The sequence below is a fragment of the Nicotiana tabacum genome, chromosome 22, assembly GCF_000715075.1.
Source record: "Nicotiana tabacum cultivar K326 chromosome 22, ASM71507v2, whole genome shotgun sequence".
In the NCBI taxonomy this organism is placed as follows: Eukaryota; Viridiplantae; Streptophyta; class Magnoliopsida; order Solanales; family Solanaceae; genus Nicotiana; species Nicotiana tabacum.
Genome location: NC_134101.1, coordinates 203597256 through 203741434, shown reverse-complemented (window position 1 = coordinate 203741434; position 144179 = coordinate 203597256). Strand labels below are relative to the sequence as shown.

The window sequence follows — 144179 nt, the reverse complement described above, 5'->3', positions numbered from 1 at the left end:
CCAGCCAAGCAGAGAATTTATTCGACTATATTCGCAAGCTGTATTCGTGAATACAGTAACAAAATTTGCGAAAAAAGGTCTTTAGTTGATTAAAATTGTAAATGAATCAATTAACGGGATAGACTCCTAATATAACTCACCAAACTCAATTATAACGCAAAATTTGTATTTCCGGTTACAGAAAAGATTCTCAACCGAAAAACACCCCAAAAACAGAGCAATCTTCAGAGATTCAATTCATCCTTTCTTTTTTTTTTAGTGGTATCTTTACAAAAATATTCTTTAGTGGTATCTTTACAAATGGATTTATATATTAAAATTATATGATTACATTGAATACAGTTAAATGCATAAAAATACATTGAATACATGAAGTATAACATGCCATTTATAGTGCAAAAATATATGAATACATACTGCAGATACATTTGAATACATATATACATCTGAATACATAAATTATATTAATTAAAAAAAACATATGAATATATTCATGGAATACAGCGAGACAATGAATGCAATGAAATACATGGATACAGCGAGATACATTGAAATACAATGAAAAAAAGACAGTGAGTACAGTGAAATACATGGAATACAGCAAGATACATTGAAATAAAATGAAAAAAAAAGGTAACAGACTCTTCAAGGCAAAGCAGCTACTTTTTTTTCTTTTGCCGTTTTATTTTCGCATTGCTTCACCTTGTCGAAATCTTCTTCTTATAATCTCGTAGAATGAATTTGAATTAGTTGGAGCGTGAATTTTGAATAACGAGTAGTTAAGCAAAAAAATCACTTCTCTACTTTCCATTCAAAATAACGTGAAAGATGTTGGATCTTAGAGTTTTTCAAATTCAACTATTTTAGATCGTCACGTTTGGAAACAAAATGGTTTTCTAATGTAATCATCACTTCAGAAAAAAAGAAGGTATCGCCGGTCGGGGGAGAGGGTTGGGGGTGACACAACAAGGAAAGGGGGAAGTGGTCGCCGACCAGATCTATCATTGGCGGAACACGGCCCCTGCTACGGTTTCTAAAAGTAGGGGAAAAAAATTGGGGGAAAAAGAGAAGAAAGAGGAAAGACAAAGTAGGAGAAAGGGAGAGAGAAAAATAATACACAACGTATTGAATGGTTTAAAGGTAGGAAGTGACCATAAATAGATATTTTGCTATAAAAATTAAAAGGTAGCTATAGGAGATATGTTTCTAAAGGGGTATTTATTTATAATAAATAAGATATCAGTCTTTGCTACAGGAGATAAAATTTCCTAAAAAATTAGACCCTGAGTATTGGCAAATGTCAGAAGATTCTATGAGGAGTTAGCCCGAGTTCAAAGTCTGTTTTAGTTAATTTCCTAAGACCGATGTAGTATTTCTATTCAGCTGGCCTCATAATAACTCTGTAATATTGAAATTGAGTTACCGGGGGAGGGTGATTATTTCATGCTTGTTGTATACGGTCAAAATCGAGGAGCATGATTTTAAAGACTTAAATCGGGCTATGGGTCCGAGTCCGGGAGACTCGAAGTGAAGGTCAGATCCAGCTAAGGAACACATACCTCGATGAAGCTGATCGAAGGCCTGGCACGGCTAACATCGAGGGAAGCTCAATCTCGAAGTCAATCAAGAAAGAACGTAAATTTCTTAAGGACACGTGGACCATGGCATAAATTAAAGGATAATATTTGTACGAAATTGTACAGGTCCGTACTAGGTCGTTATACACCTGTACCAATAGAATTCTTTACCACAATGAGGAATGTACTATATTGGGGTTTTCTCCTCCTATATAAAGGGGACCCCAATCATTTTGTAACGAGGATCGCACATTATTCACGGCAATAAGAATATTCTACTCTGCTTTCCTTGTTTAACATGCTCAACAAGTGTTCTTCAGCTTTATTGTCTTTACTTTATTATTCATACTTTATTGCTCTAAGCTGACCTCGAGGTCCCTAGAATTGCCAAGCTCGAGGCCCCTATTGCTCCAACAACACTGATTTGGTTTATCATTTCTTTTTACTTAAGCTTAATATTACTTGTATAATCACTAGTATTAGAATATATCACATATCTTTAAAACCACATAATTGTTACTCACATTTTTTGAGGTAAACAGTATGGTGCCCATCGTGGGGCTAAAGATAATAGTGATTAGCTTAGTGCTAGTTTTATAATAACACACGTTATTCTTAACACTTTTTCTAGTCAAATATTTTTTGATTTCAGGCCAAAATATGTCTAGCACACAAAACACACCTGCTCATGATAGTGACAGACTCGGAGAAAACATCGGTATAGGGCGCGGTGTACCACCCACAAACTTTGAGGGAGTGCCAAACGTGGAGCCAGTTGATATCAGCTCCCACAACGATCTAAACACAGACGCAGGCACAGACCCCGCAAGGAATGCACACAAGGAAGCCCGAGCCGGAGGCCAAGGAACACGAGGACTGGAAGAAGGAGGAGTCAACCTCCAAGTTATATTCGAGATACTGCAAGCTCAGCAAGTCGCCATCGGTCAACTTCTGAGCCAGAACAAAACTCCTAACACCACTGAACCAGTAAACACACGGCAAAAATCGGTGCTAGAAAGGCCTGATGAAAGTGGCTCGGGGGCTGACCTCACAATCATGAAAATGGTCGAGGAACTGACTAAAATGATCAAGTCAGGAGAAAAGAAGATAGAAGACAATGATAAAAAGGTGGAAACTTCCAACTCCCTGGTAGACCAGATACCGGGAGCACCTCTAGTGTTGTGAAAAGTCTAGATGCCAAAAAATTCATAAAAAACCTTTCCCTTCGAGTGCAGCTCTGATGTCATTCCCAAAAAGTTTCGCATGCCCGATATACCAAAATATAATGGAACAACTGACCCTAAAGAACATATTACTTCATACACTTGTGGAATCAAAGGAAATGACTTGAATGACGATGAAACTGAGTCAGTATTATTGAAAACATTTGGAGAAACACTATCAAAAGGAGCTATGATCTCATATCACAACTTGGATCCTAACTCCATCGATTCATTTTCTATGTTGGCAGATGCCTTCGTGAAAGCACATGCCGGGGCCATAAAGGTGGCCACAAGAAAATCGGATGTCTTCAAAATAAAACAAAGGGACGACGAGATTCTAAGGGAGTTCGTGTCCCTATTCCAAATGGAAAGAATAGAATTGTCGCCAGTCTCCGATTACTGGGCAGGTCAGGCCTTTATGCAAGGTTTGAATGAAAGAAGCTTGATTGCATCTCGATAGCTAAAGTAGAACTTGATTGAATATCCAGTTGTGATACGTCGGATGTGAACAATCGTTATCAGTCAAAAATTAGGGTCAAGGACTACCAGTTGGGAGCCTCTCGGGCTTAGTTCATCCTCACAGGTTCGCAGCCAAGCCCCAAGGGACACAGACCGGGGATCGAGTTTTAACCGTACGTTGAAGATCAAAGGAACATTTCAAGGCATAAAATGTCTCAAATGATCGAAGAGCAGATCGAGGCAAAAGTTCTCGGGGACTTGTGAGAAAAACCGGGTTTGATAGACGCTCGGGACTGGTGGAGACACCCAGATTATCATAATACAATTTCAGTGTCGACACCTCGGGTATTGTCTCATCCATTGGCAAAATTAGAAATGCCAGATGGCCCAAGCCTATACAGACCGATCCTTCTCAGAGGGAACCTCAACTTAATGTGCAAGTATCATGGAACTCACGGGCATAAGACCGAGGATTGCAGGAAGCTCAGAGAGGAGGTAGCCCAATTGTTCAACGAGGGGCATCTTTGTGAATTTCTCAGCAACCGGGCCAAGAATCATTTCCGAGAAAGAGATGCAAACAGGAAGAATGAACCCGAAGAACCTCAAAATGTCATTCACATGATCATCGATGGAGTTGATGTCCCACAGTGACCTATATTCAAACATACCAAAGTATCCATCACAAAGGAAAAAGGGACTTGGAACTATGTACCCGAGGATGCTCTATCGTTCTGTGACGAGGAAGTAGAGGACATATCCTGACTTCACAACGATGCCCTGGTAATCTCTATCCTTTTTAAATAAAGTTCAGGTTAAATGTGTTTTGGTGGATCCAAGTAGCTCTGTGAACATATTCAGATCGAGGTTCATAAAATAACTGGGCCTGCAAAATCAGATTGTACCTGCATCTTGGGTATTGAATGGCTTCAACATGGCAAGTGAAATCACCAAGGGTTAAATTATCCTACCGGTAAATGTAGCCGGAACAGTATAAAACACTAGGTTCCATGTCACCGAAGGTGACATGAGGTATAACGCACTCTTCGGGAGGCCATGGATACACAACATAAGGGCAATGCCTTCAACTCTCCATCAGATGATGAAGTTTCCGACAGAGGAAGGAGTGAAAACAGTCCACAGAGAATAGCACGCTGCAAAAGATATGTTTGCAATCGAGGAAGTAGTATCGATACCAGAACCCTTGACCTCGAGGCATCGAACTCTCAAGGTAAGAAGATGTCTAAGTAGCATTCACAGCTCCAAGCCTAGACGGAACCAAGATAACAGGTAACCGAAGGTGAAGAAGGGAACTCCCTAGCTCCTCGAACCTTCGCCGTTTCCAAGAAGTCCAATGCTACTGAGTCAACTGCTCAAGTAAAGGTACAACTGGGAATGGGGTTAGCCCCCGAACTCAGGAAAAAACTCATTTATTTTCTTATTGATAATATGGATTGCATCGCTTGGTCCAGTTTAAGATATGACAGGGATTCCGCTAGAAATCCCACACATAGGTTGAGTAATAGTCCCAGGTTTAAACCAGTAAAACAAAAAGGGAGGCCCCAATTTGAGAAGCCTCGTATCAACGTCCAGTCAACAGGATATACGAGGAACAAACAGGTAAAATAACGAAAGCCTATATTGATAATATAAATGGCTAGGTCCCTATGCGAAGAGGACCCCTTTTATTTCATTTGTAGGAAATAGTCAACGTTTCGAGGTTATGCGACACGAAGCTCAACCCAGAGAAACGTGATTTTGGAGTCGGCACGGGTGAGTTTCTCGGCCTTTGTGGTGTCAAACCAGGGCATCAAAAACATCCCCGGCCAGGTCAAGGCTCTCTAAAATATCATGGTCACGGATAGCAAGACCTCAGAGTCATTGGTAAAGGATCTTACAAGCTCAGCACGATAGAAGCTCTCAAAGGCTCGTGATCTCGAAGCTACCTCTTTTTACACGAAGGTCGTAGGTTGTAAAGCAAGCATTCGACTCTTTTTCCCTTGGCTCGGATTTTGTCCCAAATGAGTTTTACCGGCAAGGTTTTTAACGAGGCAACACTTATATGCTACCTGAGGAATAGTCAACAAGTATTCAAGGCTTCTTTTCAACCAACCTCGAATACTGGGGGCATCACCCTCGGATGGTACATTTTTGGAAAGATATCTCACGTCTAAGAAGGTCTCGATAGGAGAACTTTGTAATGGGCCAAACGGTCAAACAAACTGTGTCCATATAGAATAATCGAGCCTTGATGGCAAAACATGTACGCATATGTCAACTATTTAAAGAAGCATTCTGGTTATATCAAAAGTACTTTGCGTCTCATACGAGCTTTACACTTACAACCCTACGGGAAACGGCTTAAGAGCCAGAACATATAAGCACCCAGAATACTGTGGGACTACCATCAAAAATCTGAAGTAATAAGACCTCAAAGAGGCACCCCTTCGAAACAAAGGCCAAGGCCATATTCTCGCAGAATAACATTTTGAAAAAGTTTGAAAAGTTATCGGGAAATAAGTCCAAGTGACATACCCAAAGGCTATGGCCATACTAAAGACTATGGTCATATAAAGGCTACGGCCAAATAATTCGGCTCGGAGACGTCTGACTTTCGCTATAAATTAAAGGCCTTCAAACACTTCGTAAAAACCGGTTAAATCGGGCTACCCTCGGCAAAAGCCAAATGCAAAGGGCTTCGATAAATTCAGCCCTCAAAAATTCCAAGGGTTTCAATAACATCCGCCCTCGGAAATACGTCAAGAGGTGTTCGATTATGTTTACACAAGCAAATCACTAATAAGGTTCTGATATGTCGAACCTTTGAAAAACCTACGGGTGCAAAAAAAAACATGCTAAGGCATAATTAAATTTTTACTAAGTCTTTTAAGCCGAAATGAGGGAAAAATTATTTAGCTATTCAAAGAGCCCAAGGGCCAACTTAAAGAGCCTAAGGACCGATTTATAAGAGCCCAAGGGCCAACTTAAAAAGCCTAAGGGCCAATGTATAAGAGACTAAGGGCTAACCTCGAAAGGCTTAAGGTCCAAAAACTTATAGTTCGAGACTCCGCTTTTATTTCGATCCAGACTCGAGGTTCACAATATCCCGAGATCACAACAGATCGATTTTAACTTAGCTAAAAAATTGTTACATCTATCGATAAAAATCTAAGGGTTTATAATACCTCAAACCACCAAACCAATCCTCGGACTGATCATTCAAAAGAAGTCTTCCATAATTAAAGGCAATATTAAATCCAGAACTGACCAAACACGAACTAAAAAGTTCCTCTCGTATTTCCAAAAAGATGATTACAGGAAGTATTTACGTAAGGGAGGCTTACAAAGAAACAAAACAAAGTAACCTAAAACTACTTCGGGGTCACTTCCTTAGCAGCTGCATCTTCAGGAGTCACATCTTCGAGAGCTTCACCCTCAGGGACTTCATCCCCGTCTCATTGACTCTTAAAAACACTGGCTGAGTCATCCTCATCAAAAAGTAGAGCGGCTGCCTCTTCTTCCAAAATCTTCTCCGCTTCAATATCGACTGAAAGGTCAAAGCTGCGATCATGTCGCCTAGCATGATCGAGGGCACTTGATAACTTAGCTTCCGCCGTAGAAGAGATATCCTTTGCTCGAGCATTATTAGCTTTGGCATCAGCTCAGTACGAAGCCATAATTGTTGCAGCATCAGATTTGGCTTTGGCCAGTTCAACATCAGATCTGGTTTTAAGCTCCTCAATTTCAAGGCCCCGAACTAGGCTATCCTCCTTCGCACCTCGAAGCTGGCATTCAAGCGAAGCTAACTGCTCTTTTAAAGTTTCCTTTTCAGAGGTGAGATCGTCCATACCTTGCCTTCACCTAGGGCCTCGACTTATTTCCTCTTAAGCTCCTCCTGAAGTTGCACCTCCAAGTCGGCCTTCTGATGGAACTACGAAATTAAAAATGTCAGCCGCCAAAACAAAACAAGTGCGCAATAGACTCTCGGGAGCTATATTACCTTCTCAACATACTTGTCTCGACCTTGGCATGCCTTCGTCAACTCAACTCGTAGATCATAGATCTTTAACTCTTTCTTAGCATACAGGGCTTTGACGGTGTCCTTCTCCTCCAAAGTGTTCTTAACCTCACCTCGCATCGAACAAGATCGGCTCGGGACTTGGAAAATTCCCTTTATGGAGCGCTACAGCCTTCAAGAAAAAGAAGGAAGTTGGATTCGGAACAGCTAAACAAAGGCACAGGCATAAAAATAGAAAACTCACTTTTTTAAAGAGTCTACGTGCCTCATTAAAGATAAAAGAAGCATCGGGGTCGGGGCCATCTTCGAGCCTTGGGAGACATTCTTGAAAGATGTCGTGCCCTTCATGGCTTGCTTCCACTTCAGAAGACCTTATATTCAGAGCCTCCTGGATTTGTCCCTCATAGAACTCGGGTCCAGGAGGATAATCATCCACGTTGATCACCCCGAGTGATCCACTCGGGGCATTCTCTTTTATTTGAAGAGGCTCGAGGTCAGGATGTTCGGCCTCGCCCTCATAATGATCTCCTAAGTGAGGTTCCTTCTTTCTAGACGATGGTTCGGGAACTTTGTTTGAGCTCCCTTCGAAGATTTCTTTGGCTCTAGAATGAGCCACATCAACTGCCACTGGTTCAATGGGCTTCGAAGCATCGACATTTTTTCTTCTACGGTATACTAGCAAGCAGTCGTCATCTCCTTCTTCCTCCTGGTCCCGAAGACATTGGGCCATTTCCGGAGATAAGGCTGCTGCATCGGCCTTACGCATTTGAGCCACGCTTTTCTTTGGCTCCGGAGGATTTTCAGATGACTCTCTCCTCTTTTTTCTTTCTTTGTGAGGCTTCGGAACCTCCACTTCAGACCTCAATTCAACGGCGTCTCCAAGACCTATGTGAAATCGAGATCAGTATCTCATAACAGAAACACAGGAAAATAAACAAGAGAACTCACTGTAGTTTTTTTGCCTCCCATCAACCTTTGGCCAGATCTTGCCTGCAACACTCCGAGTAAGAGGAGGTGGAGGCCAGCTTTCAGACCCAGCCCTCGAGGTCCAGGACCCCACCGGGAAACCAAGCAGCGGCTGCACCATCGTAAAGAGGTTAGACCAAAGAAGAATATAAAGTCAGGGAAAAGAAAAGAAAAACAGGTTATAGACCTGTTGCATACTCACGTTTCATGTTCCACTCCTCAGGGAACAACATCAAATCAGCAGGGATCAGATCGGAAATCCTTACTCTAACAAATTGGCTCATCCAACCCCGATATTTTGTTTCGTCGGTGCTGGCGAAGAAGGATTTTGTGGTTCGGCGCTGCAGCTTGATGAGTCCTCGAAATAACTGGGGCCGATAAAATTGAACTAGGTGGCTGAGGGTGAATTCCAAACCCTCGGCCTTCACAGAGAAATACCGCAACATGATCACGATATGCCAGAACAAGGGTGGATTTGACCGAGGATGACTTCATATGTCTTGCAAAAGTCGATCACCACCGGATCAAGGGGGCTCAGTGTGAAAGGGTAAGTGTAAACACTCAAAAACCACTCCTTGTGGGTAGTTATGCTTTCATCAGGCCTCGGGATATGAACCTTGACCTCGTCTCCACACTGACAATCCTCCTTTACTTCCTTGATGAGCTGCTTAGTTATTAGGCTAATGTATCGGGATACATGCTCGCATCGGCCTTCGACATCGGGAGGATTCTCGATACCAAAGTCTTTCTTGATGATGCAATCACCGGGGGTGATTTCCTCAAGAGTTGGCAGCACCACCGGTTTGGCCAGCCGGGAGGCAGAGGAAGATGATGTTTTATCCTTTTTAGGGACCATCTTGGACGTTTTGGCCATAATTGTAAGCTAATGAATGCGGGTGCATAGGAACGCAGTATTTTCGGCAAGAGCTTGGTGTTTTCCGGCGTTTAAAGAGGCAGAGGAATCGAGTGATTAAATAAAAAGATGAAGATGGGAAAAGATTGAAGAAAGGGTAAAGTTCTTTGCTTAGGGAAACGCCTCATATTTATAGAGGGTCAGCGACGGTTCGGTGGCATTAGCGGCCAACCAACACTGGCATGCATTCAATGTTTTTGGGGAAGTGGCCCGATGGGACGTTTCAGGCACTTCGAACGTTGGCGTCACAAAGATGAGGTTCGGGAAAGTCAAGGTTCAAATTATTTCATATCATTTCATTCTAAGAAACGCGGGGACTGTTTGTATACGGTCAAAATCGAAGAGCATGATTTTGAAGTCTTAAATCGGGCTATGGGTCCGAGTCTGGGAGACTCGAAGTGGAGGTCAGATTCGGCTAAGGGACACATACCTCGAGGAAGTTGATCGAAGGCCTGGAACGTCCAACATCGAGGGTAGCTCAATCTCGAAGTCAATCAAGAAAGAGCGGGAATTTCTCAAGGATACGTGGACCAGGGTATAAATTAAAGGATAAGATTTGTACGAAATGGTACAGGTCCATACTAGGTCGTTATACATATGTACCAATAGAATTCTTTACCACATTGAGGAATGTACTATATTGGAGTTTTCTCCTTCTATATAAAGGGGACCCCAATCATTTTGTAAGGAGGATCTCACATTATTCACTGCAATAGAACATTCTATTCTGCTTTCCTTGTTTAACGTGCTCAACAAGTGTTTTTCAGCTTTATTGTCTTTACTTTATTGTTCATACTTTATTACTCTTAGCTGACCTCGAGGTCCCTGGAATAGCCAAGCTCGAGGCCCCTATTGCTCCAACAACACTGATTTGGTTTATCATTGTCTTCTTACTTAAGCTTAATATTACTTATATAATCACTAGTACTATAATATATCACATATCTTTAAAATCACAATCTTTAATTGTTACTTATATTTTTTGAGATAAACACTTGTGTGATACGTGATTACCTGTTGTTATTTGTCTTTATTTATGCTCGAGAACCTTTTTAACATACTAGGTGCATAGGTTTTTTTTTTTTGAGCCCTTTCTAATATTTGCTTTAGTAGTAAGTTGGGGTCATTTTAAAGACAAACACGTCATTTGTCTTTAACCAAAGATTCCAAGTTCTCACCTTTTCGTTATGTCAAATTATTTTCTTTTTAATTAAGTCACAAAGTCGTTTTCCTCTTGTTTTAGTCCAACATCTACTTCTAATCTTCTTAATCTTTTAGATCTGATCATTTCTTTGCATTACACCTGAGTATTAATCAAGGAGGCTTATCATATTTTAGAGTACACTTTGATCATTTTTATTACCATCTCTCAACTTGATTAATTCGAAGGCCAACATCCAATTTAGAATCATGACTGGCGCTTAAGAGCAAGTGCCCCCAAGTAAGCCTCATCTATTTTACAGAAAATCGGACAGAGTTTTCCCTATTTTTGAACTATCCCAAAAAAATTTCTGTTTTAAATCAACAACCAAACTTCCTAATATCAATTCAAATGACAATGACTTTATCAATTAACCAAAATAAATATCTACCATTAATAGTCTACCCACTAACAACTAGAAATACTACTTCATCTCCAACTTTGATAAGAATGAGCGATACTCAACATTAGTCTATAAATAAAATAAAACAATACTCAAGACACTAAAAATGACTATGGAGCGACTCTAAGAATTCAAAAAAAAAGACCATAACATTAAATAAATCTCTGCCTACGCGAACAAGTGCGAGGCTCACCAGGAACTATCAACCTATGCGCTCTAATTAACGAAATCATCGCTTGTGTCAACTGATGTCTCTTGAAAAAAATTAGCGGGGAATGAGTCACTAGCTCAGTGAGTAATAACACTTAACCATAATCGCTTTTATTGGGGACCAGTCAGAAAACATGCTAGTAAGTCAAACAGAAAATAACATAAAAATGTTCTTTTAGAAACAATAAATAGTTTTCCCTCTCATCATGCTTTTCTTGTAGTATAATACAATTAACAATTCAGTTTCAAGCTCGGTAACCACTGTATAATATCAATATTCACATTTGGGAGGTTTCAATGAACGGATCATGTAATCGGTATATCTGTGGACTTCTTCGCAAGAAGTCAAATTAACGGTAGTATTTTCTCGAGGGAAATCGGTAATAGTATGCTAGTTCTACCTTCCCACAACTGTACTCTGTAATCGGTAAATACAAGGCGTACCAGTTCTAACAAACCCGCCGTTAGCTACGGGATCCTTCAAAGTCTACTCCCATTTATACTTGTTTATGTATCCGTATATACTCATAGGAAAATATTTTAAAACAATATATGACATTTCGGTTCTTATCAAATCATGTAATTTCATTTCGATAATAGTAAATTCAAGTAATGGTAAAACATATGTAGTGACAGCAAGAATATTTAAAACAACGGTAGTCATGTCAAATAACTATTTCGGTATCATATCGAGTAAAAGACTTGTCCCACATGCAACTCAAAATAATTGGTAACATATTTATATTAAAAATCATGTGTAAATCATGCAAGTTATAAAAATACAAAATGCGGTAAGATTGCTACTCACAGTATTCGTGCCAAAATACCAAATACTTCACCTCGAGCAATTCGTATAAATTCCTCCATTCAATCTATAATTACATAATATCGATCTCATGTTAACTTTCATGTTTAGGCTAATTCATTGCTAATTTAAATACCCAACCATCATGGTTCATGTTTGAGTCTTAATTTGTGGATTTATATTTAATTATAGAACTAGTCCATAATTCAATCAATTTCAAACTATTTAGTGTAATTTATTCCTCTAAAATTAGACCTATCAGTGCTTAAACCAAACCTTTATAGCCTTATTATCTCCATCGTAAGTGTATATTTTTTTTTATAATATAAAGTTGATATTGAATTCTTTTGTACTACATGAAATTGCATAGATGCAGTGAAATAATTCAACAGATGAGAAGAAGAAGGTTAACCTCTTGAATCGAAGGAGAACTTTAATACTTTCAATACCAATCTCCAATTCTTCTTAAAGCCTTCGTCCAAAGCTTTGTTCTTCTTCCTCTTTTTTCTTCTTTTCTCTTTATTTCCTTCTCTTTTTTTTTTTCTTGAAGCAAAATGCTTCGTCCCTTTTCCCCTTGCCCTTTTTCAATTTGGCAAATTTTTTTCTAACCTGGTGACTTATGTCACGTTAATGGGCTAAGCCCCCTTGTATTCTTTCTTCTTCTTTTTTGTTTTGTTTATTTAGTTCCATTGTTTTTTTTGTAGTTAGTTTATTATTATTATTATTATTATTATTATGCTAATGACCAATACATTCTTATAAAACATATAGGGTATTACACCAACATAAGCTCGTACATACCTTATTTGTTACTTGTTTAAGTTTCAATATGCCCCCTTTTGTGTGACACTAATTAGAATAGAAATAGAAATCTGAGATTTTCTTTAAGTCTAGAACCATCCCTTTAGATAGTGTCCAACACTTCCTGGTATTGATACCCAATTTTTCCCTATGTATTTTTATATACAAAATACTTTTAAAATAGCATTTACATGCATATACAAGCATGCCTAAGAGTTTTGGTGTTTTTTCCTAATTTTTAAGATTTTAAAATTAATTTATTATCTATTTTAGCAGTACAAAATCCAATAATTATTCCCAAGATTATTATTTTGGTGAATAACTTATTTTATTCTTATATTTACACCAAAATATTATTAAGTTGATTTTTGTATATTTTTTACAAATCTATTTGGTAATTTTAAGCTAAATTGCATGTAATTGCAATTATAGCCTATTTCACGATTAGTAGCATTTTATAATTATAAAATTATTTTCAGTATTTTTAAATTAATATTTATATAGTATTTGTTAGCTCAGTATTTTTAATTTACTTTTAAAATTATTATTACTATTTTTTATAATATAAAAAGGGAAAATAGGCTATTTAACACTTAGCCAATTTCTATTAATTTACAACCCTTTCACCTTTCAATTTTGGCCCTCAATTTGACCCAATTCCGCCCCCAAATTAAACCATCCCAATCCCAAAATTACCCGACCCTTGACCCGATTAAAAAACCCCACCCGGCTCCCCTTTGATCTAGGTCGTTGATCATTTTGATCAACGGCCGTAATTCACCTTTTCCTTTTTCAATTCCCAAACCCCCTTGACCTAATTCATTTGACCTGACACACCGCCTACGAACCCCTTCATCTCTCAAATCTTCTCGAGCCTCTCCGAAACCCTAATCGTCTCCCACCTTATCTCACCATGTTTCCACCAGAATCCATGGCGTCTCCGGCCATGGATGGTCTATACTCATCCTTTCTCACCATCAGACCTAACTATTCAAGGTTTTGAAGCCCGACTTCAATGGCTCTCTTCATATCCTTCTCATTTATGTAGATCTATGGCTTCTCCGGCCATTACCCCGACATGTTCAAGAAGATGAGTCTTTTCGACTCAGGATCTGACTTTTCTCAAGACCTTTCTCATTTCTAGGGTTTTCTATGCAACTCTAAGCCGTCTGAGGTTCTGTACTCGCCTATTTTTCTTAGATCTGTGATATGTCTGGGCTTTACTTGACATTTTAAAAGGTTTTTCCCCAAATCTCTTTTTCAAAATCGCTCAATTTCAATTTTAGGGTGTCTGAAAAAGTTTCTTCAAATATCTTTTCGATTCTTTCTGTTCTTTCTTCATGTGTGTTTACCTATGTTACGCTCGTATGCTTTCTTTTCTACTATGCTTGAGTTTGCTCTCATGTTTCCTTTCTATTATGCAAGATTCTTCTACTTTTGTTGTTATTCCTGTACTCACATGTTAATCCGTGTTGTTAATCCTTATTCTTTGCTATACATGTTTATGGTTGAGTTCTTTGATTTTGTTCACTTTATTTAGCTCTATTTGTGTTCTTGCTAAGCATATTTCACCTGCTTTTGTTTAAGCTCGTATCATCTCTTTCTTCTGAACTTGTTTTCTCAAACATGTTCTCATGACCTTGAATCAGTTCTTTCTATCATGTTTGTTTGTTTCGCATAAAGTCTTTGGAAGAGACTTCTGAGCCTCTTTCAATGACCTGCTCTCTCACCTCTATGTCTGACTCAATTCGAAACACTAGGATTTGGGGGTTTCTTAGGCAAGTGATATTAGGGTTCCACTTTGGGACCCCTAAGCTTTCAGACTCACTATGAGTCTGTAACTGAACTCGATTTCCTTTTGTTTGTAACTCTAAGGCTTTCAATGTTAGACTCTTTTTCTGAGTAACCTGACGATTCCTTTCGTTTGATTGGTATGCTTTATATATGTGAAATTTCTCTTTCAAAAGGTTTTTTACCAATTGATTGATTGATTCTGAAATCCTTTTAATAAGGCTGACGAATTGTCGCTGATTTTTCTTCGATTGAACCCTTTTTACCTATTCCTGACTTGGTTCATTCAAACTAAGCCTGTAATGTTGACTTTACTGGCTGTCTGATTGATTCCCTTTCTTTTATCTTTACAAACCAAGTACCAATGGACTTTTGCCTTAAATAAACTCTATGTATTTACCCTTTTTGTGCTACTGTGAAAAGATTTTAATCAAATTTCTTTCCTCAATAGTATTCTACCCATTTGAAATCAAATCCCTTAGCTGAAAGAAGATCATATGAGACTGAATTCAAAGTTATTTCCTTACCTTTCTTACTCGTTTTCTGCACTATAAAAGGGACTACCCTTTTGCACTTTTGACACCACTTCGAGTTCAATACCTCGAACTTTTAGATCAATACTTTTAACTTACTTACACACTTTATTGCTTTGAGTTCAATACTTTTACAACATTCTGCTCTTTTATAGGATCTTTGGAACTTTTGCTTGCAACTAGGCTTTTTCAAGACTACTTTTACTTGTTTGTTTACCCTGAAACCGGTATGTTCTAATTTAGCTTTCCTGCCTCACCCCTATGGCTTTATTTACAGTTTTCTGCAATCATGTTTACTTTGTTGTTCATGATTAATGTTAACTATGTGTGTTCTTTCCTTGCATCTGTTTTCTGTTATGAATCCCTACCCATATTCCCTTCTATGTGTTTGAGTTGAGGCTCATGGCCTAGCAGTATCCAAATTATTGCCCAGGTGCAAACTTGATCCTCAATGGATCCTAACTCCCAATTTTGGCTGACAGGCTGGTTAGGGGTGTGCCAGCACTCCCAATTGCTGGGCATGACCACCAGCCTACCATGGCTTTCCCTGATCCCCCCTATGCACTTACACTTACTCTTAGACTCTTAAGTTCTGCCCCCCTCCTATGAGCCTTGCTTTGGGACCTTGAGTTCCCTCTGAACTTGGACATCTGAGGGCTGGCCCTTCCACGATGCACTATGATCTTAATTCTGCAAGGTGTTTGGGGTGTAAGCACTGCATGGATACCCTTTGAGACTCTTAGGAACTTTGACACATCCCAAGTATGAGAAAGGCTTTTGGAAATCTGATCCTAGAATTTGGTTTATCTCATATTGTTGGACTTTGAGTCTGAATTAGGCTACTTGGTTGTAGCTGGAACTTCTTATGTAATTTTTTACCTTTTTTGTTCTCTGAGTCATTCGGGTCTGTAATAATTTGTAATAACTATTGGGGATGGCTAGTGGAAAGGGATGGGATGAATGTGCGCAAAGGGGTAGATAACTTGCCTATAGGATTTTCTGATTACTGCATTCACATAAACAGCATGCCTATAGGTTACTTATAAATTTCTACATCTTAGAAATTATGCCTATAAGTTCTGCATTTCTGCATATAGAAATCTTGTATCTAGGTTTCTGCATTTCTGCATATAGAAATCATGTCTCTAAGTTTCTGCATTTCTGCATATAGAAATCATGATCGTAGGTTTTCTGCACTTCTGCATATACATGTCATTAGGCAAACAATCATAGGTTTAATAATAATCAACTTCATTCTAGATATCATGCCTATAGGACTCTTGCATTTTTGCAATCATTTAAACACCAATAACGCTTAGAAATCATGCCTATAGGAGTAATTAATTGAATCAGTTTTGCTATTCCATCTCTGAGTTTAAAATCAGTAGTAATATCGTTTACAATTTGCAGAACTCTTGTTTATAAAACCAGTAATCCTTTCTTTAAAATCAGTATTGTTATATGTCATACCTATAGGTCTCACCTAGGCAAACCATTAGGTGAATAATTAACTGTGTCAGTTTTGATAAACTTCAACTAGACAAGGCTAATTCGGACTCCTCATCTGAGAAATATGTGATAAATCAGTCTGTCCTAACGTTTTAATTCAGACCATAACCAGTATTTGAAGTCATGCTATATATTTGCTCCTCTGAGTGAGGAGGCTTGTTTGAGCCTTAACTGCTATTTGTTTTTCCCCTAATTGCTTATGTGTTTTGTTTGTCGCCTAGACTTTTTATCCTTTTAAAACTCTAAAAAGCCCCAACTCCCTCCCTTTTATGATTAGTAGTCTCAAATGCCTCTGGGACTGATAGGATTGGGACGAGTAATAGCATGCAATAAGAAATGATACTATTTCGCGTTTTAATACCTTAACGGGGTGGGAAAGGTAGATATGGATATGATGACCGGTGCGCTAATACCACGTGTAGCCCCTCTTTTGAGGAGTGATTACCGGGTATTTCATTGATGTGATCCATAATATTTGTAAACCTAGGACCCCCTTTCCTTTATTTGTTTATTTTATTCTCAAACTATTTCTTTAAAATTTTTGCTTTCTTTACTTTCGTCAAACTCTCAACTTGCTTGCAATATTATGTGAAAACCCCCCTCTACTTGAGACTTCTATTTGCTTACTTGTTATTCAAAGTCACAATTGTAACATGGTCGGGAACCACACTAGTGGATCTTGGGGGTGCCTAACACCTTCCCCTCGAGATAATTTCTAGCCCTTACCCGAACTCTAATTTTCCAACTCGAACTCTTCTTTAGTGTCCTAATGCACTTTAATCATTAGGTGGCGACTCTTCAACCCAAAAAACCCAATTCCCAAGAGGGAACGAGTTGTCCTCCCAAATGTTATGAACCCGATTTTGCCTTAGAAAAAGGGGGCGCGACAACATGGTGACTCTGCTGGGGACTCCTTTAGGCTTTTACCATCTCATGTTACTTTTGACTTCACTGCTTGTTTATTACCTTTTCTTAATGTCTTTACCTCTTTTCTGCTATAAAACTGACTTGGCTCTTTGTTTCTTTTCTTTAATGCTTTCTTTTACTGCTTTCCTTCAATGTCGTTGTAATTATGAGCAATTATTGTAATTATTACTTTATGAACGTGCAAATACGTGACAACTTGTTTCATTCTTGTAATTGCATATTCAACATCATATTCCACTCGTGCCAAACAAAATACCATAGCAATGCTTATAATGAGTGGTTGCGCCCTTCCAATATTATCACCCCCTAAATTTGGTAAAGGCGTATTTGCGATAAAACCAGTCGATCAGCGGTGCAATCGACGGTTCTGTGCCTTTCCCTCTTGAATTGTCTAACACCCATAGAAACCTTACTCTGTTCAATTGTGCATGCATCACTGTCAAACCTAGTCGAGTCAGTTATGTTGTCCGCATAATGACTCTTTAAGATAGCCTTCTCCAAAGTCCACTGGGTTTCCTTGAAACCCAAATGGACGCTACCATGTCTGTGCATTTATTTGGAGAACCAAATGCTGCTCATGCTAATTGTTGATATTTAATAGCCGAGTCTGTCAGAAGTATGGCCTCACCCTTTTATTTTGCAGAAATGAATGATAAGGTTCCCGAATTTGGAGTTGGAAGGGAAAGTGAGAAAAAGAGTCACCGACTGTCAAAACGCTGAGGAAGGAAAAAGAGAACGCCTGGCGAAGGCATTTTTACTAGAAAATCTACGCGAGCTGGAGGATCTGATCAACGAAAACATTCAACCTGAAGAAGGTCCTTCTGGGACCAAGAAGCTAGGAGTCTTTTCTTTTGCTTTAAGAATGTAATAAGGCCAAATTGCCATTAGTGACATTTTATTTTCTGCTATTTTTAGTATCGTTTTGGGATTCATCAAGTGTGGCATGTGTTGCAGTGGTGATGGGGAGCGGGTTGGTTTTGTGGTTTTGGGATGTTTTGTGGAGGTGTGGGGTTTTGAGTGTTGGGAAAGTTGACATGAGAGGGTGGTGAGGGAAAACGACAAGCTTGCCAAGTTCCGAACTTGGTCCAGTTCTTCCTGAAATTTCAACAACTTTTGCTCGAGCTGGGAGGCACTTTCCTTGGAAACCTTTAAATCTTCCATTTTTCCCTTGTTCTTGTTTCTGATAGGATTCGGAGGAGGAGGAGGTGGAGGGTCCTTAGATCTTGTAGAGTATGATGATGATGCCAGAGTGCACGAACTAACCTTTGGGGAAGGGAATAAAACAAAAAAATAAAAACAAAGGTAGCAAGTTAGTGCGGGTTGTAAGAAAAAGAAGTTGCGATATTTAAACACATAGTGCGAGAATATAATTCGTGTCCTAATTTGGGAGCCTCGTTGTGCCCGAGGTAGGCCTAGCGACAAGTTGATTTGGAGAACTTATAATGCTAAATGCCTTATTTTATTGATAATCCCTGAACCACTAAACTCCACAAATGATCATCACCACAACACCCCCATCTATGTGGAAACCATACCACACTATACTCAACCTATTTCAAGCACACCTAAGTTTGATGACAAAGACTCTATTATCAAGAATCTGGCTGTGGAACTCAAGAAGCTCACTAGCAAAGTTCAGGGTGTTGAAGGAAGCAAGGGGATCGAGGGATTGAATTACGAAGACCTTTGCATTCAACCAGATGTCGAACTGCCCGAGGGGTACAAACCTCCCAAGTTCGAGATGTTCGATGGCACCGGGGATCCTAGAGTTCATTTGAGGACATACTGAGACAAGCTGGTCGGAGTAGGAAAGGATGAAAAGATTCGCATGAAGCTCTTTATGAGAAGTCTGAAAGGGGATGCTCTATCTTGGTACATTAGCCAAGACTCGAAGAAGTGGTCGAATTGGGTGGGTATGGCGTCCGATTTCATGGACAGATTCAGATTCAACACGGAGAACACACTAGATGTATTCTACATCCAGAACTTAAAGAAGAAACCTACGGAGACATTCCGCAAGAATGCTACTCGTTGGAGATCAGAAGCTGCTAAGGTCAGGACGGCTTTAGAAGAAGAACAAATGAATAGGTTTTTCGTCCGGGCTCAAGACCCACGATATTACGAGAGGTTGATGTTGATTGAAGGCCAGAAATTTTCCGACATCATTAAGCTAGGGGAAAGGATAGAGGAAGGTATTAAAAGTGGTATGGTCATAAACTTTGAAGCATTAGAGGCCACCAACAAGGCTCTACAGTCTGGTGGCACATCCAAGAAAAGGGATGTGAGTGTCGTGATGGTTGCACAGAGAACAAAGTCCCCAATCAAATACCAAACCTACCTATTACCTCCACTCACATATCAGCCTACCCCAAATTACCAAGTACCCTTCCCCTCTTACCAAGCTCCACCGCCTACTTACCAATCATCTCCACCTCCCACATATCATCCCACTTCGCCCAAATACTCTCAACCCGCACCTGTCTACCAATCCTACAACACCCAACAAGCCCACTATCAATCACCTCCCCCTCGCCAAAATTTCCCTAGACCCTGACCAAACTTCGACCGCAGATCCCCCAAACAGTATACCGCCATTGCTGAACCTATCGACCAGCTGTATGAAAGGCTCAAGTTGCTAGTTACGTCACCCCTATCCCTGCCATAAACCCCGAGAACCCCTCCCAATGGGTCAACCCAAACAAAACCTGTGCATACCATTCCGGCATAAAGGGGCATACCATTGATGAGTGCCGCTCTCTAAAGGATAAGATCCAAGCTTTAATTCGCAACAAGATCATTGTGGCAAAGGAGCCTACTCCGAATGTCCATAACAACCCTCTACCAGACCACAAGAGTGGAGGTGTTCACATGATTGATATAGAAGACGATTGGGACCCCAAATGGTCGATTGGATTGATCGCCGAAGGTGACGAGCCAAAGAAACCAACAGTCACCCTTAACCCGATTGTGGTCCAGATGCAACCTTCTGGAGACGCCGAAGTGAACATGTCCATACCACTTGAGTTCGAAGCACCTTCTTCTGCAAAGACTCTAGGGCATATTGAGGTCGAGTTTGGGTCCCCAAAGGCACCTGTACCATTTGAGGTTGCTGTATTACCTCCCAAAGCAAGGGTTCCCAATCCAGTGGCCATGACAGCCGTAACACCATTCCACCCAAAGGCCATACCGTGGGATTACACTGTCGAGGCAAGAAGGAAAGGGAAAATCAAATCTGGAGAAGCAATTGCAGTACAGGGTATGACAAGAACCGGCAGGGTTTATACTCCAAAACATCTAGCTAATTCTAGTAAGCAGGACTCTGGACGACCAACCATCACTGAAACTGGGTCTGATGATCTCTGGAGGAAGATACAAGTCAAAGAGTATTTGGTCATTGATCAGTTGAACAAAACACCAGCCCAAATCTCTATCTTGGCTCTACTACAAAGCTCTGACGCACATAAGAATGCCTTATTGAAGGTGCTGAGTGAGGCATATATGCCCAACAACATAATTGGAGGAGAAATGGCAAACATGGTAGGGCAAGTATTGGAGAGTCACAAAATCACTTTCCACAAAGATGAGCTGCCACCTGAAGGGCTAAGCCACAACAAGGCATTGCACATCACTGTGCAGTGCGAAGATTATTTCATCACCAGAATCCTGATTGACGGAGGGTCCATCCTCAATATTTGTCCATTAGTGACTCTCAGAACATTGGGAAAGACCCTGCATGAGATCAAGGATGGAGCCATCACTGTCAAAGCTTTCAATGGATCCCAATGGTCCACTATTGGGGAAATCTGTTTGTGTCTGCAAATGGGACCGACTTGGTTCGACGTTGATTTTCAAGTGATAGACGTCCCAGTATCTTACAACTTGCTATTGGGACGGCCCTGGATCCATGCCGCTGGGGATATAGCATCAACCCTACATCAAGCAATGAAATTCGAGTGGAATCACCAAGAGGTAATTATTCACGTCGACGGTAGCAATCCCATATACAATTGCCAGACCATCCCAGCAATTAGAGGAAGAAGGAAGATAGGCGGAGAAACCTACCATCACATTGAGCGAGTCAATGCCGTGGACAAGGATAAATAGTGAAATAACAAAATTGAAAGTATACTGAATTGGTGTGGATACGAACTTGGCAAGGGACTTGGCAAGAATCTCCAAAAATCGCTAAGCCTGTCAAGTTGAAGAAATACGGTACCACTTTCGGTTTGGGATATGAATACACTTGGGAGGAGTTTAACCACTGGTCGCCACCATGGCGCAGTCCCTACTACCCGTTGGAGCATCTGATACCTCGCTTAGAGCAGACCTTCCAGCCAGCCGATGTCATATATGGGTCAGAAGAAGAGGAAGCACTAGCGGCGATGAGGAATTTGTTTTTGGAAAATGATAATATGGATTGTTGTGTCATTTTCGAGGAGGAGGGGGAGGAAGCCCCTTCTATACAAGCTATGAGCCGAGGAGCACGCCTCAACAATTGGTCCATTAGAACCACCAGGGCCCAGAAAGCTTTGGGGTAGCAAGGCTGAACAAAGCACCATGCATTATCTTTATTTTTCGCTAGTTGACTTTGTTTCCACATTTTTAATATTGAAATAAGAGCTCCAATATTCAAAACAATTATGAAATTTATCAAAGAATTTCAGTTTCTTATAAATCTTACTCTTTTTACTTTTTATCATTTACTTTATTTACACAGCATTACTATTACTTATCTTGATGAACCGACTATTGTGACATGCAATGAGACAACGCAACCAACAGATATAGACTCAGAAGAATATGATATACCAGAAGAGGTTGTTAAAGAGGTTGAGGATTTTGAGAACAGACCTAAGTCTAACCTGGATGAAACTGAGATTGTCAACCTGGGAGATGCAGAAAATGTCAAAAAACGCGTATCAGTGTTCATCTCTCACCATCAGAAAAGAAAGAGTACACGGAATTTCTAAGGGAATATGAGGACATATTCGCCTGGTCTTATGATGACATGACTGGTCTCAGTACATCTATTGTAGCTCACAAACTGCTAACCGATCTGACATGTGCACCAGTAAAACAGAAGCTCAGGAAGTTCAAACATGACATGAGTTTGAAAATCAAGGAAGAAGTCATGAAGCAAGTCAAAGCCAAGGTTCTTAGGGTAGTAGAGTATCCAACATGGTTAGCCAATATTGTGCTAGTGCAGAAGAAGGACGGGAAGGCTAGAGTCTGTGTCGACTACCGGGATCTCAACCGGGCTAGTCCGAAAGACGACTTCCCCTTGCCGAACATACACATTCTAATTGACAACTGCGCCAAGCATGAACTGCAGTAGTTCGTTGATTGGTTTGTAGGGTATCATCAGATATGGATGGATGAGGAAGATATGGATAAAACAGCTTTCATTACGCTGTGGGGGATGTATTGTTACAAGATGATGCCATTTGGGTTAAAGAATGCTAGAGCCACCTACATGAGGGCCATGACTACTATTTTCCATGACATGATACACAAAGAGATCGAGATGTATGTAGACGACATCATCATCAAATCCAAGAGGTCCACTAACCACATGGAAGATCTGAGGAAGTTCTTCAACAGACTAAGAAGGTACAACCTGACGCTGAATCCCACCAAGTGTACATTCGGGGTTCCTACCGGAAAACTATTTGGGTTCATTGTGAGTCGCCGAGGAATAGAACTGGATCTGTCAAAGGTCAAAGCCATCCAAGAATTGCCACCACCGAAGAACAAGAAAGAGGTTATAAGTTTCTTGGGAAGACTTAACTACATCATCCGGTTCATAGCTCAATTCACTATCATTTGTGAGCCAATCTTTAAAATGTTGAAGAAGGACGTTGATACCAAATGGACTGATGATTGTCAGAAAGCCTTTGACAGAATCGAGGAATACCTGTCAACGCTGCCAGTTTTTGTCCCGCCCAAGCCGGGTAGACCTCTATTACTCTACCTTGCAGTATTAGATAGAGCTTTCGGTTGTGTTCTGGGGCAGCATGATGAAACGGGAAGAAAGGAGCAGGCCATCTATTATCTCAGCAGGAAGTTCACCCCGTACGAGGCCCGATATTCTCTATTGCAACGCACCTGTTGTTCTCTGACTTGGGTAGCTCATAAGTTGAGGCACTATTTCTGTGCCTATACTACTTATCTCATATCAAGAATGGATCCTTTGAAGTACATCTTTCAGAAGCCCATGCCCACTGGCAAGCTAGCCAAGTGGCAAATCCTGCTGAGTGAATTCGACATTGTTTACGTGACTCAGAAGGCAATCAAAGGACAAGCACTGGCAGATTATCTTGCTGAAAATCTCGTGGATGGAGAATACGAGCCTCTAAAGATGTATTTTCCTGATGAAGAGGTATCTTTCATAGGGGAAGATATTGCAGAATCCTATGATGGTTGGAGAATGTTTTCGAAGGAGCAGCAAACTTCAAAGGAGTTGGCATAGGAGCGGTCCTAGTATCAAAAACCGACCAACATTATCCGATGTCTGCCAAGCTCAGGTTCCCGTGCACCAACAACATGGCCGAGTACGAAGCCTGCATCTTAGGGCTCAAGCTGGCCATTGACATGAACATTCAGGAATTGCTAGTGATCAGAGATTCAGACCTGCTTATACATCAGGTTCGAGAAGAATGGGCAACCAAGAACTCCAAGATACTCCCTTATCTGCATCATGTACAGGAGTTGAGGAAGAGGTTCACAAAGACAGAGTTCCAACATGTTCCCAGAGTTCAGAATGAGTTTGCCGATGCATTGGCTACCCTATCGTCCATGATATAGCACCCAGACAAGAATTTCATTGATCCTATTCCGGTAAAGATCTATGATCAGCCAGCTTACTATGCTCATGTAAGAGAAGAAGTAGACGGAAAACCTTGGTTTCATGATATCAAGGAATATTTGACGAAGGGAGAATATCCAAAACTCGCAAATCCTACTCAGAAATGCACACTTCAGAGATTATCTAACAACTTCTTTCATAGCGGAGGAATCCTATATAGGAGGACTCCTGATTTGGGATTACTAAGGTGTGTCGACGCAAAGGAAACATCCAGGCTATTGGAGGAAATTCATGCAGGGACCTGCGGTCCACATATGAACGGCTTTGTCTTAACCAAGAAAATACTCTGAGCTGGTTATTTTTGGATGACTATGGAAACGGACTGCATCTAGTATGTCTGAAAATGCCATTGTTGTTAGATACATGCAGACATGATAGAGGTGCCTCCAAACGAGCTTACTGCAACAAGCTCGCCATCGCCGTTCGCCGCTTGGGGAATGGATATTACCGGACCTATCGAGCCTGCCGCATCAAACGGGCACATGTTCATTCTAGTGGCAATTGATTATTTTACCAAATAGGTTGAAGCAGCACCGTACAAAGCAGTGACTAAGAAAGTGGTAGTAGATTTTGTCTGCGACCGTATTGTTTGTTGGTTTAGAATTCCGGAGTCAATCATCACTGATAATGGTTCCAATCTCAATAGCGACCTGATGAAGCCATGTCTGAAACCTTCAAGATCAAACACAAGAATTCTACAGCTTACAAACCTCAGATGAAGAGAGTTGTAGAAGCCGCCAATAAGAATATCAAGAAGATACTAAGAAAGATGATAGAGAAGCATAAGCAGTGGCATGAGAAGTTATCATTTGCTTTATTGGGATACCACACCACAGTTCGCACATCAACCGGGGCAACTCCCTATATGTTGGTTTATGGTACAGAAGTAGTCATTCCCACCGAGGTAGAAATTCCCTCCTTGAGAATTATACAGGAAGCACAACTTGACGATGCAGAATGGGTAAGGAGTCGCTACGAGCATTTAGCTCTTATAGATGGGAAAAGAATGAATGCAGTTTGCCATGGTCAACTTTATCAGAACAGAATGTCCAGAACCTTCAACAAAAGAGTCAAGCTGAGATAGTTTACACCGGGGCAGCTGGTGTTAAATAAGATTTTCCCGCATCAAGATGAAGCCAAAGAGAAGTTCTCTCTCCACTGGCAGGGTCCATACGTGGTTCACCGGGTTCTAACTGGAGGAGCCCTCATACCTGCAGAAATGGACGGTGAAGTTTGGCTGAAGCCGATCAATTCAGATGCAGTGAAGCGATACTATATGTAACTCTTACGATTTCCTGTATGATGTAATTTGAACTATGCCTGACCTGATTCCCGTTTAAGAGGGGATACGTAGGCAGACCTATGAGTTCGGTCACAATTCAATAAAATTTTCATTTCTCCCCGCCATTGGAAACTGGGGGTAGAATTTTGAAGTTGATTTCAGCCATTTATCGCATGCAGCCATCAGAAGCACCAGCCCACTAAACTGGGGCAGAATTTTAAGGAGGACCCTTAAAATTCCGGAGCGAGAGAGGTTGCAATGTCTTGAACCACATCGCATTCGTCGGTTCATCTAAAGAAAACTATTTTAAATTATGTATTTATGTTACATTTTTTCTAAATCATGCATGTCTGGTATCAAAATTGCTTTGTTTAGCAACGCTACCCCAATGATACACAACGCCAAGTAGGACAAGCGAAGCTCATGGGGAAACGAACTAACCTCCCCCTCTTTACAAAACTCACGATTTTTCTTTGGATGCAGGCACTCAAGTCGTAAAATCATCAGATATATCTATACACTCATACTTCCCGGGAATACAACTCTCAGAATCGTCACCTATTTACAGTTGCTATCCGTACACGACATCCACAGCAGCCACAATATAGCAATCAGCTATTAGCCATCATTTATCAGCTAAGAGATTTCATTACTATTTGCCTTTTATTTTCTGCATAGCATAAGGCTACCTTTCTGCCTTCCGAGGTTAAGCTCTACCTCCATCTGCATTTCTCTGCATTGCATAAGGCTACCTTTCTGCCTTCCGAGGTTAAGCTCTGCCTCCATCTGCATTTCTCTGCATTGCATAAGGCTACCTTTCTGCCTTCCGAGACTAAGCACTGTCTCCATTTGCATTTTCTGCATTGCATATCTGCCTTCCGAGGTTAAGCTCTACCTCCATCCTATATTGCTCTATATTGCATATGGCTACTGTTCTGCCTTCCAAGACTAAGCACTGTCTCCATCCTACATGGCTGAAATATCGCCACTTTATCGCTCATGCATCGGCTGAAATATCGCCACCTTTTATTTACGTCTTGCATCGGCTGAAATATCGCCACCTTCTGCATTTCATAGGCAGAAAGATCGCCAAATTGTCCAAAGGCGTCATTGTTCAGAGGCACCATTTGCATAGCCCGAGAACGCCATGCTATGGCCTGAGGACCCCATTTTATCTCTTGCATATCATTATTCAAAGGCATCATGGTTCAGAGGCATCATACCCATAGCCCGAGAACATCATTTCATAGCTTGCGAATCCTTTATCATACGCTTCATGGCCTAGGACATCATGGTCCGATGATGTCATCCTAACCGTCCAAAGACAGCATTCACGACGGGAACTTGCATCACGTTTAAATTTATGCACAATATATATATATATATGTTGGTATTGTTCATTCACAGGTACACTGTCTAGCAACGGCCATCTCAGCAGGAGCGATCCCGCTCCAGTTCCCGCAGCCTATCAGACTCTGACCATCCTTTTTCTACCTGAACATTGCGTTCGCTTTTCGAAAATCTCCATCGGCATACTCCGCCGATGGATCCCGAACTACATATGGACTGATTTCTGTAATACTAGGGATATGTAGGCAGCTCATAAACCAGATCTCGGTCAAAATTCTTCAAAATCATTTCATTCGGTCAAAATTGGCCATCATATCTTTACCTGACAACTCTTTCATCCTTGTCGGGTAAAGAAGGGCAGTTGTTGATACCCAATTTTTCCCTATGTATTTTTATATACAAAATACTTTTAAAATAGCATGTACATGCATATATAAGCATGCCCAAGAGTTTTGGTATTTTTTCCTAATTTTTAAGATTTTAAAATCAATTTATTGTCTATTTTTAGCAATACAAAATCCAATAATTATTCCCAAGATTATCATTTTGGTGAATAACTTATTTTATTCTCATATTTACACCAAAATATAATTAATGTGATTTTTTTATAATTTTTACAAATCTATTTGGTATTTTTAAGCTAAATTGCATGTAATTGCAATTATAGCCTATTTCACGATTAGTAGCATCTTATAATTATAAAATTATTTCCAATATTTTTAAATTAATATTTATATAGTATTTGTTGGCTCATTGTTTTTAATTTACTTTTAAAATTATTATTACTATTTTTTATAAAATAAAAAGGGAAAATAGGCTATTTAACACTTAGCCCATTTCTATTTCAATTACAGCCCTTTCACCTTTCAATTTTGGCCCTCAATTTGACCTAATTCCACCCCTAAATTAAACCAGCCCAATCCCCAAATTACCCGACCCCTGACCCAATTAAAAAAAACCCACCCGGCTCCCCTTTGATCCAGGTCGTTGATCATTTTGATCAACGGCCGTAATTCACCCTTTCCTTTTTCAATTCCCAAACCCTCCTTAACCTAATTCATTTCACCTGAGATACCGCCTTTGAACCCCTTTGTCTCTCAAATCCTCTCGAGCCTCTCCGAAACCCTAATCGTCTCCCACCTTATCTCACCATGTTTCCACCGGAATCCATGGCGTCTCCGGCCATGGATGGTCTGTACTCATCCTTTCTCACCATCAGACCTAAACTGTTCAAGGTTTTGAAGCCCGACTTCAATGTCTCTCTTCAGATCCTTCTCATTTATGTAGATCTATGGCTTCTCCGGCCATGACCCCGGCATGTTCAAGCAATATGAGTCTTTTCGACTCAGGATCTGACTTTTCTCAAGACCTTTCTCATTACTAGGGTTTTCTCTGCAACTCTAAGCTGTCCGAGGTTCTGTACTGGCCTATTTCTCTTAGATTTGTGATATGTCTGGGTTTTACTTGACATTTTAAAAGGTTTTTCCTCAAATCTCTTTTTCAAAATCACTCAATTTCAATTTTAGGGTTTCTGAAAAAGTTTCTTCAAATATCTTTCCGATTCTTTCGGTTCTTTGTTCATGTGTGTTTACCTGTGTTATGCTCGTATGCTTTCTTTTCTACTATTCTTGAGTTTGCTCTCTTGTTTCCTTTCTATTATGCAAGATTCTTTTGCTTTTGTTGTTATTCATGTACTCACATGTTAATCTGTGTTGATAATCCTTATTCTTTGCTATATGTGTTTATGGTTGAGTTATTTGATTTTGTTCACTTTATTTAGCTCTGTTTCTGTTCTGGCTAAGCATATTTCACCTGCTTTTGTTTAAGCTCGTATCATCTCTTTCTTCTGCACTTGTTTTCTCAAACATGTTCTCATGACCTTGAATCAGTTCTTTCTATCATGTATGTTTGTTTCGCATAAAGTCTTCGGAAGAGACTTCTGAGCCTCTTTCAATGACTTGCTTTCTCACCTCTATGTCTGACTCAATTCGAAACCTTAGGATTTGGGGGTTTCTTTGGCAAGTGATATTAGGGTTCCACTTTGGGACCCTAGGCTTTCAGACTCACTATGAGTCTGTAACGGAACTCGATTCCCTTTTGTTTGTGACTCTAAGTCTTTCAATGTTAGACTCTTTTTCTGAGTAACCTGACGATTCCTTTCGTTTGATTGGTATGCTTTATATATGTGAAATTTCTCTTTCAAAAGATTTTTACCAACTGATTGATTGATTCTGAAATCCTTTTAATAAGGCTGATGAATTGTCGCTGATTTTTCTTCGGTTGAACCTTCTTTACCTATTCCTGACTTGGTTCATTCAAACTAAGCATGTAATGTTGATTTTACTGGCTGTCTGATTGATTCCATTTCCTTTTTATTTACAAACCAAGTACCAATGGACTTTTGCCTTAAATAAACTCTATGTATTTACCCTTTTTATGCTACTGTGAAAAGAGTTTAATCAAATTTCTTTCCTCAATTGTATTCTACCCGTTTGAAATCAAATCCCTTAACTGAAGGAAGATCATATGAGACTGATTTCAAAGTTATTTCCTTACCTTTCTTACTCGTTTTCTGCACTATAAAAGGGACTACCCTTCTGAACTTTTGACACCACTTCGAGTTCAATACCTTGAACTTTTAGATCAATACTTTGAACTTACTTACACAATTTATTGCTTTGAGTTCAATACTCTTACAACATTCTGCTCTTTTCTGGGATCTTTGGAACTTTTGCTTGCAATTTGGCTTTTTCAAGACTATTTTTACTTGTTTGTTTTCCCTGAAACTAGTATGTTCTAATTTAGCTTTCCTGCCTCACCCTTATGTGTTTATTTATAGTTTTCTGCAATCTTGTTTACTTTGTTGTTCATGATTAATGTTAACTATGTGTGTTCTTTCCTTGCATCTATTTTCTGTTATGAATCCCTACCCCTATTCCTTTCTATGTGTTTGAGTTGAGGCTCATGTCCTGGCAGTATCCAAATTACTGCCCAGGTCCAAACCTGATCCTCAATGGATCCTAACTCCTAATTTTGGCTGATAGGCTGGTCAGGGGTGTGGCAGTACTCCCAATTGTTGGGCATGACCACCAGCCTGCCATGGCTTTCCCTGATCCCCCCCCCTATGCACTTACACTTACTCTTAGACTCTTAAGTTCTGCCCCCCTCCTATGAGCCTTGTTTTGGGACCTTTAGTTCCCTCTGAACTTGGACATCTGAGGGCTGGCCCTTCGACACTGCACTATGATCTTAATTCTGCAATGTGTTTGGGGTGTAAGCACTGCCCGGAGCCCCTTTAAGACTCTTAGGAACTTTGACACATCCCAAGTATGAGAAAGGCTTTTGGAAATCTGATCCTAGAATTTGGTTTATCTCATATTGTTGGACTTTGAGTCTGAATTAGGCTACTTGGTTGTAGCTGGAACTTCTTATGTAATTTTTTACCTTTTTTGTTCTCTGAGTCATTCGGGTCTGTAATAATTTGTAATAACTATTGGGGATGGCTAGTGGAAAGGGATGGGATGAATGTGCGCAAAGGGGTAGATAACTTGCCTATAGGATTTTCTGATTACTGCATTCACATAAACAGCATGCCTATAGGTTACTTATAAATTTCTACATCTTAGAAATTATGCCTATAAGTTCTGCATTTCTGCATATAGAAATCTTGTATCTAGGTTTCTGCATTTCTGCATATAGAAATCATGTCTCTAAGTTTCTGCATTTCTGCATATAGAAATCATGATCGTAGGTTTTCTGCACTTCTGCATATACATGTCATTAGGCAAACAATCATAGGTTTAATAATAATCAACTTCATTCTAGATATCATGCCTATAGGACTCTTGCATTTTTGCAATCATTTAAACACCAATAACGCTTAGAAATCATGCCTATAGGAGTAATTAATTGAATCAGTTTTGCTATTCCATCTCTGAGTTTAAAATCAGTAGTAATATCATTTACAATCTGCAGAACTCTTGTTTATAAAACCAGTAATCCTTTCTTTAAAATCAGTATTGTTGGATGTCATACCTATAGGTCTTACCTAGGCAAACCATTAGGTGATTAATTAACTGTGTCAGTTTTGATAAACTTCAACCAGACAAGGCTAATTCGGACTCCTCATCTGAGAAATATGTGATAAATCAGCATGTCCTAATGCTTTAATTCAGACCATAACCAGTATTTGAAGTCATGCTATATATTTGCTCCTCTGAGTGAGGAGGCTTGTTTGAACCTTAACTGCTATTTGTTTTTCCCCTAATTGCTTATGTGTTTTGTTTGTCGCCTAGACTTTTTATCCTTTTAAAACTCTGTAAAGCCCCAACTCCCTCCCCTTTAGGATTAGTAGTCTTAAATGCCTCCGGGACTAATAGGATTGGGACGGGTAATAGCATGCAATAAGAAACGATACTATTTCGCGCTTTAGTACCTTAACGGGGTGAGAAGGGTAGATATGGATATGATGACCGGTGTGCTAATACCACGTGTAGCCCCTCTTTTGAGGAGTGATTACCGGGTATTGCATTGATATGATCCATATTATTTGTAAACCTAGGACCCCCTTTCCTTTATTTGTTTATTTTATTCTCAAACTATTTCTTTAAAATTTCTGCTTTCTTTACTTTCATCAAACTCTCAACTTGCTTGCAATATTATGTGAAAACCCCCTCTACTTGAGACTTATATTTGCTTACTTGTTATTCAAAGTCACAATTGTAATATGGCCGAAAACTACACTAGTGGATCTTGGGGGGTGCCTAACACCTTCCCCTCGAGATAATTTCTAGCCCTTACCCAAACTCTGGTTTTCCAACTCAAACTCTTCTTTAATGTCCTAATGCACTTCAATCATTAAGTGGCAACTCTTCAACCCAAAAACCCCAATTTCCAAGAGGGAACGAGTTTTCCTCCCAAATGTCATGAACCCGATTTCGCTTTAGAAAAAGGGGGCGCAACACCTGGACTATAACAATGGGACGGGCAGGCTTACTAAGGCACGATTTAGAATCAACTAGCATGCTTTAGGTAACAATTTAAAGATAGTAATGAGGGTAGCGGACATGATATACAAATTTCCCGAATAGCCATTGCACTTTTGGCTATAAAAGTCTTAGCAGGCTTTGCATGGGAGTTGATCCGTCAGGCTTAAAAATTTAAGCCCCCCTTTACATAATTAATTAGTTCCATTAGGCTATTAATTCTTTCGTTATGCACTTGACTTTTTAAGTAATTAATTTTTCATCTCTAATTGTTTTCATATTTCATCGCTTGGTAGTAACAAACTAGCCTAACTTTAGATTAGTAATCCAATAACCCTACATAGCATAAATTTCGGTCGGGACCCATAGTTGTGGACCTCGAAGAATTCCTAACATCTTCTTTTTGAGGTAATCTAAGCCCTTACATGATCTTTGGTGATGTAGACGAGTCAAAAAAGTTATTTACAAATAGGTGCCCTAACGCACCTTAAAATCGCTAGGTGGCGACTCTTCTCTTTTAACTCTTCTTTTAAAAGAGTTGTCACATGTCGAAACCTGATTTCACAAGAAATTGACGCAACACTCACTAGTCAAATAACCTATGCGATGTAGCATACAAAAATGATAGGAAATAAATAGAAATGGCAACAAAAATAATCAACCGGTGATATAAACAGCAGGGTAATAAGAACACCATAAATATTGCTCCACAATTAATAAATACAAGTGCAACCAATTAATCAAGTCCTTCAAATATAAATCTTTCACCTATATGTTTTTCAAATAATAATCTTTAGGATATAATCCTTTCCAATAATTGTATTTCTAATGTACTTCCTTCAAATAAATAATTTTAGAATAGAATCCTTTCAAATAATATTTTGAATATAAGTCTTTCAAATAAAACTCACCCTGTGACACCTCATTGCAGAATCATAAAATACAGGTCTCAGCGCGCTTTCATATTTCCATGGCACCTCGTGTCAATATCTTTATCACAACCGCATGGACAACTCACGTGCCAATATCATCATCATTTACTCTTGGCACCTCGTGCCCACACTTCATATCACAACTGCACGGACAATTCACGTGCCAATATCATTTTCATTATATAACCACGGCACCTCGCACCCATATTTCATATCATAACTGCATGGATAATTCACGTGCCAATAATAAATCATCATATTTTCCCAGCACCTCGTGCCCATATCATAATCCGCCCGTCAATATCCACAGACTCATAATTTCAATATATATCTTACTATTATCAAATTTGCTGAATTAAAAAAATAAGTTGCAGAAGATATAAAAGAAATCACAAGGAAATCACAAATAAAAATTACCAACACAATATCCCCACATCATCACATAAAAATTACAAACATAATATCCCACATCATAACATATCATCCCTGACAGTAGCCACCTTCATCTCTCCTATTGCCACCCTTATCACTCTTATAATAGCCTCCCTTATCCCTCTGCTTTGACAATATTAATAGCCAACTTTATCACTCATATAGCAACCCTTATCGCTCTTATAGACACCCATATACAAAAAAATAACTTGAATTGTTATTATAATTGGCTTACTTAGTCTTAGACTAAGTGCCATCACGTTGTGCTGGGATTTTTGGTCGTGATAATATTCTATAAAAATACATTATGAAATATACTAATTTACAAGGCTAAGTAGAAGATATGAGGGCAAAATTAAGTATCAGCAAATGGTGCAAGCCAAGAGTGCTTAGTGACAACAAGTTAGCCTTTGAGATGAGGTGGTTATGAGCCGGTTTTTTGAATGCTTTGAAATAGTTTACTTATGCTTTGGCACAGTGAAGATTGGGAAGTGTGTAAAATATATATGCCCATGCTTAATTGTTTGTATCAACAATAGTCATAGGTATAGTGTGCTTAATTTTCATATACTCACTCATGGTGTGGTATCTTGAGGTTTGTTCTAAAGGTAGTAAACTTTAGGTTGATCGAGGACGAGCAAGAATTTAAGTGTGGGTGTTGATATTGGCCATAATTATGTATATTTATTTATGAATTGCCTCACATTTTCTCTATTCTTGTTGGTTCTCATGTGTAATGGCAATGAGTTGAGTTAATTATTTGTTTTTATATGTGTAGGAATAAATTAGGAGTGAAATGTATTGAATGCGTATGAGTTGGAGCTAAAAAATATGGACAAGTGCTGAATCTGCACCGACCCGAATGGTTATTTTGAGTATTTTAGCCCCGTTTTCGCTATTTTATGCTTTACATATGTATGTTTGTGGTTACATGAATTACCGAGGTTGATTGGATTGGTTTCGAGAAAGTTTTGGAGTGAGTTGGGAGACTTAGTCCCAAGGTTGCAAGCTTAAGTTGAAAGAGTTGACCAGAGTTTGACTTCTGTGTAGACGACTCTGGAATGGTGTTTTGATAATTCAAATAGCTTTTATGGTGATTTTGGAGTTAGTCGTATGTGTGGATGTTGATTTGGAGGTCCGTAGGTTGATTCGATGCTTATGTGCGAAAGTTAGAAAGTTAATGGTTTGGAAGGTTGAGAGGTTTGACCGAGAGTTGACTATGTGGATATCAATTTTAGATTTTGCTTCCGGGAGTCGTAATAGGTAAGTCGTGTCATATGGGACTTGCATTCAAAACTTGAGGTCATTCGGAGTTGATTTCATATGGTTCGACCCGAGTTTTGAAAGTTGAAAGTTCATTAATTTTTAGGCTTGAATTGAGGTGTGATTCATGATCTTGGTATTTTTCTATGTGATTTGAGACTTTGAGTAAGTTATATTGTATTTTAGGACTTTTTGTATGTTTGGATGGGGTCCCGGGAGCCTCGGGTGTTTTTCGGATTGTTGGCGGATTGGACTTTGAACGATTGATGAAGTTTTGGAGTTCTGGTGCAATCGCACCTGCGAGGTATTAGCGGCAAGTACAAGGCCGTAGAAATGGCTTGGTGATCACAAAATCAGGCTTGGTTAGAGCTGGAGAAGAGCGTAGATGTGAGGGAATTACCGCATCAGTGAGCCCGTAGATGCGGATGAGTGAGCGTAGAAGCAGAACTAGAAGGAGGCATGAAGTCCGCAGATGAGAATGATGGATCGCTGAAGCGGTACCATGGGTGAGAATAAGGGCCTACAAGTGCGCATGGTTGGGGTTTAAGTGATTTTCATAGGTGCGTGGTTTTGAGCGCAAATGCGGCACTGCAGGTGCGGTGATTCAGACCGCAGATGCGAGAATCGCTGAGCAGATATTTTAAAATGAGGGTTAGGTCATTTTCTCATTTTGGAAATTGTGGAGCTCGGTCTAAGGTGTTTTTGGAGTGATTTTCATCCTAATTGAATAGGTAAGTAAAGTTTAGCCACTTTTGATGATAGATATTGACTATCCGTTTATTATTACACGTAGTTTATGTGAATTTGAGGTGAAATTTGAGAATTTAAGGCTATGTTATTGGAGAATGAGATTTGATGATTTGAGAGTCGATTTGTAGTTTGAATTTTATAAATTGGTATGATTGGACTCGTATTTGTATTGGTGTTCAGAATTTGTGAATTTTATTTTGTTCTAGGGTGTGAGCCCGGGGTTGACATTTTGGGTTGACTTTGCATATTTGATTCATTACTTTAGATTTATCATTTGGAATTATTTTTGATCGTTTTTATTGATGATATTAAGTTGCTTTGAATAGATTCGAGTTGCTCAGAGGCTAATTCGTGTGGCAAGGGCTTTTTAGAGCATTGACGTGCACATTTTGAGCTATGTAACATATTTAAACTTGTATTTGAGCGCATTTAACCCTGATAATTATATTACATGAGAGGTACTGGGGTGATATACGCGCTAGGTGACTGGCATGTATGCGTGCACCGAAGTGTTCATGATTAGAGGTGGCTTCTAGACTATTATGACATTTGTTTGCTATTATGCCTCCTTATATCCTGAACTATTACTAGTTATTAATATTGGGACTGTTGTTTCTGAGCTCGTCAATCCTTTCAGCCCAAGATTAAGTTTGTTACTTATTGAGTATATGGATTCATTGTACTCATACTACACTCTGCACTTCGTGTGCAGATCCAGGTACTTCCTGATGAGATGATTTCTAGAGTTTTGCTTCTACCAGCTTTTGGGTGACTACGAGGTAGCTGATATGTCGTCTGCAGACCTTGAAGTTCTCTTTCAGTTACTCTAGCTATTATTGTTCCACCATTCAAACAGTTATATTGAGAATTTGATCTTGTATTTTGATACTCAGTAGTGCACATGTACTCGTTGACACCAGGTCATTGTGATGGTTGTAGCAGTATAGTTGTTGTTTTCATCAATTATTTCAAGATATTTTTGTGGTTGAGTTTATTAAATCATGCTTATTCAAATTTATTGTTATTGTGTGATTGTTGGCTTGCCTAGCAAGGAGTGTTAGACGATGTAATGGATCCGGTGTGATTTGAGTCGTGACAGAATTCTAGCATCTAGCAAGACCCAAATTTCCAGCGCCCAGTCTAGCAAGACGGGCTGCCCAATCTAAGGAATTATCTATTTCGACTTGGAGGAGATCTTTTTGGGTCCTGAATGCCCTTAACTTGTATAAAAAGTATTCTAAACCTAATTTGGATCTATCTAACATATTTTGGGAGGAGCATACGCCACCTTGAAGGAGAGTTCACACGGAGGCACGTTGGAGGAGGCTTATAACTAGTTTTTCTTCTCTTCTTTTCCTTTAATTTCATAGTTTATTAGTTCTAGGATTGTGGGTGCTATATGAACGTTGTAGTTTGAAGACTTAATTATTCTTATTAATTTATCATATTGGTTTATTTATTCAATCTTGCGCTAAATTATTTGATTGTTTGATCACCAATTGAATACAATCTACAAATCTAGGATTGAACTCGGGAGAGGGAATTTTAGATTGCATAGGATTGAGTAGAGAAAGATCTTGAACCTACGCATCAGGGAATGGATTTGCGGTTAGTATAGGGATATACCTATTCGTCTTTCTTCGTTATTATTCAGGAATTATTAATGTGTTCTTGTTATTCCTAAATCCATAGGATATAGGTGTTAGGTTAGCTTGAATAGGCGAGTAGTACATCGAGCAAATGCTACGAGTAAAATTAACCATGCCAATAAATAAATAAGATAAATTAATTTGATAATTTAAATGGAAGACTCAGACGGATCGTTAGCTAACCCATAGCTCTAGAATATTTTCTCACTTTAAATTTGTCTCTAAGTTCGCCGACTTGTTTTTTTAGTTTCTTAGTTTACTACTTTAGATTAGGTGTAATTAAATAATAACACTTTAGAAATCCTTTGAATAGATTAATTGTTTTAGTTTAATTTAGTTGATAGTTAATCACAAGTCCCTCTGGGAACGATACTCTACTTATCATTTTATTACTTGTCGACCGCAAATACTTGCATGTGCGTTTGACGACAACACCTAACCTCGTTGAGGTAGTGACGAGGCTATAGCGAGACACTTACCATAAAGAAATATATAGTTGATAAAAAGCAGAAATAACAATAGAGATCACTACAACAGTAACATGAATTAAAAGCAGGAAACAATCAAAAAGAATATGATATCAGTAATGATAACCATGTTTATTATAAAGCGCAACCCAAAGACTTTTTCAGCGGCTCAAATCAACGGAAGGGAACGATAATCATAATCAACACAACCAAAGCTCAAAAAGAAAGTCAATATCACATACAAAACCATCTTAGGACACAAACATTGTGGCGCAAAACCAGATCCAATACACACAAACATAGCCGTGGTAACCTGATCACGTAGGCCATACTGTTGTTGCAGCGAGAAACCTATTTTCTTATCACAACATTGTTGCAGCGGCAACCCGAACCAACATATCAATCCACACCAAAATTATCCTGTAACACATCCAAATAAAGTGAAATCCATATAAATATTGAGGAGAATAAATAAGCATAATTTGCTAAGGAAAAGATGGAGACGTACAATAAGTAATAGCAAATCCCAAGTTTTTAGAGCTGATCTTACTCACGTAAAGAGACAAGGATCCAAATAAGCTTATTAACATGCATGTGATCAAATGATCGCACAATCCTCAACGTAGCATAGGAAAAAAGGCATGAAACAAGTATTGGCATGTTCTAGTAAAGGCATTTGTTGAGTAAAAGCATGTACGTAATAAGGCATACATCATATAAAAGCATATAATAAAAAAGAGTATGTATCAAATGAAGGCATATAGCAAGTAAAGAATGTGACAAGTAAGGCATGTGTCAATTAAGGCACGGAACAACTAATACATATAAAACATAAAGGCACAATACATGTAAGAGCATGTAATAAATAAAACGTAGAATAAACTAGCTCTACCCGCATGCTTTGACCCATGACAACGTACAAACACTAGTCACCTTGTATATACTCCATCCTCAACACATAATTCTTGTAGAAAATAGATTCAATAACATCCTAATTTCCTCAATCAAGGTTAACCACGATACTTACCTCTTCCAAAACCAAACAAACAATCCAACAATGCTTTGCCTTTAGCACAAGATTCCAAACATCTCGAATCTAGTCAACTAATGTTCAATGAAGTCAAAACAAGCTTTAGAAGCTATCCTATTATAAAAAAGGCTCGATCTATCACATATTTGGAGAAGTCAATAAAAGTCAACTCGATCCCACATGGTTGAAACCCAAAATTAAGACCAAATCCCGTCACACATTCTCTCCTGAGTCCAAATATGCAATTTATTTCAAGATCCAATCTCAAATCGAGGTATAAATTTCTACCCAAAAACCCTATTTCTACTCTATGAAGACTTAGATTTTGGGATGAAAATCTATGGAAAGTAATGAAACTTAATCAAGACAAGTTAAAGTTACTAACCTATGAATTTAGGATGAAAATGTCTTCAAACTTTGGCTCTACACAGAGTCATGATCTCGAAAATGGAAGAAAATGAGCTAAAACAGGAAACATTTCCCGTTTACCCAGCTTCAGATGTCGTGTTTGCGAACTGTTGTTCGTAGATATGAACATTGCAAATGCGACCACATAGCTCGCAATTGTGAACTAACATCTATGCAAATATCGCATAGGCGACTAGGCCATCACAAGTGCGGCCTAGACATTGCGAATGCGAGTTGGCATTCACAAATGGCAAGATCGCATTTGTGGATAGTGCTTCGCAATTTCGAACCCACCTGAGCGTCTCCCAAACTCGCAAATGCAAGCTAGCATTCACAGATGCGAGCATCATATTTGCAATCTTGCCTTCGCATTTGTGATAACAACAGCATCAACAAATCTCAAGTCTTCCAAAACATCCTGAAATCAATCTAAAACTTACCGGAGCATCTCCGTCCACAATACAAAAATCCACACAAGTATATAAACATCATACAAACTCACTCGTAGGCTCAAATCACCAAATGAGCATCAACAGTCAACAAAACTCAACGATTTTAAAGTTCATAAGTTCAAATTTTTATTTATTCACAATAAGTGCTGAAACGGCCTTAGGTCACATGGGACCCCAAGAAAACATTGTGTACAAGTCCAAAGTCGTCATACGAACCTACCAAAAATTTCAAAACACCAATTTGAGGTCGTTTACCAGCAAGCTGGTTGTGGTCAACTCTAAACTTCTAAGTTGAAAAACTAAGTTTTCTTTGAAAATTCATATTTGAATTTTTCAGAAATCAAACTGGACCACGCACGCAAGTCATAAATCATCAAATAGAGCTATATAGTATCTCAAATCATTAAATGGGAAGCTTGAACTCAAAATGGTCTATCGGGTCGTTACATTCTCCATCTGTAAAAGAAATGCCCGGCCTTGAACGGACATAGAAATGCACATGAGCTGGTAAAAATATTCAGATATGTACTCATCATATTGGACTCTGATTCTCAAGTAGTGTCCTTAGTTGGCTGACCTTTCCAAAGTATTTTCATAGAAGAAACGTCCTTAGATCTCAACTTTCGAACCTAGCAATCTTGAATAGCTACCGGCTCTTCTTGATAAGTCAAATCCTCATCAAGATGCACTGTGCTGAAGTCCAAAACATGTGACTTATCTTCATGATACTTCCGAATCATAGAAGCATAAAATAGTAGATGTACCGTTGCAAGTATGGGAGATAGTTCAATCCTATAAGCAACCTCCTCAACTCTCTCTAAGATTTCAAATCGGTTAATAAACCTTGGGCTCAATTTTACCTTCTTCCAAAATCTTGTCACATCCTTTATTGGCAAAACTTTCAAAAGTACCTTCTCACTCTCATATAAGCCACAAGACCTTCTTGTTTGCATAACTCTTCTGTCTGTTTTGAGTTGTACGAAGGCGATCCTAAAGCAACTTCACTTCTACAAAGCATCATGAACAAAATCTGTACCTAGCATCCTAGCCTCACCAGGCTCAAACCAACCAATAGGAGAACGTCATTGCCTACCATATAAAGCATCATACAGTGCCAACTGAATGCTATAATGGTAGCTATTGTTGCATGAAAATTCTACCAACTGTAGAAACTTATCCCAATGGCCTACAAAACCAATAACACAAGCCCTCAATGTATCCTCAATGATCTGTATAGTCCGCTCAGAGTGGCCGTCTATCTGTGGGTGAAATGCAGTACTAAGATCCACCTACATGCCCAACTCACATTTAACAACGACCAAAATGTTAGAAATAGGCATATTGTGCAACCGAACAATCTCTTTGATTCTGAGCCAAGCGCTCTGAAGTGTAAGAAGTCATCATTGGAATGAAACGCGTGGACTTGTTCAATCTTTCCACAATCACCCAAACATCATCAAACTTCCTCAACTTCCATGGTAAGACTACCATAAAGACCATAGTAATACGCTCCCACTTCTACTCCGGTATCACCAACCTATGAGTCAAACCACCCGATTTCTGATGTTCATACTTTGCCACAAGTAATATTGCTTCAAGTCAATACATCTTCGTGACACTTGAATGAATAAAATATTGTGAGCTATGAGCCTCCTCAAGGATTAACTCTCTCAAACCATCAGCATTCAAAACACAAATCCTACCCTAAAGTTGTATAGCACCATCATCTCCCATCACAAACTTCTTAGCACCACCGTACTACATCATGTCCTTCAATAACAATAATTGAGAATCATCAAACTAGCGAGCCTTGATACACTCCAACAAAGACGAATGCGCAACAACACAAGCAAGAACCCTACTAGGCTCCAAAATATCCAACCTCATAAATTTGTCATCCAAGGCCGGAACATCCATAGCCAATGGCCTCCCCACAACTGCTATAAATGTCAAACTATCCATAATTTTTGCCTTCCTACTCCAGGCTTCACCTGCCATATTAGCCTTCCCTAGATGATATAATAGAGTGATATCATAGTCTTTCAGTGACTCCAACCATCTCTGCTGCCTCAAATTCAAATCCTTTTCCTTGAACAAATGCTGGAGACTTCGATGATCGGTGTAGATCTCACATGACACTCCATACAAGTAGTGCCTTCAAATCTTGAGCGCGTGCACAATAGTTGCTAACTCTGGTTCGTGAACATGATAATTTTTCTTATAGATCTTCAACTACCGAGACACGAGGCAATCACCCTACCACTCAGCATCAAAACAACACCAAGCCTGATGCGTGAAGCATCACAATACATAGTATAAGGCTCTAAACATATGGGCAACACCAATACTAGAATCGTAGTCAAAGCAACCTTGAGCTTTCGGTAGCTCTCCTCACACTCATCAGGCCATTTAAAAGGAGCACCCTTCTAAGTCAACTTGGTCAATGAGGCTACAGTAGATGAAGCCTCTCCATAAAGCAATGGTAGTAGCCCACCAAACCTAAGAAACTCTCTTTGTAGCTAAAGTAGGCCTAGGCCAACTCTGAACTGCCTTAATCTTCTTAGGATCAACCTTGATACCCTCGCTAGACACAACATAACCCAAGAAGGCAACTAAGTCCAACTTGTTCTCACACTTTGAAAAATTAGCATAAAATTGACGATGCTTCAGTTTGAAGTACAACCCGCAAGTGCTATTCATGATCCTCTCTAGTATGAGAGTAAACCAGAATATCATCAATGAACACAATCACGAAGAAATCCAAATAAGTTGAAAAACTCAAGTCACCAAATCCATGAAGATTGTTGGGGTATTAGTCAAACCAAATGACATCACCACGAACTCGTAATGACCATAAAGAATCCTAAAAGTCATCTTCGGGACAAAGGATGCCCTAATATTCACCTGATAATATCCAGATCTCAAGTCAATCTTGGAAAACACCTTAGCACCCTGAAGCTGATCAAATAAATCATCAATGTGAGGTAGTGGATACTTGTTCTTGATATTAACCTTGTTCAAATGCCGATAATCAATGCACATTCTCATAGAACCATCCTTCTTCGTCAAAAATAAAATTGGCGCACCTCAAGGAGATACAATCGGTCTAATGAATCCCTTATCAAGCAAATCCTGCAACTGCTCCTTCAATTCCTTAAACTATGTTGGATCCATACAATATGTTAGGGTAGATATAGGCTGAGTACCCGAAACCAAATGCCAAAGTCAAAATCCCGATGACGACCCCTTATCAACCACACATTGAGCCTTCAAGAATGAAACCCTTATACTAGTAAATTGACCAAGGGTCCCTCTCCACTCTAATCTAGGCAACCCTAGCATAGCTAAAGTCACAGTCTTGGCATGACAATCCAAGTTAGTTTGGTACGGGGACAACCAATCCATACCAAGAATAACCTAAAAATCCACCATATCCAATAACAAGATATCAACTCTAGTATTAAATCCATTAATGGTAAAAACACAATGTGAAACACTCGATCAACCTTTATAGAATCTTCAACTGGTGTAGACACGGAAACAAATCTATCAAGAGAATCATGAGGAATACTCAAGTTTTATGCAAAATATGAAGACACCTAACAATATATAGAACCTAGATCAAACAACATCAAAGCATCTCTATGACATACTAAGATAATACATGTGATAACCGCATCAAGAGACTCCCCTTAGGTCTGCCTGGTAAATGCATAACAATAGGGCTAAGGCCCACCAACCTGCCTCTACCTCTAGGACGACCTCTCACTAACTGGCCTTTATCCCTAGCCGGCTGAGCTCCACTTCTAGCTAGCTGACCCCCAACTATAGCTAGCTGAGAAGGTGCTATGGGAACATACATTGGAATAATGGCTTGGCTATGCTGTTGTACTCTATCCTGTAATCTCAAGCAATGCTTCTGGTAATGCCCTATATCCCAACACTCGAAGCAATCTATCACTGGTTGTCACTACTAGGTTTGAGGTTGTCCTTGATGACTTGAATTACAATGGTAGAAGCTCCATGACAGAGGTGCACCAATGGGAGCTGGAGATGTACTGAATGATGGTTGCCCTAAGAGAGAACCATAAGCACCATGGTTGCTTAGAGTACCATGAGAATCCTGAAATGTTGTCCAAACTAGCTTGATAGAATGGCCTCTACCCAAAGAACTCCTTCCGCCAAACGAGGCATTACTAAAACCACCAAAATGACAAGGCCTATTATTAGTAGTCATATCCCTCACCTGACCTCTAATGCGTTCAACCCACCTAGCAATATTCACTACATGAATGAACCTCTTCACCTTATCCCTCTTAGTATGGACCAAGATAGTTGCATGGTGAGACAAATTAACAAATCTCGTCTCACACTGGGTGACCGTCATACCACCCTACTGAAGACACTCAAACTAGCTGCATAGCTCATTTTTTTGAGTGGGCAGAATAAAATTCTCCAAGAAAAATTATGAGAATTGATCATATGTAAGAGGAAGTAATCCTACTAGTCTACCTATCTCATAAACCTGTCATCACCTATTAGCTGAACCATGCATCTTAAATACGATGAAATCCACTCCATTGGACTCAACTAGTCCCAAATAGCATAAATTCTTATGAGAATGGTCCAAGAAGTCCTGGGAATCCTCTGAAGCACTACTAAAATGAGGAGGAGACTACTTCAGGAACATATTCATCCTCTTAGCTCATCAGTTTATATAGTGGTCCTAACCTCAGGTAGTGTGGCAATGATAAATTAAACTACCCCTACTAGTAATACTCTTAGGGTCTGATATCCTTGAGCCATCTACTCTGGAGTGCGAATGGAGAAAGTCAAAACTCTTCCCTTAGCCTGAGAAACAGTAGGTTCCATAGGAACACATCGCCCTTAGCCATACTCTCCATAAAGCCCATCGTATGGACCAAGGCGTCCGGATGTACTGGAGTAGCACTAAACCCCTCTGGGACCTTTACTGGTCCTACTGACTCAACCTAATCCGAAATCACATCCTCTGGATCCATTTGAGGCTCAGCTAGCGCTTCTCTAACCGATTCTGAGTGGATGCGAGTGCGGCTAAAGCACGTGTCTTAACCATTTTTGAGAGAATAAGAGAAGAAAAATTTAAAGTTTTGGACAGAACAAAGTTGCATGATAAAGAAAGAAAGAAAGTGAAGTTTCTAAAAGCCTTATAGCCCATAGAAGATAAGAATAGACGTTTTTGTATCCATCCTCATGACTCTAGAAAGCTTTCTCATGACTCGTGAGACCTATGTAACTTAGTGCTATGATGTAAAATTGTCACGATTAGAAATTCCAACCAATAGGGCCGTGATGGTGCTAAACATCACTTGCTAGGAAAGCCAACACATAACGATAAATAAGGAAAATAGGCTAACAGATAACAACATAATGATATTGTGGAATAAAAGTAGACTCATAAATACAAAGTTAGTCTAAACCAACACCGACTAATAAACCATCCCAAGGTCTAGTTTCACACGTACATGAACTACTAAGAGTGCTACAAACATAGACCAAAATGAAATGTAGTACTATCTGATACAAGTAAAACTGTAATAACGAGAGTGAAGGTGACTCCGGAGTCTATGGATGAGAAAGAAACACTACCTCAAGTCTCCCTGATATCCAAGCTATGGTAGGACCCACACCAGAATCTGCATAAGAGTGCAAAGGTTTAGTATGAGTACAACCTACACCATGTACCCATTAGCATCAAACCTAATTTCGAGGAGGTAGTGATAGTGCTACAATGCCACATTTACCATAAAGACATGTACAGGTAATAAGAAATAGAAATAACAATAGAGATCATAGTAATAATAAAAGGAAGTAAAAGAAGGAAATAGTAAAAAGAATCTGAAGCCCCATAAAGAAAGTCTATATTACAAAGAAACCCTTTTCAGCGGCTCAAATCAATAGGACAGGAATGATATCCATAATCGACACAGCCAAAGCCGCACAAAGAAAGTCCATATCACAAAGAAAACCAATATCTCATAACACATGTGTTGTGGCGCACAACCCAATCCAATAGATACAAATATCATTGCAGCGGCAACCCGTTACCATGGCCATACTATTTTTGTGGAAAGCAAGACATTCCTTATTATAATATTGTCTGCAGTGCCAACCCGATCCAACATATCGATTCACATAGAATCATCCGACAAAACATCCAAATATAGAGAAATTCATAATAACAATCGAGGAGAATAAAAAAGCATAATTTACTAAGGAAAGGATGGACATGTACATGAAGTAATAGAAAATCTCATGTTTCTACAGCTAATCTTACATATGTAAAGCAACAAGGATCCAAACAAGGTTATTAACACGCGGCGATCAAATTATCGCACAATCCCCAACATCGCACAGGAAAATCATGCATGAAACAAGTATATACATCTTATATTAAAGGCATTTATTAAGTAAAATCATGTGCCCAACAAGTCATACATCAAATAAAAGCATGTAATAAATAAGAGTATGTACCAAATGAAGGCATATAACAAGTGAAGCAAGTGACAAGTAACGCATGAATCAAATAAAGGCACGAAACAAGTATTACTTATCATAGATAAGGTATCGGAACATATAAGAGCATGTAATAAATAAACCATTAATAAACTAGCTCTACATGCATGCTTGACCAATGAAAATGTATATATACACTCATCACATAGAATATACACCATCCCCAAGACATAATTTATGGAGCAAATAGACTCAATAACATCCCAATTCCCACAATCAAGGTTATCCACGATACTTACTTCTTCTTAAACCAAATCAAAAATCCAGCAAGCTTTGGTTTTTGCACAAGCCTCCAAACAAGTTGATTCTAGTTATATAATGTTCAAATAAGTCAAAAAAAAGCTTTAAAAACTATCCTAGTATCAAAAAGGTTAGATCTTTGACATATTTGGAAAAGCCAACAAAAAGTCAACCCAGACCCACATTGCCAAAATCCTAAATTAAGACCTAATCTCGATTACCAATTCTCTCCCGCGTCCAAATATGCGATTTGTTTTGATATCCAACCTCAAATCGGGTCTAAATCTCTAAAATACAAAATCCTAAATTTCTATCCAAAACCTCAATTTCTACTCTATGAAAACTTAGATTTGGGGATGAAAATCTATGGAAAGTAATGAAAATTAATAAAAACAAGTTAAAGTTACTAACCTATTAAGTTGGGATGAAAATGACTAGAAAAGTTGGCTTTACACGAAGTCTAGATCTCAAAAATGAAAGAAAATGAGCTAAAATACGAAACTCTTCCCTTTTACCCAGCTACAGATGTTGCATTTGCGGACATCAAAAATGCGATCACTTAGCTCGCAATAGCAAACTAATGTCAGTGAAAATACTGCATTTGCGACTATGCCATCGCAAATACAAACATCACAAATGCGGCCCACACATCACAAATATGATCCTCCCCTAAATTGAGCTCCATCGCAAATGCGAGCCAGCATTCATAAATGTAGACATCACATTGTGCTTCGCAAATGCGAACCCACCTTCGCTCTTTCCAAACTCGCAAATGCGATGTAACATTCACAGATGCGAGACTCGTTTTTGAGATATTGCCTTTACATTTGCGACAATATTAAAACCAACAAATATCAAGTCCTCCAAAACAGCCCGAAACCAATCCAAAACTCACCGAGCCTCTCGGGCCCCAATCCAAACAACCACACAAGAATATAAATATCATACAAACTCACTCGTAAGCTCAAAATACCAAAATAATATCAAGAGTCAAGAATCACTGATCAACTCTCAAGATTTTTTCATAAGTTTACATTTTTAACTTTTTACAATATGCGTTGAAATGGCCTAAGGTCACCTGAGACCCCAACCAAGCATGCGTACAAGTCCAAAATCATCATACATACCTACTGGAATTGCCAAAATACTGATCCGAAATTATTTACCTACAATATTGACTGTGGTGAACTCCAATAACTTCTATGTTCAAATATAAGTTTTAGTTGAAAATCACATTTAAATTTTTCAGAAATCAAAACACATCACGCACGCAAGTCATAATTCATCAAATAGAGCTATGTAAGGTCTCAAATCATAAAATGGGAAGCTAGAACTCAAAACGACCTATCGGGCCATTACATTATCCAAATGATATCAATCCAATTACAAGTATGTTAACTTTACTCATCTAGTACAAGCTACTCGTCCGACAAGTCACACTGAATTCCACATGGAACCTCAAACGACATGGTTTGTGCACCATACAAGAAATAACCCAAATACATCAAATATGAAAAAAAAAAAATTGATCACTCTTATGACTCCCGAGTCTATGGTATCCTTCTTAACAACTCTCTGAGCATCTATATACCTCACTCAAATAAGTAAACCAACTCAAACCAGCCAAAATATTTGGCAAAATTGCCATAACCATAGAGTGGACTGTTATTCAAATGTGATGGTAGCAAGTATCTCATATAACCATAACCCTTTTGTATGGTATACCCATATGACACCTTACATCGTATAAGAAATCTGACCTAACGTAGAACACGCGGTCAGAATGGTCTACTAGTAAACTGATCCCAAATTCCTCTAAAATAGGTAATAAGCCTTCTATAGGCATTTAGTGATTTGTTCCAACTTCTTCTCATGAATGTTCAAGTAATTTTCTAACCCACTAGTGTCAACTGCTAATATCTAGCATGTATCATCTCAAATACCGAGAAACAACAACTTGTATCCTTTTCCTTCATGTTCTTCCAACTACACTGGCTGCAGATAATCTGGTACACCCTCGAATGCATTGAATTCTTCAGAGTGTAAGTCTTTGAACTCCTTACGTTACATTATTATCATTCTAACACAAGGAAACAACGCATACAACGTCTTGAACCACACTTCTTACCCCAATAGGCCTCCATAGGATATATTTTACTACACTTAAGCATATTCTTTCCAAATTAATACTACTGATCATGTGTCTTATCACACACCAACTTCCTTAAGTTACCCATATCAGATACACAGACCCAACTATATAGTCATTAACTCACTATTATTACCCACATCAAAAGAGATAGTTCTGCCTCTAGAAAGTCCGATATATAAACTTCAAGAACTTTGAGTTAAGAATTGTTTTATTTATCTTGGGAAACTAAATCATAAACATAATTAGGGGTTCCTAGCTTTGCTCAATATCGGGATAGAAAGAGACCTAGTTTCCTCGGATATTTTTGTAATGACACGACCGATTGTTTAGAGTATTAGAACCATGTTCCTCTATTTGATGCTTCTCGTAGGTCCATTTGATGTCATATGACTTTTGGGAATGGAAGGTTTGGTTCCCGAGAGGATTGAGAGTGAGTTGAAATACTTAGTTTTATTTCGGAAGCCTTAAGTTATAAGAGTTGACATACCTTTGAGTTCTGGGTAAATGACCCCGGATTGATGATTTGGAGGTTCCAATAAATTCATATAATTATTTTGGACTTAGACGTATGTTCAGATTTGGTTTTGGAGGTTCTTAGGTGAGTTCGACATCATTTGTCAAAATTTGGTATTTTGAAAGATTTTGGAGTTCATAAGTTTGACCAATAGTTGATTTTGATGTTATCAAACTCTGATTGGTGTTTCGAGACTGTGGATAGGTTTGTGTAGTTTAACTGAACTTGTATGCAAAGGTTGGTGTCACGACCTAACTATACTTAGCGAATGTGATGGCGCCTAACTCACTTACTAGGCAAAACAAGCATAACAAAGATGAAAGATGAATCATAATAACAGATTTATTAAAAATGATGCAAGTCAAAAGCCTTCAACATAACATAGTAACATCAATACATGATAAATCCCCCAGAACTGGTAAATACAGATTCAGGAGATCTAATACGGAAATACAAGACTAAAAAGCTAAATAACAATATTATCTGAAATAAAGATAATTGTACAAAGAAAAGAGACACCAAGATTGCGGTCGAAATGCAGCTCTACCTCGTCTCTCGGATAACTTAGCAAGCAACACTCTACTATTGATGGCTCGTTCCAACACCTAGATTTGCACAATTAAGTATAGAGTGTAGTATGAGTACAACCAATCTCATTTACTCAACAAGTATCATAACTAACCTCGGCGAGGTAATAAAAGCATGAATTATAAATGATACTCGTTGTTCACCTTCACAGTTCATGAATTAACAAGTACATAATATTAATATGATCAAGTTATCAATCACAGAAGAATCACCTTGGTGCATATAATTATTTAACAAACTCTACCCAGTCAACGATCCAGTATATAAAGAAGGAATGCCAACAAATCAAGTAAGCAACCAAGGAAATTGCAAGTAAAGATGAAATGCAATAATCAAAACAACATTGGACAACTTTTCCTTTGAGTTTCCATAACCGTACCAAACCACTGATCAATTTTATCAATAACCGCGTGTACACCATCAAGAAGGAACATGAGAGGGTGGCCCTAGGGGATGGATCCATATTCACACACTGCACGAACAACTCACGTGTTGCATAGATAACTCACGTGGCAATAATATCAATTGCACAGACAACTCACGTGCCAATAATATCAATACCTAGATCCACACGGATAACTCACGTGCTAACAATATCAATCGCATGGACAACTCACATGCTAATATCACAATCCGCCCCGTGTGGTCGCAGGATTAATATCACAATTTGTCCGGTGTGGTTACAAACTCAATAGCACAATCAGTCCGGTGTGGTCAGGGGCTACCAGTCCAAACCATGTAACATAGAAAGCAGATATACAGGGAATACATGTACATAATACATGAACATCAAATTTCATACTCCTAGAATGGTGTAAGTGACATGATATGGTGTGTGCATGTGCAAGTGCAATGTCATAGTTCAAATCATGTAAATAGATCAGGTTGAATCAGGAGATTAACCTCTGTGTAACCTCGGACATGGCTCAAAAAGTTCTCAACAGGGGTACAAATAAGAGAAACATCATAGCATGAACATTAGAAAATCACTTCAAGGCATATCACAGCTTGAGCACTACTCCGAGCATGAATAAGACCCTAGTGCATGCATATGGTCTTAGCCCACATATGCGTGCCACCCATAGCAAGTAGCTATCAAAAATAACATAGGAAACTAGTGCATTAACCAAGTTTACGTAATATACTTAAGCAAGCCAAATCAATCCTCTAATAATCTCTTACCCGCGAATCAACCTTCGGACAACTCGAATCTAGCCAAAATAACTTAATATTATATGTAAAATCCATAGGAAATGATTTTAAATGATAAAGCTAAGATCTTGAATCAATATGCAAAAACAACCCAAAATGATAGTCAACTCCTGGCGCGCACCTCGGAACCCGATCAAACTCACAATTTTCGAATACCCACTCTGATACGAGTACAAATATATGTGTTTCATCCAATTCCAACCTCAAATCGACCCTCAAATCATCAAATCTTACTCTCCAAAATGATAGTCCAAAAACCCCCTAATCCACCTTTAGTTCATATAAATTATGTGTAACAATCTATGAGTAATCAATATCTAACTCTAAAATCAAGTAAGGATCACTTACCCCTTCAATTCTGATGAAATCCCCTCCAAACATTGCCTCTAACTGAGCTCCACAATTCCAAAAATGAGAAAAATGATCAAACCCTCGATATATGCATTATGTATGGCAAAACCACATCTGCAGTCCATAACATCGCACTTGTGGTACCACATTTGCGATCAAAATATCGCATCTTCAAGTTCCACTTAAGTCCTGACCTACCGCTTATGCGGTCAACCTCTTGCACATATGCACCTGCTTCTACAATAAACCTTCCGCATTTGTCGCCCCTCCAGCCAAATTCCACTTTGTAGCCCCCTCTTCGCAGAATTGCATCTGCTCTGCGGAACCATGTTCGCATTTAAGGACTTCCCCCTGACAAAACAACATCGCACATGCGCAAACAAAGGCCGCACCTACAGCTTCGCATCTGTGGCCAAGCCCCAAATGTGAAAACACCATAAGCCTTGTACCTTCAGCAAAACAACAAAGTCAAAAAATGGTCTGAACTCAATCTAAAACATACCCGGGGGACCCCGAGACCTCATCCAATAATACCAACCAAACCCAAATCATAACACAGCCTACTCGAGGTCTCTTATCACGCAAAACATCATCAAAACCACGAATTGCATCTCAATTCAATCCTAAGGAACTAATCCAACTTTCAACTTCCAAAACTCATGTCGAACCACATCAAATCAACTCAGAATGACCTCAAATTTTTGCATGCAAGTCCCAAATGACACAATGGATATATTCCAATCCTGAAAGAAAAATCTGAACCCGATATCAGTAAGGTCAACCCCGCTCAAACCTATCAATCATCCAAACCTTAAAATTTTCCATCTTTTTCCAAAACGCACCAAATCAACCTACGGACCTCCAAATCAACATCTGGGCATATGTCTAAGTCCAGAATCACCATACAAAGCTATTGAAACTCCTTTCTGGAGTCGAAAATATAAAGGTCAAACTCCGATCAACTCTACAACTTAAGCTTCCAACCTTGGGACTACAGGTCCTAATTTACTCTTAAACCTCCTCGAAACCAAGCCAACCACCCCGACAAGTCCCGTATCCAAAAATGAACATAAGTAAAACATTAAATAGGGAAAATGGGGCAAAAATACTCAAAATGATCGGCTGACTTGTTACATTCTCCCCCTCTTAAACATACGTTCAGCCTCGAATGGGTCTAGAATCATACTTGGAGCCCCAAAAAGGTGAGGATATCTGCTCCACATCTCTTGTTCGGTCTCCTAAGTAGCCTCCTCGGCCGACTGACCCCTCTAATGAACCTTTACTAATTCTATATTATTCAACCTTAACTTTCGAACCTGACAGTCCAAAATGGCTACCGGCTCCATATCATAAGTCAAATCCTTGTCTAGATGCACCATGCTAAAGTCCAATACATGTGATGGATCACCATAATACTTCTAGAGCATGAAAACATGAAACACTAAGTGAACTCCCGATAAACTAGGTGACAAAGAAAGCCAGTAGGACCCATCTTCGACTCTCTTAAGCACCTCAAATGGACCAATATACCTAGGGATCAACTTTACCCTTCCCTCTAAACCTCATCATACCCTTCATGGGAGAAACTATGAGTAGAACCTTCTCACCCACCGTATATGCTACATCACGAGCCTTCCTTTCAGCATAGCTCTTCTATCTGGACTGCATTGTTTGAAGCTTCTCCTTAATCAACTTCACCATCTCCTAGGCATCATGGACAAAATCAGTGCCCAACAACCTAACCTCCCCAGGCTCAAACCAACCAACCAGAGAATGACATTGTTTCCTATATATTGACTCATAAGGAGCCATCTAGATACTCAATTGATAGTTGTTGTTGTAGGCGAACACTGCTTATGGAAGAAAAGGGTCTCATGATCCTTTGAAATCAATGATACAGACATGTAACATGTCCACCAAAAATTGAGTAGTGCACTCGGACTGCTCATCCATTTGGGGATGAAATGTCGTACTCAGCTCAACCTGTGTGCCAAACTCCTAGTGCACTGCTCTCTAAAAATGCGATGTGAACTGAGTACCTCAATTTGAGATGATAGACACGGGCACACCCTGAAGGGAAACAATCTCACGAATATAAATTCGAGCCAGTTGCTCTAAAGAATAGGTAGTTTGACTGGAATGAAGTGTGAAGACTTGGTTAGTTTGTCCACAATCACCCACACTACATCAAATCTCATCAAGGTCTATGGAAGCGCAACTACAAAATCCATCGTTATACGCTCCCACATCCACTCCAAATATTGAGCCTCTAAAGCAAACCACTAGGTCTCTAATGCTCTTACTTCACCTGCTGACAATTCAAACACCAAGCAACATGCTTAACAATATCTTTCTTCATCCTCAGCCACTAATAGTGCTTCCTCAGATCATGGTACATCTTCACGGCCCCCAGATGAATAGAATCCGCAAACTATGGGCCTCCTCAAGTATCAACTCTTGCAACTCATCCATATTCAAAACAGAGATTTGACCTTGTAACCTCAATACCTCATCATCACTAATAGTAACCTCCTTGGCATCACCGTGTTGCACTGTCCTTTAGGACAAGCAAGTGAGTATCATCATACTGACGCACCTGGATGCGCTCAAACAAGGATGGTCATGATACAACACAAGCAAGAACTCTGCTGGACTTTGAAATATCCAACCTCACAAATCAATTGACCAAAGCCTGAACATCCAGTGCTAATTGTCTCTGTCCAACTGGAATATAAGAAATACTCCACATGCTCTCAGCCTTCCTACTCAAAGCATCGGCCACCACATTGGCCTTCCTCGTATGATAAAGAATGTTGATATCATAGTCCTTTAGTAACTCTATTCACCTCCGTTGCCTCAAGTTTAAATCATTTTTCTTGAATAAGTGTTGGAAACTCATGTGATCTGTGAACACCTCGCAAGACACACCATAAAGATAATGCCTCTAAAACTTAAGCACGTGAACAATGGTTGCCAATTCCAAATCATTTACTGGGTAGTTCTTCACATGGGGATTCAACTTACGTGAAGCATTATGAATCAATATACACTCTTACATCAACACACACCCAATTCCAATTCGTGAAGCATCATAATAGACTGTGTTTGAACCCGATGCTGAAGGTTAAAGAAAAATTGGAGTTGTAGTCAAGGTAGTCTTGAGCTCCTGAAAGCTCTCCTCGCACTCATCAGACCACTTGAATGGGGCACTTTTCTGCATCAATCTAGTCAATAGGGCTGCAATAGATGAAAACCCCTCCAAAAATCGGCGATAACACCCAGCCAAGCTGATGTGTCGTAGAATTGCGACACATTTGATACTAATTACATAGGTTGTAGCTCATCTTTTAAAGAATTTTAAGTCAATTCTTATGTAGTTTTGGTTTTTTACAGCAAACTAGACTTCAAGAGCCAAGAACAAGGAAAAGAAGACAAAAATCCATAAAGGGCAGAAATACGGCAGGTTTGCGACTACAAAAGTGATGTGCGGCCCGCAAGCCAACCGTAGAGTGAAGCAGATAAATACAGTTTTTTGGAATCAACTATTCGGTAAATTTTGCAATCCCATAACACTTGTGTGGACCACATAATGACTGTAGAACAGCAAAGAGAGTTTCTACGAGAGCAGTTCTGCGACATCAAACGAGATCGTGGAATCAATGTGCGGACCGCATAATGGATATGCGATGGAAAACTTGGCAATTGGAGATTTGATTTTGCGATGAAATTGTAGTTCTGCGGGCCCCAAAAGTTTTCTGCGACCGTTATGCGGTCACAGATGTGATCTGCAGGGGTATTTTTGTCATATCTTGACCTTGACTTTTAGCCAATTATAAATAGAATAACTAGAGTTTTGGTGGGGCATCTTGTCTAAAAAAGGAATTGAATACACTATTGCTTTGGAAGCTTTTGAAGAAGAGAATTTTGTCATCTTTGTAAGTTTTATGACTTTATTTATTGCTTTATTCTTGGATTCTAGTATGAGTAGTTAGCTTTAAATACTAAGGTTATGGACCCTAAATGGGTGTTTACTATTGAATATATATATAATTGGCTAGTATTCATTCATTTCTCATACTTCATTTAATGTTGATGGTTGCAAACATTGACTAATGCACATTTCACTCTAACTTTACTTGGAAAAGTGGGTTAGGGTTTGGTAGAATTGAATAACTCAAGGCTTTAAACCTTGTTTAATAGAATTGCTTGGGAATAAGTGGGTTTTATTTGGCATAAATTGGTTGTCCTTAATTGCAACTCTTTTATATTTGGGAAAATTATAAAGAGGAAATACTACCTAACTATTAGGAAATATTGGGTAGTCATTTAGAAATCATTTGCATATCAAAGGACCTTCCATTAGAAATATATCATATTAACACCGATAGCATTATATTCCATTAATGGGGACACAACCTTGGTTTTCTTAATCAAATTAATTACTCTCTCATAAAAAAATAGTTATCTTGTTAATTCACAATTGCAATATTCTCTTTTTGAGCTAACGGAGTAGAACTACGACTTAAGTCAAGTTTCACACTAGTCAAATAATCTTTTCACACATATTCCCTGTGGGATTCGACCCCAACCTTGTTGGGTTATTATATTTGACACTGACCGGCTTACACTATTTATTGAAGTGTAATTTGAGCGTATCACAAGCCAAGGAAACTTCGCATCTCAGTAGCATTAGACGGTCTGGGGCTTCCCCAATCTTATTAAGATCTACCTTAATCCCCTCACAGGATACTACATGACCCAATAATGCCACTGAATCAAGCCAAAACTCGCACTTGGAGAATTTAGCATATAGCTTATCCTCCTTCAAAGTCTAGAGCACGAACCTCAAATGCTACTCGTGATCCTTCCGGCTGCGAGAATACACCAATATATCATCAATGAAAACTATGATGAAGGAATCAAGATAGGGCTAAAATACATTGTTCATTAAGCGTATAAATGTTGTTGAGGGCATTGGTTAGCCCATCGCAGATACAAAACACCAGAAGCCCTATACCATCAGCAAAACAACAAAATCCAAAAATGGTTCGAACTCAATTCAAAACACCCCCGATGCCCATGGGACCCTGTTCAATCATACCAACCAATCTCAAAACATAAAACTGACCTACTCGAGGCCTCAAATCATGCAAAACAATATCAAAACCACGTATCGCATCTTAATTCAAGCCTAAGAAACTAATCCAACTTTTAATTTTTAAAACTCGTGCCTAACCATATATAATTAGCTCAAAAAGACTTCAACTTTTTGCATGTGAGTCCCAAATGACCGAATGGACCTATCCCAACACCTCGAAAGCAAAATTCAAACCCGATATCAAAAGGTCAACCTCCGGTCAAACCTATCATCCTTCTAAACATTCAACTTTCCAACTTTCGCCAAAAAGCACCAAATCAATCTACGGCCCTCCAAATCAACATTTGGACATACGCCTAAGTCCAAAATCACCATACAAATCTATTGGAACCATCAAAACTCCATTCTGCAGTCGTCTATACAAAAGTCAAACTCCGGTCAACTCTTACAACTTAAGCTTCCAACCTTGGGACTAAGTGTCCCAATCCACCCCTAACCTCTACAAAACTAAACCAACCATCCCCGACGGTTGTTACATTTTGTTAAGATCCAAGGTATTTAGGTATGAATCGAACATCTAGTTGGAAGTTTGGAATCTTAGGAGCTCAATATATGGTTTGGCAATTGATTCTTAGATGTGATGATTCTATGTGTGTTTTGAGACCTTGGTTAGGTGTTGTTAGTGCTTATGGAATTGTTGGAATGTTTGGATGGGGTATCGGGGGCTCGGGTGATTTTCAAACCATTCAGAGCATGTTTTGTAATTGTTAATTTATGGTGCATGAGCAGTTCTCTGCAATCACGGAACTGGAGGCTCGTGATTGCATAAAGCTAGTCCTTATCTCATAAGGGGGTTTGAAAATAGCCACGTTCACGTCGGCTGGTAAGTGATCGTATAGAGTATGTTAAAGGGGCCAGAAGCTTGTGCTTCGTGATCACATATGATGGTTCACGATCGCATAGGTTAGGCTGGTAGAGCTTCGCGATCACGTTAAGTTTTTCCATGACCGAAATAAAGGACTTTCAGACAGTGTTGGCTAGTGCTTTGTGATCGCGTGGGCAAAAACTGCGATCGCAATAGGTAAAGCTGGCAGGGGTCTTTTGAGTTCAATTTTTGGGACTGGACCCAATTTTCACCATTTTTGAGTTTTGGAGAACGTGAAGAAGATATTTAAAGAGGAATTTTAGTACAATCTTGAGGGTAAGTAATTTTTACTTGGACTTGATCATATATCTTAATTTCTCATGGATTTCTACACCTAAAACATAAATATTTTAAGTGAAATTTGGAGTTTTTGTCTACAACCTAAGAGAGTGTAATTTGAGGTTTTGGACATCAATTTGCACTTAGATTTGAAAACTAAATACATATTTGGACTCGTGGGGTTATGAGTCAATGGGATCTAGTTCTAAACTCAAGCTTTGACCATGTGGTCCTGGATTGATTTTTGTAGACTTTCTGAAAATTTATTAAATATTGAAGCTTTATTATTTTTTGAATTGGTTTCTATGAATTTATTTGACCTCATCGAGTATTATTTGGCTAGATTTGAGTCGTTTGGAGTAGATTTCCAAAGAAAGAGTGCTTTTTGGAGGTTTAACCTAGCTCGGGAAGAGGCAAGTATCTTTGTTATCCTCGTTAAAAGGGAATTCACCTAAAATGAACTTGATTGCTATGTGTTACTTGAGTTGGAGTGATGTATATGTGAGGTGACGAGAGTATATACACAAACCAAGGATTTTATTAACTTTGGGGTAGTTTTAGGCTTCTTTATGCCTTGTTTGATTATGTACACTTCATGACACATGCTTTATTTGATCGTGTCACTATGTGGACTTTATAATTATGTTAAAGATCATGTATATGCTTATGTTTCCTTGTTTGGACATGATGATGCATTCTTGATACATTGAGCTGGTTTGCTTGAGCCGTAGTCATATTTCATTCTCGTGAACATACATTCACATATTTATTTCTCTGTCTTTGTGTACCATACATGTATTATATGAGTTGAGTTAGGTCATGATGGTATTTTTCTATGTAGATTGACATAGCTATGGAACTGTGAGATACTTTGGCACATTGAGACATATGAGAAGGTTGAGGACACTCATTATCTTGGGCCCTGTGAGTGTCAGGAATATGGATTCGTTATTAGTGAGGGGCATTTATACTAGGCACATGTACAATGCTAAGTGTGTGTGGTTGTGAGGAGCACATGCGCCAAGCACACAGGGTGTACTAAGTGTGTCTGGACCATACATCATGCCTTCATGTTGTAGTACCCCGTTACCTACTACTTCGTGCACACCATTATCTTATGTGTACTCAGTGAAAGGATTTAGCTTTGAGCATTATATATGTGAAGATGTTTATTATCTTTCCTCGATTGTGATTCATATTACGGATATCCACTGCTTCGGAACTATTCTATCTCTTTATTTATATTTGTCGTTATCTAATTGTAGAAGTAAGTATCTTATTAGTATTAGCCTCGCCACTACTTTCAGGCTAGACTTGATACTTACAGTTGTACCCATACTACACTTCTACACATTCTTGTATAAATTCAGACATGTGTACTACTGGAGTACAATATGGGGATTAGATATTGATCTCAGAGACTCAAGGTGTAAAGACTCGATTGGTCATTTTTAGTTCTATCTTTCCATTTTGTGATTTGAGGCCTTGAATATCTTCATTTAATATTTTATGATTTGTGTGCATGGTTCATTTCGACTTTTAAAAGGTTAAGATGTGTTTTGGTAGAGAAATTCAATTCTAGCACATTAATGTTGTTGGAATTGACCACGGTCCACATTTTTGGTAAACAACCTCGGATCGGAGATTAGCTCATAGTATTCCATTTTTAAGACTTAGACTTCGTTAGGAGGCGATTCTTGAGAGGATGTTCTTCAAAACTTCAAAATATAGTAACTTTAACTAGCTTTTGATTAATTTCTATTATCCCCCATACATTTTCATCCCAAATCGAGGATTTAACGAGTAGAAAATTGGATTTTGGGTAAAACTTAAGAAAATTGGATTTTGAAGATTTAGACCTCGATTTGAAGCCGGATCTCGAAATAAATTACGTATTTGGACTCGGGGTGAATGGGTAATCAAGTTTTGGTCTTGATTTTGGATTTCTACTAAGTGGGTCCGGGCTGAATTTTTTGTTGTCTTTTCTAATATGTTAAAATGTCAAAAGATTTTCTTAAGCTTGTTTTGTCTTATTTGAGTAGTATTTGGCTAGATTCGAGTTGTTTGCAGTCTTAGAGAGTTGATTTGTTCTAACAAGAGGTAAGCGTCGTGGTTAATACTAATTTGAGGGAATTAGGTTGTAAGTGTTTACTTGATATGTGCTAAATGTGTTGGGAATGGAGTATATGCATTGCAACGAGTGTATATGCGTTTGTTATGGGTTAAAGCATGCGGGTAAATAGTTTATTCATATCTTTATTTAATTCTTGTGTTATTCTCTTATGCTATATGTTGGATTGTGAGACTCCTTGATTACTTGAATTTTATTGGTCATTCTTGGGGCCTTGTTGGGATATATGAATGAGATGGATCTTGAAATGTTTAATTGTTTATCATGTTTATCCTTTCCTTAGTATATTATGCTTACTCATTTTCTCTATGGTATTATGTCATTCTCCTTGTCATGTTTGTTGCTTTATTTGTGTTTCCATGTGGATTGGTATTGAGATTGGACGGGGGGCCACGCTGCAATATTATATTGGTTGGATCAGGTTGCAAGCTGCAACAGTATCAAGATTAGACAGGGTTGCACGCTGCAACAATGTTGAGGTTGGATCGGGTAGCGTGCCGCAACGGATATGATTTTTTGAGCTTATTTCATGTTTGTTGTTTCTCCTCTGTAGTGTTTGTATCATAAGGTTATTTATTCTCTTATTTGAACTTATTCTTTTATTCGTCTCTATGTTTCTAGTGCTTTCTGCTTATTACTTGCACATGTTTATAAGTAAGTGTCTTCTTATAGCCTCGTCACTACCTCATCGAGGTTAGGCTCTATGCTTACTGAGTATATTGGATTGGTTGTACACATACCATATTTTTACATTTCTTTTGCAGATCCAGACATTGTTCCTTGCGGTGTTTAGAGGGGTAACTACCTTAGACTACTGGGAGACTCGACGTAATGCTTCACACTTGTTTGCACACTCTAGAGTCGCCTTCCTTATGGTTTGTTATTGTTTAATTATATCATAAAGTATTGTACTTCATTTCAGATGTTGTATTTAGTACTCATAGAAGCTCATGTACGCAGTGACACCAGTCTTTGGAGGTGTTTAAGACAGTAGTTTTTGGTTTTAGAATCGTTATGTATTATGGAGATTTTACTCTTATTTATGATATTATGTATTTATATGTTAGATTTGGTTCTTCCATTATTGTTAAGTGTTAGGTTGCCTAGCAAGAGGTGTTAGTGCACCATCAAGACACCTTTCTTGGGATTTTGGGTCATGATAAACTACTATCAAAGCACTAGATTGCATAGGTCTCACGAATTATGAGAAAGCTTTGTATAGTCTTGGGGATTGGTACGAAGACATGTGTACTTATCTTCGAGAGGCTATAAATATTTTTAGGAAACTTTACTTTCTTTATTTCTTTGTTGTGAAACTTTGTTCTATCCGAAAGTTTGAATCTTTATTCCATTATTATCTAACAAGTGGTGAGAACACACTCTTTAGTAGTAGTAGAGCAGGAGCTGGAGCCCCAGGTTGTAGCCACTATCAGGGGTAAAGGTTGGGTCAGGGGCAAAGCTAGAGCCCAGCCCAAGGCACATGTCACAACACTTGCAGCTACTCATGCTCATACTAGATCAACTTCGGTCGAGCTATAGATAGCTCCAGATGATAAGGATATTCTAGATTAGGTTAAACTAGTAAGGACAGTTCAGGTTCTAGAGTGGTTTATTGCTACCCTCGTGTTTCAAACACCTTGGTCTGTATGGTTGGCCTTATGGAGAGCATAGCTCAGGCAGATATACTTCCTATGGCACAAGCCACTTTTCAGGCTAGGGGAGGAGCTCATGGATATCAGAACCTATGACCAACTAGTTAGTGTGGTTCATTGTGTCATTGCAGTTCAACCTGAGGTTAGACCCGCGATGTCAACTGATGAGGTGAAGATGATGGATAGGTTTCAGAAGTTGTTTCCTCTTCATCTTAGTAGTGCTCCTTTAGAGGACACCCATGAGTTCTTGTATTGATGTGTAAAGCCCCGTGAAATTTGGCCAAGAATCAGAGGTCTTATGGTGCCAAGGTAGGCTCAGACTTTTGGGGGTTGTGTGGTACATTATGGAGTGGGTGGAAGAAATTTGAAGAACATGGAAATTCTATGGTCTTTTATGCAACTGCAAATCAGTTATGCGGGCCGCAAAATCGTTGTAGAGTTGAACAAGAGAAGCTCAATTTTGAAGGTCATTTTGCGGTCAATTATTTGGCCGTATAACCATTCCATGTCTACACTTCCATCATAAAATTAGCATAAGAAATTCTGGAGGCCATCCAACCTATCACAGATCGGACCAATCCAACCTAGGTTTTTGAAGGCCATTCCGCAATCCATTTTGCGGACATTTTAGACTTGGTGTAATTTTAATGCATGATGGTACAAAGATTTCCTATGCATCTCGTTAGTTGAAGACCCATGAGAAGAAATATCATGTTCATGATTTGAAGTTGGCAGCTATTGTGCATGCACTCAATATTTTGAGGCACTACTTGTATGATATGTCATATGAGGTCTACACTGATTATTAGAGTCTCCAATACTTGTTCAAGTAGAAGGATTTGAATTTGAGACAGTGAAGGTAGTTGGAGTTGCTGAAAGATTGTGATAACACTATCTTGTATCATCTAGGCAAGGCAAATTTGGCAGTGGATGCCTTGAGTAGAAAGGCGGAGAGTATGGGTAGTTTGGTATTTATTTCAGTTGAGGCTAGGGCTATGGATGTTAAAGATTTGGCTAATAGATCTGTGAGATTGGATATTTTTTAGCCTAGAAGGCTTCTTGATTTTGTTATTGCGCAGTCGTCCTTGTTTTAGTGTACCAAGGCTTGTCGGTATGATAATCCATATTTGTTGGTGCTTAAGGACACAATGCAGTGGGTGGTGCCACAAGTATATTTATTGGATATGATGGTGTATTCTAGCTTCAAAGTCAGATTTTTGTTAAGGATGTTGATGGTTTGGGGGATTTGATTCTCCAGGAGGATCATATTTCACAGTATTTTATTCATCCAAGTGTCACGAAGATGTATCATGACTTGAAGCAGCATTACTGGTGGTTCAAAATGAAGGAGGACATTGTTAGGATATTTCACGGTGTTGAATTACTAGCAAGTGAAGTATGAACATCAAAAACCAGTAGGTCTGACTCAAAGGTTGGTGATACCAGAACGGAAGTGGGAACACATTACCATGGACATTTTTGGTAGAATTACCACGGACTTTAAGGAAGTTTGATGTTATTAGGGTTATTATGGATAGATTGACCAAATCTACACATTTCATTTTAGTGGTGACTTCTTGCATTTCAGAGGTGTTGACTCAGATCTACATTAGAGAGATTGGTTGGTGATGCCTTAGATAAGGTGAATTTGACTTAGGATCTTCTTCAAACAGCGTAGAGTAGGTAGAAGAGTTATGCAGAAGGTCCATGATATGGCTTTTATGGAGAGTGAGAAGGTAATTTCGAAAGTTTTGCCTATGAAGGGTGTGATGAGATTTGAGAAGATTGCAAGTTGAGATCGAGGTTTATTGGTTCATTTGTGGTATTAGAGAGAGTTGGGGAGGTTGTTTGTAGGTTGGCATTAACTCTCAATATAGTAGGGTTACATCTGGTATTTCACGTTTCGATACTTCGGAAGCATCATGAAAATAAGTACCAAGTTCTGGACTTCAGCACGGTGCAGCTTGATGAGAATTTGACTTATGTAAAAAAGACGGTAGCTATTATAGATTGGTAGGTTCGAAAGTTTAGATCAAAGGATATTTCTTCTATTAAAGTGCTTTGGCAAGGGTAGTCAACTGAGGAGGATACTTGGGAGTCCGAGTCCGATATGAAGAGAATATATGTGCATCTTTTTGCCAATTCAGGTATATTTCTATGTCCTTTCGAGGACGAATGTTTCTTTTAGAGATGGAGGATGTAACGACCCGATAGGTCATTTAGATTTCTAGCTTTTCATTTCTTGATTTGATGTCTTGAATAGCTTCATTTGATGTTTTATGACTTATGTGCATGGTTCGTTTCAATTTCCAAAAAGTTTAGATGTGCTTTTGGTAGAGAAACTCAATTCTAGAGCTTTAATGTTGTTAGAGTAGACCACAGTAAATATTCTTGGTAAACGACCTTATATCAGTAATTTAATGATTCTGGTAGGTCTGAATGATGACGTTGGACTTGTACTTATGTTTGGTCTGGATCCAAGGTGACCCAAGGCCATTTCAGCATTTATAATTGAAAGGTGGAAATTTGAGTTATTTACATGTGAATTCTTGAGTTTTGATTCTTAATTCTTGATTTTTAATGTTAGTTTGATGTTTTGAGCTTACGCTCGAGTTCGTGTAAGGTTAATATACTTGTATCGATGTCTGGAATGAGACTCGAGGGGCTCGAGTAAGTTTTGGATTGGTTTCAAGTTGTTTACGTAAGTTTTTCCATTGTTGGTGTTGCAGTCATCATATCCCTGAAATTTAGCTCATTTTATTCTATTTTTGAGACCTAAACTTCATTAGAATACGATATTTGGGAGGATTTTCTTCACAACTTTAAAGATTAGTAACTTTAACTTTTTTAACTAATTTTTATTATTCCCCAAAGATTTTTATCCCTAAATCTAGGATATTAAAGAGTAGAAAATAAGATTTTCGGTTGAACTTAAAAAAATGAATTTTGGAGATCTAGACCTCGATTTGAGAGCGGATCTCGAAATAAATCACATATTTGGACTTGGGGATGAATAAGTAATCGAGATTTGCTCTTGATTTCAAATTTTGACCGAGTGGGCCCGGTTTGGCTTTTTATTGACTTTCCAAATATGTTAAAGACCGAACCATTTTAGTATTAGGAGGGCTCCTTAAGCTTGTTTTGATTATTTGAGTAGATTCGAGTTGTTTGGAGGCTTGTTCTAGAGAAAACGGTCTTGGAGAGTTGATTTGTTCCGGAAAGAGATAAGTATTGTGGTCAACCCTAATTTGAGGGAATTAGGTTGTAAGTATTTAATTGCTATGTGCTAAACGTATCGGGACAAGCATATATCATGGTGACGAGTTTGTCATGGGCTAATGCATGCAGGTAGAAGTAGTTTATTCATGTCTTTATTTAGAGAAATTCAAAAATAGCCAGATTTACAAGTGGTCATTCAAAAATAGCCATAGTTTCAAAAGTAATCGAATTTTAGCCACTTTTCATATAAAGATAAATCTCAACGAAAACACTGTTCAAAATCCATAAAATACTCCAGCATAATATACTTGAGTTCCAGCATAAGTATACTGGGACTCCAGTATATTATAATGGAGTTCCAGCATAAGTATACCGGAACTCTAGCATATTATGTTGGAGTTCCAGCATATGTATACTGGAACTCCAACATAATATACTGGAGTTCTAGTATAATATGTCGGTCCAGTATAATATGCTGGAAGTTCATACACATGTACTCCAATCTTCAGTATATTATGCTGGACCTTTCCGCATGTTGGAGTTCCAGCATAATATGCTTGAAGTTCATACACAGGTGCACCGATCTCTAGTATATTATGCTGGACCGATCCCTGTTGCAGCAAAATAGTAGCTATTTTTCAATAACTTTACGAACGCTAGCAATTTTGTCAGAAAACTGACTAGCCCGTGTTATTTCATCTTTATTTAGTTATTGTATTATTCTCTTATGCTATGTTGGATTGTGAGACTTCTTGATTACTTACATGTTATTGGCCATATTTGGAACCTTGTTGGGATATATAAACGAGATGGATCTTGAAATGTTGAATTGTATATATAGAGAGAGAGTTAGTTAGAGGCACATCCAGAGTTGCAGCATCAAATTCAATCCAATACTTTGGATGCATAGCATAATTATGTGTAAGAACTTACTAGAATTGCAACAAACAATCGATCTGAACCCGTAGTTTTAAAAATAGTTAAGAAGCTGATGGCTCGTTTGGTACAAAGAATAAGAGATAAGTAATCATAAATTAAATTTGAGATGAGTATATCCCGCATTTGATTGAGATAAAATCGCAATATAACTAATCTTGGGATTAGTTATCCCATGATTGTAGTGTTATTTTTATCCCTATAGGAGGGTGGGATAACACCCCCGAGATAATTAATCCTGGAATAACTTGTTTCCCAACCGAACGACCTCTAAAAAGTTGAACTATAGAGCTTAGTAGCATATTTAACCAAGCTTCTTCGAGGCCAAAAATAATTCTTTTGTCAAAAAAATACTTTTTCAAAGTTGAGGTGTTTGGTCAAGTTTTAGAAGGAAGAAAAATGCTTTTAAGTAGAAGCAAAAACTATTTCTGAAAAGCTGAAAAAATTGTTTCACCTTAAACTCCAGGAGTCCTGGACCAGGACTTTGATTTGCAGTAGATCAAACGCACGTCATAGGTTAAAACCCTACCACAGACAAAACCCTATTATTTAAGCGGAGAAAGATAAAGAGAGTCCCATTATCAATCATCTAAGCCTGAACATACGGTAAGAAAACAAGAGAATCCTCTACTGTAAAAGGAAGGTAAGGGCAAAACAAGCTCTACTTCTATTAGCATCAAGAAGTAAAGCGAAATAAACCACATTGATGATACCATTACTATAATCTAACACGTTAACAATGCTCATTTACAAATTCTCGTCAGAAAACACTAATGATCTTTTGCATTTCTAATAGCAAAAATAAGATCTTCAGTTGGACTGTACACTGTTGTGATAGAAATTACAGCATGGATTTAGCAAAATATGACAGACAGCACTTCGCAGAATGCATTTCACCAATGAGGACAAATAAAAAAAGAAACAAAACTTCAGCCACCATCACAATTTCATTTTTCTTGAACATGTTCTTGATGTTTCTTTTTCCTTGGCTCTCCCTTCCCATGTTCTCTCTGCGTAAATGTGCCCTTTTCTTTTTGTATGTGTTTGGGAAGGTGGGAGAAAGTTTATTGTGTACAAGGGATGCACCACTTGCTTTTATCACTGCGCTTATCTGGTCCGGAACTCATTCCTGAATCTAGTTAGATTGTTGGAGAACTTATCCCTGTTCTTCTGATCCAAGCTTCGAGTTATATCAGCCATAAGTTTGTCAAAGCACACTGAAAGACGCTGTTGCTGGTCTGTTGGCTGCAGATGAAAATGGATAAAGAGGAGCTGTCAGCACAAGGAAGTAGATCATTAGTCCACGAAGATGTGCATTGATACAACCAATCCATCTTTTTCGCCTTATGGTAAAAAAAATAAAAATAAAAAGTTAGATTACGAACAATGATACCAAATAGACCAACATTATGGCAATAGACAAAATAAATTATCCCTAACTAACAAGATTCTCATACCTGTGAAGACAAAATCTGAGCTCTTAAGTTTGAGAACATCTGCAAGATGCGAATGAATCATAATCATATCAGGTATAGTAATACACAACCATTCCTCTCCACTATAAAGCATATTCTAATATCTAAATTATTCTGTTTGTTACAATGTAATGCATTCATTAAATGAATTCTTCCTATAAACCTGTGATGCAGGTGGATTAACAAAGAATATGTCATAATGGAACTCCATGGATTAAACCATGACAACCTATTAGAAAGAAGCAATGGACTAGGCAAAGGGAGAACATCAAGCACAGTGGATACAACAACTATTTCTGACATCTAATTAGTAGAAGGGTTTAAAAAAAATCAAACACATCTCAACTGTAAACGCAAGATTAAGTCTGCTGATTCAATCAACATCCGTGTGATATAGTTATGATTTGCTTTTGTTACTACCATAATTTAATGAAATTCAAAATTGTGGAACTGGTGATTTAACTGCAAACAGAACCCAATACTGTGCCTTGTGTGAAAACACCGGCACAGACATATGTATGTGTGTATCATAGTCACATTTGCATCTTGCAGTTTTCGAAATAATAAGTAGACGGAATCTAAATGCTACAAAAATTAGTGTCACCTCTTCGCTGATGAGTATCATACTCAGCATCGGTCTACTTAGGCTCCACTGGTTGCCACAATCTTCAAACAGAACAATCTCAAAGAGAGTCTTCATTATCTATCAGGGAAGATGATCACGTTGACATAACAAATGAATCAGTTCCATATCACAAGAACTTTTTTCTTTTGATAAGGTAAAGTAAATTTCGTTAAAATCAATACCAAGAAGGTACTATGAAGGGTAGAAGAAGAAGGGAATTTACAAATTTTGATTATGTCCCCATGCTATCTAAAAAATGAAAAAACAAATGTGACATGCTATCAAACATATGACCCCTTACACCAAAAGTATATATTTGTAAATTAAACATATGCTTTACAATAGAAATGTGATTTGTCTTTCTCTCAAGCAACTCTTGTTTCTCTCAAAGCCAAACAGTCCACTGCATAATGGAGCAGTCTTCCACAATGTCTTCGATCTTTTGCTTATCTTCTGACCCAGCCAGCACAGTAATAGGCTCTTTATATCCCCTGGCATGACCCAGCTAACTCCAAAAAGATTTAATACAATGAGCAGATTAGTCATACTTGATTGAATGCAGGAATAACTGTCTGCTGCCCTCCTAAGAACTTTCGCAGAAGAAGCATCTACTGCATAAGGGCAATCCTATTCTTTGAAGATTATCCTGAGTCAAACAAGTATTCCTAGTTGAAACTCAAGTAAAACAACCACTCTGGGAGGTACTCTTGATTTCCAAATAAGTTTCCAAGGCCAATCAGCATTCCAGCAACCATTTTATTTTTAAAATAGATTTCAGTAGCTCTTAACAGCAAAGTCTCCCCTTTTACTGGACAAGTCAGATCAGTGACTCATTTTTCTCATCATTTAAGGATACAGACTGTACAACCTCTAGTAGAAGACCAAACTCATCAATCTCCAAATCATTGAGATTTCTTCTAAGTTGCAGATGCTATCTAGCTTCAGAGAAACAGTCAGCCACCAAACAACTTTTATTTACAGCCAAACTAACATAGAGTAAGATTTTTGCGCGCACTCTAATGTCCATCTAACATGTTTACGGCTTCCCACACTCAATCTAGTATATAGTTGGAAGTCGCTCCAATAACTACAGATATGCTTCCAGATAGTTATTTGTTATGCATAGCTGTAGCTTAGGAGTCCAATGATCTACAATCCCATATTTGGTGAAAAATAACATCTTTCTATAATCCTGCTTTACCATCATTAAATCTCCAGAGCCATTTGATAAGTACACTCCCAAACTTTTATTTTGAAACTCGAGAATCTTCACTTCAGTGCCATCACTTTCTTTATGTATCATCACCTGTTGCCATTGATAGATGCTTCATTCTCTGTGTAGCACTACCTTGCCAGAGGAAATTATTTCTCAGCTTATTTAATCTTTTCTCCACAGTAGAACAGAATAGTATGAGGCCTCAAAGATGTAGGCATGGTATCCAACACAACATTCACCCAAGTGAGTCTCCCACCAAACCTTTATTTGAAGCTTGAGTTCTTCACTCCCGTGCACCACCTTCTCTATTTATCATCACAAGTTGCACATGACTAGACACATCTTCCTTGTGTAGCATTATCTTGTCAGGGGAAATTATCCCTCAGCTGATCTAATATTTCTCCACAGTAGAAGGGATGGGGATAAGGGGCATCAAATAGGTAGGTACGTTATCCAACATACCATTCACCAAAGTTAGTCTCCCACCAAAAGGATAAATATAGTTTTTTCCATGCAGAGAATTTTTTCTCATATCTGCCAAGAACTCCCAGCCAATTCCCTTTGGCCTTCAATTTAGCAGCAAGAGGAAGATCCAAATAAGCAGTAGCAGGGTAAGCTTCTATTTTCATCCCAGTATATCAGAGAGCTCCAGAAGAATACTTTCTGCATTTAGAGCGAAAATGCTACTCTTGGCCAGATTAATTTGTCATGGTGATGGAAGCACCAAGTCTTTCGCTAAAGAGGGCTAAAAGTCTTGGATGGCTTGAGGGTTTCCAGATTGATGGTAAAAGTGAGGAAAAGAGGTGAAAGTGGATCACCTTGTCTTAAGCCTCTCAGCGGCTTAAAGAAACCTTCAGGATCCCCCATTAATAAGAATAGCAAACCTGACAGTAGATATACATGTATGTATCCACTGGATAATGACCATTTCACATGGTCATATGCGTTTCCTAAGTCCAATTTACAGGTTACCCCATGCCAGTCTATCTGCAAATAATGGTCCGAGCATTCATTAGCAACATAGCAGCATCAATGTTTTGCCAATCTTTTATAAAGGCAATCTGATTCACAAAGATTTGTTGATTACCATCTTCGAGTAGTCAGTAAGGTCCTTAGTAAACACTTCCAAGCATGCTGATGGGCCTATAATCTTTTATTTCCATGGAAATTTCTTTTGGTGCAAGCGCTATGAATGTGGCATTAAAACTCCTTCAAAAGTGTCTTCTTTGTGAAAAAAAATCAAATTTTTTTATTATATCATTTTCATAGTAGGCCAACATTTCCGAAAGGATATACTGAATCCTTCAGGTCCAAAAGCTTTCTCCCCTACAAAGTGTCGAACACTGATTCCACTTCCTCAGCAAGAAACTGTCTTTGCAGGCAATCTCTCTCATCATCAGGAAGAACAGCCAACATGTTATCTTCCTATAAACTTCTCCATTTTTCATTCTCTATTAATAGCTTCTCATAGGAGCCCAAAATTTGATTCTTAATCAACTTCTTGTCTCCTACCGGCTTGCCATGAATGTTATTAAAAGTCATTGCTTCGTCACTTAAAGTGATGAAGTGATAGGTTATCGCTTCACAGGCAGGAGCAAATTTATAGGTGAGATTATGGGGCGCTAGAACCTAGGTCTCTCCGTAAAATCAGATATTTTATGTGCATATTTTCTAAAATTGGTATAATATTAACTGTTGGACCCATGCTCCAAGAAGGCTGAATGGTACACTTGGTTGAAGGTTGAGTTATTTACCAAGAGGAATAGGGATCAATTCTCACTTAATACATTTTTTCTCCTTTTTTTAGTAGTGCACCCATATACTAGGAATCATAAATCCGCCTCTGTTCACATGTGAAGCCATGTGCTTCAAAGGAGTGTGCAGCCCAAAAAATCACACAAAGTCATCCCACAGAGAATTAGTTGATTCTTTGAATCTCAATTTTGAGGAGTTTGATCAATATCTGCATTATTTATTGTCCCAGGGCGGGTGGGGCATGGTACAAAACTCAATAGATAATGGGCCCCCCTCTACTCTTCTTCATTTAAATACTCAACTTTTGTCCATGGCAAGGTTGCAAACTGCGACATGCACCAAGACATCATGTGTTGTGCTCATACCACTTGATCAAAGTCTCGGGGTAGAAAAATATATGCATTACTGCATATTAGATGCTAAAATTAATTATTTCTTGTAACGACTTGGCCGGTTGTTTTGTGCATTTGAGCCTCGTTCCTCTCGTATGCTTGTTTGTTGTTTTTTGACTTGTGTGGATGGTTGGTTTGGTTTCTGAAAGGTTTTGGAATGAATTGGAACACTAGTTCCATGGTTGGAAGCTTCAGTTGTAACAGTTGACCAAGGAGTAAACGACCTCGGATTCGTGTTTTGATGGTTCGATAGGTTTGTGGGATGATTTTGGACTTAGGCGTATGTCCGGATTTGGATTTGGAGGTTCCTAGGTTAGTTTGGCTCTAATTGGCAAAAGTTGAAAATTTAAAGGTTTGAAAAGTTTGCAAGTTTGACCGGGAGTTGATTTTGAGGTTATCGAGTTCGGATTGTCGTTCCGAGAATTGGAATAGGTCTATTTTGTCATTTGGAACTTGTGTGCAAAGTTTGGTGGCATTTCGAGTTGATTTGATAGGAATCAAATGTTTGGTTGGAAGTTTAGAAGCTTATGAACTTAAGAGAAGTTCAATTGATGGTTTGATCGTCGATTTGTAGATGTAGTGATCTTCCATGTGTTTTGAGGCTTTGGATAGGTCCGGGTAGTGTTTACAGACTTGTTGATATGATTGGACGGTGTCTTTGGTGGCTCGGGTAAGTTTCGAACCACCCGAAGCTTGGTTGAATTGCAAATATTCTATTGGCGTATGGTGTGCTTCGCGAACGCGGAGGCTTACTTAGGGCAACTGTGGTATTTGTTCTCCACGTTCGCGAATAGGGTGTCGTGTTCGCGAAGAGCTGGGGTCGTTGATCTTCACGTTCGCGAGTAAAGGGCTTGCTTTCGCGTAGAGGAGAGGGCTAGCTGGGACTGGGGTTAGCCTTCACGTTCGCAAAGTCTGGGACGCGTTCGCGTAAGCTTAAGTTGCCCGTGTATCGCATTCGCGGGTGGTTGACCGCGTTCCCGAAGAGTCTTTTTGGCAGAGGCTAAGTTGTGCTTCGCGAACACGAGGCTTGGGCCGCGTTCGCAAAGGGTATTGTGAGAAAGCACGGGAGAAAATATATTATTGATTGATAAATTTGGATTTATGGGCCCTATATATATACAATACATATCCTACTCCTAATACATACAGGATTAAGGTTATTTACTACTATTTATACAATGAAACTAACACTCCCCCTCAAGCTGGTGCATATAAATCATATGTACCGAGCTTGTTACATATATAACTAATACGAGGACCAGTGAGGGACTTGGTGAAAATATCAGCAAGCTGATCGTTCGACTTCACAAATTTTGTAGCAATATCTCCCGAGAGTATCTTTTCTCTGACAAAGTGACAGTCAATCTCGATGTGTTTAGTTCTCTCATGGAACACTGGATTTCACGCAATATGAAGAGCGGCTTAATTATCACACACAAGTCACATCTGACTAATCTCACCAAATTTCAACTCCTTGAGCAACTGTTTGATCCAAATTAGCTCACATGTGGCCATAGCCATTGCTCGATATTCTGCTTCTGCACTAGACCGAGCAACCACATTTTGTTTCTTGCTCTTCCAAGAAACCAAATTTCCTCCTACTAAGACACAATATCCAGACATAGAACGTCTATCAGAAGGTGATCCTGCCCAATCAGCATCTGAGTATTCAACGATCTACTCATGGCCTCGATCTTCAAACAATAAGCCTTTGCCTGGAGCTGATTTTATATATCGAAGAATGCAGACAACTGCATCCCAATGGCTATCACAGGGAGAATCCATAAACTGACTCACAACACACACAGAAAAGGAAATGTCAGGTCTAGTCACTGTGAGGTAATTTAATTTACCAACCAACCGCCTATATCTTGCAGGATCGCTAAGAGGCTCCCCCTGTCGTGACAGAAGTTTAGAATTCGAATCCAACGGAGTGTCAACAGGTCTACAACTTGTCATTCTTGTCTCCTCAAGAATATCTAAGGCATACTTTCGTTGTGAGATCACAATACCTGAGCTAGACTGAGCGACCTCAATACCCAGAAAATACTTTAATCTGCCCAGATCCTTAGTTTGAAAGTGCTGAAAGAGATGTTGCTTCAACTTACTAATATCATCCTGATCATTGCCGGTAATAACAATATCGTCAACATAAACGACCAGATAAATACAGAGATTTGAAGCAGAATGTCGATAAAATACAGAGTGATCAGCTTTACTACGAGTCATGCCAAACTCCTGAATAACTGTGTTGAACTTACCAAACCAGGCTCGAGGAGACTGCTTTAAACCATAGAGGGACCGGCGCAACCGACATACAAGGCCACTAGACTCCCCCTGAGCAACAAAACCAGGTGGTTGCTCCATATAAACCTCATCCACAAGATCACCGTGAAGAAAAACATTCTTAATGTCCAACTGATAGAGAGGCCAATGGCGAACAACAGCCATGGATAGAAAAAGGCGGACTGATGCAATTTTAGCTACGGGAGAGAAAGTATCACTGTAATCGAGTCCAAATATCTGAGTATATCCTTTGGCAACAAGACGAGCCTTAAGTCGATCAACCTGGCCATCTGGACCAACTTTGACTGCATACACCCAACGACAACCAACAGTCGATTTACCTAAAGGAAGAGGAACAAGCTCCCAAGTACCACTCGTATGTAAACCAGACATCTCGTCAATCATAGCCTGTCGCCATCCGGGATGAGACAGTGGTTCACCTGTAGCATTAGGGATGGAAACAGACGACAAAGATGACACAAATGCACAATGGGATGATGAGAGACGATGGTAACTTAAACCGATATAATGAGGATTAGGATTAAGTGTGGACCGTATACCTTTTCGTAGTGCAATCGGTTGATTAAGAGGAAATAAGTCCGCAGTATTAGCAGGGTCAGGTGCAGGACGTGAATCAACTAGGCTTGATGCTGGGGGCGGACGACGATGATAAGTCAAGAGTGGTGGAGCTGTAGAAGGTTGAACTGGACTAGGTGGTGGCACTGGAGCTATAGTTGGTGGAACTGGACTAGGTGATGGCACTGGACTCGGTGGTGACACTAGAGCTATAGGTGGTGGAGCTGCAACTGGAACTGTAGGCGGTGGAGCTATGGAGGAAGATGAATGGGAGATAGGGACTGAATCTCCAAAAGAAGGAACAGGTAGCACCTCAGAAATATCTAAGTGATTAACTGGACCTGTGAAGTATGATTGGGTTTCAAAAAAGGTAACATCAGCAGACATAAGAAATCGCTGAAGGTCAGGAGAATAACATCGATATCCCTTTTGCGTTCTCGAGTAACCCAGAAATATGCACTTAAGAGCACGGGGAACTAACTTATCTTTTCCTGGAGTAAGGTCATGAACAAAGCACGTACCCCCAAAGACACGGGGTGGAAGAGAGAACAAAGGTAAGTGGGGAAACAGGACAGAGAATGGAACTTGATTTTGGATAGCTGAAGATGGCATATAATTAATAAGATAACAAGATGTAAGAACCGCATCTCCCAAAAACGCAGCGGAACATGAGATTGTATGAGTAGACTACGAGCAGTTTCAATAATGAGTAGGCTACGAGCAGTTTCAATAAGATGTCTATTCTTTCTTTCAGCTATCCCATTTTGTTGGGATGTGTACGGACAAGATATTTGATGAATAATCACATGGGAGTTCATAAACTGCTGAAATGGGAAAGACAAACACTCTAGGGCATTATCACTACGAAATGTGCGGATAGAAACCCCAAATTGATTTTGAATTTCAGCATGGAAGGTCTGGAAAATAGAAAACAACTCAAATCGATTTTTCATCAAAAATATCCAAGTGCACCTGGAATAATCATCAATGAAACTGACAAAGTAGCGGAATCCTAAGGTAGAACTAACCCGACTAGGACCCCAAACATCTGAATGGACTAAAGTAAAAGGTGACTCTGCTCGATTGTCAAGACGCCGCAGGAAATGGGAGCGGGTATGCTTACCGAGCTGACACGACTCACACTCTAGAGTGGACAAGTGAGATAAGCCAGGTACCATTTTCTGAAGTTTTGACAAACTGGGGTGTCCTAACCATTTATGCAATAAATCTCGTAAATCAGTAACAGAAGAAGTTATTGGAGGAAGACAAGATGCGAGTCCATGTGATTTTGCAAGGATAAGATAATAAAGTCTATCTGACTCACGTCCGGTACCAATGATCCGCCCTGTACTGCGTTCCTGTATAAAAACAAGGTCATCAAGAAATAAAACAGCAGATTTAAGTGATTTGGCTAAGCGACTAACGGCTATGAGATTTTTTTTTTATTTTTTTTTATTTTTTTAAACCCCTCCCAAATTAGGAGGATCTATAGTGTTTCCACACTTCCCCTCCATGGTGACTCGAACCCAAGACCTAACGGTCGTAGGTGGAGGTGCTTTTACCAACTGAGCAAGCCTCACTTGTCGGCTATGAGATTAAAAGGACTACCAGGAACATAAAGAACAGAGTCTAAAGGTAAGGAAGGAAGTGGACTTGCTTGACCTATTGCAGTTGCCATGGCTTGAGACCCATTGGCCATTGTGACTGTTGGAAGAGATTGAGAATATGAGATACTAGTGAAAAGAGATTTGTTACCAGAAATATGATCAGATGCACCTGAATCAGTGACCCAAGACTCAGAAGGTGAAGATTGGGAGACACCAGTCATGCTACTATTTGTTGGAACAACAGAGGTTAATCCTGAAGATGTCTGTTTACGTGCTTTGTACTGAAGGAACTCAATATAATCCGGTAAAGAAACCATTTGGATTGGATTTATTGCATTTAATCCAACTGATTGTGAGTTAAAGGCTTCAGGTACGAATTCCATTATAATATCGTGCCGGAAAAAGCAGAAAATTACTGGGGATCAATGTTCACGCCGGAAAAATCACTGTAGCTCGCCGGAAAATTCCAAAGTTGTCGGAATCTGTCGGAAATAGTACCAATGGACTCGGAATTTCAAGGAGATGAAGCTGTCCTGAAGAAATTTTTTCAAAATCTGACCGGAAGGGGTCACACGCGCTGGCGCGTGTGACAGACGCGCAGCCGGAAACAGTTCTCCGACAGGCGCGTGACGGCGCGTGGCTAACTATTTTCCGGTGATTTTTTCTGGGGTTTGGTCGGATCTCTCTTGGGAACCTTGTGCCGGTGTTGGATTTTGCACAACATTGATAATTAGTGACATTGACGCAACTAGTCACTTAGGTCACCAGAAAATTGCACGGTGACTGAGTTCTTTCTTCCCGGATATCGCTGGAATGACGCACAACGATCTCTTCTCACCGATGCTCTGATACCATGTGAGAAAGCACGGGAGAAAATATATTATTGATTGATAATGACAATGATACAATGAGCCCTATATATACAATACATGTCCTACTCCTAATACATATGGGATTAGGGTTATTTACTACTATTTATACAATAAAGCTAACAGGTATCACTGGGCAGACTTATAAGTGATGTAAATTCGGGACTTCGACCCATTATTTCATATTTTAAGCCCTAGACTTGGAGATTGGTGATATTTGAAGAGGATTTTCACACAAGGCAAGAGGGTAAGTGATTTCTATCTGATTTTAACATTATATCTTGTTTCTCCATGGATTATTACACATATTATGGGATCGAACGAGAAATGTTTAGGGGTTTTGGCTGATTTTAAAGAGTGAAAAATGGAGATTTGAACCCCATTCGAAGTCGAATTTGGATGAAACTTGTAATTTGGACTCGTATTCTAATGGGTAGTCGGGATTTATGACTTTGCTCGGGTTCGAAAAGCGGGTCTGGGTTGACTTTTTGGCTGACTTCGTACTTTCTATTAAAGATCGAGTCTTTATGCTCCGATGTCGTTCCTTTAGCATTATTTGACATAGTGGTCTGTTATTGACTAAATTCGTGCTGTTTGGAGGTCGATTCGCGCGAGAAGGCATTTTTGAGTATTGATTCAAGCACCTTGAGGTAAGTAACTTGTCTAAACTTGGTTTGAGGGTAAAATCACTTGGTTTGAGGGTAAAATCATTGTTGGCTATGATATTTGAGGTATGTAGGGGTGACGCACATGCTAGGTGACGAGCATATATGCATACAACCGGGTTATTCATGATCCAGGTAGACCTTAGGCTATTATGTGTCTTGTTTTGCTATCATGCTCCGCTATTTCCGTGTTTTCTCCACTTGTATAACTACGTGAGTTATTATTCATGTTAGAAATCATGTCTATGCTATGTGTTTATCTGTTTGAGACGTGATAGAGTTATTCTTGCTATATTGAGTTGTTCGCCTTAATTGTAGTCATATTCTCAGTCATGATGTTACATCTGCGTATTATATCTCTATCTCTATACATTCTTTATATGTTATCTCACATATTGTTGGTGCCTTTATATGTGTGACACGAGTTGAACTGAGTATCGTGATATGTGAGCATTTGAGACTCGAGCAGTTGATGACTGATCTTGGCCATAGAGTTGATCTGATACTGATAGTGAGGTGACGTGTGCACCAAGCCCACATTGGGCTGAGTGGTATTGATTATGAGATGACGCTTACGTCAGGCCCTATATTGGGCTAAGTGATATTGATCGTTGACTTAGATCCGATCAGCGCTTGGGCTAGAACCAGCCCCTACGGAGTCAGGTAATAACATGTGGGTACAAACACACGGGTCATATATATATATGCCTTGTGCGGGACTTGTGTCAAGCAATGGTATAGTGCTGAATGTGGTGGTGTGTGATGATTGAAGGGTATTTGTGTCAGACACTACATGTGCTGAAATTGGGTATACTTGATTTAACTACGATATTGTTGATTCTAGCATACATACTTGTCATACAGGTATAGAGTTGTGTTTCTTCCCTCATGCTAATTGGTACTTAATGTCTATTTGATATGTAGAACGAGGAATCACAGTAAAATTGATAAAACCATATTTAGGTGATTTTTGTGGAAGAATTTATGTCTTAACTTATATTCTTGATAAGCATGCTTATTTCCCTTCTTATTGTGAAAAGGTTGAACTTGATATTACTTGAGCTACTTTTCCTTTTTGCCGTTATTATACTTGTTGGCTATTTGAAATGAATATTGGACCTTACTAAGCTCGTTACTGCTTTCAGCTCGAGGTTAGGTTTGTTACTTATTGAGTACATGAGGTCAGCTAGCTATATTCATAATACACTCTATACTTCATGTGTAAATCCATGTGCTGCTGAGAGAGGTGATTGCTAGAGAGTGGCTTCGGTACCAATTTTGGAGATTTCGAGGTAGCTGCTATTTCCATTGCCAGGCCTTGAAGTCCCTTTTTCTCTTAATTCGTGTTATATTGTACCATCTTTCAGACAGTATTGTATTTTGGGTTCAGACTCTGTATTTGAATTTTGTAGCGTTCATGTACTCGATGACACCAGATCGTGGGATGGTTTTCAGTTGCATTGTTATTATTGATTTCAGCTATTTATGTTATTCGGCTGTTGAGATTATTTAATAACGTTATTTAAGTTTGTTTCTGCTAATCGATTGTTGGCTTGCCTAGCAAGCGGTGTTAGGCACCGTCACGACTCCGATGGGATTTTGGGTCATGACATTTCTATTGAAACTTTACATAGATAGATATATGTTTATCTTCTCAAATTTTTCAATAAATTGAGCGCTTCACTTCAAAGAAGCATGAAGCTTTCACTTCTTGCTTTTCGCCAACACCATGGACTTTGTTGCTTTCTTTATGCTTTTTAGTTTTATCACCTTGCTTGATCCATAAACAGCTTTATTCTGCCTCCACTATGTTTCTTCAGCTTTGGCAATCTCTTCAGCTCTTTTGAAAGGCTAGACTGCATGGATTCCACCTCATACTCAGCTCCTATTACTGAATTTGACTAATCCTTCATAGCAAGATTTCCCAAAACAGCTTTCTATATTTCTTGCAGCATACCGAAGACTTCCTTAGTTCCTTGTCCATTTTTTGATATCCAGGTTCAACAACTTTAACTTTTTGGCTAGGACAACATTCCCTGTACCTCATATGATTTCCACCATCTATCCACTAAATCAATGAATTCATTATCAGCCACATATTCTCGAATTTAAAATGACCTTTCTGTATTCCAATCCCCACATTCCAAGAGAATAGATTAGTGATTTGCACAAACTCTAGGAAGGCCCCTCGGTTTTATAGTCTTAAAAGAAGTCATCCCGTTTAGTAGATATAAGGAACCTATCAATCCTTGATGCACAAGAAATATCATTACCCCTTAATCAGTTGATTGTCCACATTGGAAGGGATAAATCATCATAGGTAACTCATCAACTACTTCTGTGAAATCTCTTATAGATCTAGGATTGAAAACTCCGCCACACCTTTCGTCACTAAATCTTGTGACACTGAAATCCATCCGACAACACATGATGATGCTTCGAACCCCTAATTAGCAACCACTTCATGCCAAAGCTCCTTTCTCCCCCATCACAAGGGCAGTAGAGATCCAGAGTTCAACTCCTACGACAAAACAGTAGCCGCGCAGACCCATCAATCGTTACATATCCATATTTTCTTGTCCAGCAACAGTGGAATACCTCCACTACTTCCCTAGGCTTCCACAATCAGCCCTTCTGCTCATGTACTGCCCCCTATCTTTTTAATAAGAGAAAAATCTGCATTGTTCATTTTTGTTTCCACAAAACAGATGATATCTGCTTTCCAACTCTAACCATCAGCCTTATCAATCTTTGTTCATCTTTATCTTTTAGGGGTTCCAAAAGCTTAACTTCAAATTCACTTCTTTTCATTCAATAACTTCCTCCTGCTGCCCACTGCCCACTGCCCATATATCCACTAGACTCACCATAATTGACATTAAACGGGCAATTACAACTCCCTTTAAATATAGGAGAAGGATTTGAGTTTGACACCAATTTATAGGTCCTGATATTTTCAATCTGTAATAACAGATCAAGGAGCTCATTTTCGAGTTCATCATATGAACCCCAAGTAGTTTACACATTTCAGTATACTCCTTCTTACCCATCTTGACGCCCTTCTCAGTTTAATCTTTTACTGAAATTGCGCATAAATATATCAAAGGAGAATCAACAGCATGTGTTCATGTGAATTCTTCAAAAACCTTTGAATGAAATTCTGCTGCAGATTTTCCCAGGTCATATTGTCATCTTCAGGTAATGACTCCATCTCACCCTTTCATCCTCGAAATATTCCAGAGAAAAGCTTTCTTCGGACCTAGGGGAAGGTCTTGGACAAACATATCCAAGGAAGCAAGCACAGAGACTGTAGTATCTTTATTTCCCATCAATTCCAACAACTGCATGGAGCTCTCAACTTTCCGACACTAAAGGATACATGAGATAAGGGTCTGCGTCTTTAAACATGGGTCTTCAGCTTTGGACTTGCAGATATTTTTAAAATTGGCTGCCCATCCATTAGATATATGAATGTTTGAAATGGTTGGACTGCTCCTCATTTTCACCAATGAATTGGATGGTCCTATCTACTTAATAGAAGACCCAGGCGCACCAGACTTAAAATTAGAAGAGGAAAATTGGATCCCCGTCCGTTAGATATATGAATGTTCGTAACGGTTGGGTTGCTCCTTATTTTCACCAATGAATAAGATGGGCTACTTTTATTATTTGTCTACTTATTAGAAGACCCAGACGCACCAGACTTAAAAATTAGAAAAGCAAAGCCTTCACAAGATGGCCCTTTTCATTTTTAAATTTTAAATCTGGTTGCACAATTGACATGCATCCCGTATGCATGTTAGAATTCCACAAGGTATTCTTATTGGGAAACTGTGACGCTGCATTTAAACCACCAAGGTTCTACACCTCATCTCTTCCATTTCTGTGATAGCCGTATTTTACATCCTGATCAACTTTCTCCACCCAAGCATTGGACTCCACCCATATCCGAACACTAAACGTGAAGTTATCCACCATGATTTTAATCGTCGTCGGGACTTTTATCTCCGCAAAACACATGCAGATTCTAGCCCATCTCAGATATATTATGTATCTCTTATTATCATCCATTTCTAAAAAACAGAATCTGTCTCCAATTTTTCTTGAAGATGTCTTTCAACCGCGGAAAACTTGAACATCTTATCCAAACCTGGTCGGGGCGCTAATTTTGTCGATGAAAAACGTTGATCGGTGACCACCATTTAGTTCTTTAACTCATCTAGCCGGAATATTTCAATTCTTGCAGCCCATTTTTGAAATTCCCAATGAGTAGGGCGATTTTCTGGAATCACCAAAGCAACCAATTAAGCATGTATACAAATACTCCATCGTATACCTGAGAGAGTAGTTGTCAATCAAGAATATATTGCTCCGTTCTATCATTATTTAAGATTTTAACATCTTCTCTTTGCCAAATCTTTATCTATACCACATAAGGACAAATCCACTCCAGGTGGTCACTCTTTCAACATCTCTTCCTTCCACGACCCTTTCTCAACAAATTTAATAATTTTATTAGCAGAGTCCAGCCATCCCAAGTTCTCTCCCAACTGTGGAATGATATTGTGGGTCTTTTTTCTTCCCTTCACAGACACTACTATAATATAATTTACAAACAAATTGAAATTTTAGAAGATAAACTACTATGACGATACTATGATATGCAATAGAAACTTTATCTATACTAGTAGAATTAGGCCGACAGAGGGCCCAACATTCACTACCTATTGTTGAAAATAATTTTGGCATGAGACTTTTGAACATAGTAATGAGCATGCTATACCATCTTCCGAAATCTACTGCATTTTCCAGCCCAAACTCCACATTCCCACACCACCACCCGAACAAAAATATGTATATACGAGCAATAACAAAAAAATAAAAATAAAGGATGAAACCTCATGAAATAAAAGGGACAAAACGAACTGGAGGGAGGGGTCAAAAAAGAACAGAATTCCCTTCTACCACGGCTAAAACGAATATGCAGTTTCTAAAAAAGGTCTTGAAATCATTATTCCTTTAAATAAATAGAGCAGTTGAACTTACTTCAAGAAATATGTTCGGACAATCGGCTAAATGTTGAGCCAGGTTAAGAGCCACGGGGGTAGTTGGTGACTCTCCAGCTGTTATGTGATCGAAATAAAAAGTAGCCAAGTTGTCCACAGCAGATGCACACTAAAAATAAATAAATTGGAGTCAGTTTGTTGAGAACTAATTATATGATTCATCCCAGCAAGGCTGTTATTGAAGCGTGACCACCTTATACAAAAGCTTAAGCTGTCAGATAGAGCACACTTTTAATTATTTAACTAGTTTTTGGACACGTACGTTGCATGTGCATTCCTATCAATTTTATATAATATATGTTAATAAATAGTGAGCATATTCGACCGACTTAATTACTAAATACAAAATAATTAGGTTTATATAAATATGCAATATGATCATATCCTACTTCCTTTTCCTTATAGACAATTAATAGAGCCTAATTATCATATGTCTTCTCTATTACTGTAAGTTCGTTCCTCGTTGTTCTTTCAACACTTTGGATTGGAGCTCTATTTGATATAATAATATAAAGGAAACTATAACACCACCTATATGTAGACTGACTTCATTCCTTCAACACATGAACTATGATGATTTAGAAAGGAAGAAATATAATATGTATATTTGAAAACTATTATAATCTATCTTAATATTAAGGATAAACAAAGAGAAAAATAGATGCATATCTGATATGGAGCTCGTTGGCATAGAGAAACACCGAACTAATCAGAGTCGCACAAATGCACATAGAGGGGGACATATGAGATGGAGCTCGTTGGCTGTTAAGCATATGTCGATCTCATTTAAAATCACAACTTAGAAAGTATTTCTGTATAGGTCTGCCTTCCAAGAACTTTACATATCTATCCTTGACGTGTGGTCATCTACTTTTGCACTCAATTTGAATCTCTACCTTTTGTAATTATGCTCTCATTAACTTACATATATAGATGATATATTGACACTACCTTTGCCTGTTCATTTTTTCTAGCGCTTAGGTTATTTGAACTTTAAGTATAGTTAATTCATTGATAGTATAAAAAATTACTGCTCAATGTGAGAAAAGAATATAAACATAATAGAATTTCTGAAGTGATTTTGTGGGTTATTAACGTATAAATGAAAGAAATAATTTAAAAAATTAGATAAAAATGAAAATAGCAAGAAGTGCATGGAAGAGGTGCAACTTCACTAATATCAGTATTTATTATGGAATGCTTGCCCTAACGTTTCAGCACATTAGTATAATAAAGTTTTGGTTTAAAGTTGATGAAGGAAGAACTTATTTATTTTTTAAGGGTATTAATGTCACTTAATTTTATAAGGATATTTTAGTCTTTTGACTTCACACTAAGGCCTTCACACTTATATTATAGTATAATTATATTAGGTCTCGCTTGTGGACCTGATTGGGTCAAACACGTGAAATATTTTTTGCTTTTTGAGTGGTGGTGAGATTTGAACTCACGATCTTTGCATGCTCATCCACCATGTTGAAGTGTGTGACCACCTCGTATAAAGTTTAAGATGTTAGAGAAGAGCACACTTTTAATTACTTACTTATATTATGTCTCAACACTTGCAAAGATCAAACAAATACAAAGAAATGGCATCCAACATCCCAAGGACAATGATCGAACGCAGCACAAACCTGTGATTTGATATTTGCATCCAGTACTTTAAGTCCAGACTCAAGAGACCCAGCAATAAATATAAAGCTACTTGAGTCCAAGTTTAGTATCAAATGGATCTGGTTTTTCATCATGATTTCCAGGAATGTGAAGTAAGCTCCTGAAAGCTGTAGGATAAGACAATTCGAAGTGGTTATATTGTTAAAATGAAATGCAGACAATGTGATCATTTACAGAGGGAAAAAGATTATATACCCCTCAAAATTCGTGTAAGAGTTATGTCCACTGCTGAGGACACAATCAGGGATAAAACCACTTTTAAAGATAAACAGCTTAAACAAATTAGCTCAATTTGACACCACTGCTCATTCGAAGAATGTTGAGGCTCTAATGTTTAAGAAGCAGCAACACCGCTGATCGAACAGATAAATTTTTGCCAGAATAACAATGAGAAGGTCCACTTTAAAAATAAGTGGTCAGTAGTTTAAAATATTTAACTCGATCATACCAATCAAAAGAAAATGTAAGCTATAGACAAAGACACAGAAAAAAATGAAAAAGGAACTGAAAAGAAAACCAAAATGATCAACTTCTTCTCTGCATCTGCTCCCCACATACACAAGACTCAAAGACGGCTTAAATCTACTCCAAGCAAACACTAAAGGCATACAAATGGTGCTCCAAACACATAAAGAACTACAAGTGGCTGCTACCAAATCCATATTTAAAGATGTATATCCTGATAAACTAATTTTAATCAATATACTTCCGCAGTTTTCATATGCTAGCATCATTATCAGAACCAAATTGCCTAAATGTTAGTTCCAACATAATGCTCAATAGATAACAGGAGTATTTCTTTCCACCAGGATGTCGACCTCCCAAATGCCTCAGTAGTCTCTATATTTTCCCGTGTTGTAATTGTGTCACTTATAAGTATGTTTTCTTAGCTGAGCGAATGTAGACAACTCACAATAAACCATACTTTACATCTGCAACAAGCACATAGAAACTATGGGCTCAAACTTGGTGCGTATGTGAATTGTAATGCTCCCATTCTTTGTTGGGAGTACACTCCAAAATAAGTAGAGTGCTGGCAACAAATTTTGATGTTTGTTGGGAAGTTTATATGTTCATAAATCACATAAAATATCTTTGTTCAGAGCATAAAGCAGCAGAAGATTTTATGTTCAGAAACAAAAGCAGTCTGAACATACTATTTTGTTAACATCATATAGTAAGAAGAGTTAATTCTCATGTGATAAGCATCTAAGAATAAAATAACCAGCGATATTTTTGAATAAATCAGCTCTTAATATAATACCTTTCTATATGCGAGTATATCAGCCAAAGGAATAGATAGAGCCATCCTCATAGAAATGTCAAAAGCATCTGCTAGCGCTCTGTCCCCATAAATCTCAAACACCCCAAAGTTGACATAGTTACCAGCAAGTGCTACAGTGTAGAGTAAAGCATAAGCAATTACATAATGATGAAAGGACGATCAATTCAGTTTTTTACATTCCCATTTGTTAACATTACATTTCCAGGGTTACTGTAGTGTTGATCAGCTAAATACACAGATGGGGAAAATACATACAGTCTGCTAGGCAGAGAGCCACATATATTTTGCACAAGGGAACAAAGGTCCAAAGAGAAAAGGGGAAACAAAAGAGAAAGAAAACAAAGGGTTAACAGAACTTGCTTAAACAACTGTTCACTTGACTGTTAAGAACAATAAGATGGGGTGGGTAATAGAAGAAGCTACTCCTCTAAATTTACAGAGTTTAGTGGAAGAGAAGGACCAAGAATTTGAGGCTTCAATTTGGGTACACCAGAACATAATCAGACTCGGCAAGGTGTTTGGGATAAATATTCAGGGATGCAAGAAAGAAGCATAGTCGCCTTTCATGAAAATTGAAAACAAGAGACAAGAGAACAAAGGGTTTCCAGATATGCAAGTGTCAGAAACTCCACGACAAAAAGGAATTAAAGAACTAAAAGGGCTGGAAATAGGAAGCAACTTCAGAAGCAATAGTACTAGAAGTAAGGGGGGCATATGGTTATCCAGGATCAATGAAGGTAAACATTCTCTCATGGAATGTTAGGGGGTTGAATCGACATTGAAAAAGAATGTTGATCAAGAGTTTAATTCACAAGTGGAAAGCAGATATATATTGTTTTCAAGAATCCAAAATCGAAGGAGACATTGGAGAGATAGTAAAAGAACTGTGGAAATAATAGATGGCGGAAATATGCACAATTGGAAGCTAGTGGGACTAGAGGGGGGATATTAGTTTCATGGGATGGTAAATGTGACGGAAGACCTGATTTTATCCTGGCCTTTAAACTTAATGCAAAAACTTAATATCCTCAACCAACTAGCTGAACGGGAGGAAATACATGATCAGAGATGTCTGACTGAGGAAGAAATACATGTTAAGTCTGCTTTAGCTCCGGAATTTGAAGAGATTGCTAGAAATGAGGAGGCGGCTTGGAGGCAAAGATCTAGGGCTCTTTGGTTGAAACAAGTGAATAAAACACTATATATTTCCACAGAACTTCAAATGCTGATAGGAGATACAATAATATTGACAAATTGAATGTAGAAGGGGAAACTATGGTGTGTCCCGCAGACATATAAAAGGAGATTGTCACATTCTACCAAAAACTATATTTTGAACCAAAAATATGGATGACACAGGTCAATCTCAAAAATTGTCCTATAATTTCTCCAGAAGAGAACTTAATGTTGCAAAGTCCTTTTGAAACTCAGGAGATCTGGAAAGTGTAAAGGCATGTGTAGGGGACAAGCTCCAAGTCCTGATAAATATTCTATCTTCATTCAATGATCGGAGGTAGTGAACAAGGAAGTAGTAGCTGCAATGCAGAAATAACACGAACAGGGTGTGTTTGAAAAGAGTTTTAATGCCACCTTTGTGGCATTAATTCCTAAGAAGGTGGGGGCCAAAAAGATGAAAGATTTCAGGCCTAGAAGTCTAATAGGAAGTGTTTACAAGATCATATCTAAATTATTGACTGAAAGACTCAAAAAAGTAGTAAACAACCAGGTGGATGCTCAACAAATGACTTTCATTAGGGGCAGACAGATAATGGATGCCCCTTTAATCGCCAATGAATGTGTAGATGCAAGATTGAAAAGCAAAGAGCCTGGAATATTATGCAAACTGGACATAGAGAAGGTATATGATCACTTAAATTGGAACTTTCTGTTAGATGGATTAACTGGATCAAATTTTGCATCAGTACAGTAAAGTTCTCAATTCTGGTCAATGGTTCATCAGCTTGTTGTTCCTTCTCATAGGGGTTTGAGGCAAGGAGACCCTTTATCTCCTTTTCTCTTCATAATCTCTATGGAAAGATTGAATGATATGCTAAAAACTGCCCAATTAAACAATTGGATAAGGGGTTTTAAGGTAAATGCTAGGGCTGAGAGCAATACGGAGACATCCCATCTACAGTATGTTGATGACACTATTGTATTTTGTGAGGCTGACAGTGAACAACTGAAAGTATTAAGGGCAATTTTATCTTGTTTGAAGCTACATCTGGATTACATATTAACTGGAACAAAAGCTTTATGTATCCAATAAATATTGTAAATGAGACGCAATGCTTGTCTAGAATTCTTGGAGGTAAAATAGGGGAGCTTCCTACCGTTTATCTGGGAATGCCATTGGGGGCAAAGATCAAATCAAAAGGGATATGGAATGGTGTTATAGAAAAATGTGAAAAGAAGTAGACTAACTGGAAGAGTCAGTACCTATCTAAGGGGGTAGATTAACTCTAAATAACTCTGTAATGGATGCTAAGCCTACTTACATGATGTCCCTGTTTCCTATTCCTGTGAACGTAGTGAAGAGAATAGATGCATTAAGAACAAACTACTTGTGGGAAGGGAGCTGCGATAAGAAGAAAGTACATTTAGTCAAATAGAACTCGCATACAATCAACAAGAAGGAAGGGGGGTTGGGAATAAAGAACTTGAGAACTCAGAATCAAAGCTTGATGATGAAGTGGTTATGGAGATTTTCTTAAGAAGAACAATCCTTATGGAAAGAGGTGATTAGGGAAAAGTATGGTACGGATGGTAAATGGACAACAAAATCACTGAATGGGCCTTATGGGGTAAGTCTATGGAAATCCATCAGGAATCTATGGCGTAAATTCATGAACAAAACCAAATTCAGCGTAGGAAATGGCATGAAGATATCCTTTTGGAAGGATAATTGGTTAGGGCAAGGATCTTTGAGACAATTTTGAGACAATTTTTCCTGACATCTACATCCTCAATCAGCAACAAAAAGCAACAATAGGAGAGGCATGGAATATGCAAGGGTGGAAGCTTACTTACAGAAGACTGAGTTTTACAATATTATAGAACAGTTCAAGGAATTTCAAACTCGGAAGACAGTATGAATTGGCAAGGAAATAAAATTGGGAAGTTCTCTGGTAAATCAGCTTATAAGGAATTCATCCTTTCCATGAATCAAGTCAGTTGTTGGCCATGGAAACTGATTTGGAAAGTTAAAATTCCATAAAAAAATTGCTTGCTTTACTTGGTTGATGGCAATGGAGGCGGTGTTGACACAGGACAATCTAGTCAAGAGAGGATATCAATTATGCGCTAAATGCTACTTATGTGGAGAGGAGGCAGAGTCAATTAGTCATTTAGTCATCTCTTTTTACACTGCAGGTTGACTGCTCAACTATGGAGATTTATCAACTCAAGGGGTATTATGTGGACTATGCCAAGAATAATTCCTGAAGTTCTTACATGCTGAAATAAAGATGGTAATTTGTCTAATCAGAAGGAGAGATGGAGGAGTCCCAGCTTGCATCTGGTGGATAATTTGGGAAGAGAGAAACCAGAGATGTTTTGAAGACAAGTACAATCATGTCCAGAATATGAAGATGAAGTGTCTATTGTTGTTCTACTTTTGGTGTAAAAGAAAACTTTTAGAAAACCATGAGTCTCTTTTTGATGTTTTAGATTCCTTGTGAGAAGAACAAGGATTAGGAGTCTTTCTTCCTCTCCTATGTAATTATGGGATGTGTAGTCGTTATTAATATACAATATGTTACCTTCTCAGAAAAAAAATCTTAAAATTCCAAGTTAATAGAAATATCAACTTTATGAAATATATACTAATTCTTATTGAGAGAAATAAAAACAAAAATAATAAGCTACTCTACTGGAGTTTATCACAGTAAGACAAAAGAGGGGGAAAACAAGGCAACATAAAACAGAAGTAGTGGGCTTCGTAACTCCTCCTAGGCATGAAACTTAACAGTCAGAGAAGGTTAGTCTTACGAGCAAACAGCATACAGGAAGCCTTCCATTTCAAGGGCCATACACAGGGAAATCTAGAATATATCCAAAATATTTTTTTGGAGAACGAATATAACCAAAATATTTTAGAAGCTAAAAATTCCTACCTCTCGAAAGAATAGTCAAAGAAATCCAAATACCCTTGTATTTGAACTGATACATATCCACGTGACTAGGCAGAGAGAGAATTCTGGATCCATATGCAACAATTAATTTGCTGACTTCTCGAAAAAGAAGAATGCCATTGGGAGATGAGATTTCAAAATTCAGTCGTTGGGACTTGTTCAGCACAAACTCGGCTATGAATTTAAGCAGCGGTGTTGTCACCTATTCCAGACATTAAAAAAAATGGAGACACAATTATATTAGCTTTAAAGGAGAAGAAGACAAAAGTCTCCAGTGTGCACCAAAGCACAAGCACTTTCTAGGGATCAAATTCTCTGTTTTTTTTATAATTATAATGCGCTAAGATCAGAGTGAATGAAATAGCAACAGAAAAATATCTTAAATTTTAAGGGAAAATTGCCACCTACAAGTTGATATCACAAAAAGTTACTATTTTTGTTTTCAATATTTGTTAGATCTCCTGCAAGGGAAAAATGTTTCAACAATCTGGTACGCTTCATCTCACCAGCATGTAAACCCATATACACAAATGTTCTTTATCCAGGACCGACACTGCAAACAGAGTAGCTCATTCTTGTATTGGCAAGTAAATGTCAAGAGAGAAATATATATGCACAGCATATATTTGGATGTGCTTCCATTGGGTACGAATTCTATGGAAGAATGTATGTAAAGGGAAAACAGAACAGTGGTAAAGATTTAACAGTAGAAATTCTAATGCTCTTTAAAGATTAAATCTCACCTCTGGAGTGTCTGCCCATATTCTTATGGCCTTAAGAAGAAGGGGAATATGTGCTGGATATAACCAATCAAATAGGAAACCATATGTTCTTCGGCTGTTGAACAGTAGGAATAGGAGGACAAAGATGAAGTGAAAGCATTTGAAAAAATAAAGTCTTATGCCTCAACAGGAAAAATTCTTATTCACCGTGCTACTAACCTACTTGTAGCCATTGCAATTCCTCTGAGATCCCTCATCAACCCAATTAATGCTTGCTTAACATCATCAGTGCGAAACAAGGCATCCAGAATCAGTTCCAGACTCAGCAAGACCTTTTATTGCATCATTACCGCTCAACTCATCAGTGTGAGGAACAGAAACATAATTACAGCTTCTGAACTTTTACAATAAGGCGAATGACTAGGAGCAGTTTATTCATGGAAAAAAGAGTTGAGCAACTTCTGGTGCAATTAAACAAAAACAAAGCTGAGGTAAAACTCTTTCGCATACTATTCATGGTGGTAAGACAAAATAAGAAAGTTACATAATTATTGCTCCAAAAACACACCTGCAGCAGTGGATCCATTGATGCTTTAAATTTCAAAAAGCTATCTTCCATAAAGATCAACAAGCCAATAATATAGTAAAAGGTAGTTCTACTACGAGAGCACCTGTAGTCCCCCAAAAACGGGAATTCTTCCCTCTAAATATGAAAAATTTAAAGTATTAGTCCAACCAAAGCTACAAATGTTTAGGAATCAGCAGAAAAGAGAGCAATGTACCACAGCTATAAATGATACTTACATTACGATTGGATATTATTAATTGAGTAGTATCCAACTTTACAAGAAGTTTTGCAGTCATATATCTGCCAAACCAAGAAGCTTTAAGTAATTAGAATAGAACAAGGAGATGCCTCAACTCTAATAATTGGTGAAAAACTTGAGAAGAAAAGTAAGATGATACTTGCCCAGATGCCATTTCCAACATGAGATTCAGTGTTTGACTGATAACTTCCTCACTCTAATGAAAAAGAAGAGATATAATGATTCATGATCACGGCAAAATCACAAAAAATCAATTATGACAATTACCTCTCCATAAAACTTAAGATTGGTTGCTATCTTCCCAACAATGACGTTCAATATTAGCATATGATCATGGAGCCCAAGAAGCTCAGCCAATTTAGCATATAGTTGCTGTAGAGGAATAAATGGATTAAATGCCCAGCAAGAGAAATGACAATAGAAAGTTTTTGGCACTTGGGTACCACAGCAAACAAATTTCAATTGTGTACCTTAGATGAATGTATTGCCTGATCTCCAACATACGACTTTCTAAAGTTCTGGAAGAAAACAAGAATAGCTAGATCAAGGCGCTGTTTGCTCGTTTCTGCATATCTCTGCATTATATCAAGGATAAATGACATAAACGATGATGTCAGAATCAACCCAATATATACAAGTTTGATCAAGTTCCCAAGAAAAGAAAAAGAATAAAATGCTTGAACGTGTAAATGAGGATGTGCTATTGACACAATAGAGTTTCACCTTTATTTTAGTTCAGGGAATGTGACAATAACTTTTCTACGTGTCAGAGCTATAAGAGTGCCAAAGTATAGGAAGGAAATTTGAGTGAACCTGACTGCGTAAACCACTATCAGTAACATTTATCAGCCGCAGGACGCGTGCTGAAAGTTCTGCATCAAGGATTTCTTGAGATTCCCCACTGAAAGTAGAAACAAACATGAGAGAAAATTAGGAGAATGTGAACCTAAAACAACACAGCTAAAATAAGTAAATAAGCTTGGCAATACCTGTATCCACTAAGTTGCTTAGTCTTAACAATAGCTGCAATTATGTGAACTATCCAAGCAAATTTTGTTTCCACCACCGTAAGAACCTGGGGATCAGCGGATTCCTGTTTCAAACAGAAATAAATGTATCACTGCAAACACATAAGCTTCATTAGACCTTCAACCCTTAGAAATTATAAAACAAAAAATCTAAGCATACCATATACATCTGCAGTAGAGGATCAGTAACCTGCATAATGTATGAGCTACAACTCTCATACTGTGTCAAATTAACTCAAATTAATCCAAATTCAGCAATTTCAGTAAGTCAAAAGCCAACAGTAAAAACAAACATTGAACTTAAATGAATTAGAAAGTCAAGCAACTTTCAGAACATTTTGATAATCTCAAGAGTGTAAATACTTTAGAGTCTGAACCTGAAATCTGCAAAGATAAGGAAGACAATCAAGCTGATCTTGAAGAAGGTCAACATTGTCAAGGGGGTTCTCTGAGAGATCAGAGATTTCTCCCTGCAACACAAAATAATAGAAAGTAAATCAAAACCACAACTTAACATGAAACTCTTGATGCAACCTCACTTGCAAAAACAATACAGTGCAACCTGAAAGGAACCAAATCTTGATGTGATAAAACTTTTCACAATCTCTGGTACAAATTCACTAAGCAGGCTTGGTGTGTCTCCCTTCAAATACGGCACAGATGAAACCAATCTAGACCACAGTCCAAGAAGGTAGTAAACACTACTGCTGGCCCACTGATCATGGGAAAAACCACAATCAGAAATTTCAGACAAACAGAGTTAAGATTAGTGATCAAAAGCTATTCTTGAACCCAGTAACAAGGGGTTGACCTGCCAAGACTGCAAAGATCTCAAAGTAAATTCGGCAACCAGACGTATCCAGTCCCCATAACTTTCCACATTGACAAGCTCCGATAACTGCAATAGCAGTATCAAAATCACAGAAAGAAGGCACATCAAACACATTGCAGGGATCAATAAAAGGAAGTTGAAACAAAATATTTTGACCTGGCCAGACTTGAGACAAATGGCAAATTCAGCAATGAGCATGCCAGTTAGAAGCAAACTTTAGATCAAGCAAAATATCCATGAATATATCCTAATGAAGGCTCTGATGTGGTTGACTGTTATTGAAGAAATAGTACTACCAATTTGTTCAGGTTATGGGCCTACAATTGGCTTACGAAACACAAGATTCTTCTTCTTTACACTCCATAACCACTAGCAGCTACTTATAAAATGAGGCAATTACTTATTCCTCGGTCACTGATCGATACATTATAAACTCATGCCGACTCTCAAACTTTGAGATCTGAGAAACTTAAGGTTGAGCAGGAATCTTACAGTTATAATTTGGAAAAATTGTACATATTGTAGCCTAAACTACCAACTCTACTGGAGCAAGAAGCTCTAAACCCCTTTGATGCCAAAGTTATGAAATGAGATTGTAACTGGTCCTAACTTAGCTAAACTTGGTAAGTGATTTAGTACAATAAAAATATCAACATACGGAATCAACGTGATCAAACGAACAATGAACTAACACAGAATAACACTATATTATTTGGTGTTCGTGTGAAAATCTTCTAACGACATCACATCTCCAAGCAGCTTACCAAGAATTTTAGACAAGGTTCAAACAGTGTAGAGAATTAAAAAATGATGGACAGTGTTATGAAAACATGATTATATGGGTAGCAAGAAGCGCTTATGCCCCGACCGTGGGGCCTTATGGGAAGAGTCAAGCCCAAAAGGAACAGCACATCCCTACTTCGAGTGCAACGTTGTACTGACTGATGTTATTATGTCTTTTATTTTTAATAAGAGGAAGTGAAAACAACATACTTCACTTCAAATGAAGTTCTTCAAGGTACAAACGTCATCTTTCTGGTACAGTTGTTACTGCACTAATCTTCAAGGACCCGCTTGACCACTACTCTAAAGCCATTGTATTTGTCAAGTGGGTCAACATGTATTATAGATAACCTTTTCTAACAACAATTAAGTTAAAAATACAAATAGTGAAATTTTACGATAAGTGGGTTGAGTGAATCCCCTTTGTTGAACGTAGATCCCCCTTGGCTTTAATATACTAACCTAATGAAACTTTCCTCTCTTCTCTTATTCACGACTCTAAGCAAACATGGACATACACAAAGGAAATTCCAAAGTTTACAAGATATAATGTCAAAACGCTATTCAGTTAAGAATGCATAATGAAGAAAGTGAAAAAACACCATCTTAGATTCATACATACATAGAAGTCATCTATGTACATCAACAATGCCTCAATTCAAAGCGAGTTAGGTCAGCAATATGAATCCTCACAAATGAATTTAAATCTATGTGGATGCCTAGCACTAACTTTTCATATTATCAAGAAAAAGAAGGTAAGGGAGCAGAGGCTTCAATTCATACCTGATAATTGACTTTAAAACGTCCAAGAAGCCGACAGAACTCATGATAATTATCGTGATGAGCCAGACCTGTTCCAGGAAGGGGGAATGGAGAATCGTTTCATCAGATTCTCTAGCAGAACATAAGAAATGAAACACTTTAAAACAGCATCCGCTTGCTCAACCTAATTGATGCTAAATCAATAGAAATCAACTTACGTTCATTTTCCTTTCTCCCACCCTCACCCCATATCAAAAGCTAGGAGAAAAATGTAACTCCCTCTGTCTCAATTTATGTGATAGTGTTTGACTGGACACGGCATTTAAGAAAGAAAGAAATAAAGAAAGGCTTTTCAAACTTGTAGTCTAAAACAAGTCATAGATATTTGTGAGGCTATATATCATCTCATCCAGGATAAAAGGAAAGTTTAAAGTTAAAGTGTTAATAAATATAGAAAGGTGTCATTCTTTTGCGGACGGAGGGAGTAACAAACTCAAAAGACCTACCTGATTTAGTAAGTCTACTTCATCCATTGATAATTACAAGTAAACAGAAAAATACAGTAGCATGATTGCATAAAATGAGACCTGCTGCTTTGTGCATGTTTATCGTTGACTTGTTATGGATATTTAATATTGTTAGTAATAGATTTCTTTTAAGAGCTTATTGACAGAAATTAGCAGTTCGATTGGCTTGTGTATCTGTTCGATTGGTGTGTTGTTTTGGGGTTTAACTCAAAGATGATATAACATCTTATTTTGGATGAATGGTGGAACCTTATTAACATAAGGCTTCCAGGGGATGCAACAGATACAAAAGAATGCTCCTAATTAAAACATGAGGAAAATCCTTAAATTTGCATAAACCCTTTTTCCAAAAATATTTGGTTGACGTATAGTGGTTGAAAAACTATTGCAACGGAAACTTTAAAGAATCAATATGATTTCAATTAGCCCCAATTTATCAAATTCAGACATAAACTTCCATTCTATTGACAACCACTTGTCAAGACTGGAAGGTTTTTCTCCAAACCAACCTCATAAAAGGGAGTTGGTGCTCTGCAACAGGTCCTTGTTCTGCTGGAAACTATATTAAGTTTATGCATCATCTCTATCTCAAAACCTGAATTCTATTCTTTTAATTTTAGAAAGACAACCTACCTGAATTCTATTCAACTATGAACTTCTTAAATCCCAATGAAACCTCCAAATTAAACAGGAAAATTGGCGCCGGAATAAAAGGGCGTCTTTTGAAGGTACTGAAATGACCTCATAAGTTACTAGAAAGCACATCTCCCATAGAGAGGCCAGTGCAGATATACCTTGGAGCCAGTGGTGCCTGAGAACCCATGCATACTGCGCACCCATGTTTTCAAATGAGTTCTTAGTTCACTGGATGAACTTTTGCCATAGGAAGATCGAGCCTCATTTAGAGCATTCTTTTGTATTTGTTTTCCCGTTCACAGGCAAGCGCCATTCTCTCATGTTTGTTTCCTTTTCCCCTTTGAATCTTTCTTCTCATCCTTTTTCCATGTCTTTTACCTGCTTTTCTTTCCAAAACCAAGCAGCCTTATAGCATGTTTGGCCAAGCTTCTTTTTGGCCAAAAGTGATTTTTTCCAACATTAAGATGCTTAGCCAAGCTTTTAGAAGGAAAAAATTATTTATGAGTAGAAACAGAAGCGGCTTTTGAGAAGCAGAAAAAAGTAGCTTCTTCCCATAAGCATTTTGGAGAAAATCACTTTTGAAAAAAATATACATAGAAGTATTTTTTAAAAACTTGGTCGAACAAGAATTGCTGCTCAAAAGTGCTTTTCAAATTAATTAGCAAAAAACAAACTGCTTCTCCCTAAAATTACTTTTTTTGAAAAGTACTTTTCAAAATAAGCTGATTTTAGAAGCTTGGCCAAACAGGCTAATCTCTTTCTTTTTTCTTTTTTTTAAATTTTTCCTTCTTGAAAAGGATTTAGCATCATACATTGATAATATATTTATTTTTTTAATAACGTAAATTGTATTAATCAAAAGGGAGAGAACTCCCGTGTACAGGAAGTATACCAAAGAGTAGAGAATTTACATCAGAACATGATTCTCTACAAAAGACGTTCAATCTTCTATACAAGTAGGGGCTATACGAGTGCACCAAAAAGCGATCAAAGATAAAAGACTATTTTTAAGATGTGAAAAAGGAGACTCAATCTGCTCAAAAGCTCTCCTATTTCTCTCCCCCTCCCCCCAAACTATCCACATGAGAGCTAACGGGGCAAACTTCCACGCCTTTTGCTTTCTTCTTCTACGGAAACCGGCCGAGCTATATAACATTTCCTTTACAGTGCTTGGCATCACCCATTGAACACCAAAAAAATTCAGGATTGCCCTCCACAAAGCCGAGGACACAGGGCAATGCAACAAAAGATAATCAACTTCTTCCCAGCTTTTACACATGTAGCACCAACTAACAAGCGTAATTCCTCTCTTTCGAAGATTTTCAGCAGTCAAGATCACTCCCTTCGCCGCTAGCCATGCAAAAAAACACACCTTCGTGGGCGCCTTAGGAATCCAAATCGAGGAGTAGGGAAAAGTGGCCTCATCTCTCACCAATATACTCTGGTAAAAGGACTTTACGGTAAACAAACCATCACCACGCAAACTCCATCTCCAAGAATCACAAGATGGCTGGGGCCTGTCTTGCCCATATAGCAGTGTCAACAAATCTTGGAGCTCTGCAATCTCCCAATCTTGCATGTTCCTTCTAAATGAGAGGTCTCATACTCTCATACTACCCCCTCCATGCTCCTTACGAATCTGTTGGACCATCAATTCCTTCTGGTTTGAAACTCTGAAGACGTGAGGGAAGGAGACCCTCAGAGTATCCTCTCCACACCACCTATGATTCCAAAAGTTGATTCTCCTCCCATCTCCCACCATGTAAGTGATGTTGCCACTGAATGCTTCCCAATTCTTCATGATGCTCCTCCACATGCCACACCCGAAAGGTGTTGTGATTGCCTTGGTCCTCCAACCCCTTCCATGGAATCGTACTTTTCTACTATGACCTCCCTCCATAGGGCATGCTCTTCTACCCCGAATCTCCACCGCCACTTCCCCAATAAAGCTCTGTTGAATACCCTAAGATCTTTAACTCCAAGTCCACCCCACTTCTTTGGGGAAGTGACTGTCTGCCAATTCACTAGATGAAACTTTCTAGTTCCATCCGCCGCATCCCAAAGAAAATTCCTTTGAAGCCGCTCCAGTTTTTCTGTGATGCTCACCGGCGCTTGTAACAGGGACAAGTAATAGGTGGGCATACTTGATAAAGTGCTTTTAATAAGCACTTCCTTACCGCCTTTTGACAAGTACCTTTTCTGCCAGCCTGCTAATCTTTTTTCAACCCTTTCGATTACTGGATTCCAAACTGTAGTATCCTTATGCGACGCGCCCAATGGGAAACCCAGGTAAGTAGAGGGGAGGGAGCCACCTTATATCCGAGAACATAAGACAAAGCATCAATATTAGCAACCTTACCCACCGGGAAAATCTCATACTTGCGGAGGTTGATTTTGAGTCCTGATACTATCTAAAACCACTGCAGGACCTGCTACAGGTAGGTCAACTGATCCATATCGGCATTACAGAAAACCAGGGTGTCATCCGCAAAGAGCAAATGAGAGACTCTTCGGGCACTGAGCACCCCGATCAGAGCTGAGAATCCTCTCAAGAAGCCTCCGCCCACCGCACGATCCATCATTTTACTCAGAGTATCCATCACTAGAATGAATAGCATGGGGGATAGAGGGTCACCTTGCTTGAGACCCTAGAGCTGTCAAAGAAACCACAGTGCTGCCATTAACCAAGACAGAGAATCTAACTAAGGAAATGCAGAACTTGATTCATCCCTTCCATCTTGCCCCAAACCTCATCCGCATCATAATGAAATCCAGGAACTCCCAATTGACATGGTCGAAAGCCTTCTCAAGGTCCAACTTGAATAGTAAACCGGGTTCTCTATTTTTCCTTCTGGAGTCTACAAGTTCATTTGCCACCAAAGCAGCATCCAGGATCTGCCTACCTTCCACAAATGCATTCTGGGAGGACGAAACAGACACGTCAAGAACCTTCTTAAGTCTGTTGGAAAGCACTTTGGATATAATCTTGTAGATGCTTCCCACGAGACTAATAGGCATGTAGTCTCTACCACAAGATGCACCTTCTTTCTTAGGCATAATAGTAATAAAAGAAGCATTGATACTTCTCTCGAAAACACCATTCACATGGAAGTATTCAATGATTTCCATCAACTCCCCTTTGAAGGTGTCCCAACAGAGCTGGAAGAAGGCCGAGGAAAAACCATCAGGCCCCTGAGCCTTATCACCAGCACAACTCGACACAGCCTCGTGCACCTCCTCCTCCTCGAAAGCGCTTTCTAGCCACTCACTGTCTCCCTCCCCTATATGGTTGAACTCTATTCCCCCCAAAGTCGGCCTCCAACTAACTTCCTCTTTGTATAAGTTCTCATAAAACCCCACGCCCCTTTTACCTCCTCCTCAGTCCTCTCCCTCAATCCTCACCCCATCCACAACTAAGAACTCTATGAAATTTCTCCTTCGATTTCCAACCTCCACCCTGTGGAAACACTTGGTATTCGAATCCCCCTCCTTTAACCAAAGCACCCTCGATTTTTGCCGCCAACTAGTCTCCTCAGCTATTGCTAACGCGACTATTTCCTCTTAACCTCCCTCAATCTCGCTTTCTCAGATTCATGTAACTCCCTCGCCCCTTCCCCTCTTTCTAATTCCTCCAATTCATGCATAAGTTCCCTCATTTTAACCTCTATCCTCCCAAAAACCTCCTTATTCCACCTAATAATATCTCCCTTGAGCAATTTAAGTTTCTTCATAAGACGGAATGAAGATGTCCCTGAAACCCTGTAGCTTGTCCACCATTCTTTCACCTTGTCACTGAATCCTGGCACTTTCAACCACATGTTCTCGAATCGGAAGGGAGCATGCACCCCCCTCCCTCTGCATCCATCTAGCAAAATAGGCAAATGATCCGAAGTCAACCTAGGTAAAGGAATCTGCAGCACATTCGGCACCAGCTCATCTCATGAGGGTGATATCAGGAATCTATCAAGTCTAGACCTTGAGTTGGAATCCTCCGCCCTGGCCCAAGTAAACCTTTCCCCTGACAGAGGAAGGTTAATGAGAAAGTGATCATTGATGAAGTCACAAAACTCTTCCATGGCCCTTGAAATCAGATTACACCCTAATCTCTCCTCCGAGAATCTAATGGTGTTAAAGTCTCCCCCTAGAACCCATGGAATGTCCCATTCCCCCATCACAGTGGCCAGTTCCTCCCAGAAAGACACCTTGGACCCTTCTCCTACTGGTCCGTACACTCCTCCAAATCCCCACTCCACCCCACTTACTGTATCTTTGACAAGAGCTGCTAAAGAAAAAGCTCCCTTCTTAATCTCCTTTACCTCCAAGCTTCTATCATCCCACATTAATAGAATGCCCCCGACACTTCCTACTGCTGGGACCCAATCATATTTTACCAACTACCTCCCTAGACACTCCTCACAATCACATCCGACAAGACTTCCATTTTTGTCTCCCGAAAACAAACTACATTAACACCCCACTCTCTAACTCCCACTTTGATGATGACCCTTTTGTTTGGGTCATTCATCCCCCTCACATTCCATGAAAGAATCTTAACTTCCAGAAATAATACCCCCCTTTTCCCCACCACCCCTAGCCGAGCTCCCCACCTCCTTGTCACACACCCGACCCCTTCTCTAGTACACCACTACATCCCCTAAATTATTTTACTTAACACCTTGACCCAATTCCCTCCCTGCACCATCATAAAGGGATTGTTGCTCAATATCCCTCAACAGCTCTAACACCCTATCTTCCTTCCCTTCAAAAGAAGCGCCTAAAAACTTCCCAAAGTTTAAAAGTTTATCCTCCATCCAGAAAGACATATCCCCTCCACTTCGTGACGAAATTGGGCAGGCGTCTTCTATATGTACCCCTTCCTTGCTCCTACCAGAGGAATACAAGACCATAGCATTGCTAGCAATAAGAACTTTAGGTGCCGAAAAGATCTCACCATTTCCTTGAGGGGCAACAACCTCTAAAATTAACAACCCGTTGCTATCGGAATGTCCAGAAACGCCAGTAGGGTAGCAGAAAGGAAGATAGCATGGGACCCTCGGCGGCATATTAACTGGAGATATTAGTCCGGCAGTAACATCAATTGGAGCATGCTCAACAATCTCCCTAGAAGAAGAAGCTTGAGGAGTAACCTCAGGTGAGGGGGCGATGGAGTTGGGTCCATCAGAGGGGGGAGGCTGTGGAATAACAGCACCATCTTTAGCCGGTGCGGCCCCTGAAGCAGCGGCCATCCAAGAGGGGCGCAGGTCAGTAGAGCTTGGTGAAATGCCACTGTGAGAAGCACCATTGGCAGAAGAAGGAGTAATGACTTTTCCCATATGCATAGTAGCCTTAGAAGGCGCGTCTTGAAATAATTTGGGCCCCTTAGGATCAATAATAATAGAATTGGGAAAAGTTGTTGGGCCCATGCGAGGAGGCCCAGGCCTATACTTGCTGAAAACTTGCCCGGCCCTATGATAATTAGAAGAGGACCGACCCATTCTGCCTTTCCGGCCCGCATCACTAACCCATTCACGTCCTTTCCTCCTGTTGAAATTTTATCTTCCTCTCCCAAATTCAAACCTCCTATCTCTTCTCGATCTAACGTCTTATTCCAGCTTAGTCCAGTGATCCGGTGAGCCCTCCTTTCCCCTCAGAGACTGATTTCCCCTCCCATCCCTTCTATTTGACCTTCCCTTTTCTTCCGCCACTATCACAGGCATAAAGATAGGGCGAAATTCAGGGCTCAACTAAACCCTATAACTCAAGTAGCCATCCTCCACCACAGTGGAGACAGGGATTCTGCCCTCTTTCCTCACCACAATCCTCACTCGCGAGAGATCGTGTATGCTGCAAGTGACATCAATAAAACCCCCACAGATTTCCCCAATCTTCTTGAATAGGTCAAGACACCAAAAATGCACCGGGAGACCCACCATGTTGACCACCAATGTTTCGCCAGTGAAACGGGGGTCGAGACACCGATTGTGCTCCATCCACTTGTCTAGTTTTAAGAAGTTCCCATCGAACCACCTGTTTCCTCTGACAAGAATTTCTGAAGCTTGAGACTCATCAACAAATCGAAAGAGATATTGTGTGTCCCCCAATTGTGATATTTTCAGCCCGTCCTTGACGTTCCATGCCTCTGCTACCCAGTTCCTAACAGCCTCGGGAAAACCAACCCATTTGGAGAAAGAACCAATCAAACAAGATTCCAAGAAACCCTTACGCCTTAGAGTGTGCTCCTCGGACAACGAGAAGTGCGGCTCCTGCCCTACGTCAAGCTTTCGATGGCATCTTCCCCCAAGTTCTAGGGCTGGCCAAGAGGCAGCTTTGATGAAAGACATTTTCCAATTTTCTAGATTCTAGGGAGAAGTAGGAGTTTCTCTCTGTAGAGTCCATCATAACAAAACCAAAAACCTTGCTAGGGAGCTGACTGAAGAAGAGAAAGTGAGAGGAAGTAAAATCTGGCCGGAAAAAGCCACCTCCGTCGCTGGAAGATGTTTACATTATCACTATAATTTTACTGTTTTGACAGGTTACTTACCATTATTGGTTACCAATCAAATGGTTGTAGTGAGAAATTACCTATAGTTAACCTTCAAGCAACTTAATTTGATAATACTTACTTATATCTTTCAATTGTAAAGATTAAACTGTTTTGCAAAACCAATACGACCATTCTCCCATACCATTCATCAACTACCAAGCCCTAACATTAGTGACTTTCGAACATTAGCTTGGAAATTGCTAGAATCGCAAATTGGCAGTTGTGACTCATCCCTCTTCCGTCATCAGCAGTGGTACGTCCATCTTCTTAAAATCCTGGCTCTGTCTTTGAGAGAGGCCCTTCTTGAGGCAAGTGTTATGTCAACTAATTAGTTGTGATTTTGACGGCCAGCTTTGGTATTTGTAGATTAGCATCCTTGTTTCTAGATTAAAAAAATGAGCTTTTTCCTTAACTATGGTTATCCAAATCAGCTTGCGCGCACCTCAGTTATCCATCGGATACTTGCTACCTCCCATCAACACAAATAAATTATGTCTGCTAAGGCTTAGGCAAATTTGAAAGAAATCACTTAGAATTTTGCCTCTGCTGGGATTTGAATCCTGATCTTTAAGCTTTGTATACCACTTCATTAACCACTAGGTCACACCGTCGGTGCATAAAAAAGGAGCATTAAAATGACTGCCGGTACCAAGATTACAAATGAGCATCTTGTAGATCTAAGATGGAAGGGTGGGAAGCTAAATAAGGAGGAAAATTGCGATACTCGGAGGTGAAGGAGGAGTTAACAATGATGTAATAGCACAGGAGACTAGTTGGAGAAGAAAATTGAAAGCACTTTGGTTCAAATGTAGGCTACTCCAATAGAAAGTTACTCTACAGGTTGACAAAGTTACTCCATAGGTTGACAATAGCTAATAGAAGAAGGATGAAGGAACAATAGTGGACTATTATTCTAATTAATACAAAGAGGAGAGGAATTTGGACCTACTCCAAGTGCGAAAAAGTTTAGCCAAATAGTCTCATGGTCACCCAGTCAACGAAAGCACTTCCGCTTTTCCAATAGCAGATCACCTATACTATTCATTTCGGTGATGGAATCAATAAGAAAGATGATGGATATAGCAGTTGTAGGCAGCTCTCTAAAGGATTCAATCCAGGCTTAAGGAGCAATGGAAATGCCAGAGTTTTTCATGTACTATTCACGGATGAGACCCAGAGAGGCAGAGATACTTCAGCTTTTCTACTTAAGATAGGTCCTAGTATAGTTTCAAGTGTTGTCGAGATTGAAAATCAATCCTCAAAAGTGCGAGACCATTCTGGTAAGAGGTGACCAACATTGAGCAATTAAAGAATTGGAGCACTCCCAACAACTTCCTAAAACTACCATAAGAGCATCAAACAACGACTCTTCGGCTTGAAATGTTGTGACTTGTGATTGAAAGAGTTGAGAAGAGATTAGCAGGGTGACAATATAGGTACTAGTCATAAAGGGGTAACGACATCATGATCAAAATCATATGATAAAGTGTTTCCATATATTACATGTCCTTCATGCCTACACCAAACAGCTATAACGGAGAAATTTCAACAAACTTTCTTGTGGAATATGAACAAAGGGACGAGAGAGCTTCATTTGGTAAGGTGAAAACGTTGTTACATTCCCTGATTTGGCACGAAGGCATCAAAGTAAGAGACTTGAAAGTTTTCACGGAGCTTTAGTTGGAAAGTAGCTGCGGATGTTTGGGAACAAGGAGAATGTATTATGGAGGACAATGACCGTGAACAAGTATGATATACTCAAAAGGGGTTTCAATAATTAGGGAGTTTGGAGAAGCATCATGAGGAATAGGACTTCACCAGAAATGTCACTTTCAACGTTGGCAACGGAAACTCAAATAGGGTCAGCTTTTTGAAGCACAAATGGAGGTGTGAAGAAACTTTAAGGACTCATTTGGATGGATGGATTGAATAAAATCATGATATAAAATTTGATATTATTTTATCAAGTGTTTGGTTAGTCTTTTAAGTCGTGCATCACTAATCCCGGGACAATTTAGTACACTAATTTGTGTATTACTTTATACCAAATGTAACATCGAAAGACAATACACGGATTAAACACCAAAAGACAAAACAACCCTTTATCTTTTCCTCAAATTCATCATCGACACCCTTTTAATTTTAATAAGGCTAAAAATAACTCCATATTATAAATTTTACCCTATATATTTAGTACAAAGAGCCAAACACCCAAATAAAAAATAATCTCATCATTGTTAATCCCAAGATTATTATTTATTACTACTATTTTTTCTTTTACTTTAGTTACCTTATTATTTTTCTGTCAATACATTAGGGCCGTTTGGTTGAGAAGCAAGTTATGTGGATTAGTTGTGTCCGGATTAGTAATGCATGAATTATAACGTAGGAATTATAATACAAGAAATTAGAATACAGGGATTTAATTAATAATTGTCTAACCTATATGTATTGATCAATTATATGTTAAACAACAACAACAACCCAGTAAAATCCCACTAGTGGGGTCTGGGGAGGGTAGTGTGTACGCAAACCTTACCCTACCCCGAATGAGTAGAGAGGCTGTTTCTGAAAGACTCTCGGCTCAAGAAAAGAAAAAGACAAAAGGAGATAATATTAGTATCACTACAGAAATCATATGAAGAATAGGAACAACATGCAATCCAGAAGAAAGATGCAAAGCATAAGCGATAGCTAGTAAATATGTCCTGCACTGAAAAACGAAATAGTAAATAAAATAATAAATAAATAAAAACCTACCAGACTAGTCTCACAAAGATACGAAGGCAAGGCTCAACTACCTCCTAACCTATAACCCTAATACTCGACCTCCACATCTTCCTATCAAGTGTCATGTCCTCAGAAATCTGAAGCCTCGCCATATCCTGCCTAATCACCTCTCCCCAATATTTCTTAGGCCGCCCTCTACCTCTTCTCGTGTCCTCCACGACCAGCCCCTCGCACCTCCTTACAAGAGCATTTGGGCTTCTCCTCTGAACATGCCCGAACCATCTGAGTCTCGCTTCCCGTATCTTGTCATCAATAGGAACCACGAGCACCTTCTCCCGAATATCAACATTCCTAATCTTATCCATCCTAGTGTTCCCGCACATCCACCTCAACATCCTCATTTCTGCTACTCTCATCTTCTGGATATGTAAGTTCTTAACAGGCCAACACTCAGTCCCATACATCATGGCCAGTCTAACCACCGCTTTATAAAACGTACCTTTGAGTAGTGGTGGCACTCTCTTGTCACACAGGACTCCATATGCTAACCTTCACTTCATCCATCCTACCCCAATACAGTGTGTGACATCCTCGTCTATCTCCCCTCCCCCATGGATAACCGACCCCAAGTACTTGAAGCTACCTCTACTTGGGATAACTTGTGATTCAAGCCTCACATCCACGCCCACTTGCCCCGGCTCAGTGCTAAACTTACACTCCATGTATTCTGTCTTCGTCCTGCTCAGCTTGAAACCCTTAGACTCAAGGGTATGTCGCCAAACCTCCAGCCTCTCGTCGACAATTATATGTTAAAAATCACCTAGAATATCCCAAATAGAGACATCATCCTTGAGCAGATTAGCCAACTTTTAAGGTTCTCTTTTTTCCTTCAACTTCTTTTAGTGAGGTACATGGTGGATAAGTACAGAAAGGTCACTTTAGAATATTAATAAAAATCATACTTTTTTGTTTAACCTACTTGTTATCTATATCTATCTTTATAAATCTAGCTACCTATATGTCTGGTATTCTAAAAGCACCGAACTTTTATGCGAAATATTCTCTGTTTTTGCCTTTAGGAAAATATTTCACATTAGACAATGTTATCGTTTAGTTTTGAGGATTGTGTATGACTTTTAAGTTACCTGAAGTTTTGGCCATTAAATATTTTCTTAATTATTTGAACTATATAGAAACTTCAAATATTCAGGAATTAAAATCGGGTAAGATGGTTAGCTATAAAGCTTGACTTTATGGTACGTTCATTCTTTATTTACAAATTACAATTAGCAATCAAAACTCAAAATTCAATTTTCACACTTTATTTATCTATCAATATTTATACAATTACACAAGCAGGAAACTTCAACACAAAATATTGATAGACTTTCTTACTCTTCGTAAGTAAATTCGATATTCGACAAAACTCTAGATTTTTAGGACTTCATTATTTAGTTTATTCGTTGTTTGGCCTTTAATTGTTTCTTCCTTTGTTGCGTTAACTAAATCGTATTATTATTCACCGTTTTCAAGAATTTACATTTTTTTTAATTTTAATTTCATCACACAATCATATTATTTAATGCTAATATTCAGGTAATTTTCTTAAAATTATATACTCACTGACATAGGGTACACGCGCAAAGCGCGTACCCTAAAACTAGTCCTGCTAAAACAAGAATCAAATTACTAGGAAATATGAAATAAGAAATCCTAATCTATAACAAAAGAAATCTTAATCTTGAATAGATTCTTAAACTTATTAAATTTCTTGAAATTCTTGGGCCTCAATTGGATTAAGGCTAATTAGCTTAAGCATTTTAAATTTGTGGCCCAATGGTCCAAATCTATTAGCACCTTCGTGAGCCCAATAAGCCTCCATTATTGTAAAAAAAAAACATGGTCTCTATTTGTGCTTCTCTAGCATCACGATTTGAGCTTGTATGTTCATCAAGTGGCGTTGCTCATTGGATGTAAATACACACTGATATATGAAAAGAAGCCTTTTCTTCTAAAAGCTTCATGATATCATAGTCATTGCTATTTTTAGGTGAGTTTTCTCCCTCGGTAGGGTTCCATATAAGTATCAAGAGGTCGAGTTTTTCCTCCCTCCTTCATTGTCATTGCCATAACAGCGACGGTTTGCGTCGAACATTCAAACCGTTTATTTTTTGGCAAATACTATTACCACCACATGGTTTCTAAGCCTCAGGCGACCAAATCCCAGAAAGTTGTTCCGGCAAAATCACAGTCACGCGTCGTCACGTGCCTGTTGAAGTTTCAGCGCGGCAACGCCCCAGATCGACGCGCCGTCACGTGAAGACTTTTTCGGCCACCTTCTGAAGCAGATTTTTTCACCTTGGAATTCGTCCAATTGTTCCAACCCTACCCACCAAGTTTCAGAAATTTCTAAACATCAAAGGTCATTTTCTGGCGTATCAGATCCTTTGTTTTTCAACTCTGAAAAACAGGTTAGTTGGCTCTTGAGATACTAAAAGAAATTTCTCTTTGGTTGAAGACATGGACTTTATTTGTTCATGCTATGGCGGATACAAAGGCGGTAGATATTAACTCTCTTTCAAAAGTCAGTGTTGTGAAACTAGATGGGGCTAGCACATATCTTGCTTGGTTAAGATCATGTTTGAGTTTTATTAAGTCTAGAATATTGCTTGATTATATTTCTTGGAAAAAAGAAAAAGAAAAACTGATTCTAACTATGGTCAATGGGATTCTGATAATTCCCTTTTTATGCATGGCTTTTGAATACTATACACTTCCGAATTTCTAAGCAATATTTATTGCTTGATACTGGCGAAAAGATCTCGAATTCAACCAAGCGCACTTACTAGAGGTGGGCATCGGTCGGTTCGGTTCGGTTGTGAATGTTATCAATTCATCATATCAGTTATCGGTTTATAAATATACTAAACCGATAACCGAACCGATAAGATATCGATTATCGGGTATCGGTTAGTCGGTTATCGATCCTTATCGGTTCGATTATCGGTTTACTCGATAAGAATAAAAACTATCCAACAAATTCATGTTTTTATCATGAAATCATGATCATACTATTAAGAGAAAGGAATTGATTTTTTGCTCTTAAGAAAAGACGGATTAAATTTCAACTTAGAAAATAAAATTTCTTTGCATTTGAAAATCCCAATAAATGATCTCAATTTTCAAAGTTATAAGTTAATAGGAGTAAGGGATAAACCATTCAACAATCTAATCTCACTAACTATCCCACGACGGGCGGGCATAATTCACAGAAAAATAATAAAATCCTAATCTTATAAATACTAAAGAATAAGTGCAACAAAAGAAACAAATAGAAAAACTAAAAATCTTAACAATTAATTCTCTAAAGTTTAAAACTAAAAATCTTAACTGAAAAATTAAAATGAGAAATTCAGAAAAGTTTAAAACTTACTCTAAGGATTAAGGCCAGAAGATGAAGAGTAACTACCGAGAGAATAGAGAGAATGAGAGAATGAAGCCATAAGGTGGTTTTATATACTTAATGGGTAAAATTATAATTTTGTTAAAGCTTATTGGGCTATCGGTTAAACTGTTAATAAAATTGGGCAAACCGAGATCCGAACTGATAACCCATTAGTCAAATAACATTAAACTGTTATCGAACTATTTACCTAATGACCCGACACTGATAACCCAATAGCATTTTATCGATTCGGGTTATCGGTTATACCAGATATATGCCCAGCCCTAGCTCTTAATCTCACGAGGGAAATGATGCGCAGATCTTTGAAATTCGAAATAAAATTTATGTCATTGATTACTATTCCGAGTTAAATGGGTTATGGCAAGAAAATGTCTACTACCAGGATCTCCAAATGATGTGTACTGATGATGTAGTTCTTTTTCAAAAATTGATTGCTAAGAAAAGGGTATACGATTTTCTAGCAGATATGAACCAAAAGTACAGCCAAATCAAGGTTTAAGTTCTTGTAAAATGCTTTTCCTTCTCTTGAGGATGTTCAAGAGGAAAAAAGTCGACGAGGGGTCATGCTTTATTTAGCATCAACCAAGAAGTGTGGGTTAACTGCGTCTCATGAGCAACCAAAGGCATTCATTTATGATAAAGATCACTTGAACTGTGATTATTGTGGCAAGCCAAGGCATATAAAAGAAACATGTTGGAAACTACATGCTAGACCAACCAAGGTAGTGGAAGGAAACGTGTAGGTCCATCACGAGGTCAGGCTAATATTGCAATAAATGTAGAGACATACTGAAAACCGTTTCTGGAGAAGCTGTCTTCAGACGAAGTTCAGCATCGACACCATCTCCTAGACAAACTTGACTCTTCTAATGGTGACACTTCCAATTACGTGCTGTCAGTTATTGCCTTTAATGCTCATCTTAATTCTTGGATTATTGATTCTGGTGCGAATAGACACATGATAGGTTCGTCCAAAGGCTTTCAAAACTATTCTCCAAGCTTTTGCAAATCCTAAATAGAAGCAAGCTATAATTGAAGAAATGAAGGCCTTGTAAAATAATAAGACTTGGGAACTTGTCACTTCACCGCCAGATAAGAAGTTGGTTGATTGCAAATGAGTCTTCATTGTGAAATAGAAAGTTGATGGGTCGATTGAAAGATTCAAAGCAAGATTGATGGCTACAGGATTCACTCGAACTTATGTAGTGGATTTATCAAGAGACATTTTCTCCTGTTGCTAAAATAAATACTATGAGAATTCTTTTGTCTTGTGCAACTAATCTTGATTGGGACGTAAAACAGTTTGATGTAAAGAATACATTTCTTCAGGGAGACTTAGAAAAAGAGGTATATATGGATATTCCTCCTGGATTTGACACGGAACAAAGTCAAGGAAAGGTGTGCAGACTAAAGAAATCCTTGTACGGATCGAAGCAATCCCCTACAGCATGATTTGACAGATTCTGTAAAGCGATAATCTCCTTCGGTTATCAACAAAGAAATTGTCATACCCTCTTCATAAGACATCAAAAGGGTAAACTCACTTTCTCCGTTTATGTGAGAAGAGATGACCCGATTGAAGAAGTTATTGGCATAGGAATTTGAGATCAAGAATCTAAGAAAATTGGAATACTTCTTGGGAATTGAGGTTGCTAAATCAAAAAGAGAAATCTTTATCTCTCAAAGAAAGTATATTCTAGATCTCTTAAAAGAAACTAGTACAACATGTTGCAGACCAACAAAATCGCCCATTTAAAGCAATCACAAGTTACAAACAGGAGCTGGAGAGTCAGTTGATAAGGAGAGATATGAGAGGTTGGTTAGAAGAATCATTTATCCCTCACACTAGACCAGACATAACATATTCTGTCAGTTTGGTGAGTCATTTCATGCATGATCCATGAGATCCTCATATGCAAGTTGTCTTTCACATTTTGCGGTATCTGAAGTCTGCTATGGGAAAGGTCTGCTTTTCTCCAAACATGACCACTTCCAGGTAGAAGCCGTTACAGATGCAAATTGGGTTGGATATCTAAGTGATAGAAGATCTAGAACTTGATTACTTGGAGAAGCAAGAAGCAAAGTGTAGTTACTAGATCAAGAAAAGGCAGAATATAGAGCTCGGGCCCAGGGTGTCTGTGAACGTTTGTGCTACATAAGCTATTAAAGGAATAGAGATTGTCCGAAAAGAGAAAGTTTCCCTGTATTGTGCTAATAAGGCTACAATCAGTATACCTCATAACCACGTTCAGCATGATCGAACGAAAAATGTTGAAATCGATCGACACTTCATCAAAGAAAAGATCATAACTGGCATCTTGAGTTTGCTTCATGTATGATCTGAAAAACGGCTAACTGATGTATTTACAAAAGGCTGCAACAAACAAACCTTTTGAGAGGGAGTGCTTACTAGCTTGATTGTAGGAGCCTTAATTGTAGGAGATTTGTTTTCTTATTCAAATTGATCTGCTGTAATTTTGTAATTGATTGTAACTGATTTCTTTTCCTTAATTAGTCATAGGACCTCCGGTATAAGTAGTCTTGCTCTTTGTATGTAAATACACACTCATATATAAAAAGATGCCTTTTCTTCTTCTAAAATCTTCAATACGCGATGAGGAGAAGATGCAAATCACCTTCTAATGCACGACTGGTTCGCTATCCATATGTGGTAGACATCCTTAACTTGTTAAAATAAGACATGCCAATTTCAGTGAGGATGTGATGCACAATTGGGCATTCAAAAGGGAAGCAGGAGAAGTACCTGGATTGCAGCTCCCCTAGGGAAAGGAATACAAGAATTTTTTTAGGGGAAATGTGACTTTGTACATATCAGGGCCATGCCTTTTATTTTTAATAAAATTGGAGCACCCAAGAAATTCATGTTAGTACAGATGACATGTGTCATTTTCAACGAACTATATCTAGTAGGTTCCCATGTTAGGCATTCTATAGATGGGGATTCTAACACCAAAAGAGACATTTGCCTCGAAATGGATTCAAGACGGAAAAGCATAGTGGAAGTTTGATTTTAGGCTTTTGGAGGTCTAATATAGACAAGAGGGGTTGCTCTGATGGTAAGCAACCTCCACCTCCAACCGAGAGGTTGTGAGTTCGAGTCTCCCCAAGAGCAAGGTGGGAAGTTCTTGGAGGGAAGGATGCCGGGGGTCTATTTGGAAACAGTCTCTCTACCCTAGGGTAGGGGTAAGGTCTGCGTACACACTACCCTCCCCAGACCCCACTAAGTGGGATTATACTGGGTTGTTGTTGTTGGAGTATATTTTAATGAAATTTTATAAGAATATTAAGGACCAGTTTGGCCATAGATTTTGCCAAAATAAATTTGGGTTTTATTTGGCAAACACATGTTTGGCCATAAATTTTGCCTACAAATCTCAAATCCCAAAACTTGAGATATGAAGAGGGTAATATGGGGATGTTTTGGCACAAAGTGAGGCTACATTTGAGTAAAATGGTGATCAACTTTATTCTGGAAAACTGAAGCTCTCGTTTTTCAAAATGGGTATTGAAGATGAGTAGATGACGTTCATGGGGGGTATTACTAGTACTAAACACTAACAACAGGAAATACGATAATAGAAGCGAACTAAATCACACGACGAAGTAACGATCTACTTAAGAATATGTAGGAACCTGACTGCTACTAAAGTAACTGGTAAAAAAAGGAGAAACTTACAACTACCTACTAACCCTCTACCCTAATTCTCGACCCTCATACCTTCCTATCAAGGGTCATGTCCTCAGTAAGCTGAAGCCTGAAGCCGCGACATATCTTGTCTAATCACCTCTCCCCAATACTTCTTTGGCCTATCTCGACCTCTTCTCAAACCCGTCATGGTCAGCCTCTCACATCTCCTGATAGGAGCATCAATGCTTCTCCTCTATACGTGCCTAAACCATTTCAGCCTCGACTCCAGCATTTTGTCCTCCACGAAGGCCACTCCCACTTTGTCCCGAATAGCTTCATTCCTAATCTTATCTCTCCTGGTATACCCACTCATCCATCTCAACATCCTCATTCCTGCTACTTTCATTTTCTGCACATGTGAGTTCTTAATTGGCCAATACTCCGCCCATATAGCATAGTCGGTCGGACCCCACTTTGTATAATTTACCATTAAGTCTTGGCGGCACATTCTAATCACATAAAACGCCAGATGCAAGCCTCCATTTCATCCATCCCGCTCCCATACGATGTGCGATATCCTCGTCAATCTCTTTGTTACCCTGAATAATAGACCCGAGATACTTGAATTTACCTTTCTTGGGGATAACTTGAGTATCAAGCTTCACATCCACGTGTGACTCCTGAGCCCCGTCACTGAATTTGCACTCTAAGTATTCTATTTTAATCCTGCTCAACTTGAAACCTTTAGACTCTAAGGTCTGCCTCCATACCTCCAACCTTGAGTTGACCCCACTTCACGTCTCGTCGATCAACACTATATTGTCGGCAAATAGCATGCACCATGGCATTTCCCCTGTATGTGCCACGCTAGCACATCCATCGTCAAGGCTAATAAAAACGGGCTAAGAGTCGATCCCTGGTGCAGCCCCATCACAACTAGAAAGTGCTCTGAGTCCCCTCCCACCGTCCTCACCCGACTCTTAGCACCATCGTACATATCCTTAATCACCCTAGTGTACGCTACCGAAACGCTGCTAACCTCCAGACACCTCCACAAAACTTCCCTCGGCACTTTCTCGTATGCCTTTTCAAGGTCGATAAACACCATATGCAAGTCTTTTTTCCTTTTCCTATACTGCTCCACTAATCTCCTCACCAGATGAATAGCTTCCACAGTCGAGCGCCCTGGCACGAATCCGAACTGGTTCTCGGAAATAGACACGCTCTCCTCATCCTGACTTCCACCACCCTCTCCCAAGTCTTTATAGTGTGGGTCAACAGTTTTATACCCCTATAATTATTACAATTTTAGATACCACACTTGTTCTTGTACAATGGAACCATCGTACTCCACCTCCATTCCTCGGACATCATTTTCGTCTTAAAAATGACATTAAACAACCCAGTGAGCCACACCATGCTTGCTCGACCCGCGTTCTTCCAAAACTCCACTGGAATTTCGTCTGGCCCCGTCGCTATGCCCCTACTCATCTTGCGCATATCCCCTTCCACCTCCACCTTAATACGCCTACAATACCCAAAATCTCGCAGACTCTCGGGGTGCTCCAACTCACCCAACACAATACTTTTGTCCCCCTCCTCATTTTGCTATATTGCTATAACAAAAATATAGTACAAAATATAAATTTGATATAAAGCCACTCTTAGAAAGAAATAATTTAATAACAAGAAGTGAAATAGAAAAATACCATAAAACCACGTGGAGAAATGACAGAAAATATAGAGGCAAATCTTGATCTTCAAAGTTATAAATATAAAGCCCATAAAACTAACACCATCTGCTATGGTTAAGATGGCTATAAAAACAACCAGAATATTTAAAGCAAAATATTTAAGATACAACGATCTTATTCACCTTTCCCAGTTTGCATAATGTCTTTGGTTCCTGTCATCAAGTGTGCTAAGTATTTCACTCTAGAAGTGTCATTTGTAAACAGTGATCTCCTCACTGAAGCCAGCCGGATTAAACACTCCAATGCCTGAACAAAATTAAACTTGTTACACTAGTCAATTTACTGCTACAAGATTGGGAAATTGAATTGTGGACTGAAAAGAGAATCTTGATAGTAGTTTAGCAACTCGACTTTATTGTTCAAGTCACTTGTCAGGTGAATGTAGTAGTAAACCATTACAAGAAAAAAGATGAGACATACATATAATTAATTAAGCCTGTGAACAAGTGAAATTAGCAAACCCATTTTCTTTTGGTATTGATCAAAGGAGTGATTTCCAAAATAGTTCAACAATCATTCGAAGGATTAAAATGATAATTTGCTTAAAAAGCTTAACATAAACAACAATAGTAACACCAATATAGCATTTACATGTTTCCAGCAGAACTAAAAGAATTAGTGGTCGCCGCAAAAGGGACATGCACATTCAAAGTTTACTTTTTCCAAAGCGGAGTGACAAAATTAGCTCCTGAAAAAGTTCAAAGTCCCAGCCATTATAGACTAGCAACTGGAGATTTGATAACAAAATACTTTTATCATGGTTTCAGAGCAAGCTAAATAATCATAACATTGAAGCAAAAATACACTTGAAGGCACCGGAAACAGTATGATACTGACCTCCTTTGAAATGTTAGGCTTATTGATCTCATAATAGTCAAAAAAAATCTGCACCGTCGATGGGTCCTCCAGGACTTGCTTCCACGAAGATGGGATCTGCAACAATGTTAAGTGAGCAATATGATATTTGCAGATAGGTTAGACAGCTTGATAAATGCATGTTACAGAAGATAAAAACACCTGGATTGTGCTAAAATCGTCCGAACTTTCATCAACCGTTGTTCCCATAAAGTCGAATGATAAACATTTTAGTGACAGAGCAAGAGCCAGTTCTTGTAGTTTGCCGCTAACCGCATTCTCAGAAATTGCAACTGCATATTAACAATAAGCAACAATAGTGAGATAAGTAAATTAAAGAGATTTATACACCACGTGGCAGCTAAAAATAAATAAATCAAACTAGCCCCACTGTTGTTGCTATTATCTGTTTATTGCTTCATTATCACTGTTCTTGAGGCGGGGTCTACCGGAGAGGTATGATCTGCGTATACATTACCCTCCACAGGCCACACTTGTGGGATCCCACTGGGTTTGTCATTATTGTTGTTGTCTTCTGCTGTAAATCATCGATATCTACTTAAATTGGACTAATATTTCTGGTTCAAGCCTTTTGAGTGATCCTGGGAAGGACAAATCATTTGAGATCTCATGGGTTCAAATTGTTCGCTGGGAGGAATGCTGGGGGGGTTTCTCTTTTCATAGGCAAGTCATTTTTGGCTAGAAGGTGTTGGATAAATTATAGGGCTAGCGGCTGTTATACTTTTTTGCCAAGAAGCCAACTTTGTCAAAATCCCTAAATTAAATACACATAGCAACGTCAAACATCAGAATTACGATTGTATCTGATGAAGCATTACCGTCATTTTTCAGCTGGGCCATTGATGTCAAGGATATTTGGAATACTTGAAGAAGTGATTGATCTCTGTAGGAGCAAGCCACCCTACGATGCTGCGCTGATGGCAATCCAGGACTGGGCTGGATACAAGAAAACGTATAGCTGTATGAACGGGCTGATTAAAAGAACCTAAATCAATTTATAAGGTTAATCTATCCATTATTAGGTCCATATCAGACCCCTTGAAATCAGAAAAATAGTACCTAGTTATAAAATTGCAAAATTAGCAACAAAAATACACTCTTCAACTCATTATACTAAAGCAAACTCCAATATAATGATCTCAAGAGTTGCCTGAATTAAACCAGGAGCTGGACTGAAAAGATAACAGTTAATAGGATACAACCATATAATTTGACAGCAAGAGGAAGAATAATTTAATACTATATTGATGTCAAAATCTAGGGACTGTCACATGTTTTAACATATCAGATTGCAAATGAATCAATATAAGAAAGTCGCAAGAATAATGAATATTTTTTATGTATATGCACAACCCATTAGGAGAATAGGGCACACTAAATGAAAGGGTAAAACACAACATTTTAGGATATGTCATTCAGTAACAACATATTTATATGAATTTACAACTCCCGCAGTTGAAACCTCGCATGGTGTCTCCTTTACTAGCTTCCCTTTTTGGATTTCATCCACATCGTTTTGGAAAGTCATAAAAGAACTAAGCCTTATGAAAAGACTAACCTGATTCATCTCTGACACAAGTTGATTCAATATCTTCAAACCAATTGCATAACGAGATGCTGTCTGAGGCATACATCATACATCACGAAAAACAAACAATTAGAGATTCATTTACCAAATTGGCAAATACAGTGGTGCAAGATATAGCAAACTTACAGAAAAGAAGGAAAAATAAACACGGGAGTGGGATCAAATGGCAAGATAAAGGGATCCTTTGGACTATCAATGAAAGGTGTAGCATTGATATTTGGAATTCTAGATGGATCCCCAACACTCCATGTCTAAGAAATTCCATTCAAGGGCCTCTCAATATGACCGACCACAATTTAAAAAATTAGAGAACTAACGCATTTTTTCTAACTTGTCTTTTGACCTTTCCTGTTGTATTACTGATAACATTAGCACTTTAAATCTCTCCCAACACGCTACTACTTCCGACGTCCCTATTTTGGTCCCTTAGTAGCAATGGCAAGTTTAGTATAAAATCATGTTACACTCTCGTTGTTGGTCGGGAGGACAATGACATAGATTTTACATGGATTTGGCATCTCAACTGCCCTAACAAGATAAAATTTCTCCTACAGAGATGTTTTCACGATAGATCTTATCTTAGCCATATTTGTATGAATATTGACGTTGTTTGTGCAATGTGCAAAACTGAGGATGAGACCATTATGCATACTTTCTTTAATTGTCCTATAACTGATGCATTCGGGAAGAATTTAGGTATTATTCACCTCTCAGCCAATGGTATAACTCACTGGCTTTTCATAATAAAAAACTTGAAATCTTACGTTGAATCACAATTCTTATCTGGGAGGATCTTTTCCCATTTGTTATCTGGAATATTTTGATGAATAGAAACAATAACCATCATAATAATACTAACTATGTTCTATCCTCTAAGATTGTTTTTTAGCAGGCAACGAAATACAAACTCCTCACGGTCAAGGAGTCAAACCCAAATATTTAAAAAAAATGGCATTCCCCCCCCCCCCGGTACAAACTTAATAAAAATGGGGCATCCAATGCTAAGAAGTTGTGTTGTGATATAGGTGAGGTAATTTGTAACAGCTTGGGAGATTGGGTTGTTGGTTTCTATAATTACACACATGCAGCATCACCTCTCCAAGCTAAACTAATAGCTCTGAAACATGGCCTTCGACTGGCATGGGATCTCCAACTGAAACCCTTGGAAATCGAAACAAAGTCAACCGATGTGCTCAAATGTCTTGATCATGGTTATCCAACATAGTGACTGCAGGTGGTTGATGCTCCGACTAGAGAAGGTGGTGGTCAGGCATAGTTTCAGGGAAGGAAATCAAGTGTTGCGCGTTTTAGCAAAGGAAGCTTCCAAGCAGTCCAACCTAAACCAAGTCAAAGAATTTTGCTCTTCCACCTCCTTTTGTTGAAACTAGGTTTTTGGAAGATAGAGGTGGAACTTCTTTTGTCATAGTACTTTCAAAAAAATATATGTACTAAGTTGGATGAGCTTGGCAATCCAAATGTCCTAAGTGGCATCTCTATGGCACGTAATATGACTAGTTTAAGTACTCCAATTTCTCAAAGAAAAGAAGATCGTTGAAGGCTCACTTGTTTCAAAAAAATACGTGTAGATTTATGGTCTTGTTACAATAACACATTCTCTTTAGTTACTTAGATTACATCTGTTAGATTGCTTATTTCTTTTACAGCAAAGCACCACTGAACACTTCCTCAATTGGATATTAAGAATGGATTTTTGCATAATATACTAGTCACATCTGATTGATTGCTTATTCCTCTCGCAATAATGCGGCACTAACTATACATCGACTGGATCTTAAGAATGTTATTTTGATAAGTATTATTCACACTAAAAGTCAAGCACACAGCTATTGCTAGATCATTAATAAACTATTTGGGTCCATATGAAAAATGGACCCCTGTAAAAAGAAAGGGAAAATTACCATACAAAAATAACTTCTATCATCTTATTTTTCTCATACCAGCATTCCATTTTACACCATAGTGCCAACCGATCTAAGCATCCATATTTTAGAATCCGAACAATAGTAACTACAACAACAACAACCCTTTTGTTCCTTTTCTTACATAAAGTCTAGCAAATACAAGATGGGATAGTTCTCCGATTTTGTTCGGCACTTTGTTCCCTGAACAAAGCCACCAGCAACTAAAAGCACTTTGTTCCTTGGCATTACTCAATGAACCCCAAATGTAATACGAAATAGATACCAAAGTTGCCCGGCAACTTTGCAGTGAGAATATTTGATTGCTGCTTTGTGTCCTCGTAGGGGGCTGGATATTTTTTTTTGATAAAGTAAATTATATTAATCAAAAGGGAGAAAACTCCTGTATACAAGCATACCAAAAAGTAGAGAATTTACATCAGAACATGATTCTCTATAAATGACGTCCAATCTTCTATACAAGTAGGGGCTATATGAGTGCACCAAAAAGCGATCAAAGATAAAAGACTATTCTTAAGATATGAAAAAGGAGACTCAATCCCCTCAAAAGCTCTCCTATTTCTCTCCCCCAAACTATCCACATGTGAGCTAACGGGGCGAACTCCAACGCCTTTTGCTTTCTTCTTCTACGAAAATCGACTCAGCTATATAACATTTCCTTTACAATGCTTGGCATCACCCATTGAACACCAAAAAGATTCAGGATTGCCCTGCACAAACCCGAGGACACAAGGCAATGCAACAAAATATGATCAACTTCTTCCCCAGAGCTTTTACACATGTAGCACCAACTAACAAGTGTAATTCCTCTCTTTCGCAGATTTTCAGCAATCAAGATCACTCCTCTCGCCGCTAGCCATGCAAAAAAGCACACCTTCGTGGGCGCCTTAGGAATCCAAATCGAGGAGTATGGAAAAGTGACCTCCTCTCTCACTAACATACTCTGGTAAAAGGACTTTATGGTGAACAAACCATCGCCACGCAACCCCTATCTCCAAGAGCAAAAAGATGGCTGGGGCCTATCTTGCCCATATAGCATTGTTAACAAATCTTGGAGCTCCGCAATCTCCCAATCTTGCATGTTCCTTCTAAATGAGAGGTCCCATACTACTCCTTCCCCCCCTTCATGCTCCTTCCGAATCTGTTGAACCATCAATTCCTTCTGGATTGATACTCTGAAGACGTGGGGAAAGATGAGGGGGGGCTGGATATTAAGAATGCCTTTTGCATGATGAACAATTCTGGAGAACAAGGTTTGGCAGGTCTAGTTTAGTGGTCCAACAGTTTGTGAAGACTTGAAGCTAAGCTGATAATATTTTTTTCATTAAGATGGTAACGATAAATAATTATCTGGTTGTCTAAGTTGATGTTACTATAACAGACAATGGCCATAAAGTCATTTCTTAACTCAAATAGCATTTATACAACGATTTCCAGCCCAAAGATTTGAAAAAGTGAAATACATAAATGACCCTTTAAGTTGTCCTCAACGATCAGGCAGGCGCCTCGACCGGCCCTTTTACCATTTTGATACTTCAAGTGGCTATCAAGAATATCAAATAAATACCCGGCCTAATCCACCTACCTCGCGAATGACACACGGTCTGAAACGCACGTTGCCTACCCATCAAGTAAATTAGACTTTTATTTTTTTAGAATTAATTTGAAGTAGGCCCCAAAATTCCAACATCTTCCAAGAGAACCATTTATGCTACCATCAACGCCATTATCCCCGCCTTCGCCACCACAGTGGTTGTCAAACCTTTGTAAGATGCACATTAGCACTTAGCAAAACAAATTTTTCCAGCAGATTAAAGCGAATCATCAACCAAAAAATTGTTAAACTCATAACTCATGAAATCTCAACAGAATTACTCCATCCATCCATTTTAGAAACAACTGAAACCCAGTTGCTTGAATCAAGTAATCAATTGGACACCAATTCAAGAAAATTTACCCAAAAAATTAGAATACTCCAGAAAGAATAATACTTTAAAACCCAAGTTCTGAATCAATAAAATAAGAGAGAGGACTGAAGACGAAATGATAGAGAAATAGACGTCGTCGGAGCAGCCGAGGTGGTCATTAATGTTATAGCTACTAAGTGTCGACTTTGTCAATATTGACGTGGATGAGCTCTCAAATGTAGCATAAGGAGATGAAGAGAGAGAAAGAAGGTTGCCGGAAAGGACCATTTCCGACGAGGTCCTTGGTGGGTTTTAGAGTTAAATTTTGAAAAGAGATGGTTTTTGGGACGAGGGGTGAGAAGAGGTCCTGTTTTTAGGAAGAAGGGATGGGGAAAAAAGAACTAGGGGGTCTTTATTTGGTTATTTGTAGTAGAAAAAAAAATAGCGACGAAAGAAAGGGGGAAGTCAGAAAAGGAATAAACAAAACATGGGGAGGGGGGTGTGGAAGGGTGGGGTAGAAGGAAGAAGATGAATGGGAGGGGGCGGTGGTCTCAAGTTTGGTTAATAGTAAAAAAGTTTAGTTTTTGGTTTAAATGGTTTTTTTTATTTTGTTAATTACATTTCTCAATTTTTTATTAAAATTTAAAGGTGTCATCTTTTAATTGGTTAATTTGACAAGTCATTGGCGAGTGTAACTCACGCATATGGCCTGTTGGACTTGGGTGTTCACGAGGCTTATTTTTTACGGACTATAAGTGTCAAAGTGGTAAATGGGTCATTTGATTTTGAGGTGTCAGTCTGATCGTTGAGTACAACTTAAAGAGAAGTATTGTCATCTGAGCACCTTGGAAATATTAGAGAAAACTATTAAAGGCTTGTTTAAAATGTGCTTAAGTCCTGAAGCTCGGTGAAGCTCAGATTGTGCTCTTCGCCTCGCTTAATTGGCACTTTGATGTAGGCGTCAAGATGTTAAGAGATGTCCACCTTCACCTGTAGGCTCTATCTTTAAGTCACAGCGTCATGCATATAGCTTAATTATGGTTATCTATTCTTTTTTCCTAATAATTATAGTTTGTGTTTACAATTATATTTTCTTGCATTACATTTCTACTTTTTTCTTTATTGGAGTTTTTCTTCGCTAAAGCCCACGCTTTAATTGCTCTTTGTGCTTAAAACTCCAATACTCTGGCACTCTTGTGCGCTTTGCTTTTGACTACTCTGGAGTAAACAGGCATGTTAGGTTACAAGCATGTGAATACCCGTGTGTATCCAACTATCAAACTCATTCCTTAATGAGGGAACCATTAGTACACCGTGATAGATATTAGATAATCTCACAATCATATAACTAGGTATTTCAATTGCAATAGGTTCTGTCAGTTTCCCCAAGCTCGAATAATTATTGGGACGTGCAATACACGTTCTCAGGTATATCAACCGGAGCTCTAAGACAATGATTTTTTTTTATTAAGAACAATGATTGTTAAATAAAAATAAGGGTCATTCACATATCATTGGATACTCTGATCTAGATTAAGCTAGTGTCTCTCAAACAGACGACTACCTCGAGATATTATATAGTGATCCAGGGAATCTAATATCTTAAAAGAGTTCAAAATTACTCTATCTAGTGCAGAATCAAAACATCGCATTGTGATTCTTGTCATTTGTCATAGAAGAGAAAATTCTTTTTTTCCTTCTCGTTCAGTTAACCTATCTCAATGACGAGCACCTTCCTACCGCAAGATGAGTCTCTGCCTTTCCCCTGCTTGAAAATAAACTTCTCCATAATTTAAAATGCACTTAAGTTAAACATATGGACCTAATATATTTCAATTAAGTTATCCTTCGCAGTGCCTCAAATCAAATATGTTAGAAAAAATTTGAATCCAGATGCATAATCACTAGCATCATCGGCTCAAATTACCAAAGTGACTTTTTAATCAATCCCCAATAAAGTCCTGGAAAAGAAAACAGTTGTAACAACTATCAAGCGTATAACATGTTCCCTCCACCTTGAAACAGAGTATTGAGAATATGGTAGATTCGATTAGGACATGGTTAGGTGATTTGAGGGGGAGATAATTATGCTTTATTTATTTTATTTCATTGGATTACTATAAATTCGATTAATACAAGGTTAGGTGATTTGAGGGGGAGATAATTATGCTTTATTTATTTTATTTCATTGGATTACTATAAATTCGATTAATACAAGGTTAGTTGATTTGAGGGGAAGATAATTATGGTCTATTGAATTTATTTGATTGGATCTGATCGATGTAATCATAACAACAACTGCTACTATAATGCCTCACTTTTGAAGCATGTGGGGTCCAGCTATATGAATCCTTATGTTACATGTCACTTCCTTTAAAACCATCTCAATCCTATATTAAGAAAATCTTAGGTTATTGGTACTAGAAGTTATCTATATTCTTTAGAGACATATAAATCTCTACTAAGACTAAACGTTGGATCTAAAGCAAACATACCAACATAACTAAAACTTAAATTGGTATTGCCTATATGGATCTTCTTCTAGCACTGTGTCTTATTTATGGCTAAGTTTGTACAGATTTCAAGAGAATGTAGGACTTAAAACAACTTCCTTACAAGTAATTTTAGGTCTACTTCGCCCAACACATTCAATCGCCATGGTGAAATATATATGAACCATAGCATTTGGATGTCAACATAGGACATGACGAACAATCCCAAGCGAACTTCTTTCTTTTCTTTTTATATCTGCTACTTGCACCTTGTCGAATGTGATCATTTTTATTCTAGTCTAATTTTGGAAATCGCACATTCTTCTTAACATTCGCATTTCTATAACACTCAACTTAAGGATATACTAGATATTAGAGGCCCAACATTCACTCCCGTTATATATTATCGGTCTTGCACCATTTTATAAAACTTTATGTTTCACTTAGGTGGGTGCCGTCTTAAGCATAACACTATGGTAGTATTCTCCATTTCAACTATTTTATTTCTATTCTATGTGTTATATCATCATACATCATACCATTATCCTTGGATATCAAGCCTAAATATCCGAATGTTTGTATTTAGGCACAACAATCTCGTCCAGTCTCATCTTAATTTCACTGTATAGTAGCTCAACTTAGTTGCATATATTCAGTCTTATTTTTATTATCCTAAAACCATTACTCTCAAGAAGTTCAGGTTTCAGGTTGACACCCTCGCCAATATCGTCAATTAGCACAGCATTGACTGAAATAGTATGCAGTATGGAACCTCATCCTATATGTTTTAACTCATCCATAGCCAGAATAAACGAGTACGACTCAACACCAATCCCTTGTGTAAACTAACGGTTATGGGAAACTGTTTTTGCATATTTTACCTCTATTCTCACACTAATGATGGCTCCTTCATACATATCTTTTATGGCATTTATATACTTTTAATATGAATTCTTTTCTACTCCAACTCCCATCAAAGAGCTTTTTCTTGGCACCCTATGATACACTTTCTCTAAGAACTTTCTTCCTCTCTATAAATTTCCGTCAATCTGTGTAGCTACTTAATAATGCATAAAAATAGTTCACCAAAGTTGTAACATATTTAACTACTACGCTTGAGGGAATAATCAAAGTTATTCCATCATTTCTCACCCTTTTCTTCCTTTTTTTAGAATGGTAAGATAAACTCTTTTCTTCCTATTTTACTCTCTACAAATACTTCTTCTGTCCCATTTTATATGATGGTGTTTGACTCGGCACAGAATTTAAGAAAGAAAGGAAGACTTTCGAAACTTGTGGTCTAAAACAAACTATAGATGTTTGTGTAGCATTAAGGGTAAAGCAGGAAGATAAATTGTTTCTAAATACGAAAAAGTGATATTCTTTTGGGGACTGACTAAGAAGGAAAGAGTGACACATAAATTGGGACCGGGGGAGTAATTATTAAGGCCTCAGCCATTTTTGCTGATTGAAACTGAGTTTCTTTGGCATGCAAGGTTGAAGCTTAGTTTTTCTAGCATGTCCTTTATGTGAACAACCTTCCTGCTTGACTTTTTCAATATATATCTGTTAGATTGTTTTGTTGTCATGTTCCAGCCTATACTTCTTGGATCCTCCAAAAATGTCATTGCTCCCGTGTCGAATCCTCAAAATTGTGTTGTTTTGGAGGATCTGACACAAGTGCGGTGTTTTGGAGGATCCAAGCAATATAAGTTCAAACCAAGATCTTACAATGTATCAGACACAAAGCCCAAGCAACTTACAATTTTTCAACCCAGTTGTAGAGCCAGACTAGTCAATTATCACAAAAAGGTGGTATTTTCTGCAGGTAAAATCTAGTGAATATAGCTAAAAAACAAACAAAAACAAAGAAAAGAAGACTCAGGCCAACCATGAGCGCTGGTCTCAAAAAACAAGATGCTAACTATGGAAAATGAAATCTCAGAAATTTCCAGCAAAAAGAAGGCATGGCCAAAAAGTTTAGCAGTATAGACGTAGTTAATTGCACATTTCAAAGAGAAGTAAAACAGGAAGAGCACAGAAAGAAGACTACAGGAAGATAACATACTACATTCCAATTATAGAACCAAGAAGTTCTGAATTTTCACAAACCAGATACAAGCAAAAAAAGCTTTAAAGGTTCCTCAACCCATCATCTTGTGCAGCTCCCCCATCCCTATCATGTACTCTAGAGGTTAAAAGAATATCTTAAACATCATTACCTGATTCAGAAAGCTTGTGGATTCTTGGACCACCTCTCTAAAACTGTCATCCTCAAACCAACCATACTTCGTAACTCGGCAAAACAGTTGAATTAAAGATGCAGTTACAAAAGGCTCCAAGTCTGTTCCTCTTGTTGCCAGGTAATTTATGAGATAGTTACCTTCATAAAAGGAGCAGATTAGCTAGCAGATTTGACGTAACAGTAAGGCATGTGCGAGAGGTATGTAATCAGTATTTTACAAGCACAGGAACAGCAGAAGTATAAAATAAGCACGACCATGTTATATGCCAAAATCTGAAGTAGAAGACTCCCAAGATCTTCCACTACAATGGATTGAGTAAGAATCCCCTACTCCAACATTTCTAGTTTATGGCAGGCAGAACCTTTACATTTCTACAAGCAGTACGGACTCTCGACCATAAAAGTACGGAAAAAGTAACCGCATGTACCTTTCACTTTCTTCCTAAATAGAATAGCAAATATGATCCAAAATACCTCTACTTTACCTTCATATATTCTAACTTTATGAGAAATGAAGATAACATACCAAAGCAGCATAAAGGTAAGTTGCAAATAATATATACAAAAGGGAAAGAAAAAAAAAAGTAGAGGGGGAGGGGGGATAAACTAAGAAGAAACAATTCTAGGAACACAGGCATAAAACTCTGCAGTCAAACTGAAACATTACGAATATCAAGCCGGATCTGCAAAGATAGGCGCTGTTCTGTCACTTGCTTCAACAAGCTTGAACTAGCCAGCATCAATGCATAAGGAGTCGATGCATTGTCCAGAATGTATTGACATTGTGAAATATAGCTGCTATTGACTGAGAAGCATTTCAGGGTATTCTCTGCATGAGCTCGCTCAGCAGAATCTTGTGAATTGTAAAGCCTCTCACACAATGCTTCAAGTTGCGCTAAGCTCTCCATTGATGAAGTAGTAAGAGAATTTCTCAGAGCTCAGTCAATCAAAAAACACAAGTTAAAGATGCCAAATTCTTTCTAAATTAGTAATCAATGAACATGTACAAATTTCTAAATTCAAGAGGGAAAGAAGAGACATGGGAGGCATCAATCCGTTTCAGGCCATCATACTTCTTCAAAATTGCACAGATCAAATAAATGTAGCAAAGTTACAAATTACAGGAACTTTGAATCTTGATTGTTTTACGTTACAAATATCCCTAGATATAAGGATGATTCAAAATAGTGCCCATTGAACTGCTCAGCAAACCCAAATAAGGTCAGCTTTGCTTCTGTAGATCACCAATAATGTTGTTCCTGAATTAAAAAATGAGAAAGAAAGAAAGAACTATTAGCTATTGAAAAAAAAAAGAACTTTGAGTTGGAGAGAAGAACGTTGATTTAGCTTTTAAAAGTCTATTTTGAGCCCAAAAGCATGAGGCGAAAACATAACTCCCCGAACACGTATAGATAAAATACAGTTCTATATTTTTATCATGACACAAGAGCATGCATTTGTTGAAATCTCCAGCGGTAAGGGGAATAGATTTCTTATCAAATTTTAATTACTAGCCACCTCTTTTTAGTTTGGGGTTTCACAATTAAGATTCACAATCTTTTTTATGTAGAACACAACTCTGAATGAATAAGGGACTGATTCTCTTCCCGTATGACAAAAGCTTTAAAGTATGTTTCAGTGGTTGTTGATTCGAATTTCTCCATATATAATTTATAAGCAGCATATTTGTGTCATATCATCAAAAAATTAAACTGAAAGGCCAAGGTTATTCAGCTATTGTTTGTTTCAGAAATAGCAACGAGTTTTTTCTTCTCCTTTCCTTTTTTATGTATAGCTCAGACCTAGTAATGAGTTATTCAACATTTCTATATGTCCAGCTTACTGACATGTCGAGAACTAGCTAACTCTCCTGCATTGGACTATTATTCCAAGAGGCTACTAGCATGAAAACTATATCTTGTACTACAGACTGAACTCATACTGAAGTAAAATGCCCTCCAACACACTGATGTGCTTTCCTGTGCATCCTTATTAATTTCACAGTGTGGCACCCTTGAACTTTGACACTGGTTCCCACTTTCCACTTCTCTTACTTCAACTACTCTGTATGGGGATATGTAACCAAAGTTTCAAATTTTAAGAGGGGGTCCTTTTACAATAAACTAACAAAAGAAAACAAAAGGCGGCACTAAACACTACAATGGTTTACATTTCATACTATTATACCTTATCCTTTTCTTTACAACCTATTTTCCAGAGAGTAATATCCAGAATCCTGATTATATTAACATAAGTAGCAAATCCTGATTAGTTTGGGTATCCAAATATTCATATAGCAGATCACAACTTTAGTAAATTTAGTAGGTCATCACAATAGTGAATTTACAGAATAGAATTTCATATTAGCTAGTAAAACTCAGAAAGCACTCACTACAATGCTTACAACAACAACAACAACAACAACAACAACCCAGTATAATCCCACCAGTGGGGTCTAGGGAGGTAGTGTATACATAGACCTTACCCCTACCCGGGGTAGAGAGGCTGTTTCCGATAGACCCTCGGCATCCCTCCCTCCAAGAACTCCCCACCTTGCTCTTGGGTGACTCGAACTCACAACCTCTTGGTTGGAAGTGGAGGGTGCTCGCCACTAGAGCAGCCCACTCTTGTCATTCACTACAATGCTTAATATCTCAAATTCTGTATCCATTTATTTTTCCTATTTTCTAGCGAGAAAGTTACCCAATGGAAGATTAGAAGACCTGCAAATATACATGGTTTACAATGATTAATATTTCACATCCTATAGCCTCATCTGTATCTTTGTCCTATTCTTTCTAGTGAGATATATCCACAAAACTGATTAGTAATTAATCAATGGCAGGTTATTTACTGCCTTATCCTTGTTCTTCTCTTTCCCCTATTCTTTGGAGAAATATCCACAAGATTAGCAATGCAAAGTAGCAGATTAGTACAAACATCTTTGGATTCACATATTAACGATGTAAACAAGCGAATAAAGAATTACAAAACAAAAAGTATCAGAACTCGCGTTCAGGATTCATTCAGGCTAATTAATAAGTTGCGACAATCACAGATAGCTGTCATTATCAGATTACCCAATCGGAGAAGACACAAAGCATTGAAATACTTCACATTCGATCGACAAGAAAGAGAACATACACAAAGCCGATTCGCCGGAGGAAGGGATCGTAAGGAGTTCGCCGGAGAAAGAAATATAAGGAGAAGACTATGGAGAGCGAGTGTAGAGAGTTTAATCGCCTTGCCCATCTTCTATATATATTTAATAATCTGTTTCTTTTTGGTCCGTTCCAAAAAGAACCGACACATTTTTAAATTTGGAAACAATTTAACTTAAATTTACAATTCTATCATTAATGATAAGCTTTTATAACCACACAAATAATCTAGGTCCCTTTTTGACTTGTTTAGCACCACAAATTTCAAAAGTTTTCATTTTTCCTTAAACTCCGTGCCTACTTCATATAAATTGAAACGGAGGGAGTATTATATATATATAATATATAATAATAAAAATCTTTATTTATAATAGGTCACTTGGCAATTTCAATTTAGGACAAAGTTAGTTACACCTTGGTTGCATGGTTGATACCTCTCTTTGGTATCATATTGTTACATTGAATATAATATTTGTTTTGATTGTTACTTAAATTTTATTGTATCGTATTGTTAAATCCGTTGTTACGTAACGACGAAATGTGCCACTTTATGTAACAACCGATTTGGTGTGGTCACGTCGTTACCTTATCTTTTTCCCCCAATCTCACCTTCATTATAATTTAATAATTTTATTGTATTATTTATCCTATATTTTTATATAATAATTTTACTCCGTATCATAATCTTTGTTTATAATATTGCAAGTTTATTATTTATATTGATAGTACGTGATATCATGAAACGACGTCAAATGATATAATATATCCAAATATTGTATTAATCAAACAATACAATACAGTATTGTAACTACCCAACTAGTTTTTTTTGCTTTTTAGAACCTCATTCCCCTAAATAAGACTCCCCATATGTGTTTTTACTTTTTTATGACTTGCAGGGATGGTTAATTCGGGATTTAGAAGAGTTCGGGTTGAAATCGAAACACTTGGTTCCTTAAGTTGGCCTTAAAAGGCTAAGTTTGACTTCGGCCAACATTTTGAGTAAAAGACCTCATAATCGAGATTTGACGGTTCTAATAGGTTCGTACGATGATTTTGGACTTGGGTATATGTTCGGATCGAGTTTTGGATGACTCGGGAGCGGTTTGGCACCCAATAGTGAAAGTTGGTTCTTTAAGGTTTTTGAAGTTCTTTAAATTTGGTTTGGAGTAGGTTTTGGTGATATCGAGGTCCAAATGAGATTCCAAGATCGGTAATAGTTCCGTAAGGTGATTTAAGACTTGCACGCAAAATTTGGTGTCATTCCGAGTTGTCTAAGTATGATTCAGCGCGTTCGGAGCGATTTGAAAACTTGAAGTTCACATTTTGATTCAATTTAGTTTTGGGGTATGATTCTTGGGTTTGTTGTTGTTTTACGCATTTAGAGAGTTTGAGAAGGTTTGTATTATGTTTATAGACTTGTTGGTATAGTTGGATGGGTCCCGAGGGGCTTGGGTGTGTTTCAGATCGCCTAAAGCTAAGTTTGGGAAACCAGATTTTTCAATTTTGGTTTCCTTCTTCGCGAACGCGGGAGGGACATTGCGTTTGCGACGAAGGACTTGGGGGCAGTGGGCAATTGCTCTTCACATTCGCGAAGCCTTATGAGCCTAGCCCTTCACATTCGCGAAGCCCCACTCGTATCCGCATAGGGGAAATGGGGTCGGGGAGGGCCAGTTGACTTTGCTCTTTGCATTCGCGTAAGAGATGTCACGTTCGCGATGCCCAGTCAGCTTAGGCCTTCGCGAATGCGAGGCTTCTTCCGCGTTCACGAAGAAGGTCGTTCAGCTGGGCAGAACCTTGTTTTAAATACGGGACTTAGACCTTTTCTCTCATTTTTCTCTTACTTGGGCGATTTTGGAGCTTCAAAAAGGGGGATTTCAACCTGGCTATTGAGGGTAAGTAATTTCTACCTAATATGAGTTTAATACATAGATTATGGGTAGATTTTAACATGTAAATTTTTGGAATTTATGGGTTAAATGGGTAAGAGGAAATTAACCCCATAGGTGAATTAATTAATATGTGTTCATATTTGTGGGAGCTAAGTACGTACGAGGTGACGAGAGTATGTACGTAGCTACTAATTATGTTATTGTTCGGGTAGTCTAAGACCCATATCATGCTATATTTGAAATGTTTGCACCCTACTTGTTAACTTAATTGCCTAAGTCATATTAAAAATTGATAAAAGAATTGTATAAGGTTAAATTTCACTTACTTGAAGTTGTGAATGAGACACTTGATTGTTATTGAGAATTTGTGTTTCTTTAAAGTATTTTCTATTTGTGGAGCAAGGCGAACGCCTCGGTAGCAGATAGATGCATCTGTGATTCGTGTCATTCTCCCCACGGCAATGCACAGTTTAAATATTATTATGTTGGATCGGGTCGTATGATCTCGGCATAATTTGTGCATGATAAATCTTTGGAACCCATTTATAATTGATATTGTTCATTGACTTGAGACACAAATTGTTAAATGATGGAAAATAAACTTGAGATATATTCTTAGAGGAAAAGGTGTTTATTATTCCTGTTATTGAGTTTCGTGCTATATTTATGTAATTCGTGCTTAGTTATTACTTTGACATCTTACTGTTAGCCCATAGTAAGTGTCAAAGTCGACCATCGTCACTACTTCTTCGAGGTTAGACTGGATACTTACTGCATACATGTTGTTTATGTACTCACGCTACACTTCACTTGTCACGACCCGAAATTCCCACCGTCGGGACCATGATGACGCCTAACATTACACTTTCTAGGCAAGCCAATATTAGAGATTATCAAACCAAATTCTTAGACCTTTCAGTGATTTATCAACAATTAAGCCAAAAGAAGTTACAAAAATGCGAAAATCCATAACAACCTTAATATTATACACAACTACCCAGTATCTAGTGTCACAATTCATGAACTTTTAAGATTTACTACAAGTAACTTGCTGAAAGAAAGTACAACTACTTTCGAATTAAAAGAAACATTAAACTGAAATAGCTAGAAGGGACTCCAAGGTATGCGGACGCCGGTAGATCTACCTTAGGTCTCCTATGGAATGAAGTCACCAGCTGGTCTCAAGATTAGCTCGGACCGATACCAAAATCTGCATAGGAAGTGTAGAGTGCAATATCAGTACAATCGATCCCATGTACTAGTAAGTGTCGAGCCTAACCTCAGCGAAGTAGTGACGAGGCTAAGACAAGACACCCACAAACAACCTGTGTAGTTTAACCATACATATATAAATAACAGTAATAAAAGAAACAAGACAAGAAATATTGGGAGGGGGACATGCTGAGGGGATCACAATATAAGGAATCAAAGTAGTGATAAATACTTGACCAAACAATATGCCTTAAACAGATAGAACAAATAAAAGTGATAAAGGAAACTACACGGCATCACCCTTCATGCTTTTACTCTCAACCTCACCATATGAAATAATAGAAACGGCACGACATCACCCTTCGTGAATTACCTCTGTCATAACATGGCGCGGCATCACCTTTCGTGCATTAACACTCATAATCTGGCACGGCATCAACCCTTCGTGCATTATTACTTACAAAAACATGGCACGACATCACCCTTCGTGCTTTAACACTCTCCCTCACCAAAACAAGGAACAATAATGACAGGGAGATAGAAATGACAATAACAAGTCTTATTCCAACATTTGATTCCACAATATCAACCTCAACTTTGAGTCAATATTCATTCAATACCAAGGTTTGTAAACATGATAAAGAGTGCTCAACATAATAAGTAGCTAGTTTAAACATGGATAATATGATCAAGGAAAAAAACAACCACAAGAATAGGACCCACTCGCATGCTATAATTCGACAACAATGCATAGGTACCCGTCGCCTCACCTATACGTTGTACTCAACAAAAAACACGTAGCAAATAGGCAATTAAGACCTAATCCCTCAAGTCAAGGTTAACCACAACACTTACCTTGCTCCAACGTCCAACTCAAAGCTTAACCACCATTTTTCCCTTCACACAAGCCTCTGGACCAATAGAATCTAGCAAATTACCAACCAAACGATTCAATTTAAGCCTTGGGAACTACCCATGATAGCAAATGGTTAAATTTAGGCCCTTTTTGAAAAAGTCAACATCCAAGCTTGCTTGGTCCAAACCCGAAATTTGTATCAAAACCCGATTACCCATTACCCCCGAGCCTGGATATATTATGGGTTTTGGAATCCAACCTCAATTTGTGGTCTAAATTCCCAAATTTTGAAATCCCTAGTTTCTACCCAAAAATCTCCAATTCCACGATGAAAACCTTAGATTCTATGTTGAAATCCTGAAAAATGTAGTGAAAGATTGAAAGAAACTAGTTTAGAATCACTTACCTATGATTTGGGGAAGAAAAGTTCTTGGGAAAATCTTCTCTTGTATTTTAGGTTTTGAAAATTTGAAGAATGGGAGAAAAATCCCGTTTAAGTCCATTTTACACAGCTACAGACGTAGCAAATGTGACATTTACGAAGCCCGCAAATGCGAGAAAAGTACCGCAAATGCAAACTCCTCGCATCTCTGCTGCCTTGCAAATGCGAAAAATTTGTTCGTAATTGCGAACATGAAACCATCGCAAATGCGAGAATACCAGCCCCTGCCCACGCTCGCAAATGCGAAGTGTCCTTCGCAAAAGCGAGGCTCACATTTGCGAGCCATACCTTGCATTTGGAAAGTTTGTAGTCCAGCATTAGATGAAGCTTGCAGCAGCTATGATCCTAAGTCCAAAACCACTCCGAAGCCTATAAAAAACTCACCCGAGCCCTCGGGGCTCCAAACCAAACATGTACACAAGTCTTAAAGCACCATATGAACTTGCTCGTATGATCAAATCGCCCAAATAACACCTAGAACTACAAATTTAGCACCAAACCAAATAAAATTTTCAAGAACACTTTGAAACTTCTAATTTCTCAACCGGACATCCGAATCACGTCAAACCAATTCTATTTCTCACCAAAATTTCATAGATAAGTTATAAATATTATATTGGACTAGTATCAGGCTCCGAAACCAAAATACGGACCCAATATCAACAAGGTCAAACATCAATAAATTCTTTAAAACCATTATATTTTCATACTTTTAATTTTCAACAAAAATTCATAACTCGAGCTAGGGACCTCGAAATTTGATTCCGAGCATACCCCCAGGTCCCATTTTTTAATATGGACCAACCGGGACCGTTAAAACATGGTTCCGGATCCGTTTACTCCAAATGTTGACCGAAGCCAACTAAAATTAACTTTTAAGGCAAAAAATCTTATTTTTATCAGTTTTTAGCATATAAGCCTTCCGGGTCAATACCCGAATTGCAAACGCAAATCGAGGAAGGCTAGAATGAGGTTCTAAAGGATTCAAAACACAGATTTTGGTTCAAAATCATAAGATGGCCTATCGGGTCATCATATTCTCCACCTCTAAAACAACCGTTCGTCCTCGAACGGACATAGAAAAGTACCTGAGCTGGTGAAAAGGTGGGGATATCTACTCTGCATATTGGGCTCAGACTCCTACGTATATTCCTCAATAGCCTGACCTCTCCACTACACCTGAACTGAAGGATAACTCTTTGATCTCAACTGGCGAACCTGCCGGTCTAGAATAGATACTTGCTCCTCCTTGTAGGTCAAATCCTTGTCCAGCTGGACTGTACTAAAGTCTAACACGTGGGATGGATCGCCTTGATACTTCCCGAGCATGCACACATGGAACACCGAATGAACTACTGATAATACAAGTGGCAATGCAAGTCTATAGGCCACCTCTCACACTCGCTCAACAATCTCAAAAAGCCCGATATACCTAGGGCTCAACTTGCCCTTCTTTCCAAACCTCATTAAACCCTTCATGGGTGATACCCAGAGCAATACTCTCTCTCTGACCATGACTGCAACATCACGAACTATACGGTCGGCATAACTCTTCTGCCTGGACTGAGTTGTGCGAAGTCAATCCTGAATAATCTTGACCTTATCCAAGGCATCCTGTACTAGATCTGTACCCAACAATCGAGCCTCCCCCGGATCTAATCATCCGACCGATACTGCCTACCATACAATCCCTTATAGGGAGCCATCTGAATACTCGACTCACAATTATTGTTGTAGGCAAACTCCGCTAGCAGTAAAAACTGATCCCACGAACCTCCGAAGTCTATAACACAAGCGCGGAGCATATCTTCTAATATTTGAATAGTGCACTCGGACTGCCCGTCCTTTTGAGGATGAGATATTGTGCTCAGCTAAATCCGCGTGCCCAACTCACGCTGTACTACCCTACAGAAATGCAAGGTGAACTACGTACCTCGATCAGAAATGATAGACATGAGCACACCGTGAAAACGAACGATCTCACAGATATAAATCTCTGTCAACCGCTCTGTAGAATAGGTAACTGCCATAGGAATGAAATGCGCTGACTTGGTCAGCCTGTCCACAATGACTTAAACTACATCGAGCTTCTTCTGAGTCTATGTGAGTCCAACAATGAAATCCATAGTGATACGTTCCCACTTCCACTCAGGAATCTCTAACTTCTGAAGCAAACCACTAGTCTCTGATGCTCACATTTTACCTGCTGACAATTTAGACACCGAGACACATATGCAACTATATATTTCTTCATTCACCTCCACTAATAATACTGCCGCAAGTCCTGATACATCTTGGCGGTGCCCGGATGAATAGAATATCAGGTACTGTGGGCCTACTCAAGAATCAACTCACAAAGTCCATCCACATTAGGCATACAAACACGACTTTGCATCCTCAAAACTCCATCATCTCCAACAGTAACTTGCTCAGCACCACTGTGCCGCAATATGTCCCTAAGGACAAGAAAATGAAGGTCATCATACTGCCAATCTCCGATATGCTCTAACAAAGAAGACTGAGCGACTGTACAAGCTAGAACATGGCTGGGCTCAGAAACATCCAACCTCACAAACTGATTGGCCAAGGCCTGAACATCTAATGCAAGCGATCTCTCACCGACTAGAATGTATGCAAAGCTACCCATACTAGCTGACTTCTTACTCAAAGCATCGGCCACCACATTGGCCTTCCCGAGATGATACAAGATGGTGATATCATAGTCTTTCAATAGCTCCAAACACCTCCTTTGCCTCAAATTAAGTTCCTTCTGCTTGAACAGATACTGCAAACTACGATGATCCATGAATACCTCACACGGCATGCCATAAAGATAGTGCCTCTAAATCTTCATCGCATGAACAATGGTTGCTAGCTCAAGATCATAAGCGGGGTAATTCTTCTCGTGAACCTTCAGCTGCTGCAGAGCATATGCAATAAACTTTCCACCCTGCATCAGTACTACACCCAGACCAATATGTGATACATTGCAATATATCCTGAATCTAGGGGCAACACCGACACCGTAATCAAAGCTGTCTTGAGCTTCTGAAAACTCGCCTCACACTCGTTTGACTATCTAAACAGGGTACCCTTTTGGGTCAACCTGGTCAACGGGGCCTCTATAGATGATAACCTCTCCACAAATCGATGCTAATAACCCACCAATCCCAAGAAACTACGGATCTTTGTGGCTGAACTGGGCCTAGGCCAATTTTGAACTACGTCAATCTTCTTAGGATCTACTTGAATACCCTCTACTGATACAACGTGCCCCAAGAAGGCGACTGAGTCCAACCAAAACTCACACTATGAAAACTTAGCATATAACTGGCTATCTTCTAGAGTCTGAAGTACGATCCGAAGTTACTGATCATGCCCCTATCAGTTGCGAGAGTATATCAAGATATCATCAGTGAACAAAATCATAAAGGAATCCAGATAAGGTTTGAACACCCGGTTCTTCAAATCCATAAATGCTGCTAAAGCATTTGTCAGACCAAATGACATCTCTAGAAACTCGCAACGCCCATATCGAGTCTAAAAAGCTATCTTGGGGACATCAGATGCCCTAATCCTCAACTGATGGTAGCTAGACCTCAAATTGATCTTTGAAAACCTTGGCACCCTGAAGCTGATCAAATAAGTCATCAATCCTCGGCAATGGATACTTGTTCTTGATAGTGACCTTTTTCAATTGCCGATAGTCTCCACACATCCTCATCGACCCATCTTTTTTCTTCACAAATAACACGGGCGCACCATAGGATGAAACACTAGGTCTAATGAAGCCCTTATCAAGCAAATCTTTTAATTTCTCTTTCAATTCTTTCAACTCTGGCGGGGCCATACGATATGGCGGAATAGAAATGGGCTGAGTGCCTAGAACCAAGTCAATACAAAAATCAATATCCCAATCAAGTGGCATCCTCGGCAAGTCTGCAGGAAATACCTCGGGAAACTCTAGGACAACTGGTACAGAATCCATGGGTGGAACCTCCGCACTATAATCACGAACATAAGCCAAATAAGCTAGACACCCCTTCTCGACCATACGATGAGCCTTCATATAAGAGATAACCCCGTTGGTAGTATTGACACCCAATTTTTCCTTGTATGTTTTCAGTATGCAAAATAACTTCAAAATAGCATATATATGCATATATAAGTATGTCCAAATGTTTTATTATTTTTTCATAATTTTTAAAGGTTTTTAAATCAATTTATTTCCCTTTTTCATCCATAAAATCCCAATAATTATGTCCAAAATTATTATTTTTTGATGATTAATTTATTGGATCCTTATATTTATGCCACAATATGGCTAAGGTAAATTTTTCATATTTTTTCAATTTTATGTAGTATTTTTTAAAGTTAATTGTCTATATTTGCAATATTAGCCATTTTAATATTTAATTTTGTTTTATATTCATAAAATTAAGCCCTATATTTTTAAATTGTCATTTACAGTGGTGAATCATCTTAGAGCTTTCAATTTATTCTTAAAAATGTGTTTACTATTTTTTATAATTCAAAAAGGGAAAAATTGGCTATTTAAATAACAACCCATTTGTGTTTAAATTCTACCATAAATTGAACCCCAAATCAGGCCTAATTTCCTAGACCCAATTTCAGTTAAACCTGGCCCTAATTCAATTAAACCCAACCCAAACACGAATTTCTCACCTACCCTTTTTAATCCAGGCCGTTGATCATTCAAATCAACGGCCACCAATCACCATTCCTAAAATAAACCTAAACGACCCCTTACCCTAATTAACTTGTCACCAAATGCCACCCTTGAATCCCTCTTCTCTCAATTCTCTCTGCAGCCTCACATAAACCCTAGCCGCCGCCACCCCATTTGACCCTAATCCACTTCAATCCCTACCTAATCCATGGACTCCCATGGAGTTTTGAGATGTGTACTCGTCTCTTATGTCTACTGGTTACATATTTTCGTGATTCCATGGACAAATCTCGAAGAGGTCTGGTCCAATCCTTGCTCGACTTCGATCTCTGGTCTTTTTTCGGCCATCCATGGTTGTTCAAGTCCGATCCTTGACTTTTCCGGCTAGATCGGTATCTTTTAAAGCCTTTCTCACTTTCTCTGGGTTCTTTGAAACCCTAGCTCTAAGAGCTGTCCGATTTTTCTTTCAGATCTATCTTAGATATGTGCTTATTACGAACTTCTTAAGAGTTTCTCGAAGGTTCTTCAATTTTTCTTTCAAAATGACTCTCCATTTTTTAACGATTAGGGTTTCCTAAACTTTTCTCCAATTTTTTCTGTGTTTTTATGATTTTTTACTATGTTTGTCCATGTTTGTTGCTGCCTGGTTCATCATGCTAAAAGCCCTACGTGTTTTGGCTCTACCTTGGCTTCTGAAACTCTTGGTTTATTTTTATACGCATGTTTGGTTCGATTAAGTTCTTTGCGTTTGAATCTTTTTGTCTTGTTTGACTTATCTGATTCTGAGTTCTTACCATCTTTTAAACTTGACAATTGTTGAAACCCTAATTCCTTAAAAGGTTTTCCTCACTTGTTACTGTGAGACCTTCACTCGTTTTTGACTCTTTTACCTGTTACTACGTTCTTCTTCACTTTTGATTCTATGTGACTACTTGACCTACTTGACTACTGTACTTCGAATAGGTCTCTTTTACTACTGAACCCTAGCTTACCCCTACTGCTACTGTATGTTTGTGTTGCTTCTTTTTGTCAACATGTTTGATCCTGCATGCATGTTCATTCCTTGCTACTTATAGGCCGAGGTGTAGAATCATGATCCCTTCTTGATTGATTCTGACCCCCTCAATGTTGCGAAGATTGAAAAAAAGATTTTCTTATGAGCCCTAATTTTATTCGTTTGCTTAAATTGATTGATTCCCCTCCTTTAATTACTGTGATGTTTCACCCTGAATCTTTTCCCAAAATTAGGCATGTTTTTGTACTTAGACTCAGTCATTTACTTCATACTTTTACTGCCCCTTATATGGCAATAATTAATCTGTCCCCAAACTGATTTCTTTCCATAATTAAACCTGTTAGTATCCATTAAACAGTGATTCCTTAATTAAAGGGAATTACTTATGTTAATTGATTCTGATTGTGATTATTTTCATGTTTGTATTAAAACTTTACTTATTGCCTTATTCTTCACTCGTTTTCAAAACTATAAATACCCTACCCTCTCTTCTTTCAAAGACACGAACAACTTGAGTTCAGAACACACACTTAGACTTAAAAACTCTATCTTTCTTTACTACTACTTGTGCTACTATTTTGTCTAGCCGACTGAAAGCCAAGACTAGACTGTGGAATCTTGCTTACTTTTCCTTATTGCACTTTACTTCTCTACCGGTATGTCCTAGTTAATTTTCAAGCCTCAACAACAACATGCTTTATTTAATTGCTTCAGTTTCTCATTCTTGTTTACTTCTGCTCATGTTTCTGTAGTCAAGTTATATTACTAGCATGCTATAATATGTTCCCTTCCCCTTTTAAATTAATGTTTCCCTATGTGTGTACTCTGTCACTCACTTGTCGTATACTTGCTACCTTATGAATCCCAAACCCCCATATCCCCTATATTTGTTTGTGTTCCTTTGGCTGGTTTGTGGCCATGCTAGCATCAGCTATTGTTGTGCATGACCAAACCAGACCCCTACTGGGGTTATACAATGTATCCCCACAATCCCTTGCCCCTTTGAATGATTCTTGATTCTGTGTAGTTTGAGTTTCACTACTACAGCTGTTTTCAAATTACCCTTACCACTTACTATTTCCAACCCTGTTTTAATAAATCTCTTTCAAACTATGTTCTGCACTTCCACTATACTCTTAGAATCTAGGTTCTGCCCCTCTTGTGTGAGCCTTGCCTTAGGTCCCTTGATCTCCCTCTAATCTTGGACACATAAGGGCTGACCCTTCCACATTGCACTCATTCTATTTGGTTATGTAACCTGGGTGTAAGCACTGCCCGAGATCCCCTGAGATCCTTAGGGAACTTTGACACACTCAGTTATGAGAAAGACTTTGAAACATTAGCATTGAAGTGATTAATTACATAACTCAGATAGGAAGTCAAGATCAGGCTTCCTTTGGTTGTAATTTCTTATTTCTATATTTCTTTTGTAATTCAATCATTGGGACTGTAATAAATTGTAAACAATATTGGGGAGATTAGTGAAAAGGGTGAGTAGTTGTATGTTGTGGGTAAATTGGGTAGATAACATGCATATAGAGTCTATTTGCTTCAAGTATGGTCTGTTAGATAACATGCCTATAAGATCAGTTCTTGTTTAAAATAAATTCTGCATACTTTACTTTCACACAACTATAAATCATGTTTATAGGATATAAATGGCTTTAATAATAGATAACATGCCTATATGTTTAAAAATCAACTTTGCAATTAGATATCATGCCTATAAGATATAAAGTAATTGAAGCTCAATTTTCGTTACTGCATGTATCCAAACACGTTTCCCTTAGAAATCATGCCTATAAGTCCAAAGTCAGCTTTCACACACTTAGATACCATGCCTATAGTATTTAAATAGCTATAATAAAAATCATGCCTATAGAACCTAAGAATAGTTTAGTTGGAAAAGCCATCTAGTTCATGTTGTTATTCTGAATCGGAATAGTTAATTAATCTGCCGCTTCTTTAATAAGTTTCTCAAACACTGCCTTGACCTAATACTACTAGAAAGCATGCCAATAAGATCTCAAGTCGTCTGTTCAAAATTAATCACTGCTTTATTGCATCACTATAGATATCATGCTCATAGGACATCAATTGCTACAACCAATAGGTAGGCCTGATCCGGACTTCTTATCTGAGTTATATAATGAATCTGGTTCTGACTCAAATTCCCTACTTTAGGATTTTTTAAAATTTAGACCTTAACTGTGTTTAAGTCGTGCTATTTATATGCATTATTTGCGGAGGTTTATATGAGCCTTCTAATTGCTTACATATTTCCCCTTTAAATGCAGTCCTATGTGTTTTTGTATGTCGCCTTAGCCTTTTATCTTTATACCTAAGAGTCAGCCTAAAATCCTCCCTCTTATAGGAATAGTAGTCCTAAAATTCCTCTGGGACTGATAGGAACAGGATGGGTAATAGCACGTAATAGAGGTCGAGACCAATCCGAGCTTTAATACCTTCATGGGGTGGGAAGGGTAGATATGGATATGATGACCGGTGCGCTAATACCACGTGTAGCCCCTCTTTTGAGGAGTGATTACCGGGTATTGCGTTGATGTGATCCATATTACAAACAAACGTAGGACCCCCTTTACATTCATCAGCTTGCTTAGATTGTAACTCTTTTCAAAATCTTGCTTTCATTAATCATTTTCAAACACTTGTGTATTTAAATTTAAAATCCCCTATTATTTGAGCCTTGTTTGTTTACTTGTTAATTGCACAAATTTACAAAACCATCTGGCCGGGAACCACACTAGTGGATCCTGAGGGGTGCCTAACACCTTCCCCTTGGGATAATTTCAAGCCCTTACCCTATCTCTGGTTATCAAACATAGTTGTAGTTGAACGCCATAGGTGCCCTAATGCACTTTAAAATCGTTAGGTGGCGACTCTTCAAAATTGCAAAACCCCTGTCCCAAAAGGAAAGAGTTGTCTTAACCAAATGTCATAAACCTGATTTCGGAGAAAAAGGGGGCGCGACAGCATGGCGACTCTGCTGGGGATTTTTAGGCTTTTACCATTTCAGATTATTCTTGTGAATTTGTACCTCTCCCTATGTGCAATTATCTGTTTAATTCCTTTAAGCATTTGATTTCTTCTTTAAAAGCAAAATTGACATATCTTCCGTGTTTTCTTTCCTTTATTACTTTAAATTATGAAATTGTTGTATTTATCGCTTTATTAATATGCAAATACATGTCAACATGCTTTTTAATTATTACATAATCATGCTCAACATCATACTCCACTCGTGCCAAAACAAATACTATAACAACGCTTATAATGAGTGGTTGCGCTCTTCCTATATCATTACCCCTAAATTCGGAAAGACATATTTGCGGTAAAACTAGTCGATCAGCGGTGCAGTCGACAGTTCCGAGCCTTTCCCATTGAGTTGTCCGCTCAAGGGTACCAGTCTAAAACCCCATAAAAACCTTAATCTGTTCAAATTGTGCATGCATCATGGTCAAACCTAGCCTGATCAGTTATGTTGTCCACATAATGATCCTTTAAGATAGCCTCGTCCAAAGTCCATTGGGTTTCCCTAAACCCTAATGGACGTCGTCACGTTCTGTGCATTTATTTGGAGAACTAGATGCTTTATACTAATTATTGATGTTAGATAGTCGAGTCTGGTGGGGGTAGGGTATAACCCTTTCGTTTTGCAGAAAATGAGGCACAAGGTCCCCAGTTTTGGTATGATTAGCGCGCTCCCACTCTTGCCAGACTGGTGGTGGAGTCTTCCATCAAATGACCAAATCAATGAGTGGAAAGAGAGGGTTGCCAAAGCTAGCGGAAAGTTGGAATATCTGGAATACAGCTTATTGGAATTGGAAGGAAAGTGAGGAAGAGGGTCACCAACTACCAGAACGCTGAGGGAAACGAAGGAGGACATATAGCGAAGGCGTTCTTACTAATGAGCCTGCGCGAGCTGGAGGATTTTATCAACGAGAACATTCAACATGAGGAAAGCCCTCCTAAGACCAAACAGATTTAGGCTTACTTGTTTTCTAAATGTAATAAGGCCAAGTTGCAATAGTAACTCATTTCTTATCATTATTTCAGTGTCATTTTGGGATTCGCCTATTATCTATCAATAAAATGAGGCATTTAGCATTCTAAGTTCTCCAAATCAATTTGTCGCTAGGCCTACCTCGGGCACAACGAGGTTCCCAAATTAGGACACACTTTACATTCCCGCGCTATGTGATTAAATATTGCAATACTTTTATAATCCCCACTGACTTGATTACCTTTTGTTTTATTTTCGTTTTTATTATTCCCTTCCCCAAAGGTTAGTTCGTGCACTCTGGCATGATCATCTTAAGTAGAGGGGCACACCTCAACAATTGGACCATCAAGACCACCAGAGCCCGACGAGCCTCGGGTAGCAAGGCTAAAACAAGCATTATTCACTATTTTATTTACTGAATGATTTTCTTTTCGCATTTTTCAATTTTCGCAATAAGATCTTCAATATTCAAAACAATTATTCAATTTATCAAAGCATGTTTGATTTTTCCAATGAATTAATATTTATTTCTATCGTTTTCCTCCTTACTTTACCAATACAACATTACTATTACTTATCTTGATGAACCAATGATTGTGACATGCAATGAGACAACACAACAAACGGACATTGATTCAGAAGAAGATGACATACTTGATGAGATTGTTAAAGAAGTTGAGAACTTTGAGAACAGACCTAAGTCCAACCTGGACGAAACCGAAATTGTTAACCTGGGAGACGTAGAAAACATCAAGGAAACATGAATTAGCATTCACCTACCGCCATCAGAGAAGAAAGAATACGCAGAGTTCCTAAAGGGGTATGCAGACATATTCGCATGGTTGTATGATTACATGATCGGTCTGAGTACGTCTATTGTGGCTCACAAACTGCCAACCGATCTAATGTGTCCAACGGTAAAGCAAAAGCTCAGAAAGTTCAAACCTGATATGAGTCTGAAAATCAAGAAAGAAGTCGCCAAGCAGATCAAAGTTAAGGTTCTCAGGGTAGTTGAGTACCCGACATGGTTAGCCAACATTGTGCCAGTACCAAAGAAGGATGGGAAGGTCAAATTCTATGTCGACTACTGGGATCTTAATCGGGCCAGTCCGAAAAACGACTTCCCTTTGTCGAATATACACATCCTGATTGACAATTGCACCAAGCATGAGCTATAGTCATTCATGGATTGCTTCGCTGGTTATCATCAGATCTGGATGGATGAGGAAGATGCTGAGAAAACGTCTTTCATTACGCCGTGGGGAGTGTATTGTTACAAGATGATGCCATTCGGCCTGAAGAATGTAGGTGCCACCTACATGAGGGCCATGACAACCATTTTCCATGATATGATACACAAGTAGATAGAGGTATATGTGGATGATGTTATCATCAAATCCAAGAAGGCCACTGACCACATAGAAGATTTGAGGAAGTTTTTCAATAGACTGCAGAGGTACAACCTGAAACTAAACCTCGCAAAGTGTGCATTTGGGGTTCTTGCTGGGAAGTTGCTTGGGTTTATTATGAGCCGCCGAGGAATAGAACTTGATCCATCGAAAGTCAAAGCCATTCAAGAATTACCTCCGCTAAGGAACAAAAAAAGATGTGATGAGTTTCTTGGGGAGGCTAAACTACATCAGCCGATTCATAGCACAGTCTACAGTTATCTGTGAACCAATCTTTAAAATGTTAAAGAAGGACGCCACTACCAAATGGACCGATGACTGCCAAAAGGCCTTCAATAGAATCAAGGAGTACCTGTCAACGCCACCAGTCTTAGTTCTGCCCGAGCCAGGTAGACCCTTATTACTCTACCTTGCAGTGTTAGATGGAGCTTTCGGCTGCATTTTGGGGCAACATGATAAAATGGGAGGAAGGAACAAGCCATTTATTATCTCAGCAAGAAGTTCACCCCGTACGAGGCCGGTATTCTCTTTTAGAACGCACCTGCTGTGCTTTGACTTGGGTAGCTCAGAAGTTGAGACATTACTTCTATGCCTATACTACGTACCTCATATCAAGGATGGATCCTTTGAAGTACATCTTTCAGAAGCCCATGCCCACTGGAAAGCTAGCAAAGTGGAAAATCTTGTTGAGTGAGTTTGACATTGTTTACGTAACTCAGAAAGGGGTCAAGGGACAGGCACTGGCAGACCACCTTGTCGAAAACCCCGTGGATGGAGAATACGAACCTCTGAAAACGTATTTTCCTAAGAAGAGGTATCATTCATAGGAGAAGACATTGCAAAATCCTACGACGGTTGGAGAATATTCTTCGATGGAGCAACAAACTTCAAAGGAGTTGGCATAGGAGCAGTCTTGGTATAAGAAACCGGTCAGCATTATCCAGTGTTCGCCAAACTCAGGTTCCCCTGCACCAACAATATGGCTGAATAGGAAGCCTGCATCTTAGGGCTCAAAATGGCCATTGACATGAACGTGCAAGAGCTGCTAGTGACTGGAGATTCAGATTTACTTATACATCAGGTACGATAAAAATGGGCAACCAAGAACTCCAAGATACTCCCGTATCTGCATCATGTACAGGAATTGAGAAGGAGGTTCGCGAAGATGGAATTCCAACATGTTCCCAGAGTCCAAAATGAGTTCGCTGATGCATTGGCTGCCCTATCATCCATGATACAACATACGGATAAGAATCTCATTGATCCCATTCCAATGAAAGTTCATAATCAGCTAGCTTACTGTGCCCATGTTGAAGAGAAAGCAGACAAAAAGCCTTGGTTTTATGATATCAAGGAATATTTGGCAAAAAGAGAGTACTCGGAGCTTGCCAATCATACTAAAAAATGAACATTTCGGAGATTGTCCAACAACTTCTTTTACAGTGGAGGAATCCTTTATAGGAGGACTCCTGATTTGGGATTATTAAGGTGTGTTGATG

At 38.6% G+C, this 144179-nt stretch overlaps 1 protein-coding gene across 3 annotated transcripts; it reads right to left on the bottom strand.

The window, feature by feature from the left end:
- Nucleotides 1-65734: 65734 nt before the first annotated feature.
- On the bottom strand, nt 65735-127265 carry LOC107784382 (uncharacterized). Of its 3 annotated transcripts, none has more exons than XM_075243223.1 (29): nt 127127-127265; nt 124650-125241; nt 123960-124120; nt 115369-115431; nt 114629-114746; nt 113952-114082; nt 113772-113867; nt 113057-113180; nt 93650-93717; nt 92063-92149; nt 91814-91966; nt 91629-91721; nt 91412-91471; nt 91213-91316; nt 91037-91124; nt 90694-90798; nt 90491-90595; nt 90367-90419; nt 90201-90264; nt 89965-90099; nt 89616-89728; nt 89418-89511; nt 88657-88876; nt 84521-84651; nt 83217-83363; nt 81563-81691; nt 67130-67228; nt 66508-66546; nt 65735-66322 (listed from the first exon to the last, which is right to left on the bottom strand). In XM_075243223.1, the coding sequence occupies exons 2-29, from the start codon at nt 124888-124890 to the stop codon at nt 66158-66160; spliced, it is 3186 nt and encodes a 1061-aa protein (XP_075099324.1). In that variant the 5' UTR covers nt 124891-125241; nt 127127-127265; the 3' UTR covers nt 65735-66157. The 3 variants fall into 3 exon arrangements, with proteins under 3 accessions (XP_075099324.1, XP_075099326.1, XP_075099325.1); XM_075243225.1 differs by having other exon boundaries at nt 65735-66295; XM_075243224.1 differs by having other exon boundaries at nt 127063-127210.
- Between the last annotated feature and the right edge of the window lie 16914 nt (nt 127266-144179).

Excerpts from the sequence above, each read along its gene's own strand:
- LOC107784382 (XM_075243223.1), bottom strand. The coding sequence starts at position 124,890 with ATGGAGAGCTTAGCGCAACTTGAAGCATTGTGTGAGAGGCTTTACAAT. Across the intron at positions 91,472-91,628 it reads CTTATCTTTGCAGATTTCAG|TATGAGAGTTGTAGCTCATA; the intron begins GTTCAGACTCTA and ends AATTTGACACAG. Across the intron at positions 84,652-88,656 it reads TTTGACTATTCTTTCGAGAG|CACTTGCTGGTAACTATGTC; the intron begins GTAGGAATTTTT and ends TCTACACTGTAG.